Source organism: Tympanuchus pallidicinctus, unplaced genomic scaffold (genome assembly GCF_026119805.1).
Source record: "Tympanuchus pallidicinctus isolate F22 unplaced genomic scaffold, pur_lepc_1.0 scaffold27, whole genome shotgun sequence".
NCBI lineage: Eukaryota > Metazoa > Chordata > Aves > Galliformes > Phasianidae > Tympanuchus > Tympanuchus pallidicinctus.
Window position 1 is genome coordinate 5,180,829 of NW_026294744.1, and position 144,179 is coordinate 5,325,007.

At 40.0% G+C, this 144,179-nt stretch overlaps 1 protein-coding gene across 7 annotated transcripts; it reads left to right on the top strand.

The window, feature by feature from the left end:
- Positions 1–30,298: 30,298 nt before the first annotated feature.
- Positions 30,299–114,481, top strand: SHISAL1 (shisa like 1). 7 transcript variants are annotated; one of them, XM_052690736.1, is made up of 7 exons: positions 30,299–30,449; positions 31,184–31,283; positions 33,597–33,668; positions 66,817–66,915; positions 76,915–77,128; positions 85,047–85,376; positions 90,121–92,035. In XM_052690736.1, exons 4-7 carry the CDS (start codon positions 66,849–66,851, stop codon positions 90,134–90,136), a joined length of 627 nt encoding a protein of 208 aa, XP_052546696.1. In that variant the 5' UTR covers positions 30,299–30,449; positions 31,184–31,283; positions 33,597–33,668; positions 66,817–66,848; the 3' UTR covers positions 90,137–92,035. The 7 variants fall into 7 exon arrangements, with proteins under 7 accessions (XP_052546696.1, XP_052546698.1, XP_052546697.1 ...); XM_052690734.1 differs by lacking the exon at positions 30,299–30,449 and adding an exon at positions 30,460–30,918; XM_052690741.1 differs by lacking the exons at positions 30,299–30,449; positions 90,121–92,035 and adding exons at positions 30,462–30,918; positions 110,580–114,481.
- Positions 114,482–144,179: the final 29,698 nt, after the last annotated feature.

Consider the following 144,179-nt stretch of genomic DNA (forward strand, 5'->3'; position numbering starts at 1 on the left):
GCAGGAATGGCACCAAGAAATATGCCTGAATTCTAGCTGCCAAGTGCATATTTAGGCTCTCAAATAAATGGCCTGATTTTTGAAAGAGTTGAACACTTGCTGGCTTTTTCTAATGACGCCACTGCAATGAGTAGTCAGTGTATCTCCTTCTAACATGCATGGACAAGTGAGTATTTAGTCCAAGTACGCATTATTCACTTTCTCTTTTTACATCTGTCACATTGCAAAAAAAATTTTTTACTAAGAAAGTAATTAAAAATACTTACCAAAAATGACACTGTAGAAACCACCCTTTCTCTTCTATGTTTTCTTCTCCATATGTTCAGATATGAAATGAGGATTAGCAACTCAGATGCAGAATTGCAAGCAGATGAAAATCAGTGATCTACTCTGCTCCCTTCTGCATGGCCTAGATCCTTCACTGGGAGTGCAACAAAATAACTGATTCTGGAGCATGACTCCAACATATCAATGAAAAAAGGTAATCAATATTGCATCAAATTACCTTTTTTTTCTTTCTGTGCACAGTAGAAAATCACTGTGTTAATCAAAACAGTGGGTTTTAAATTTCTTTTGGGAAAAATGTTCTGTGCTGCTGAATATTGAATATGACTTTTCAATAGATACGAACTAAAAGTCACTGTGGGAATGCAAAGATTCTGTATACAGGTATAAGAAATAAGTTAATAAAGACAAAAAAAAAAAAAAAGATCAGTGGAAGATATTAAATCTTTTCAAAAGTAGGTTCAGTTTATAATGTGATAGTTATATGTCATGGTTTTATGACAGTGGTGGATGAAGGGGAGGCTACTAGTGACATCTACCTGGACTTCTGCAAGGCCGTTGACATGGTCCCCCACTGCATCCTTATCTCTAAATTGGAGAGATACGGATTTGAAGGGTGGAGTATTTGGTGGATAATTAATTGGTTGGAAACTCATAGACATAGACAGAGGGTTGCGGAGAATGGCACTATGCCCAGGTAGAGTCCAGTGACATTGTCCCATAGGGGTATGTCTTGGGACCGGTACTTTTCAGCGTATTAATCAATGACACTGATGACTGGCTCAAGCACACCCTAAGTGAGTTTGCCAGTGACACCAAGCTGAGTGCTGCAGTTGACACATTAGAAGGAATGGACACCATCCAGAGGAACCTCATCAAACTTGAAAGCTGGGCCCATGTGAACCTCCTCCAGAGCCTCACTTGCGCTCTGTCCCCTTCTTTCCTGTAGCTCCTCTTTAGATATTGAAAGGCCTCTGTCAGGTCTCCTCGCAGCCTTCTCCAGAATTAAGAGCCCCAGCTCTCTCAGCCTGTCCTTGTAAGAGAGGTGTGCCATCCTTTGGATCATTTTTGTGGCCCTCCTCTGGATGCGCTCCAACAGGTCCATGTCTCTCCTGTGCTGAGGACTCCACATCTGAATGCAGTTCTCCAGGTGAGGCCTCACCAGCACAGAGTAGAGGGGCAGGATCACCTCCCTCACCCTGCTGGCCATGCTTCCTTTGATGCAGCGCAGGATACAGTTGGCTTTCTGGACTGTGAGGGCACATTGCTGGCTCATGCCCATCCACCAGTACTTCCAGATCTTTTTTGGCTCAATCCTTTCCAGCTTGTATCGGTAGTAGATGTTGCTTTGACCCAGGTACAAGACCCTGAGCTTGGGTTTGCTGAACTTTGAGAGGTTCACTACTCAAGCCTCAGTCCCTCTGGATGGTGTCCCTTCCTCTGGCATGTCAACCACACCCCACAGCTTGGTTGTAGGTCAGTAGAGGAAATTTTCAAGCAAGCCACTAAGTTAATCCTTGGTGGCTTTGTACAAATAGAAACATAGAATAATTTTGTTTGGAAAAGACTCTTAAGATCACCAAGTCCAAACACTGAGAAGACCATTAAGCAGAATTCAGTTGGATGCGAGTGTCCTGTTCTTGGAAAAGCAGCTGTCATTTACCTGTGTGTTTGTATACTTCTTAAGGTCTAACCTGCTACGTAAAGTGTTGCAAAAGCAGCTTAAGTCTGGTTTAAGTCTACTGAAACTGAAACATTGCAGCCATGTGTAGATGCACTTAAATCAATTTATAGTTGCCATATAAAATTCCATACTTTGAATTAAGCTAAATAAACATAAGCCAGTTGTAAATCAATTTAACTGCATCCACATGTAGATTTGCTTCATGTTTAATGAAACTGATTTAAAGAAACAATCCTAGTGAAACCACTGCCACTTTCTTTTCCAGGCAAAGCCTATATTATGTTTATTTATTTCGAGCTAGAACTCTGTTGGCACACATATTGAATAGCCAGCATAACTCCATAGCTGCACTGTTGTACATCAACCTGAATTCCTGGTCTTGTTATTAATTTCACTAATAAATTTCCTTGCATGAAACCAAGTTTCTCCCTCAGTGAGACTTAACCCATACACTTGTCTTACCAAATCAGTTGGGATTTTTTTGAGAGTAAGCAGATTAATTTGATCAATATGGGATATTTAAACTCAAGTTTTTGTCCTGTCATAAGTAACCTAGGCTCTTCACATCTGCAGTTACATTCTTAACATAAGAGTCTAGCTTTTCAGTTCAATTTATGAATACGCAAACAAGGGAATTTTTTAATTCAATCAGAACAAATAGCCATGTATTGTCTAGCCAGCATGTTCTGGTAGGGTCTCTATTGTGTCTAGGAAATTTATGCTCCCATAAATTTATGGCTTCAGATGAGAGCAGTCTTCATGTTGGTTCTGATTAAATAAGAACATTAGTTGTAGGATTGTAGCTCCAACTATTTGTACTTTCAGAAATTGTGTAAAGATTAATTCATCTCTGTGGCAAATGTTTATACTTTAGTGAACAGAGTTTTGTTTTCCTAACCAGAAGTCATAATATATTTTTCTCATATGTATGTAATTCATTGTGGTGAAAATCTTCAAAAGGCAGCAAGAAAGGAAAATCTCAGATGAATTCCTAGTGTCTTCTATGAAAATCGTAAACTTACATCAATGAGAGACATACAGGGGGAAAAAAAAAGGGAGCACCTGTGGTTTTGTCCATGCTTTTTTCCCAGCTATATCAGTTATTATAATCAAAGCTATTTCCACTCCTTGTGGACTTTATCTATTTGGTAGCTGTAGATAATTACAGCTACAGTAACACTGCTGCTGTTATGTTCATTGGTGTCACATCTGCACACCATCCAGTCAGAAATTCAGTAGAAGCATGGGGACACTAAGCTAAAGGAAAATTAGTAATGATGTGGTCTCTGACAGTCATTTGTTCTGAAATTATTTACTCATCTACTAGCAGTTAATGTTGTACATGCTAATTTTTTCATTACTATACTCAGGGGCAGTACTAGGTTTCTTATTTCACAGTGCAAGATCCTAATGAATTTTTCTGCAGTACATAACGTACGGTCTGTGGCAGTCTCTTCTTTGTTGTCTCCACCTGTAACTTTCTGTGAGCACTCAAAAAGAAACTTAAGCAATAACACAGACCAGGAAAGCAGAAAAACTGTGACAGATGCAGAGCACAAGCCAGACCCACAGCTCATACTGGAGAGACCAAGTGCAAATATGTCTGCCAGCTGGTGTCCTCTCAGGGCTGTCATTCCCTGCACAGTGTAAGCACGATATTCTCAGTATAACACTAACACAAGCTTGTCTTGATATTTTAAGGGAGAAAAGTTGGAAGGCTATCTTGGACGTGCTGTGAGTACTTTCTTAAAAGCTGCTTTGGTGATTATAGCTTCAGTAGAAATCCAAATGAAAATACTGAAAGAACAAGATTGGCGGAATAATCAGATATATAGCTACTGACTCAGTGTGTTCCATTACCTAAGATGGAAGTTTTCAGTCAAACTTCTTATCTTACACTACTTGAGCTAAGACAGCTGTCAGCTACTACTGACAGTAGTAGCTGTAGTAGTAGACCAGTTCCAGAGTACTCCATTATCAGACATCACAAGTTTGTTGGCATCAGCAGATTAATGAGGTCCAGACTACTATAGTCTCCTGAGAAAAAGCCCTCCTTATTTTGAGCAGTTACTGCCCCATCTTTTCCTGCCTGTCTTGGAGGTGAACACTTTCTACATCCATGGTTTCTTTTCCTACATCTGCATGTTAAGCCTCCCAGTTCACAATATCCCACTGTCTCACCTTCATCTCCAATTCCACATGTTTCCAGTCTCAGATCTTCTCTTTTCCTTGTCCCAAGCTCCTTCTGGCACTTCCTTCTTCAGTCTTATGACATCTGGATCCTTTGAAATGGTTTATTTCTCAAACTGCTGGTCCATGAAACAACGGTAAGTGGTCTAGGAAATAATTTCATTTTTAGGCAAGATATGCTTTCTACTCAGATGGTGGCCCACAAGGAATTCAGATGGTTGAGAAGTTTTACAGGGCAGAAAACTTAGGAACTGCTGCTCTAGAGTACATTTTCACAGTTAATTTGGCAGCAAGCTTTTTCTTACTGTATATTTTTCTTGAAATATGTAGAAAGATAGATTTTTTAAATCTCAAATTTATGTTAGTCAACCTTACAATACTTGGAGTTGCCAAAATCTTCTATGAATTCTTTAACTGTGCATTTTGGACTGACTGCACCTTTAATTCAAGCCACTGACTCTATTTCTGTTACTCTCGCTCATCTTTTTTTATACGAGTACTTTGTGTGTTATACTTTGTGCTCTACTGGCACAGTCACTCTGTCTTCCCTTTGTTCACTTTCACAGCTTACAGAGCACTGTATCTTCCCAAAAACTTCTGCTTTTTGTGAGCTTGTCTGCAAGATCCAGCACTATTGTCTTTAGACTCAAGTCTCTACCTGGCACCCATCCCATTGCTTCCAGGCACATATATCTTCTCATCTTTTTATTTTGCCTTTGAAACTACTATTACTCTTGTGACTGTGATATGTAACTCCCTCTCTGTATGGTTCAGCAGACCTCCTATTGCAGAAGCAGAGCAGTGCTTGCCACTGCTCCAGCACCAGCCTCTGCCATGCTGTGCATTTACACTGCTGCTCCCTGTTCACCATGTGCAGTGCAAGCAAAGTGGCTCCTCGTAACTACAGTGTAAAGCAAACACAAGCTTTTTAAAGTGATAAGCAAGTTTTATCACATTCTCTTCAGATAATTTATATTCTGGCCTTTTTGGGGAAGCCTTTTTCTACAAAGTCAGAAAACCAAGTTAAAAGTGCCATATTTTTAACGTTTCTTAATGCTGCATGCTTCTCGGTATCTCAAATAGAACTATGTAATTAGGCAATTTAAAACCTTGTCAAAGCTGCAAACAATGCAAGACCAGACAATACAGCATAGACATAACACATTAGACTGTTAGTTATAAAATAAGAGGCAACATGCATAATAGGGAAAGGAGTGAACTGAGGGCATGGATTGGAAGTGGAGGGCTGAAATTCCTTCAGCAGCCTCAGTGGTTCTTAAACAATTGTATCTAGTTGCATGTTCCAAGCGTTTCTGAACTTTTCTTATTGCTCTCTGGGGTGGAAAGCTCTTCACTCTGTGTCTGTTCCTTCAGAAAATCCAAGTACCATTTTTCTATTCTGGGCTCAGGCTTATTTCCTGGTTTTCTGTGAACTCATGAACTTGATGCAGGCATGACCTCTGCAGCTGTCAAAAACCCAAAGTCATCACGGTCTGACTTAATACATTTTGGCAAATGAACAACTGAATGTGATTCATAGCAGAAGTTTGGCTACTGAAGATGGCTTTTATTCTTGGGTCTCTGTTCCTTCAGCTGCCCCACTGCTGGACAGACCCAAACAACATTTACTCCCTATTTTCTTTGTTATTACACTCCCAAGTGAAAAAGGCTTTTGCCCAGCTCAAACTGTGTAGTGTCTGATAAAGCTGATGTTAATATTTGTTGTATTAAGATCTCTACAAGCCATTAAGAAAACTCTTTTTCCATTATAATATCCACTCTGTCACTGCGATCCTTCTATGGGGTAACTGCTCACAGAAAGAGCTTCAGGTTCATCAAGTTCTTCATTAGCAAAGTGTACGCGAGAGAGGTTGTAGGGCACTCTGGGACCTGTGACAGTTCAGGAGTATCTCACTGAGCTTCTTAGTTTTAATTATCTACACAATAGTGAAGACATTAAGTCAGAACACTGCTCGGTATTGGGAAAAGGAAAATGTATTTGCCACTTAATGTATTATACTATATTTGAATTCTTCAAATTATAGGCAGGGTGCTAACCAGAATCAAACAGGAGACTCCAAAAAATGCTATCAATTCCTGTTTAATGAGTTAGAATAGTATATACAGGGAGACAAATGAAAATATATAGCATATTCATTTTCATACTTAAAATCTTTCTACAGTAGCTCAGGAAGAGATGGCATTCCCTGTTCACCTCACTGGGGAAACTCAGGGTTTAAATAAGTCTTCTCTAGTTAAAATTTCTTGGCAGTTCGTTACCTTGGTCCTTAATTGCATTCATTTTCCCTGTGGAGGTTCATTGGAGAGAGATTCTCCATTACACAGCTGCTGGGAGATTTCCAACAATTCACATTTTTTCCACTTAATTTCAGACTCAAATATTGATTCATTTTCAGAATGAGCTGATAATAGGACTGAATTTCTGAGTTGGAGACTTAGATATATGTACCATGGGGTATTATTAGTATATGCTGTTAATGTATGCCCTATTGAGTGACTCTGTAATGTCTGCTATCTAAATGAACTCACTGAGCTTTTCCTTCAGAAACAAATCAAAAGAAATAACATGATGATGGCTTAATGCCTCTGAAGGTAATGAAATTGACGGAGACTCTTTATCTCATCGTATGAGATGTTAGTGAGAAGATCTGAATGCTGGAGCTAAATGCAGGCTCAAATCCAAAAGCTTATAGATGGTGGATAAACCTCCTTTTCCCCACATATGCCTAAAATATCACACTGAGATCACTGGGTTTCATGCTATGGTTCAAATAATTTGTGAATATGTCTGTTTTTTTTTAACAAATCCAACTTGATTTGGATGTGAAAAAAAGAGCCCAAAAGCATTTTCAGGCTACTTGCTAGGACTTCATTCTATCTGTATTAGTTTCTAACCAGCCTTCTGACAACACCGTTTAACAGAAATATTACATTGAAGTTCAAACACAGATAGCATGGCATCCCTGCTTTAGTCAGTAATCACTCTATTAGGACTTTCCTCATTATCACTGTCCAAAAATGACTCCTTAAACTGTCCAAGTATCTTTTAAGGAAAGAAGTGTAAGACACGATGTGGAGATTCTTGTGGCAATGTCCTCCAGGGTTTCTCCACTTTCAATACCTTAACATAGAGCCCTCACACACACTGGTGAAATCTTCTCAGCTGGACTACCTTAGCTCCTGGCAATTTTTGAATAAGTGGCCTCACTGCACTGATGTGCTTACACCACTGAGCCCTCATGTTCTGAGAACTGAAATGATTCTTGCATTCTACCAGAAACCTTCAGATGATGTTAATAATTTACCTTTTCTTGTTACAGAGTGTTGCAATCCTATTAGAAAAGTCTTTTTAAAGTAATTGTATCTTTCAGCCTTGATCAGCTGAGAAATACCTACATTTTCAACTAATGCCTGTCTATAAAATAGAAATTCAGCTTGACACACATGTACATGTTATGTATTCAGCCTGGAGAAGAGAAGGCTGCGGGGTGACCTCATTGCAGCCTATCAATACATGAAGGGAACCTACACCCAGGAGGGGAGTAAACTCTTCAAAAGGGATGACAACAGCAGGACTAGGGGAATGGATCCAAGTTGAAGGAGGGAAGATTTAGGTTGGATGTTAGGGGGAAGTTCTTTACAAGGAGTGTGGTTAGGCCCTGGAACGGGCTGCCCAGGGAGGTTGTGGATGCCCCGTCCTTGGACGTGTTCAAGGCCAGGTTGGACGGGGTCCTGGGCAACCTGATCTGAATGTGTATGTTTGGTGGCCCTGCTAGGCAGGGGGGTTGGAACTACATGATCCTTGAGGTCCCTTTCAACCCGGGTGATTCTGTGATTCTGTGATTCTGTGATACTTTTTGGAATCCATACCACTGTTAGCCAGAGATTGCTACATATCTGAAAATAGTCTACAACATCAGTTAAATCAAAGCTATTTTGTTTTCTTTTCCATCAAGGCATCTTAAGAATTCTCCATAATAGTAACTTCTAACTTTTCAATAGGACATATTTGGTTGTGTATGTGTTACATGTTGAGGAGTTTTTTTCTTCAGTTTGCACTAGAAAGTTGATTTTCCTCCATAAAACTTTTGGATTTTTAATCTGTTTCCTATGTGTCTATTTGGTTCTGTTACCACCCAGAGCATTACAGATGCTCAATCAAGAAAACAACTGTGGCAGTGGGGAAGTCAACTAGAAAATCAACAAGCTTTTGCAAAGCAGAAAGAAATCTGCATGAGCACAGGACCCAGGTAATAACAAAAGTATGAATGATCTCTGTCTATTGGTTTTATGACCTTTCAGATATTACTTATCTGTACATCTTAAAAATATTATTCCAGAACCCTTGTAGTTTTGACTGGCTTACGACTTTAGAGGCTAGATGTGCTCATAAAGGGAAACAAAATACCAAAGCAATGATAGCAGCCATGTGTGTAATTTAATATTTAAAAAAAAAAAAAAAAGTAGCTGGAAAAGCATCCTAACCCCTGAAGGTGAGTTCATACATACAGACCAGCAGCAATTCACTGGATCCATCCTCATCTTGGTGTCAGGACCCTAAGGACACCACTAAGCTTTGCAACCTCTTCTCCTGTCCTGGGAGTTTGGCTGATGTGATGCAGATATTGGATAGGGCTGCTGGGAAAGCAGCTAGATCAGGAGAAAGAACTGTGAGAAACTTTGCTGGAGACCTCCTCTTCTATCCTGGGATCCATATTGTGCTCAGGCCTCATCCTTGGTTCTTATTTGAGCTGTACTGCAGGTACACCCTGCCTAGCCATGCAACAATTTAATCTTGTCTTCATGGTTTGACCTCCCAGCTTGGTGGCTCAGAGCTTTCCTATTACAGTGGAATACCTCCTTGACATTTGTTAACATCCCTTCTTTCATCAGCTAAATAACAATCTGATTGATGAAAAAGCAACTTGTAGTTTCCCGATGAATCTTACTAATCTGTGCATTTGAGATGGAGGCAGAAGTGGGACAAGACAAGAAGCATGACATCCTTGTCAGGAATCTTTCCAACATTTAGAACCTTTTCAGATTCTCTGCCTTTCATATGGCAGAACAACAAGCTGTTTTGTAGGGACATAGAAAATGCAAACTTAGAAAATGTGGTTTTCTTTAACTGATATTTCTGCCTATTATTGCTTCATCTTAATATATTTGCCTGACAGAGCAGTCACAGCAAGTTGGTTTGAACTGAGACATTTCACACCTTTGGAGCTCATTCTCTTCACAAAGAGACTCAGCACGCAAAGATCATTTCCTCTCTTATTTTAAAGGCAGAAAAATAAGACCGTTGCCCCAAAGTGTAAATTCTTGTATTAAGGTTATTTTAATGCATTTCATACTCCTTGTTGCTATGTTCAGGATCAAAGCATTTTTACAGATGCCTGGCCAGAAGACAGGGTTGGAAAATCTTAGATACTGGGTGAGAGGGGCTGGAAAACAGGGGAAGAGTCAATGCCTGTGGAAGAGAGGGGACTGGTAGGAGAAAAGGGGAAACATTTGAGGGGAAAGGTCAAAGGTAACAAAAGAAGGACAGAGGAGAAGCTCTAGATGGATACAAGTCATTGTACTCCATAGGTCAGCAACCAGTAATTACATTTGTTTTCTTTCAGCTGTCCCATCAGTGCGTCATCCGGGTTATTCATACATCATGCCATTTTGTGAGAGTGGCTTTCATCTGTGCTTCCAGCACACAAAGTCAAAAACTTCTGTGGGCCCTGAGAAGTCAGACATGATGACATAGAGGGGTTTTCTGCAAGCACTGATTCTCAGAAGGGAAGTGAGTGCTTTCCTGCAGGGAACCCATCTCTTTAGTGTACTTCAGTGCTGAGATAACATTGTAGTATCTGCAAACAAATTATCCGTATTGATCTGTCCAGCTAGGTGTGTCTACCAACATGTCATTAACTCTCTGCTACAGCTAGAGGAGTCACAGAAAGCTCATGTAGCCGATAATGCAATTTAAATGCATTCTTCCTACCGATAAGAACCGTGTGGAATTAGTTTCTCCTTTTAATCCCTCCTTGATTCAACAATTTAGTAAACTTGTTGTACCTATTCCAGGAAATAATAAAGTACATTCTTGGAGAGGAAAAGATTACTAGATGCGTTATTCACAGCCATTGGTTAAGTTTTTGTACACAAGTAAGATAGACAACTGTAACAACTAAAAAAAAAAAAAAAAAAATTAAGTGTGGAAAAGCAAATTACAAATATTTAAACTTCTTTCTTTTCTAAAAATGAATCTTGAACTAAAACTAGTCTGAAAAGTTCATGGAACAACATGGTCTTCCCTGCTTAGCCTAATCCGTTGAAATGTCTCATCTCTCTTCTTCCATGTCTTTTGACTAAATCTTGAAAAGCAATTGTCCTCATGAACTCTGTTCCCTAACACAATTTCTTTACTTATCAAAGGCTAGCTACAATTTTTTAAGGAGAATTTGAAAAATGTACCAATCTATTCCTGATGCTCATCACTTAGTGTTGGCTTAGAAGCCTGTAACCTATCAAAATTAATTTATTTTTATCTAAAACTTCTTCAAGGAGCAGGCGACATAATTTCAGAGACTGCTCTTCTTATCCTTCCCGGAACTCCTACAACTGCTGAATAATCTCCGAAGTTCTCCCATTTATATTTGACATATCTTTGAATCTTTTATACTTGGCACATCACCAGCATGCTCCATTTGACTTTCTTCCTTCATACTATTACTGTTTACAAGTCCTTTAGTTTGTGTCTTAGCCACTTCCTCCAGCTGAGCAATTGTGTGAGCCAGGCAAGAGAGGAAAAGGAGGCACAGCTCCCTTCAGTCCCTTGTCAGCTTGCAACAAATAGCTACCTACTCACCTTTCAGAGGTTTTGAAGGAGGGAAGTGCCATCAGGAATTCATTGTGCTGATTGGAAGAGGATGCAGTACAGAAAACGCCATAAAATGAAAAAGAAAAAAGAGGAGTCTTAAAACAACATTTTAGTTAAGCAGTAGAATTTCTTGCCCTGAGAAATGGTGGGTGACAGCAGCTTACACAGCTTAAAAAGGACATTTGACAGTTCATATAAGAGAAATACAATCAAAGGTTGTTAAATACAGAGGATGGTTTTAAACAACAGGCTTTTAGAAACTGAAAGAATATTACTGGAAAATGTAATGCTTTGTTTGTTCCAATACTTACACTCCTCCCTTACAGGATTTCTGGCTCTTGCTGGAGACACAGTACTGGCAGAGACAGGCAATTAGTTTGACCCAGGACATGTCTTCTTACAATCCTCAGCAAATAACCCACTTAACTGCGCTGGGGGGAGGTATTTTTGGCTTGGGTTCTTTTCTGGGATAGCAGGTCAGAGGCCAAAATGGAACACTGAGAATGAGGAACAGAAGTTCTTTTGCAAGGTGTTGATTTTTTATTTTCAAAACTTCATATACCAATGTGCTTGGGTTCTTTAAACTCAGCATGTTTTCTCATTTCATCTTGCCTTTTTTTCCTGTTTAATCTAAAATGACATCTAGAGAGTCCTGGATTCCTCTGACCTAACTTCAAGTATCAAGCTCAAGAATCTATATTTGGATCAAGGTCACCATAGGGTCCCTCTGCAGTCAATGAAGAATGTGATGCAGCTTCAGTGAGTGATTCACTCCATAGGTGGGCTGCATCTCCCTCAGGAAGTATGAATTAACTATGTAGAGAGCCTAGCATGACCTTGTTTCTAACTTGAGCACATCAGCTAAGTGCCTAACTTGTCAGGGCCTCGAGTTAGCAAGGAACTTACTATCCTTGTTCCTGCATTCTAGAGATTTATTAAGTGCATGTGTAATGAAAAGTCACTGGCTCTCTCAAACTTCTAATCCATAGAAACCATGACACAAGTGTTGTGGCAGAAATGTAAAATCAAAATGTACAATTACAAAAACAAAACAAAACAAAAAAAAACAAAACCAAAAAAAAAAAAGAAAGGGCAATTGGTTGGAATCCTCCATTTCCAATTAGTTTTTATACACAAATGAACATTATCAGGATAAAAAAGAACAAGTTTAATAAGCAGAATAGACCATATATAACACCATGTAAAACAAACACTTTTCCACTATGTAGCTAGCAGGTCCTGCTATGATACATGACTTATCATTCTTCATTTTCCAAGTACAATAAGAAGGAGCCATAAGGGTTTTATTTGCCATACTATTGTTATATCTGTTTCTATTAGAATTCCTTTCTAATTTAGTAATTGAGCTAATTTTGTACACAATAAAATGTCATGATAACTTAATTCTGCATTTTGCAAGGAAAGATGCAGATGCATAAATGAGGTTTCCTGTAAGCAATCTAATGGGATGTGATTCATAAAAATGATCACATAACAATTTTGACTTGTAAAGGACACAGTTACACATTGTTACCATAACCTTTCTTTGGAAGCATGTTAGAGTGTGCAGTATTGCTTCTTTCACTAGCCGCAGAGCTCTGGAAACCATTATTATGTTTTTTTTTTTTCTGGAGAATTTTATTAGATGAGTAAGAGCAGTTTCATTAACCATTTTGTTAATATTCACACAGAATATGAGGGTTAAGTGCTATTCCTCATGGTTTTACCGAATTAGTTTTCATTTTATAAAGAGATGACTCATAAACATACTGTGTTTGGTAAACCAATTATAATGGTTTACCAAAAAGTAATATTTTTCAGTACTTTTTTCCAGTTTCTTTTGTCTGAAATATCCAAATATTCTCATTTTATAGATAAGACTCCTGTTCAAGTATCCTCATATGCATCCAGAGAGGCTCATCTCTGCTTCCTCCATGATACTGACCATTTCCCTTAAGGGTGTCACGAAGCACCAACTGGCACAGAATTTCACAGAAATGCTAGTGGACATGCTATAATATGCTATGATATTTATCTGGGAAGGCTATGCTAGAGTCCACTCCAGTCCCTCAAAAACAAACTTTTCTAATCTGTAGTAGAGACTTTTCATCCCAGAAGTAATCTCAGTCACTAAATGGGTATAGCCTCAGTTTAACAGTGGATCCCAACACAAGATCAGTAGATCTCAACCTTGACTGTTGATCACATAAATTAATATACATCAATACAGTAGTAAAAAGAGATACCTGAACTGGATACCTGTCTGTGGTATCTGCATACAGTGTAGTTTCTTTTAGCCTCATACTTCACTTGGGCACTTTACCAGTTCTTCTGGAGACAGCTGAGGCATGTATACAAGGTGTTTGTGCTACAACTCCAACCTGCTGACAGAAAAATCCTCTTCCAGTAAGCCATTAAAGCAAAGAACAGCTCTCATTGCCCCAAAGCTGCTTGTGGACCTTCCATCCTAGCAGTCAGAAATCATATAGTAAGCATAAAGCTGGGGCAGAAAGAGTGAATAGTCTTATTTGTCACTGAATCACAAAGGGAGCTTAGGAAGCAAGAAATGTTTAGCCAACTGTGAATATGAAAAGAATATTTGCATACAATCAAGCCAGTGTGGTGATATGAACAATAGCTGGAAGTGATTGGAACTGTGATGCTCTGTCTCATGACAGCAGTCCCGTCATTTTCCAGCTTTTCCACTATTTCTCAGTAACTTGGTGTTCTTCAAAGGTCTTCTACCCCAGCTTCAACTCATTCTTACCCATCTTTAGTGTTAAGGCCTGACAGCAATTCAGCCATGCCCTGGGAATGATACCAAATGTTCCCACCATGACGCAGAATTGTGTGAGAACATTCAGAGAAACACATGGTCTTACAGAGCTCCTGGAGGAAGGGCTCACCAGCAAAGATCAAAACAACAAAAAGAGAGCCTGCAAAAAAACGTCAGGATGTCATTTTTAGTTTATCACACTCTCCCCCAGAAAAATAAAAACCAATAATTCAAAGCAAATGGCAGTGCAGTCTGATCTGAAAAAATTCCAGTGATGATTTTCAGTATACGACATGCCCTCCTACATTAAAGAAACTTTATGTGAAATCTCTTATTCCGGCTAATACAGTTACAAACCCACTGATGTTTGCAAGGTGAGGAATCAAGCGCCAATAAGCAGCTGGTTCTTCTACCTTCTTCTTTAAGACGTTTTTTATTCCTATAAAGTCAAAGTATTTCTTGGTAATTCCTCTTTTTTTAAATCATCTTTTCTTCCTTTGTGTCTTTATTTTCCCAGAAATTTTATTGCAGATCAAGACTCAAAACCCCCCAAAGAAAGAAACAATCCAAGTAGAAGAAAGGAAGAATTTTCTGTTATGATAAATGTCTCCCAAAGTCTTCTTTTTATGAGAATGTGAACACAGAACCTTTCATCAACATATTAAAACTCAAATCCTCATATGCCTCTCAGCCTGTCATTATTTATAAAAATGATAATGTTCTACATCTGTCATGATTCTACACTCCTGATTTCATTTGCGGTCATAAGCACATGGGTTAGTGGAGGTACCAGCAGTGCTTAAACTGTGAGTTTTTTGAGAAAAGTGCTGTTTTGTGTGGTCTGCGACTGTATAGTGCCTGCTGCAGTCTGATCTGTATCTGGATATGTGCTAACACACATAGTTAATAATAATGAAAAAACTCCGTTAATGTGGGACTGGTGATTCTTGGTGATCACAGCGGTGATTCTTGGCCTAGCAGCTTCACTATATTCAGAGTTTGTCTTTTCTTTCCAGGAAGGATTGTCCTATAGTAAAGCATTGCCAGAGACCTCAAAAGAATGTTAGTTCAATTCCTGATGTTTTCTACAGCTTTCTCACAGAACAAGAAAAATCATTCACTAAACAGAACTGTCTTCTACTCTGATATTTTATAAGCACTTGTGTTATGAATGCTCTAAACAGATCACTTTTGTTTGTTCAGAGTAACTCAGTGGGAGTTATATTAGTGGGGATGTTAGGCTGTACTCTAGCAAAAACTGAAAATGTTAGTTTCATCCATCAATTGCATGATGCAAGGTTAGATATACACTCAGTGCTTTACAAATGGATCAAATTGAGACATATTTCTAGGCAAGGAATGATCTTAGAAAATTATGACAGGCAGTTTCTAGAATGGAGTGACTCAGATTCATAAATTTTACTAATGATTTATTTACCAAAAATGCATTTGTTCAATAGTCACAGCTCTTCACTGACTTGGCTGATAGCTTAAAAATGAAAAAAAAAATACTGGAAGTATATAAAAATGCTGTAATTCAATGTTTTCAAACAAGATGCTTCCATTTTTGCCTTCAAAATTATTTAAAAGTTGCCAACATAAAGAGTGAAAATAAAGGGTAATACATCCGCACTTCTATTCTGGTCAGCCAAAATATTTAATAACTCTGAATGATTTCTTTTACAAACTGTTACTCAAAATAAAAATAATTGGGTTTAGTCCAGTAAAAATGTAAGGTAGCAGACACTCAGCTGGTATGGCTTAAAACAGGCAATTAGCAGTAAAGTTGGCATATGTTATTGGTTGGACTATCTAGCTGGCTGGATATTCTTGGTTTTTTTATAAGCCAAACTATGAAGAAACTGCTTCTAAAGATTTACAGAGCTTTACTGCCACGAATATACGAGCAAATGACAAAAACAGAACCAACTTTCTCAAACAGCATTGTGTCTCAAAATGTACAAGGAGCTGTACTATTGCTCACATTCTCTATTTATTTTCAGTATTCATCAGATTTGAGAAGATATGGTTAGTATCAAGAGGGACTTGGATTGTCATGTACTCCATATAACGCCATGGTCTTTATAAAAGACAATCTGGCAGTGACATGATGTCACAGTACTTTTAGTATTCCACTTTAGAATATTAGCATTTCTCTTTCTGACTCACTAATGATGTTTGAGAGTGCTTAGTGTATCAAGCAGCACTGCTATTCAGTCAGGATTGAAAGGCTCAGTTCACTGTGACCGAATAACAAGCTCCTTCCATTGCCAAAATACAGCCCCACTCATTTTAATGAGCTTTTATTGATCTTAATGACAGAAAACACCACTAAATGCAAGCCAGCAGAAATTATAGAAATAATAGAAAAATGGCCAGAAAGGTGATTCTCCCAATAAATATTTTTAATATCTTGTTTTCTAGGCAAGCAGAAAGGCGACATTGGCTATGCCTTAATGTACTCCTGCGTGCTCTAACCATAGCATAAGCAAAAACAAAACAAAACAAAAACAAACAAACAAACAAAGCAAAACAAACAAACCAAAAGGCATGTTCTCAGCACAAGTCATCCAGTTTCTGCCAGAGGCTGAGGTGAAGTACATCATCTGAGGTGAAGTACATATGCATCTTACAGAAATGAAAGTGACTGAAGTAAATGATATTCTTCTTTTCTATAAGTGAAAGGAAGGTTCAGTTCACTCAGACAAGCATCACCAACCTAGCCTGACTTCTTCTGACTTCTCTCTAACTGGTCTTATGTGGAAGAATGAAAATGGAAAGTTTTTTTCAAATACCACGTTTTCACCTTGTGGCCCCACCAAAATCCTCCTCTTTCCCTTCTCTCCTTATTGACCGACCTTGAGATTTATGTTTGTCCACAGAGGCAAAGCATTTGTTCTTCCAGACTGTAGTAAGCTGGTATTTTGGCAAAGCTATTGTTATCTTATGAAGGATGGAATAAAACATCCTCGTAACTTTTTTTCATAGATAAATCAAGGTGAGCTACAGGCTTGTATTTGTTGTAAACAATGTGTACATTCTTCAAGGAAGAAAGACTCAAGCTATGGCTATTTCTTGAATTCATGTCCCTGTTTTTATTGCGATCACAACTGAAGCTATCACAGAAGCTGGAAGAATGAAATCAGGAACTAGATTTACCTGTACTTGGAGTAAGTTATTTCTAGTGATAAACCATCAGACTCATTGAATTATAAGTACTGCTAACAACAACAACTAAGATTTTATGTAGCCTGTATGTCTTCATGCTGATTCCACATCAGGATTTACTGTTCCAATCTTGAATAGTATTTCAGCTGGAACTGGTCAGAAAAAGCCTTATAAGTATACCTAACACCAAAAATAAATAAATAAATAGGTAGATAGATAGATAGATAGATGGATAGATAGATAGATAGATAGGTAGATGGGAAAGGAGGGAGGGAGGAAGGGAGGGAGGGAGGGAGGGAGGGAGGGAGGGAGGGAGGGAGGGAGGGAGGGAGGGAGGGAGGGAGGGAGGGAGGGAGGGAGGGAGGGAGGGAGGGAGGGAGGGAGGGAGAGAGGAAGGGAGGGAGGGAGGGAGGGAGGGAGGGAGGGAGGGAGGGAGGAAGGGAGGGAGGGAGGGAGGGAGGGAGGGAGGGAGGGAGGGAGGCAGGAAGGAAGGAAGGAAGGAAGGAAGGAAGGAAGGAAGGAAGGAAGGAAGGAAGGAAGGAAGGAAGGAAGGAAGGAAGGAAGGAAGGAAGGAAGGAAGGAAGGAAGGAAGGAAGGAAGGAAGGAAGGAAGGAACCTTAAAAATACATTTCTTAATGAACAGCAGAAGCTTCCTTCTGTTTGGTAGCATTAAATGTTGTCATGTGACTGTCTTGAAGAGAAAATAGGAATATTTAGAGGAAACAGAAGGGAAAATCCCACTAATGACACAGTATAATATGGCAACTCCCAAATTAAAATATTTATCATCATTTAGACTGCAAATAGCACTGAAAAGACTGATTTATGAATGCAGCAAGACCAAGAAGTAGAATGGGGCATCCCATTGAAAAAATAACACTTATCAGGAAACTGAAGACACAATTTTCTTTGGCTTCATGATTGTCATCCCATATTTCCTAAGAACTGCAAGAGTTAATTGGGAATTGCAATGTGGCAATGTGCTGTATATATTGACTTTGTTGAAAGTAGCTTATTCTGTTCACTTGAATCTCTAGCTTATCTTTTGTGTATCACTGAACAATTTCAAAAAGCATTTAACATAACCTGCTATTTAGTTTTCATCTGTATTACACTGTAGTTTCATGCTATGGAATATATCAGGCAGCCTACCATACAATGCTAAATGCTGTGCACTTTGAAAGTCAGTGCACATTAGCTGAGTTGACAGCAACATGAATATTGCCTGTAGAATATAAGTCAGATGTTCTCACTCTCTGTAGCCAGTGTGGGATAGCTGTGAAGGGGTGGAAGCCTCCTTTTCCACCACTGCAAATGATCCATGCAGAGCATTGGTGAACCAATATCTTAGGACTAGCATTTCTATCTCCCTCCATTTCAAATGAGATAAATGGAAAAAGATGGAACTCAGAATTTCTGAAAATCAGGTACTTAAATTCCTATATCTTTCACCTGTTCAACAGTGTCAGTGTTCATGGATTCCAGAGGAAAGTGAACCCTTGGAGACATGGTCCAACACAAAAAGGACATCTAGCTATTGGAGCAGGTTCAGTGGAGGGCCAAGAGACGATCAGAGGGCTGGAGCACTTCTCCTGCAAGGATGGGCTGAGAGAGCTGGGGCTCTTTAGCCTAGACAAGAGAAGGCTCCTGGGGATCTTCTAACAGCCTTCCAATACCCAAAAGGGACCTACAAAAAAGCTGTGGAGGGACTTTTTGTAAGGACAACAGGACAAGGGGAAATGGTTTTAAACTGTAGGAGGGTAGAATTAGACTAGATATTAGGAAGAAATTCTTTACTGTGATGGTGGTAAGACACTGGAACAGGTTGCCCAGTGAGGTTGTGAATGTCCCATCTCTGGAAGTATTCGAGCCTGGGCTCAATGGGGCTTTGAGCAACTTGGTCTAGAGAGAAGTGTCTCTGCCTATAGCAAGGCGGTTGGAACTGGATGATCTTAAAGGTCCCTTCCAACCCAAACAATTTTTATGACTCTATGATTCTATGGTTCTATGATTCTTCTGATGTTCTCTGTACTGATGACTGTAATGAGTAACTTCACTGAAATCAGACAGACAAACCAGCCACATCACAGGCAATAGCACCATGATCAGTGACCTTACAGAAAAAGGAAAGATCCTGAGTTTATACCAACTGTCCGTATCTACAACTGACTTCCATGAAATACAGGCGAGTCCCTACAGACAGACAAAAATTGCTAACATGCTACTGTATTACTGAAGTCTAAAAAGTCTAACCAGGTTCCCTGAAGACAAAATATCCACCAAGCAGCAAATATAAGCCGCTGGTTGCTGTGCTATGCTGGTCATAATGCTGAGCAAAAGTGAAGACCTTATTTCTAAAACACAGTGTTTCACTATGATCAGGGGACCACATTTTTGCTTTTTTTCTTTTTCCACCTGCACAGCCACACAGAATTTTGCAACTTCAGCTCAGAGGAGTGAAAATCCAGTGTGGCCTTTGGTCCTTCTCAGAAAAAGTTAACAGTGTCCACATTAATGGAAAATGCATCCAATTCCCCCCAGAAGAAACCGGGAAAGAAGTGTTTCTCATGAGGGACTTAGCAGTTTTGCTTTTAGTAGTGGTCTGTGTGGATTAGTTCTGCTGCATGTTTGGAAGAATTTTTAATCCTCTTGTACTGTTTCCAGGAGAGAAGGTAGCATTCTGGAGAAAATATATTTCATTCAGGAATTTAGATATTTGGATTACATTATCATGGTGTTTGTTGAGATGTGTTGACATTTTTTTAATTTATGGTTCAGATAATCTTTCTTCTAACTTATGGAGTCCAGTGGACAATAGCATGGAAGTTCCTTGCTTTGAGCAAAATAGACTGGGAGGCATTTATATATCAGGGTTTCTGAATCCTGTTGCATGGACACTCACCCTAACAGTATCATGGAAAAATAGTATGCAATTTAGGAACATCTTCTTGAATTCATTTAGTCATTTAAGTTGCCTTGTGTCAGACAAGGTGATGCTGTCTGTCTAGTCAAGGAGACTTTTCTCTGTGCACTGAAGTTCTTGTACAATACTCTGATGGTTCTTTCAAAAATTATGATTGAATTCTAAGAAAGTACATTAAATGCACTTTGTTCTTATGCAGAGACACAGAGCTAGTTAAAAACTGCCTGCTAGAAGATAGCTAGAATAAACCCTCATAGTAACTGAAAACAACAGAAAGATAGAGATGCATACATACATAAAATTCCAAAGGAAATTACTATCTTTAATAAATATTTCTTTCACAAATTGCAATTCAAATGTTATACTGATATGTGGGTGCTTGAGAGACTTAAAATAAAAATGGCTGTAAAGTAACTATTTGTATTGCAACCAGAAAGAAATGTACAAGGTAATCAAACAGCATATACAATGAAAGTAAATTAGATTTCTGAAACTATTCCAACTTTTAGTGACTCCCACATGGAATTTGCAACACAAACAAGCAAACTCACTTATTCTATAAGTAGCAGTCCAAAATCTTACATCCTCCACATTGCCTTCGTAGCACTCTAATGACACAGGTGACATTAAGTTGATGCCTTTCCATCTAGCTTGCAAAGGCACATCGTCACCCTTCATCTGCACCCAGGGTAAGCTAGGAGAGTTGGGCATGGACAAAATGTAAATGAATACTTTCAGGTAGGCAAGGAGCAAAATCAAGCCCAGCATGGGAAAGAGCATCATCTCCAGGTTGCTCTGACATGTCAAAGAACTGACAAAGTAATGTAGAAGAGAAAAATAATGTAGAAGACATGTTAAGGTATAACTCTTTTCCTTTATAAAAAATAAAATACTCTCACAAAAATACCTGATTATATGTGAGACAGGTTAGAAATAGCGTTAGAAAACAGGAGGTTTTACCTCAGAGATTATTCAGAACAAACTGATCAGACCAGACAGATTGCCTGAGAGCCATTTTACCTAATGACTCCCATTTCTCAGTATTATTCAGCATTTCGGCTTTCTAAATATTTTTGACTTAACAACATCAAGAAAACTTGGAAGTTACTCACATAATCTGAGTTCCTCTCCTGCTTCTCCCATCATTTCCCTGGGTGATCCCAAACAAGTTACTTCATTAATTTTAATTGGATGCTGTCATGAGAAAAGACTGGGCCGCAAGTCTGCAGGTGTTCAATCCTGGTTCAGGTAAATGCCCAGTAATTCTAGTGGGACTTCTCTCTGTGTCAGGACTGCAAGATCTGCCACAACTGTATGTGCTTAAAAGGCTGCAACAGCTGGATGTTGATTCTGGTCCCATGATTTATTAGAATCTGCTATTAACTTATCCTCATATCTGCCACTGGAGCATATTCAAAAAGGGGCTTCTCAGTCCTTACTGCCTGATATGAATCACAGCAGGAATTGTCAGCTGAATCTGTATTTATTCTAGCAGCTCTGCCTAAACCACCCAAATTCTGGGCAAGTCTTGGCAAAGAAGGAAAAAGCACAAAATAATGTGTGACTTTTTTACCTACTGACGTGAAGCACTAGACGCTTGTTTCCCAGAAAATCTTATTATCTTGTCCCCATCTCAAACTGGTTGTGACCAACCTGAGAGAATAATAATGCTATGCTGGCTTCATTTGTAGAAGATCTACAAATCTTCTCCTTCAGTAGAAGAGACTAGAGGCAGTTTAATTCTTAGAAGACTCTTAAGAATATTGCAAATAAACGGAATGTGGCACACTGTGAGAGTGCCTAATTTACATATCTTTGTAGAGCAAATATTGCTATTATAGGCAAACAGTAACAATTACTGCTTTACTGATTAAACCATATCATTTTAGTCACATGCAAGAGTACAACAAGAATATATGAAAGTTCAGGAAAAAAAAAATTGGAGCTGTGTAAAATAGAGACAAAAGAGATATTATTATGCCCTACTGTGATTATTTGCAATTCCTCTCACACTCAATTCCGGTCCTCAGTAGACTAGGACAAGCACTTGCCATGTGGGAGGGATGAGGGGGATGTATTTGTGAACATTTGCTTTCACAACTGAGAAATAGCTCTGAAAATATTTGTGACTTCTTTTTATTTACTTATCTGTACATTTTCCTTTGCAAGTGTTTTTGACACAAGAAAGTGTCTGGAATTTCATTGGATGTGGCCAGTGATGTTGGTAGCACTCTCTAGCTACCGTTAGCGTGAGTGTCCACGCAACAGGATTCAGAAACCCTGACATGTAAATGCCACCATGCATTTGGGTAAGAGAATTGTGGTCACAATCACCAAAACTAACATTAAAGAATTTGAGCTCTCTACTTCTGAGCATGCATCATACAGGACCCTTTAAGCCTTTGGTTTTCATTTCAGCCCTTACAGTTCCCTGCATGTTATCTCTTCAGTTGCTTCTCTTCTGCCTTGATTCTCCCTGTAATTCTAGCTTTCTTCCCTTTGCATCTGCAACCCCTTATCTCCTTCTTACCTTTCCAATCTCTGTTCTCCACCAATCTGCAAAACCTGCCTTTTCTCTTTTCCCAAGCCTCTCCCTTCCCACATACTGCCCAGAAGTCCAGATTGCTCTCCCTGTTCATACACAAAGGGAAGCTCAGTGCAATAGATGTTACTCGGTGGTTCAGGCAACCTGAATATGACAGCATACCAAAATGATATGCTTTCTGGAAAAATACAGAATTTATTCCATGAGAAAGAAAAAATTTTTAGCCTAGATAAATCAAAATCTCCCCAATAAAGCAGCATGCAAAACAGTCCTCTATGACGATAATGGAAAAATAACCTTAATATTTTGACACCAAATAGCTGGTAGTTACTACTTTTAGACACTGATATTGTTTAATATATTTCATTCTGAAAAAACTCCATCAGACACTGCCCACAAAATACCATAGTTTTGCAGCCATCATTTAGCAAGGGTAGCAAAACTGAAACATCTTATTAGGCTTCTGTTGAACAGAAAAGAACCCTAGTTTTTGGGTTTTTTTTTAGTCTTACTCATAATACTTTCCTACAAAAAGACATGAAGAGCAACATTTATTTTGCTGAGACAGAAGTGGCTGAGTTTCATCATGTGCTTCCAGAAAGTGCAAGAACTTCTAATGCACTCAAGTCACCTCTGCTTGCTTTCTCCCTGTATTTGACTCCCAGCCCAATCAGTCAAAACAATTTCTTTTGTTTTCTGTCAGTGATGTGCAGTGTCTTAATGTTGGTATTGCACATAAAATGTTATTATTATTATCCTCAAGATAAACACAGTGCATGGTTAAGGGACTGAAATGCCAAGTAACCTACTTCAGTTCCTATTCACAAACAAAAAAATTTCTGGTATAAATAAGCAAGAATAGAAAGGAGCAGCGTGAAGCAAGCAAATCTGTACTGAAGTTGCACTTCAAAGTGAAGATAACATTTTCTAATACATCTGTGACCCAGATCCTCAAGGAGATGTACAAGTTTTACTCCCATGCCTAAATAATGTTAAGGCTGTGAGTAGTGATTACTTAGAAGAATGGCTAAAATTCTGTCCTCCAAACTACAGTGTATTCCTTTAAGGAAAGGCTTGCAAAGGGGAAAATGCTTTAGAGAGTATAATACAGTGCATAACAGAGAAATGAAAGATTGTACAAGCTCCTGAGAATGTCTAGGAAATACTTGTGTAATGTTGAAAGAACTTCTCTTCACATGTATTTCAGTGAATGACTGAAATAAGGGAAATGATTGTCTCACTCTACACGGCAATAGCACTGACTCGTTAATGTGTGCAGTTTTGTTTGCCACAGTACAAAAAGGACATAAAACTACTAGGGATGTCCAAAGGAGTTGCACAAAGATGGAGAAAAGTTTAGAGGGCAGAATGTATGAGGAGCAGCTGAGGTCCCTTGGTGTGCTCAGCCCAGAGCAGAGGAGCTGAGGGCAGGCCTGATGGCCGCTGCAGCTCCTCACAGGGAGCGGAGGGGCAACGCTGAGCTCTGCTGTGTGACAGCAGAGGGAACGGCGTGGAGCTGTCAGGGGAGGGCAGCTGGGGGTCAGGGAAAGGGTCTGCACCTGGAACGGGCTGCCCAGGGCAGTGGGCAAGGCCCCAGGCTACTGGAGTTCAAGGAGCATTTGGACAACACTCTCAGACACAGGGTTTGGATTTTGAGTGGTCCCGTGCAGAGCCAGCAGTTGGACTCAATGAGCTTTATGGTTCCCTTTCAACTTGGGATATTCTATGATTCTGTGATTCTATGTGTAGAAGGGAGGATTCAGCAGGAACGTGAGGAAGAAACAAGCCATCACAGCAAGCTTCCATTTCAGGCAAGAGAGGAATTGTTCTGTGTAGTTAAAGGAGCCTCTGCATCCTTTTCTGGTCCATCAGTAACTAATCCTAAACAGGATGATGGAATACTGTTCTGGATGTAACTGGCTATTAGTCCACAGAGGTTTTAGATTACAAACCACTCCCACTAATAGTACAGATATATTTATTGTATACAAATCCCTAGCCCAAGGTTGGCAGCCTAAAGCCTGTGAACCTAGAACACTGTGTAAAAGAAATCTATTTACATGATGGTCTTACAATTTATTTTTGCTGTGTCATTTCTCTGCACTGACAGATTCCACAGAAATTGACTATATAGGAAAGCATAAACAACTCTGCGAATTGTACTTCAGTCTCTGGATTTAGCTCACCCCTTAAAAGTCCCCTGATCCAGCTTTTGCAATTGATTGCATTACTGTAGAAAAATCCCTTTATTGCTGTAGCTCTGTTACGTATATCTCATTCAATTACTTTTTCTTCTTTTTTTTCCCCAGAGATTATCAACTTAAGGGAATATTTCTAGTGATACGTTAAGACATAAACAATGTAAATCTTTATTATAGTAGAAAGAAGAGGGACATTCAGCATCCTGGCTTCTTCTGCTGAGCAGTATGTTTTGACACTTTCAATGTTTTAGGTTTTCTCTCTTAATAACAGGGATTAATACAATGTGCCTACAAAGAGATTATGTGAATGAATTACACAGGAGATTAGGGGGATATCTCATTTTGTGTGCCCATCAAAATAAAACCTCTCCTGTCTCAAAGAAAAACAGCCTTCCTTCTCTCCATCATTAGACCAGATCATTAATTGTACTACAGCAACCACTGGATTGGAGGAGACTGGTGAACTCAAAGACAACCTAAATTCCCAGCAAAATCCCAAACAATCTATCATGCAAAAATCACTTATTCCAGCTAAGAAGTTGAGACATGCATTCAGTCCCATGTGCCTACAGCCCATCTCACTTGTGCTATACATCTCTATCAGATTCCAAACCCCTGCATCGGAGCCTGCATCAGAGTTTTAGCTGCAGGAGAGCTCATGTTGGCTCGAAGTAAGCAAGTTGCAACAATACCAATTCCTTCTCCTTTGAAGAATCTTAAAGTATCTTGCAAACAGTGTATCCCCAGCACATCTGGGAGAACAGGTATTTTTGTGGTTATGTTATGGGTAGCTAAACTAAAATGTTATCCATTCTTCAAGGGTACTCAGGGAAAAAAACAATTCCCAAGATTGTGCTGTAACCACAAGAAAATCTACCCTGTTTGCTATTCTCCCTGCCTTGGTTTAAGTATTTCTTAGTAAAATATAGTCATCAGACATCTGTTTGGCTCCTGCCATGTCAAGGATCACAGACTTCTCTAAAGATTGTAAAAGATACTGCTCAGCAACTGCAGTTCCACTCCTCAAATGCAGTCTTATTGAAGCTGAAATGTAGCCTCTGCTTAGTGATCCAGCTCTGTGTAATCCCTGTCAGGAAGCAAACAGTCACAAAATGAAACTTCTGGAAAAAGTATTAGCTGAGACACATTGTACAGTAGTTTAAAACGTCAATTGTAGAGAATATAAAACTCGTCCCAGTGTTTGCTGACTTTTCCTTTCAAATTTCTTCATCTCATTAGAGTAACTCTACTTTGCTATTGTTCTCCATCACTTTTATTTTCTTATTAAAGATTCCATATCAAAGTCCAAAAACTGCATCTAGCTGCATCTTCTTTTATAGAACTGGAAGGTTTGGCTGGGCCCTCTGGCCACAAAGACCTGCTTCGGTATTATAGAGCAAATTATTTTCCTTTCTTTCTACTCCCTTTCTGCACTCTTCACCAACTCAGAGTGGTCCTGTCTAGCTCTGAGTCCTCTGGAACCAGTTCCTTCTCTGCCATATGCAGGGTGATTCAGAAGGATGAAAAAAAAAAAAAAGATGCACTTAGAGAAAGGTAAGATCCCTTTTTGCTTTTAATGTCAGACATGAGCACTGTTCCAGCTCTTTACCTTCTGCTTTACAAGCCCATTGTAACCCCATCAAAAAGCACAGATAGATCTACTAACTTTTGGGAGCAATGAAAATCATACATTTTCTCTTAGTCAATCAGTGGAAAAGAAAAGAGCAAAAAGTATCTACAAGAAAGAAAAGATGTAAGCTAGGCTGGGGATGGTCCCACATAGCTATTGCAGGATAACCAACCCACTGCATAATATTTCTATGACAAGTGCTAATGGGTTTTAAATGTCAGGTGCTGTAGCATAGCCCATTATCTACACAAGGAAATAACCAGTATTTTTTATTTGCTTCACAAAAATAGTTCCCCTCCTGTTGCTGCCTACTGAACAGCACCTGCCTGAGGTGCATGTGAGTGGGAGAGAAGTGCTGCAGTCTGACTTGCTTGGCAATCAGATGGAGACCTGCACTCCCTGCATGTACTTCCCTCTTTGATTATAGGATTAATGCCAATTCCAGGCAACAGGGTGTGTTCTGAGGTGAACTTAGCAGTACAAATACTTACCTTGATCTATCACCAGCGCAGTGTAAAGCTGTGACCCCTTCTGCTTCCCTAGACAGGGGCTTGAAAGCATAAATGTGCATCTGTGTACATGTGCATATCTGTGCATATATTTACCCCTTTGTAAATCATGTGACCATGCATGCTTGCACTACTATCACTGAATGTTGTTTTACCATTGGTATTTTATGTTTGTTTTCTTTTTGATGTTTCTTTCAGAAATCTAACCAAATTAAAACAGTAATAAAATGTTTCAGCTGTAGCTAATCCTTCCAAAGTCATTGCTCCAGTAAAGCTAACAGAAGTACATGCCAGTGTTTTTGATTCTCACCCTTGTTAAGTATCAGTTTCTTCTTGCACACAGCACATACACATACATACACATGTTCATGAATATACAGCTTGAAGAGAAATAGTGAAGTCTGTCCCTGAGTCATTTCCTTGACATTTGGTTTTGAAAAATATCTTTGGCAATCATTCAGGACCATGTGGTAGCCAGGGCCATGTCCAAATCACCTGAGTTTGGACTTCCCTGTTGGCAGTAAGCACTCTGATTATTAATTCTCTGCAGATGTCAACACATCTCATCTGGTAGGATCTAATGCCCTGAGTGTAATTTGTTAGCATGCAAGTGCCTCACAAAAAAAATTGCATGGAAGTTCTCCCTAGATGATACTCAAAGATGAGTTATAAAAGATGGCTGAAACAATACTAGAACACAGTCTCTTTTCCAAATACAGTGTGGAAACACTGTGCATTCCATGTTGTAACAGTCCAATGAAATCTATTTAAAGTACTAGCAAAGGTGAATTAGCCTCTTCAGAAATGAATCTGATACTGACATATGCTATACTTCTGTGCTTATAGGGCATCATTAAGATTCCTTCGCATGGCATAGTAAAAAAGCAGTGTGTATGCTAGTAGTTACGCAGAAAATAAAAACACACGGAATTGCAAGGATGGAACAATACATCCTTGTTGGGTTTGGCAAAGCATGATCTTTAGTGATGACAACCTGAGAAACTTGGGGTCAATCCCACAAAGGCTTACACATATGCTTATATTTATGTATAACTCATGCATGCAAATCATTACTGTGCTGTAAAGCCTGAGGTGTGATCTTGCCATTATTGGAGTTAATAGATGGGAGTTTCCATGTAAGCCAATTTATCTGTGAGCCAGCATCACTGTTCTGGACACGGCTAACATAGTAAATTAGCCACACAGCTGTTGTGAACTTCAAAATAGTGCTTTCCTCTAGTTTTGGGACGAGAAAGAAATCTACAGTTAGTAGTGCTATACTATTTTTTGTGAATTTACTATGGTATCATCTCAAGGCCCAAATTCACAGCCTTCTTTATACTATAAAGTCACAAGCAATTGCTCCCTGGAGTGCAAACTTTTTTTTTTTTTTTTTTTTTTTTTTTTTTTTTTTTTTTTGTATTTTTATACAGAACTCTGCATTTGAAATCATGAACTGGTATAAGTTTGAAATAGTTTGGGCTTAATTGGGAGCTCTGACACCATAAGGCCTTGATCCTAATATCAGTTCCAGCACTAGCTTAGGTAGGGATGAGAGATGCATCAGTCACTTCTCCTCTTTTTGGTTTAGTGTCACTGTCCATAGCAAGGCATGTAGTTCTAGTCTACACAGTGATTGAAGTTGTGTAAAGAGATTTTATTGCATGGGTCATTAGTGCTAGAGCAGGAATACTTGTTACTATTTAAGAAAAAAAAATAGAAATGTTATATTACTGCACAAGAACCATACAGCATTGAACAGACGATGATGAGGCAGTTAGGATATAGCCATTTGGTTGTTGCATTTGGAATTAGCACTGATCAGAATTTAATTTCCATTTCTTGTTCTAATTTGCATCTTCAGCCCCCTGGGTTTGGGAGCTGACCAGCGGAAGGCTCATGTCAGTAAAAGTCCAGTATTTCTTTCTGTCCTCAAAAAAGTGTCAAAAATACACATCTTCCCCCCTGCTTTTTCCTCTCATGCATATACACACTCTATAATGTCTGCTCCTCAGGACATAGGCATAAATAATCCACAATCATTTGTGTCTTATTTAAAGAAGCTTTTCCTTTGGTCTCTTAGGACAATGAAATGGAGTGAAAGTGACACTCTAATAGAGAAGCCCAGTAAAGAAATAGGAATGTCTGAAGCCTGAGCACCTCGCAAGAGTGGCTTTGAATCTGCATCCATGCAGGGAGAGGTTTTGTGCTACCATCTGCTTAAGAAGAAAAATAAATGGAAGAAATAGAAAATAGTTTATTGCTCTTGTCCTATCAGGTTAAGTTAAAATGAGGTATCAGCACTACTACAAAATTGTAGGAAAAACAGCAAACGTGTTAACTGCTGGTCCACCATTCCTGTGCTCTGTAATTATTTTATGAAAAAACAGCAGCACCCACTAGTCATAGAGTTTTATTTGGTGTCTGTAGAAGAATTAGTCCCACTGGGGCAGTATAGCCTAGTTTCATGCGGCTGTGTAATGAGGGATCCTCCTGCAAAAAGCTGGTACTAGATGACAGGGGACTTTGATTTCTGTTTGGAATCATTCAGCTTACAGATTGAAACAACTGGCTGAGTTTGGTGATGTGAAGAAAGTGAGAGTATATATTGCTGCCCGATTTCAGAAGTACATCTGCAGCCACTCCTTTCCGCGTGCAACACCTATGCAAAAAGTGCACTTCACTTGCTCAGATATCCAAAGCATAGCTTCACCCGGGGCTATCAATCAAAATATGTCAGGGAGAGAGATCCTGCCTGTAGGAAAGCAGTTAGAGCGTGAAGACTGTGTTATCCAGCTGCCTCATCTAACGTAGCTCCATCCCCAAACAGTAAATAATGTACATGTGGTGGGCATGAGTCATCGCAACCGCGTCAGCGGAGCTCCCTGCTCTGCACGGTTTACGCATTAAAGTGTAAATGAAAGAGAGCTTTTATTATACATCGAATCCGTACGAGGGACCATTCCGAGGCAATGGCTTAGGGCCGTCTCCTCCGGTTGGGCCGAGCGACTGCGGCACAAGAGGAGGGCGGGCGGAGGGAGGCTTTGCCATTTTTAGCAAAGTGAGCCCATAAACCGGCGCGCACCCTCTGTGTCTCCCGGAGTCACGCCGTCAGCGAGCAGCGCCCGGCTGTCGTCCGCCTCAGGCCGCCCCTGTAGTACCGTTAGGAGGGGGCTGCGCGGCGCCCGCCCCGCAAGGCTGGGGAGAAGTGCTGGCGGCGGCGCCCCGCCCTGAGGCGCCGTCCCGCCTCGGAGCTCAGCGCCTCCCGTTCCCCGTCGAAGGGGCCGCACCTGGCCCGACCGTCCTTCCCAGCCGGTCGGGGGGAAGTTTGCGGGCGGGACGAGCGCAGCCGGCAGCCGGTGCGGGGAGAGGCGGGGCTGGCTCTCCGACGTTCCTCCCGTCACACGGGGGCCGCGCGTGGGAGAGCCGGCCCAGGTGGAGGGAGTGCGGCTAGTTGGGGCGGGGCGGGGGAGGGGACGCGGGCGGGGACGGGGAGCCGGGCGATGGGGAGGGAGGTGGAGGCTCCGGAGCGCTTCGTCCCCTGTCTCGGGCTCTGACGTGCCGCCTCGGCAGCGGCCCAGAGCTGCCCCCGGGGCTTCCCCGAGCGACCGTGGGAAAAGGTGCCCAGAGAGCGACCGGGTGCCAGGTGAGCGGGCCGCGCGTTGGGGTGCTCTGGCTGTTTAGGGGTTGCGCTTTGCCTTTTGGCACCCGGGCGCTACCTGCCGCTCTCGGGAAACTTTGTGCGGTGTGCGAGCGGCCGAGGGCGGCTGGTCGGTTTGGCCAGGAGCCGGGCTGCTGGCAGCGGGATTGTTGTGTGTGCGCTGAGCCCATGAGTCAATATTGATTTGCGGGACTCAGGTATTAACCGCTCGCGTCTTAGAAGGCTCATTAGCGGTGACTCGTTTCCATGACAACGGGACCCCTCTGAGGCTTCGGGGTTATCTGTTTGCCCGCCTTCGTCTCTTTCCTGTTCGTGAGATGGACTCGTGCCACTGTCGTGTTTTGCCGCCGAGGAGAAAAACAAGCAATAAAAGCGGAGCGATCCGCGGCCCCAGTTCAGCGTTCCCGGCTGCGGTGCCTTCCTTAACGATGCACGGACGGGACTGAGCAGCAGTGTGAGTTGCGCTAGATCTCTTAGTGTTTGTTTTACTTCTCTAGCCATAAAGCTCAGACTAAAACATAGTTTGAATCGTCACTTGCTCCGCTTCTTCAAGACGCGAGAAGTGCGATGTTCGTTGTCTTTGCGTGTCGTTGACCCCCTCCCCCCGGGGCGGCTCTGTGCTGGGATCTCTGTAGTTTATTGCTGCAGCATGGAAGTGAGGATAGGCTTATTGACTTCTTGTGTAACTTTGTCACCTTCTTGTGGTGTGACCTTCACAGGTCCTTAACTTCCCTGTAACCTCTGGGGTCGTAACGGGAGGAAACGCTGCTTGCTGGTACCTGTGGTGCTCTGAGCTATCAGGCAAACGGTTCTTCTGAGGTGAAGTACTGTTACATTTGAATGTATCGTTTTGTTATGAGTAGTAAATGCATCTTTTGTGTTCCTCTTCTGTAATGACCTAGGTGCAAATCTCACCCTCTTTTTTTCTTCTTTTTAATTCCTATCTTTACTTAATATAAGGTAGTCGCCTTACCTTTTCAGGATGCTGTGTCCTGTCATTATCCGGTTGAAATCAATAATTCTAATCCCATTTACACTAACAACCAGTCACAGCCTTCTTATGTTAACTGTGTCAGGTTCGGGTAGAAATGGAACTCTTTGGCAGTTTTAAATTTGTAGGGATGTCAACTATGATAAAGAGTATATCTCTAGGAAGGAGATAAAATAGCAGAGAAAGAAAAGTCCGTAGCATTGAATGATAATCTTGGTCACTTGTCTTAGAATTGCAACCAAAAAGGGGCTAACAAGTGGGTTTTTTTTTTGTTGTTGTTGTTTTTTTTTAAGACAGAGAGAATAAGCGCACACTTTTAACTGTATGTTGTTAAACATCTGAAATGATTCAACCAGTTTTCATAGTTTTCCAAGAAATGTTTTATATGTAGCATTCTTCACAGAACCATTAAGAAGGAGTGTGTAAAGGTTTTAGGATATACATTTCTAAACCTAACCAGTGCCTGACTGATGTTCAGCAGTAAGAATCTGAGATGATAGCAGTAGTAAGTTAGAAAAGCAGGGGAGCTTCCATAGGAAGTGTACATTTCTTTGCTGAAATGCTCCTTTCAAGTGAGTAAACCATATCTGTTCTAAAATACGCATTTCCTTTGTACCCTGAGGAAGAGCCTATCCCAAGCTCTGTTCAGCAAAGTGCTAAAACATATGCCTCATTCCTAATGCATTAGCGTTCTCTAATATCAGCAAACTGTGTTTCCAGCATTTACTTAAATATTCTAAAGAATCAAGCCTGTGACCTTGTCTTCTTAGCAGCTTGGCAGTGAAACATCTGTCTGAAAATATCTTCTGGGAATTGAGGACTTTCTGACCATTACCAGCCCTAGTGAAGAAACTTAATGACAAACCTACATAAAGAAAGAAAAAGAAGTGACATCTGAATATCTCATCTCCTTTAGTTGTCATTGAATTATGTTTCTATATTGAACTATTAAATTTTTACTACTTAGTGCTGCAGTCAATGCAGGTAAACAGAAAGTGAGCCAGGTTTTATTCTGTGCATTATGTTTTCTGTAAAGCTCCTTATAGTAGTAAGAACAAAAGATATTCCATTTCACTTCTGAGACCCTGGTTGCTATGAGAGGATGGTAAATATGTATTTCTTAAGACTGATAACAGAGTGGCAAGAAAGATACTTTCTATAAAGTCTACATGATTTCTATAGTTGCTTTTGAGAATACTGTTCTCTGAAGATGTCTAATTGTATGAGCTGATACTGCTGAAGGTGTTCTGTTTGAAGAAGCAGAGAGGAAAAAAGCAAATAGATATGGAGACTAAACCCATAGGTATAGATGATAATGTGGGTTCTGTATTTTACTACACCAATGTAACTTAGTTATAATGTACTGGTTATATATATTTTTTAATAAACTAAAGTGCTTCTGGGAATGTTCATTTCCAAGCTATGTATTGCTCAAGCTGTATGTTGCTTCAGCTTTACTGGCATGTAAAAGTAAACTTAGCATTGTTTCTCTGGTGTTGGAAGTCCTTCAGGTGGTTTGGGAAAAAAGTAAATACAGCAGATGGTTGAGCTACTTTCTCTGTAACTGATCTGCTTTGGGCATATTGCTTTACACCACTATTTCATCTTTTTCCTATTCTCTCTACTTTCAGTCTTATTTGTTTGGAGTGTAGGTTCTTCAGTGTAAAATCGTGTTTTGTGCAGGTATGGTGCCCCGACAGATCTCTGTTGGAGCAGCAAAACGTTACTGCAGTACAATAATGAGAAATGATAGGCTACATTTTTCCTGTATCAGTCACCGAGGTGTTTGCATGAACACTTACTGCTGTCTGAGAGGCAGTAAGATTGTTACAGATGAGTGTGAAGGTATAATGGAGGAATTGTTTCTATTGCTAGAGACCCTTTTGTTCCTTTTGTTGCTGGAGAAAAAGTTCACAGATATAGAATTTGAGTAGTGGCTCACTCCTGCTTTTCTTGTATGTGTATGTTTGTTGTCAGGGCAAATGTACTAGACTTATGGAGGTAAAAATAATGCAGTCATGCATTTAAGATTTGCATGTTGGTGGAGTAGGCTCATCAACAGCAGAATCGAGCACTAAAGAAATGAAGTAGAATCCCTATTATTCATTTATTCATTCTTTCTCTTTTTCCTATATTTGTAGGTGGGAGAAAGGCAGATGAGTTTCCAAGTATCCTTTTCAAGCTTATAAAGCACACAGCTTCATATAACAGCAGTAAGTAATAGCATTAGGCAGGTATGAGAGCTGTCACTGTATTATTCCAGCTGGGAGCTTAATTATGCTCTCGATAAACTACTGTAAGAATGTTTATACTTCAAAATATGATATACTTGGGGTAAATCCAGCTACAACTTTTTTGTTTGGTCTTTTCAAAATTACTCTCCTAATGGACAGTGGAGATTTCTGATAAACTGGGCTTTTAGGCTGAGGTCCTTTTCCAAAAAAAAGTTTTACAGATGAGAACTGATTTTTTTTAACTAATCACATTTCTGCTGTAGATAATAGATTAACTTCTTTTGTCAGGATTGAACTGAAAAAAATAAAATAAGGCGAGGAATTTATTTTTGCAAATTATTGGAAGGTGAAGTAAAGCTCTTCTACTTTGTTCGTTTTATTCCTTTTAAAAATGAGAACTTTAACATACGTAGATCTAGAAAAGTTCTCTTCTATCTTTTCATTTACTTGCCTCATTTTTAATGAATTCTGTACAATGATTTCAAAGTGTCTAGAATTTTAAGGCACAAATATGAAACAACCCAAAGGATTTTTTTTAAGATATCCCTGGTGGAGAAAAGGACAGGTCTCTAAAACACCTGATGTTGCAAATCTGCAAGTTGACCCGTGCAAATTCACTGGTGACTCTGGAAATTTTGGACCTGGATCTGTTTCCTATTCACAAAATACCCTTGTATAAGGGTACATCAGCTCAAATTTGTTATCTCCAAATTTTGTTGCTCAGACAATGGAATTCAGTGGCTGTAGGGCTCAGCCAGTGATTAATTTGTACATCACTGCAATATAAGTTATGGGAACTCTGAAGGGAAAGGCAAAACTTGCTTCTCACAAGGTCCCACTGGGTGTTATATGGACTCCTACATGAAAGAAGTGAATGCATGGAAGCTTATAAGGACTTAAAAATTCAGGAAGGCATAAGGTCTGTGAAGACAGACATTTCAAAATACATGTGCAGATGCTAGGGCTGTGGGTAGTAACAGTGGCGTTAATGGTCATGAGAAGCCTGGCACAAGTAGAATCAGACCTGAGAGCGAGTTGTCTGGGCTGCCTTACTGCTTCAGAAATGCCAAATAAAACAATCTGTTTTCAGAGGCCCTGAAAATAAAGCTATTTGCTGGCTTTTATAGATTCCCAGTGTGGAGTGCGAGTGTTATGTTATGCTTTTAGTGCTAGTGGTGGCAATGGTGATGAGGAGACGGTTGGACTAGATGATCTTATAGGTTGTTTCCAACCTTGTGATTCTGTGATTCTATTATTCTAAGTCTTCATGATCTGCATGCCTTACTTAGCCTCAGTTGTAAAGAGTTCATCTTTCTGGGATTGGAAATGTCTGTGGTGTGTCTGATTCAGACAGGATGTTTCTTTTCAAGAGAGAAGCAAAAATCACGTGGCAAACAATTTGTGTTTGAATGCCAGAACATACGACATGGCAGATAATAACCTGTAGACTTGAGAATCCACTACCATCTTTAAAATGTAAGAACAGCATAGTGCAACCTTTGGAGCAGTTAACTTGCTTTAAATCTGATTTTATTTTTTAATAATGGTAAAAAAAAAAAATAAATAAATAAAGACAAATTAAGACTATTAGCAGTTTCCCCAGTACAGGACAGATTTCTGCCTTTATTGGCACCCTACACGCACATTTGCTGCACACCAAAATGGAAATGAGGAGGAGTAACACCCCGCCCCCAAGAAATCAGTACCAGCATGCAACACAGATAGTATTGCCCAGGTACACCTCAATGCCCCCTGTCACTGTAGAAAGTCTACAGAGGAGCCACTGAGTACTTCACGTGACATCATGTCCTTTTGATGCTGATGCTGCATCTGAATACCTTGTCTTCAGCTGGCAGAGAACATCGCTGCTTTTATGGTAGGACTGTTCTGCTTCATTTCTTCACTTGCAGGCAATAGGCTCGGAGCACAACAATAGGTGGATCTACCTGGCAGTTTGTGCAGGATGGAAGCTAAGGTGCTGATTTTCTATGTTCTCTGAAGGTAAACAGGGAGAGATCTAACGTCTGTGTGTGCAGCAGCTCCAGCAGCGGCATTCGTGCTTCTCCCTTTGAGTCTCTTGATTTGTAGGTTGACCTTTTCGCAATGGTGAAGCTTAGCAGGCCCACACGATTTTGTCACTTTATGCTGGGATGTCTGATGTTGCAGACAGGGAGTCTGTTCCCGTTCTATTTGGAGTCAAGGGCAAAATTCTCACTAATTTCCATAGGAACAAGTTGTGTTCCTAAACATACTTCAGTAGCTAGAATGAAACTTCCTAATAAAGAACCAAACTATAACACTGAGCATAACAGTGAGCATTGTTTTATGCTTCAAACCCCTCTACAGTAATATGCTTGCAGACCAAGCATTGCAAGCAACAAACCTCAGGGCATTCCTAGAAGGACTGTGGAGGATTGCCAACTCTCAGGCTGTGCTGAGAAACAATTGAGTCTTGATCATGTTACTGATTAAAAAAAAAAACAAAAAAACAAAACCAACAACACTTATTCTAATGGGCACTCTTCAGTCCATTAGAATTCCTTCCTGATACAATCTAAAAGCAGTGAAGTTTTACTTAGTGGCATTACACAAAGGATTCACTACCTCAGAGAGAAAAGGCAGAGGGATTTCTGTTTACCTGGAGAAGGAAAAGGCCCAACACCGATGGAGGAGACATCTGAAAGACACCAAGAGAATCTTTGGACTGCATCCTGTTGTCTGGAATTGTGATACTTTAGACATATTCCTAACCAATTGTCCTCCTCTCACATTTGGGTATTAGTTTTTTTTTTTTTCTCTTTTATATTTTTTTCCTTACTTCTCTTCATCTTATCTTTGCTGCATTTCCTATGGCTCATGTAACAGAGATACTTGTTCAGTTACAGGCTGAGAGGAGCTGAAGTGAAGTGCCTAGAACCCATTGGAGGAAGGCAATTAAAAAAAAAAAGTATGCTGCAGAACTCTGCAGCTCCATGAAAGCTTTTCAGAATCTCTGTATTTCACTAATTTGTTGCTAGAGGGCTACTGTGCTGTACAAAACTGTTAAGGTATAAGGAAGTAGTTGTCTGGGTCATTTACTTTGCAGATATGTTTTTGCACATATGCACATATGGTCTTTGTAGCATTCCCAAATACGAAGACACCAGGACTAATTTTTCCATAACCATTTTCAGCCTGTAGTAATTTGAACACTTTTTTCATTGTTAAACATGCTTCTTCTGGTAATCTCTCATCTTGTACTAATTTGCTTTTTTTGTGGTGAGAATATGAGAGATTTTTGTATTCTTGCCCCACTCAGTACTAGCAGTGTCAACCTCTGACCAACAATACTTACACTTTAAAATTATGTCACTTTTGCTTTATCTCACTTCCAAGACAGTTCATCTTACTATTCAAAAACATAGGGGAAGTTCTGCAGAGGTAAACTTTTACAAGGAAATTTTATTCTTTTTAGATACTTTATCTTGAGTGAAAAATATGAATTTTCAGTGCATGATAACATTCAAAACACTGGATTTTTTTTCTACATGGTAAAGGATGAATTCTTGTATTCTTTCTTTTTTCTGTCTTTTTTTCTTTCTGTCTTGTCTTTTCAGAATTACCATGGTGTGTAGTTTGGAAGGAATGCTACCGAAATAGATTAAATGAGAAGTTATTCACACAAAATATCTCCCAATAAGGGAACTGAATACAAACCTGATTGACTGATATACTGTAAAGTTATAAAAGACAACATAAACCTAAAGGCAGAAATAGCAATAACCCACATGGTGAGAACTTCATGGAGAACTTAAACTATCCAAATGATGGGAAACTCAACAATTATGTCTTTATAGGACAGACTTCACTACTCTTTTGTGAAAAATGTTATGGCTCATTCTTACTGTTTTTAATTGTACCAAGTGTTAAGTTCCACTTACAGATACAGATGTATAGGAGCTCTAACGTGAATAAAGCACTAGTTGCATCTATGATTTAGTGAAAATATTGAACATTGACAAACTGGGCTAGAACTGAAAAGTTATGAGAGATTGGGTTCTGGCTGTTCTCCATATTGGAACAATGTTTCTGAAGTAAGTTTTGTATAATCATCCTTGTTATCTTTTTTTTGATTGTGTGGAGATTGAGTAATTCATTGTGATCCTGTTGTAAAGTGTAGTGACACAGCAGTATTTCCCTGATTAAGACACTGCTGAATTTTCATACTTAGAAGTAGTATTGGCAGGGATTTAGAAAGCTGGATTCTAGCCAGAGAATAAACAATTCGCAGAAGCCAACTATGCAAGAAGATTCTATATACACAAGTCAGAGACTGTTAATTATTGCTTTGCTTTGCAGGCTCTCTTCTGTGTTTGGGCAAATCTACTTCACATGGGTGAATTCCCATGTAACTCAGTACCTATGCAACCAGTGCAGGGGTATCAAGGTATGAGCCAGTGCAGTGGCAAATGAAATGGATCCTTTGGGCTCAATGCTTTTCTACTTCTAATCTGTGATTTACAACAGTTCAGAAGTTGTTCTATTGCTAGAAAAGTGGCAATGTATACAAATCATACACAGTCTGGATCTGTGCTGCAAAGATCAAATTCAGTCACTCTTAGCGCTATTTTTCATTCCTATTCTTTTTTTTTTTTTTTTTTTTTTTTTTTTTAAGACTGTGAACTCTGCCATTCATCTGTTGACTGTAAAGGTGCATACTTTATGTAAGAAACTGGCCCACATCATATATTACTGGTATTCACTTTTTAGGAGCCTCATAAATAGAACTGTGTTTAAAAATTAAAAGCTCGTATTGGGTAAAAGAAACAATTCACTTTTTTTTTTTCTTCCCCTTCTCCCCATTCAGAGTAGAAGAGCACAGGTGAGGAATTACTTAACAAGTCTCAAACTTTTATTTTTAATTTGAAGTAACTATTTTCAAGACACAGACCCAAATTTTATAAGACTGTGGACAAATTCCTGTTTATTTGAATGGAAGCAGAGATGAGCCCCAGGTGTGTGAAGAATGTTATTGTGAAAGCAAAGCCAAACCCCTTCTGAGTCCTCTCTGCAGGAATCAGGGTGGAACTACTGGCCAACAGTCTTAAGTATAACAATGTGATATTTGTGAAGGGAACTGACACTAATAATACTTTTTTTTGCCTTTCTACTTTTTATTGCTAGCATCCCATGTTTTGGGGTCATTCTTGGCAGAGAACTGTTCAGTCCATTAATTGTCTTTCTTAGACAGATTCTATCTTCCCTGCTATGAATGTGTCATTATGAGAGAGAAGGTTTTATCCAACTTTAGTCTCTTCAGCCCTAAGGCCAGAGTCTGAAGCTTCGTTTCTTCTTTTTCCCCGAATCTATTATATTCAAGATAAATTAATGTATCTACATACACACATATAGGCATACATACCTAGCTTTCATTAAAAAAAAATTGCATAATGTGTTCATTTTGTACTTTTGTAATAATAATTACTTTGTAATAATAACTTTTCCCAACTCTTCCTGGCTTTTCCCTACATCTTCTGACTTCAGGCTACAGTGAGAGATTAACAGTAGCTTGAACACAAATCCAAATGTCTGATTACTGCTAGGAACAAAATGTATTGCTTTACCTATTGAACGTAAGTAACAACTTCCTGTGGTGATGGAATTGAAATATGGAATAAACATATTCACAATAGTTTGTTTAAAACATCTAATAGAGTATTTTTCTTTCCTTTTGTTCTTCTCTGAAATACAAAAGTTAATCCAGTAGTACAATCTAATGACTAGTACTTATAGTCCAGCCTTAAAACATCAAGTAAGAGCTCTAAAAATACATGCTTTTCAGATGTGTTCTTCACTGCACCTGTCTCACACTGAGCCTTAGTGGACTCTTGGTGCTAGGTACTTTTCAAGGAAAGATGAGAGGAGCAATATTCTCAATGCATTCAGCACCTTTCTAAGCAGGCTGTGTTTATAGTGGTGTCTGTTTTGATAATGAGGCCTTAAAAGCAAGCATTGTTTTTGCATAATAGTTATGTTTACCTATAACAAACAATTAAAAGCCATGTATAACATATAAATAATGCAAATGAAGCTGTAGTGATATCACTTAACAGTCAGAGTGGAGTATTCTCTTCCTTTCTTTCTTTTCTCTTCCATCTGCCTTCTCAATCACGTCTCTCTCTTCAGATGGATTTAGACAGGCATATAGTGGAGAGCTATATAGGACCTTTGTTTTTTGTTTTTTTTTTCTTTAATATAAATTATCAAACTCAAGACTATGTTCTGCAGCATACTGATGTCATGGTCTGGGTCAATAAAGCTTGGTGTCCAGCAGCTGCCCGAGACCACCTAAAATATGCCCAACTTTTTTTCTCAAAAAACATTTATTGTACTGTTTTCCACTTTGTATCTAGCCTAGCTAATGGTAGTAGGAACAGTGGCAATATTTTTGTTTTGTACAGTCCTGATCAAACAAGGAAAATCCTCTTTCATGAGCCTAATCTCTATTTCCTTTAATTTTTACTTCACTTTTCTTTTGTCCGATTTGAAGTAAGAGTTTTGGTGTTTTAATTTCATACACCAAAACTAAACAAATGTTTATTGCATTTCAACATGAATATCTGCACTGATTTTTTTGTTTGTTTTTATTTTTTCCAACTCTGCTGCCAAAACAACAAAAATCAGTTGGTTGCATACCATTATTGGAGAATTTATATGTGACACAAAATGGCCTTGCAAAAGAACACGTTTTTTTCATGAATTGAGATTCTGCGCTCATAATACAATCAGTCTGGTTCCAAAGTCATTGCTGTAGCAAGTGCTCTTAGGAAGAGAAGTCCTGCCCTCTTGCACAAGAGCTTTCTCACTGACTATGAAGCCAGAGAAACTTGCAGTTAGTGAAGGCTTTAGGAGAACACTGTGATGAAATGAAAAGGTTGGAAAGAGCTTGTTTTAAGAAAATAAACTGCTTGTGGCATTTTCTTGGGAACAAAAGCCAAGACATGGTTTTTAAGGAAGTTTATAATTTGAATTCTATAACCATAGTGGCAATGCTTGCTATAGAATCACTTTGTTACACAAGTCCAAATAAAGTGTTTTTACTATGAAATATATATATAAAAGAATAATTTTACAGGTACCAACTGGTCATATGGCAGCATTGTCTCACATGTAGTTTGTATATTGATGATGAATACAATGCATCAGTACAAAGATTTTGCTCCTTTTGGGAGGAGGGTAGTGGGCCTGGAAGAGGAAGTTGCTTGAATTAAATTACCTAGTTATTAGTAGCAAAGCAGACCCAAAGAAGAAAGCCATCTGTTGTACAGCTTATTATTGGTAATAAATGTAATGATACTGCAAATTCAGAGCTTGGATTTTGAAGCATTGAGTGATGATGGGTGTAACTGAAATTCAGTGGGATGGCAGAGACTCAGACCTTCCTGCACCTGTGAAAGGGATCCAGACTTTACAGCAAGACTAAACTTGTCAGTGTTTTAAAACACATAAATAACTTCATGTCACAGAGTTATCTAGATCAATCTGTGTCCGTGACAAGGGGCAGCAAGCCTGCAGGCTTACCAACCCAAAAAAAAAAGGGAAAGAGAAAAGAGGGCAGGTAGGGAGATGGGAGCTGGGCCTCCCAAAAAAACCAGAGGCAACAATCTAAGGAGGAAACTTAATTTTACTTAATATGATATTGAAATGCCAGATAACACAATAGAATATGATATAATTGGAATTGAAACCAATAAATCAAATAATATGAGAGTGAGAATGTCCAAAACCAAAAGCCTTATTCTGAACTGGAGATGCACAGCTGGGGAGCACACCCATGCACTGCCAAGCAGTGAGAGAGAGAGAGAGTGTCCCATGAATTCCTTCTGTGACTTATCTTCCCCTCTGAACACAAAATCCTCTGGGGTTTGTATATTCTTCTGGGAACCAGGTATCCAGAAAGTTGTCAGTCCATGGGACTGGAGTATTAACTCTTTAATTCTCTGTGTTTCACATGATGTTATGATGTAGAATACTGATAACAAGAATCATAAAACCACAACGCTTCAGTATTGCTGAGGTGCTTTGTTCTATCACAAGAGTGGAGGATCTCTGAAAATGCAACATTATAAATGATTAGCTGTGCATCTACCCCATTAGAAGGCTGAAATGATATCTGAAGAACATGCTTTTGTAAGTTGGAGGTAGTAGTCTCACAATCAACAAATAAATGAAAATGCAGTAGAAAGCACTCAAAAAATACAGGATATCAGGAAGACAGAAGTAAGGCATAAGAATATGTGCTGAGATTTAGACTGTGAGTCGAGACAATGGGAAGATTCTAATTCCTGTCTCCTTACAATAACAAATGGGATCTGCTGCTTTCCTAGAAGTAATTTAAGCACAAGCACAATTCTTTTTTTTCTTCTTATTCTTCAGAAACTTATTCTTCAGAAAATAACAGCTCAGTAGTATGCAGACTAATCACTTCAATCTGCAGAAGTTTTTATCTGCTGTATACCCTGTGAAAGGTTATGCAGAATTTTTGAGTTAAATAGATAGTAGTTTTCTATACATAATAATAACTCTATGTTAGTACAGGAGCTTTGTCCTTTTACAGGAATCGATTTTCAAGGTGTAAATGTCCATTTGAAGAATTCTCTTGTGTGCTCTGACCCTCATTAGTGACTTCATTGTATACTGTGAAATGAAAAGTTTCGAAGATGGGCTAAATCTTCAGTGAGACACAATGAACAGTAGGTTCTAAGTATCAACTGGTGACGTCTTTATTCCTGGCCATCTGAACTTGAGGCTTTGCTAGTTTGCATGTGCCCATAAGCAGCCTGGAATAGGTCTTCTAGTACCGAGTTATTTCCAGATATATGCTCTCCCAGATATATACTCTCCCAGCTCCTGGCCAACTGCATCACAGGTACTTTCTGCATTAAAGATCATAGGTTGGAGTTTAAGAGCTGTTGATGGATGCTTTTATCCATGAAATGTGTTTGTTTTTAGAATGTAAGTAGGCTGTTGTCATCAACAAATCCAGTTAAGCTGTATGTTATGTGGGGGGAAAAAAAACAACGCACCTCTTCTTGTTTATTTTTGACCTGCTGCCTGCCAACACTGTTTGACTTGCAATTCTTGTATCATGAGAAGTGATGCACAACTGTTGCTTATTCAGCTTGTACATGCCACTCCTATAGACCTTTGAGTTCTCTTTGCAGCTGAATCTTCCTTGTTCATTTAATTGCTTAGAAATATTTTACCTCTCTCCTGTTCTCTTTCCACAGGGCTGTGTTGTAGCTCTGTGCAATTGTTATTGCACAGATGAAAGTTTCAGAAACAGAAGTGGTACTTGGTGTTTGTTGTTACGCAGTGTTTTTGTCAGTAGTAGGAAGTAAACACCCCTAGTGCTGGGAGAAGAGACTTTGAAACTGATTTAGATACTACATGACTACTTTAAAACCGAGACTGAGGTATTCAACAACTTCTTTTGCCTCAGTCTTCACAAGCAACTGCTCTACACAAAGCCCTCAAGCAGATTATTTGGCAAGTGGGATCTGGGAAAGCATTGCCCATTCCACTGTAAGTGAAGATCAGGTTCACAACCACTTAAGGAACCTGAAAATCCATAAAACTATGGGTGGGTCCTGGTGAGATGCATCCCAAAGTCTTGAGGGAATTGGCTGATGTAGTTGCCACGTCACTCTCTATGGTATTTGAAACATCATGGTGGTCAGGCGAAGTCCAAGGTGACTGGGGAAAGGGAAATTTCACGCTCGCTTTTAAGAGGAGTAGAAAGGATGATGCAGGGAGCTACTGATCTGTTGGCCTCAGCTCAGTGCTGGGGAAGATCATGGAGCAGATGCTTTTGGAAGTTATGTTAAGGCATATGGAAGAGAGGGGGGGTCCAGAGAAGGGCAACTAATCTGGTGAGGGATCTGGAGCACGAGCCTTATGAGGAGCGGCTGAGCAAGCTGGAGTTTTCCAGTCTGGAGAAGAGGAGGCTCAGGAGAGACCAAATTGCCCTCTATACCTGAAGGGAGGTTGTAGTGAGCTCGGAGTCGGCCCCTTCTGTCATATATCTAGTGACAGGACTAGAGGGAATGGCCTCAAGTTGCGCCAGGGGAGATTCAGGTTGGATGTTGGGAAATAATACTTCTCCATGACAATGGTCAGGTGCTGGAATGGGCTGCCCAGAGAGGTGGTGCAGTCACTGACCCTGGAGGTGTTCAAGGAACATTTAGAAGTTGTGTTGAGGGACACAACAGGGTTTAGTGAGAACTGTTGGTGATAGGTGAACAGTTGGACTGGATGGTCTTGAAGTTCTTTTCCAACCTTGGTGATTCTATGATTCTACAAGGTAATAACCTTGTGGGATAACCAGCATGGCTTCACCAGGGGCAGGTCCTGCCTGACGAACCTAGTGGCTTTTTATGATGGCATAACTGCATCAGTGGACAAGGAAAGAGCCTCTGATATCATCTATCTGGACATGAGATAAAGCCTTTGACACATTCTCCTATAACATCCTTCTCTCCATATTGGAAAGATACAGATTTGATGGGCTTTTCAATGGATGATGAGCAGGTAGTGAGATCATACCTAGAGAGTGGTGGTCAATGATTCAGAGTCCAGATGGAGATCAGTGATGAGTGGTGTCCCTCAGGGGTCATTAACAGGATTAGCGCTCTTTAACATCTTCATCAGTGACATTGACAGTGGGATCAAGTGCACATCCAGCAAGTTTGTGGATGATGTCAAAATCTGTGGTGCAGTCAACACATCCAAGGGATGGAATACCATTGTGAGAGACCACACTCCAGCAATGGGTCCAGGTGAACTTGATGAAGTTCAGTAAATCCAAGTGCAATGTCTTGCACCTGGGTCATGGTAAATCCCGCTATCGGTATAAGCTGGGGGATGTAAGGATGCCGAAAAGGACTTGGGAGTACTGTTGGATGGGAAGCTCGACATGAGCCAGCAATGCGCCCTTGCAGCCCAGAAAGCCACCCATATTCTGGACTGCATCAAAAGAATAATGACCAGCAGGTTGAGGGAATTGATCCCTCTGCTCTGTGCTGGTGAGGCCACACCTGGAGTACTGCATCTAGATGTGGAGTCCTCAGTACAAGAGAGACATGGACTGTGTCAAGAGGAGGTCCACAAAAATGAACCAACTGATGGAACATCTCTCCTATGAGGACCGGCTAAGAGAGCTGGAGCTGTTCAGGCTGAAAAAAGGCTCCAGGGAGACCTGATAATGGTCTTTCAATACCTAAAGGAAGGCTGTAAGAAGAAAGGGAACGGACTCTTTTGCAGGACAAGGGGAGATGGTTTCAAACTGAAAGAGAGGAGATTTAGTTTGAACATTAGGAGAAAATTTTCTACAATACAGGTGGAAAAGGTTTCTCAGAGAGGTGGTGGAAGCCCTGTCTTTGGAGATGTTCAAGATCAGGCTGAATGGGGCCCCGAGTGACCTGATCTAGCTATAGATGTTCCTGCTCATTGCAGGGGAGTTGGACCAGATGACCTTGAAAGGTCCCTTCCTATTCAAAACATTCTATGATATGTGTGTGTGGTACTTGGCCTTCTCGTGTAAGGGAATCTCAAGATGTGTCTCCTCACAAAATTAAGAAAATCTTTAAGGTTGTCGAATCAAATCCTCAACTCAAGTTTTTCCCATTTGGGAAACAAACAGTATCATCAGATATTTAGGGTGTTTCCCTCCTCCGGTCTTTACTTTTCTAAAGGGTAATGATGACTCATACCCTACCCAAGGTACAATTCTGTAACTAAAAAATAATCTGGATCAGTGTCTATTGACACAAAATGTGCCTCGCCAAAATACTGAAGGAGTCTACCAATCAGTTAGTCTTTACAACGGTTTATATCAAGGAGACAGAACAGTATCAGTTCATATCAGATTTCAAAGAAAATGCAGTCATTTTTGCAGTACTCTTTTCTATGTTGTGGCATCCTTGTGGTCATCCTCAAAATTTTGAGGTGCCTTAATTTCCAAGTATGTTAATAGGATTTTTATTTTTAGTTGACTTATTTTCTTGCTTTGATTTTATCTCTCAATTCTAGTTTTTTCCAGAGCTGTTCAGACTCACTAATCATGCTCCTTTTTGATGTTTCTTTTGGATTGAGGCATCAGCATTGTGAGCATTAACCTTTTATGTAATGAAAATATCTATGATTTTCTTTCAATTACTTTCTTACTCGGAAATTAATCTACAGAAAACTTTCCCATATAGGAGGTAGGTACCAAGAAGGCGTAAATACCCTGTTTTTCTAAGAGCTTTAAACATAACCTTTTGTTGCCTAAGGCATAGGAAATATTTGGAGTCATTAGTACCTCCAGGTCTTTCTTTTTCACTGTATTTGGTTCTTCTAAGGCAGTGTCTTAAGTTCTTTTATGTTCTTTTATACTGCAAGTGCATTTACTCTTTGCTTTTGTGTCTTTTAATCCAGTAGCCAAATGACAAAAGTCTCCTTTTGAGATCTGTCTTAAGGCATAGATTGTAGGCTTGGTCTTTTTGAGTTCTCTTCTTTCCCTTCCTCTGACATGATAACAATGTCCTTTGACCTTTCATTAGCACTTTTAGATACATATGAATTGTCTGTCTAGTGAGCAGTGTGATAAAAGTGATGGATAATTCTTCTTCTGCCTTATTGTTATCAATTTTGCTTTTTGTCTACAAAAACTTTGTCTGTAACTCTTAGAATGCTTTTGAATTCTTTATTGACAGTATTATCATTTGTATTATGCAATTTCTGGTGCTTTGTATATCTTGGTAAGTGATGTGATCCCATCATATTCACTGAATCTTCATGAAGCAAGAAGCTATCTTGGCATCAGTTCGCTACAGGTTCATAGGCAGTGTTCTGTATCAGATTTCTTTTTTTTAGTAGTTCGAGTTCTCTGCAAGTTATATGGTGACTGTTCACCATATGCTTACTTTGCCTCACTTGACAAATCCTCATCTATTTGCAAATGGTCAAGCTTTCATCTTCCTATGTGGCCTTTCTTAGCTTCCTATTGTAGTTACAGCCTGATGTCTTGTCAGTACAGTATTCCTCATTCATCTCCAAGGATGTCACATAGCAGGCCACATCTGTTGAACTGGGATAAAATATTTAAAAGGTAATTAACTGCTTTCAGAAGTAACATTTTCTAAAGCCAACATTCTTTGGAGATAGGAAACTGTGGAAATGGAAGATGTGTCTGTGAAGATCACACAAAGGTGCCTGTTGCATGGTACTGATTAGATGTTTGCCAAAACAAAGCAGACATTAGAAGATTTAGTTGTATCTCAGATACTGGATAACAAAACTCTGGAAGTGTTTTGAATGCATAAGTGACTCATAACATTGTTCAATAATGATTACTATGGAAATACAAAATACTACTCTTGTTATTTTCATTTAAGTCTTTCAGCTGCACTGATTTTTACAAGAATTGGAACAGACTTTGAATTTTATTCCTGCATAACTGGTCATAGTTTCGAAGTGCATTTAGGGCAGAATATCCTTTTAACTATACAGTGTTCAAAAATAGTTTCTACCTCATAATTGACTTATCAGTAGTGAATAAGTGCCAACACTTTTAACTAAGTACATTGCCCTAAGCATTTAAAAAATGTGCTTTTATTACTTGAAGATGGATACTTCTTCAGTAAGAAGCTTTTTTCTTGCCTCATGAGCAGCACCATTTTCATTTCTGTATCATGTTGCTAAGAAGCTTTCTCACTCATGGATGCATCTTCTCACTCCTCATTTTTATTAATATCCCACTTCATATTACTGTTTCTTTTTTCCCTTTACATGTGTATTATGTTCCAACACTGTTATCAGGTGATACTGCTGAAAAACAATAAAAAGGTTTTTGGAGTAGAATAACCCATTTTCTGTGGGTTGAAAACCTGGTTTGTTACATCTAGCAACTTACGACAGTGTATTATAATTTCTTAGTTTGTGCAGATCCAAAAGATCAAGCTAGTAAGTGAATGTGTCTTCATGAGCTCACCAAAATTTAAAGTGTTATGACACTGAACGTGTAATATATGTTTTGGTGATGGAGATCATTGCTTTGCTAATCATTCAGGGTTTAAATGCTGTGTCCTAAGTGGCTACTGTTTTTCTGAACCTGTCCTGCTCCCTTGTCAGAAAGTAGAGAAATCCTGAATAACAGGAGAAGTTACTCTGGTGGAATGTGGTACCAAAAAAACAAGGCCCCTTTATAACAAACCATTCAGGATAGTATGTTTCCTGCTTTGCAGATTACAGAGTACAGCAGCAGTAGAGTGGGCAACTGCATAGCATTATTGGTGCGGGTGTAACATTGCTGAAAAAGGATCCTAGCATTATGGCTTGTTTAAGAAAATGGTAATTGTTGGCTTGTTTAAGAAAAACAGGTAACTGATTTTTGAATCACTTTAGCATGAACAGCTGAGAACAAATGTTAAAGCAGAAAAGCCTGAAATGCCATTTCCATTGCGTTGTGAAGCATGTGTAACAGTCAACTTTCAGAGGCAAGTTTTCTGTGATTAAATTAAAATCAAGAACGTTGCCAAATCTTTGGCATCCATTTCTGCTCCCATCTGCTGCTTGCATTAAATATTCTGACTTTCTCCAGCACGGAATCCTTCTCTGTGACCAGAAGAACCAGAGTAACAATGACTTTGCAGAATACGAAAGGTTAAAGTTGAGCTACTACATGCAGGTGGGGGCTTTGTTGTTGTTAAGGCAGTATTAACAAATACATCAGATTTAAAAACCCTTTAGAAATTCTGTGGGGAGTGGGGGGGAACATTAATATCCAAGAAAAATCCCTGTCACTTAAGATGAATGCCTGAAAATATGTTGTCCCCAGATCCTACAGGAATCTTTCAAACAGGGGAAGGAGAATCACTTTTATATCATGCACTTGTTTTCCAGATGCAAAATTTCCTAGTATCTGAATAGAAGTTATGCTGCCTGTATTAGTGGCGGAACCATTTTATTTATTTTTTATAAAACTTCTTCACAAAAGGAGAGACATTTAAAAAGGTGCAAAAACCATTGAGAGAAGTAAAATCATTTATTTTTTCAATCCGGCTCTCGCTTTCTCAGAAAGCCTTTGTTAAACCAGACTGCATCAATGCTTACATACTGCAATGCTGTGACAGAGCTAAAAGGGGAAAGAGGGTTTGCATACAGTGATGTGTCAACTACTCAATTGTCAAACATGAGATCTAAGTTCTTAATTGATCATGGAGTGCTTAAGTAACCGGACAGATTTTTAGCCTCTGTGTAGGTAAAAATATAGAGTACCTCTTAGGGCTGTTTAGGAGTTGCCTGCAGAGTGTGCTTAAGTATTTGGAAATAATCTGTGTACATGCTTTCAAATTGAATCAGGTTTGCAATAGAGGAGAAAATACTACTGCATTTTCACCAGTAGTCATATTGTATTGCAACACTGCTGATTTTCCTGATGGAAAACAGCTGTATTTATTTATGCAATTATCTTTTTCCAATAAGAAAATTCTGGAGGATTAAATTATTCACTTCAAGTTATATAGTTTTAAATTGCATCAATTTCCTCGTAGCATTGAGTCAATGGAAGAACAAACATATTTGTCTTCATGTGACAGAACAATATGATGTATGGATTTGTATGTCAAAGCAATGTGAATTACACAGAATATATAAAGTTTTTGTTGTTTTTTTTTCAAAAATAAACTTTATTAGAAGCAAAAAAGTCTGCAGTTTGTTTTTTAGCTGTAAGAATGGATAGCATCAATATATGTTGTATAATATAAATACTTGAGGCCGACAGATCCTTCCAGATCTGTTTTTAATGCTCCAACTATAGAGGTAAATTAAAATACAACAGAAGGTGGATAAAAAGTAGCAGGCTAATTAGGTGCTGCAGTATGGTGCTGACAGGTTGGTACATACATAATAGTGGAAATGCTTTTGCTGTAATGCCTGCTATGTTACTTGTAATAAAACCAAACAACTTAGATATTGCTTTGCGTTTTCTCTCTTAAATACAGAGACACACATATACATTTTCCCTTGTCTATTTCTGCTCATGCTTTGTCAGAAACTCTCTGACATACAAGAAGACCAGGCTTTGTAACTAGCAGACGTGCTGTAGGGGACAGCCATCTCAGCTGCTTCCCTTCTTTTACTACCTCCTTATTAACTAGTAGCTTAGTAGTGGAAGGAGAGGCTTGACTGAAGAAACCATGGGTAATTTGAATGCTATTGCCTTGTGAAACAAAAATTAGAGTTGTCACTGATATTCCTGAGGGTACTGATGTTTGTGTGAGTAGTTTCAGGTACCCACCAACACGCTGGTATGCTGAGTAAGGCTGAATTTAGTTGACTCTTTTTTTCCTCTACCTTCAAGACAAATAAGAGAACTTAAATGCTTGCCTAAGTTAAACAGGAAACACTTTTGATCCCTAATTTGCTGAGAAACCTTGTATATGTACTTCTGTGGGAAGTGCTGCCTTTTTAAGAGCGGTGCTGGCTTTCAGAAAACCATGCTGATTGCTCTGTTCTAACCAGATTTTTGTTTATATGGGTAGTCACAGCAGTACACCACCCTGGCTTTTAAATGTGTGGCTTAAATTGCAAATGCTTTGTTAACTATTAACATGGATATACTTCTCAACTGGTTTTGTTATATGGCTGCAGTGGAGACAGCACTTTATTAACAGCTTGTTTCAAATTCATTGAGCTTATATTCCCACAGGTCCCTTTTTAAGTGCCTCTATTTGTTTTGTGTTACATCTGTTTAGAACTCAATCAGAAGTCTTTAGTTTAGAAGTCAATGCGCTGCCAACACATGCACTGCTGTTTGGCTCCTTTCATTGCTTGTTGAGTTACAAACATCAGTAGTCATATTTGTCTTCATCCCTATACATTTTTCCTTTTTGCCTGCTTTAGTAAACAATGTTCTCTGGTTTTCTTATGAATTGCTTCATCCCAGATACATTCCTACTGGATAAATGAATTGGTTTACTCTTGTGTACATCAGCGATTCTTAGATGTGTGCTTTTTGCAGCTTTTACCTTTATAAATTATCAAATTACTGTGCCCTGCAAAGAAGCAGACTGTGATGTTTAATTTCTTATTCCTGCCTTCTGACTTCCCTGGAAAAAAAGCACTTCTTCGTTTCACTGTCACTTCTTCAGATGAACTTTGATCTCATCTCCAAGCATATTTTGCAGTTGTTTTCATTTGAAGAGACCCTTTTTGAAAAGGTTTATGACATTAGATTGCAGTTCCAGTGCAGATGCTTAGCCTGATTATGAACCTTTCTGTGAAAGATTAAGTAGAACTTGGTGCAATTTCAAGCTGCAAGCGTTGATTAACTGAGAAATGGTTTTTTTTAAGTGTGATTTTCTTAAAATAAATTCTTTCTTAATCAGTGCTATACTTCTCGGTGAGTTTTCTTTTTAGACTGAAAGGAATTTGTGTTTTTTATAAGTTAGAATAGCCTTCCTAATTATTGTGAATTACCTTATAATATAAGGAAGGTAATTGCATGAGTGGCTTTGGAAATTCATTTGTTTAAAGTCCTGTTCAGAAACTGCTGCACCTAGAGCTTAGAAACATGATGAAATTGCATTTTTAACCATGTTACTTGGGCATTTTCAGTATACAGTTGATGTAATGATTTGGGTAAGGTGGAAATATGAGCTGAAAGCATCCAGAGAAAAAAAATAGCTCCTAGCAAGGGGTATGCTAGGTTAAGAACAAGGCTTCCTTTGACTTTGTTATTCCCTGACTGGCATTTGTAATTGATAGGGTTTTTGAACTACTTATGATGTAATTTCTTCAGGAAAACACAATTTTTAAGCTATGTAAACATCAATCTAATTTAATAACTTTGAAATCATTTCTTTATGTCTTCAAATTATTGGTGCTTCAATGCACATTCATTTTTCTAAGTGTAGCTCTGAAATAAGCTCTATGAAGAAATAAGTTCTATGAAGAAACAATTCTAGCTTCCTAATCTAAGATTTTTGAACCCCCATATTCTCACAGGACACATGACACAAAGTTTGCACCAGGCAGAGTACTGAAAGGATTGAAACTGTATACTGGGAAATGGGCTTTGGAAAGGACATACAAAATTAGAAATGATATAACAAAGAGAATGTTAGTCTGTTCAAATAGCATTTACTATTCGATTAAAACTAATCAAGAGAAGTAATTGAGCTAAAAGGTCTGTGCCGATAAGAACTCCACAGAAGAGCAAACACAGAAATAATGAAATAACTGTGTAATAATTCAGTGTTACAATAATTAGAGTTTCCAGTAGTAGATTTTATTTTCAAGACATTGTGAGCCTCTAATTACAGGGATATCAAGGAAATTTACCTTAAGACAAGTTTCTGCTTGTGTCCATTTTCAACAGCTAGCAGTTTGGTCTGGTAAAAGAAGATGGAACACATGACTGGTGTGACAGACATTTTTGTTAGGGATTTCACTGTAACACCTCTCCTATCTACTGAAATATTTCTAAAAATCATCTATTGAGAGTTGAAACTTCCATTTTTGTTCTTTTATTGAAATTTAAGGCATTGACTTTAGTGTAATGAAGTTGACATTAGAATTAGATTTTTGAGTTAGTCAAATGGTAAAATTAAATCATATTATATAGGAGAATAGAGTGACATTAAGTAGGGTTAATCAGAAACATTTTTGCTCTTTCAGGGAAGGAAGAAAAAGCTGTCAAGTCAACCAAGAATGTTTCATTTGACCCAGGGCAATGTGCATTTCTCTTATGCTATACATCAGAAAGAAATTGAATAAGCACTCAAATATTTCTAGGAGAATATTTTATGGTTTTTTTTGTTGTTGTTGTTGCTGTTGTTGTTTTTCTCCTTGTTTTCTTTTTCTTCAGTGCCTGCATTTAGAATGTTTAGAATTTTTAAAAAACAACCTTTTTAGTTGACTTTGCGAATAATTATTCTCCTTAGAAATCTTAAGTTTTGATGTATACATTACAGACAAAATATCCTGTTCTGATGTACACTACAGACTAGTAGGAAACAAAGGAAATGGTTCTCCTGCTCAGAATAGACTTTATAAAAACCAGTGACTTGTGTAAACTCTTATGATTTAAATTACATGGGAGAGGAGTAGATAATTGGATTAAGAGAAAGATTGGAGCTGAACTTAACTGACTAGAGCATAGCCCTTTGAGAGCAGTACCAGCCTGGCCAGTAAGCTGAAAGCCAGGATGATTAAACTAATATAGTGGCTGTAGTAAGGTAGAAGCTACCAGGAAAGAAGGAATTTGGGAAACTCACATTTTCCACTTCCAGTGATTAATCTAATCTTTTATTTCTACTATGCTTAACTGTCATGAATACACATCATTTTCAGAAAAAGTGTGTTTCTATCCCATATTAAGATGAGGCTACAAAATTAACAGTGTCTCAGTGCAAATAAGAGGCAGAAGAAAAACATAGAACTCATGCAAGTGGAACAAGATATTACTCTGGTTTTTGAGAACTATGTAAGCCATCCTTAAGGCAGCTGATTTCCTGCAATCAATAGGATTTCAGTGCTTAGAATCTTTTCCATACTGTGAATGGGAAAGGTTCAACTTTTCAATTGTATTATCAAAGAACAGATAAGATGCTTAATAAGAACAAAATTTATTTTTAGCAGAAGACCTTGGATTCCTTAGAACTTCTTGGGAAGGCTGTGTTCATTTGATACCTTTTGCTATAATAACTACAAAGCTACCTGATTACATTTAAGATCTACGGTAGCTACAACAGACAAGGCACTGGCTATTCAAAAGCCCTTGGAAAAGGCTGAAGTGGGTCCTTCACTATTGTTGTAGTGCTTGTAAGGCATTAGGCTTCAAAATAGGGCAGTAATCTTGAGTGGAGATGACATGCCACAAAGTGCACCTTAACGCACTGCAGGTTAACTCCACCTTATAACTGAGGTGGAGACCAGCTATTATGTCATGAAAGTTCAAGGGAAAAGAAGTTTATCAGTATAAGGATTTTTGTTTTGGATTTTGTGTGAGAGGAGGGAATAGCACAACCAAGAGAACACAGGTTAATGTGTGAACTTTGCTCAAGTTTCACAAACTAAAATAGAAAATAGTTGGTTACCAAGGAAGCTGAAGAGTGGACTGCTGACTTGGATTTGGGGCTAGAAAAGATCATATATCAATAAGCCTTAGAGATGACAAGTAGATAGAGAAGGATTTTGGTGGCAACCAGAAACAATAAAATTCAAGATTTGAAAGTGTTCTTCAGAAGTCCTCTGGTCACTTTCATTTCCATTATTTCATCTGTAGGGATTAAAGCATGAATCTAGTAACTGAAGTGGGTAGAAACTGGAAAGGGATAGGATAGTTTAGACAAGAGAGGGGAAATCACCTCTTCATGTGGCTCATATTTCCTTACTGGAAGACCCCATTATTTTTCATTACAATGTCACTTAGTTTCTAATTTATCTTCTCTTTTGCCTCTTAAAACATTAATAATCTCTTCCTCAGAGTTTTCCAAAAATGTCTCTGAGTTGATACTTCAAGTAAAATGAGGAAGACAGATTTCAATTATTCTTTCTGAATACCAGACCTTTTCTTCTGGGGGTTGACTGGAAATTAGATTTGGAACCTATAGCTGAAGTGAGTTAATCCAAAATGAAAAGCCACTCTGCACTTCACAGACCTCGCTAGAGTCAGTTTTACTACATTTGAGTTCTAAGGATTTCATAATTCAGTGTATTTTGGATCTGATTTACTGTCCCAAGATGGAATTGATTGTCTGGGGTATATGACTTCATCCATACTGATAAATATATTACATAGTAGGTATGAAAAGCCTTATGGTTAGTGAAAAGAAAATCACTACAAAATGAGTATTTGTGGAAGCTGCCAAAAGAATTACATTTTTATTAGTCAAGAGGATCCAAAAATGTTGTGACAATAGATACAATGTTTGTGAGCAGACCTTGAAAACCCATAAAGATATTACTTTAATCTTAATATTCTGCTCATAAAATTTGCATGCACAGTGTTCTCCCTTTGGAAGCTGTAGCAACAACTTCTCTGTTGTATGTGAAGTTTTATGATCAATTTTTTGTGTTGCTCATTCGAATAAAATAGCTTAAACTATTTGTGCTAGAGGATAATAAAATCAACAATTAAGAAATTAACAAATGTCACTTTTCTAAAATACCCCAAAGAATGGATCTTTGCGACTATACTGTGAAAAGTAATTCCATATGCAGTTAAGAGATTCTTTACTTCGACCTTAGTGAGGTAATGCATACAATATGACATTACTGCAGAGAGGAAGTAGTCTTTTGACAGCAACTTCCAGAGAAAAGTATCATCAAAATTTTCAAATCATTCTTATTATCTAAAACTCTGCCTACTTATTTGGTTTTGCTGCTACATCCAAGTCATGTCCTGTACCTTAATGTTTCTGTATGTGAAAGTTCTAACTCCTCTGTAAGCATGTTATGTAAAAAAATGGTTTAAAGCATGATTGTCCCATGATTTGGCTTGCCTGGCAATATTCTTGGGCCATACATAGTATAGTCAATGTATATAAGAAAATATATTTGCCAACTCTCCACTATTCTGTCTGCATTACTGCTTTTCTACTAATATCTTTGCTGTGTAACATACAATGAATGCCATACTTTATTCCTTATGTATGAATTATTGGGAGTTAGTGTTTTGTCAGTTGTTCTGATGTCAGATGTTCTGTGTGCTGGTCTGCAAGGTAAAGAGGAAGTGATTGTTACGTTCAAAAAGACAATTTCAGAGAGTTTTTCAAATGGAACTACATTGGTTATTGCAACCAGAAGTCACGTAATATGAGAGTTGCTCTGAAAGTAATATTTCCTATTTTATTATGTTGGTCCATGGTATCAGTGGTGGAGGTTGGTGGGATGGCTGCAGAGGGGCAGCCTGACAAAATGATTCTGACGTTGAAGTGGGTATCAAGCAAAGGTGTGTCACTGAATTCCTTCACATGTAAAAATTGCACCCACTGACATTCATTGATGCTTATTAAACAGTGGTTGTGAGCTCAGTGAGATGGTAAGTGATGCATTTCAGCAGTAGCCACAGGAACAGTGGGTCATCTGCACTGGTGCAGATTTTTACAAGTGTGGCATGCAGGTTCTTGTTCATCACTGATGAAAATGCATAGCTGGTGGTGGTGGCTGTTGAAAAATAACATTTTGTAGATGAGAATTTGCTCTGTCAAATAGTGTTATAGTGCTCTTTGTATCTGTTGTAGTGTCCATGCAAAGAAATAGGTGGTGTTGCTTTTGGAGTGACCTACATAGTTTGAAACTGCACGTGTGAGCAGCTGATCCTATTGACTTCTAGACTAAGGTCCCACCAACTTCAGTAAAACCAGTGTTTTACCCTAGAGCTTAATTATAAGTTACCTAAAGAGCTAATCAAAACACCATGGTAAAGTAAGTTTGCACAATATGCAGAAATAGATGCCCTTTTTTATGTGAAGGAAATTTATGTGGCATAAATCAATTGATCCGAATGAAAATGCGTGGACGGGTCATGTTTATTTTATGCATGACTCAATGCACTTTCCATCTGCAAGTCATAAGGTGCTTCCTGTCAGGGCATGCTGATTTAGAATGATGCTGACACTGGAAATGACATACTGGCTTAAAGATGGATAAATGGTTTTATAGGAATGCTTTGTTTTCCACCACAGAGCACAGTTGTCAGCTCAGCATCTGACACATGGACAGGGAGGTAATGCCTCACTTAGTTGCTTTGTAGTCACGAGTGTCTGTTCTTAGCATCATTCACTGTCGACCACAATGTGGGATGATTGTATCAGCATATATCCAGAATACAATGTGGGCTCAACTTCCTACCAGACTTGCACGTGTACCAAGCCAAGGTGAAATTGTTTCAAGTGTAGATGACAGCAAAATTTTATTTCTGTAATGACACTGTTCAGCATCCTGCTGAATTCAATGTCTGATGCAAAGTACGTTCATCCATCTTCGTGACAGCATTTAGTGCAGTTGCATTCTTACAGGCATTCACTGTTTTGCATTTAAGCTGCACCGTTTAAAAATGGAAAACTAATGCCTATCAATACTGGAATTTTTGAACAAAGTGAACTATTCAACTGATGATGCAGAGAGAAGTGTACAGATAAGTCACATGATCAGTGCTAGCTTTATGCAGGTATGATCCAGAATAGCCTGTTAGAACCTATTTCAGGCATAAGCTGACCTTCAGTCTCTCCTAGCCTGTATGTTAGGCTTTCAGAGCTTCTTTTGACACAAATTGTCATGTGTACTGCCATAATTAAAGACATGAATGGCAAGTATTTGGGGGTAGAAGCTATTTCTTAGATATGTGGCCATTTGAGCACAGTATGGCGTTGATGTCTGTGGCTTATGACTAGGTTTCATTGTACTGCTGTACTATTTGAACACCAAGGAGTGTATATATAAGGCATGCCCAATGAACGCACATATCTATTGAACAAAAGACGTCACTCCTAAATGACTTGTAGCTTCAATCTGAAGTTAAAACTTCTGGTAGATCACTGGTTTTTTTTTTACTTGGTTTTTGTAGAGTCAGTGGGGTATGCATTTCTCTGCTTGATCCATGTGTAATCAAGAAATAACATTTTCATGAATCTCATACAAGTCTCTTCAAGTAGCTTCTCTCATACCTGCCTCTGCATGAGAAAACGGGCAGAAACCACAGGCTATAAGTAATAAGCACTTTCTGCATCCTGTAAAACAAATAATGTGAAACAAAAATGATGCCTTTGATGTCACCACCAGCAGCACAGCTATGTTTTACTTGATACTAGATTAAAAAATGCACATTGAAAAAAATTCTACATTATTAAAAGCCACTCTTCTGTTGCTCTGCTTCTTTTTTTTCCTTCTGGTTTGCAATCTTCCTACCTGCCAGTCTGACTATTAACAATTGTTCTTTCCTTTTGTCCTCTAAGTATCCTTGACTAAGAGAGGAAAAAGGATTCACTAGCATTCTTGTTATCTGTTTAGTGTTTTGAAGACTCCAAAATCTTGGTGTTTTGTTTTTATTAGAATAGCAATACACTAGTGTGATTGCAGTAGCACTGGCACATCATGTCCTTAAAGCCAGCTTTCTGAAGTATTTTTTAAATGTACTGCAGTGAAAAAGTGCATTTTCTACTGTAGAACAACAAGGCAAAAAAGGAGGTGAAAGGACTTACTCCAATCTTCTGGCACAAAGTTTTTCTCTCTAGCAGTTGTTGGTTCAAGGTTTGCACACGAGTTCCTTTCTCCTTAGCTGATGTGGTCACAGATCCTTATCCTTTTTCCAGTCTGCATTAAGAACTGCCTTCACTTGTGATATTACTGATGGAATTTATAGAGCATTTTGGATATACCATCACAGATGTCACAAAGAGGAAGGCTGATTGTTCCTCAGTTCACTCTGACAGGTGGTTTTCATCATTTTCTTTAATGAGAGCATATGCAAAATTTGATCATAATGTTTCCTGGAATCCAAAGATTTATTTTACTTATAGGGGAATGCTGATGGCCGGTTTCAGGTTTGAGAAGTGAGAAAGTGTTGCCCTTTGAGCAGATTTCTACAGGAGCCGTCCCCTCCAAAACCAATGACACACAACGATAAATTGTGTAGGATGTTCCCAGTTTGCCCCATGTGACATGACTAAACTAAAGATTTTTCTTTTGCTTAACTTACTCCCTGTATTTTTTCTACTTTTGAGCAAAATAATTTTTGAAAACATTTTACAAACCTGGAGTAACGAAAGGTTAGAAATAAATCTATTTAGAAACAGATAACAGTATTCAAGAACAAGAGAATGAGTAAGATTTGGATGCCAACAGACTTCTACAAAATACTTTTCCAGAAGAGGCAATTGAGAAGTGATCTTGCAAAGTTGTTCTTAATTTCAGCGTATTCCTGAAACCAAGGATTTACCAACTTATTTTTCACTAGATAAATTATTTGTTAACATGGTACCTTTTTTTATCAAGAGGATAATAAGAATTCACTAGCCAGGTTCTCCTTCATCTCGATATGTACATGTTCTCAGGTTCTATTGCTTTTCTGTAACACAGATTCGAAATAGTTGTCTGTTAGACTAGGGAGATTTCAAAACATGTTAATAATAAAACTTGTATGCAGTTTTACCTTCACAACTTCACTGTAATTTTCCATAACATCTTTAAAATCACATGGAAAAACTGTTTCCAATAAAGTAGTAAAAATTTGCTTTATTAAAGACTCGGGGTAATGTGATATTTTAAGTTAAAATGTTTGCTCTATGCTGGACATAGCTCAAAACATAAGCTTAACTTTTCTTAGAGAATTTGGCATTTCTTGCCAAATGAAATGATATCTTGATTGCCAGAAGAATTTGTAATAATTTTAAAATGAATCCTATCCTGCTTTTTAGCGCTTACTGCAAATCTGTGTATGTTTCATTGTCATTCCTGACTCATGAGAGACCAAGATGGTCATTCATAATTTCAGAGTCAAATTTTAGTTGTTTCAAATTACTTCATTCTGTGAATGTCAGAACAGACTTGACAGTTTCACCTTGATTATGTATGTTTGTATTAATTAATTTAATCTAGCAGTCCTATTAGCCACCTGTGTAAGCTGGAACTGGAAGTTGTTTGCACAGGATCACTCAGCTGCTTTGCTTAATGCAGATATATATCCAGGTACGTCTCTGAACTGAGGTGTGTCTTCAGAAAACTGGGTTGAGTTGATTAAAAATAAGGATCTCGGATGGTTATAATAAGTCTTTGTCAGCCGCATATGCTTGTGCAGATACAGTACATGGAAATGAGAACATATGAATATTTCAGCTTTCAAAAAGAGGGAAAAGCTCTGTTCCGAATATTAGGAGAGGTTGCTGCTGCTGTCTGCATAGGGAATTTTGCATTTGAAAAGTAAGAAAGTTGCCAGTAACTTGTAGCTGAAGTTAGTTACTGATGTCAGTAAATCATCACAACTGTAACTGCTATTTTTACACATCTGACTGTCTCCATGAAGAATTTAGGTATTTTTTTTCCCCAAGTGAGGTCTAATGCACACAATGGAGAGGTAATTGTGGGACAGAAAGCCATCTATCATTGTCTGACCTTCATTGGCAGTAAATCCAGGAAATCATGTAATCATCCTACCAGATGCAAATAGAAAATGAATTGCACAAGAAATTGATTACCTGAGGTTTCTTTGGAATTCTGCAGTAAAACTGCATTGCCACAGTACCTTTAATATCTTTACTTTTCTAACAGAGATGGTAAGGAATTTGGCAGCCAATAAAGATTTCACGCTAGCTTAGGGAACTTTCTCATCAGTTCTATTTTGTGAATTTAAAGTCTGAATATGCTATTGATTCTCTAACATCAATTATACTGTTTTCTTAACAAATCTTTCTTACTTCTCTGTCATTCTGCTGTGCAATATACTGCATGGTCACAGTAGGAGCTGCTAAAATCCATTTCCACCTGGCATTCACAGGTGTCTCTCAGGGTGTAGGAAAGTATTAAGTGTATGGCTGAAATGGGAAAGGGGCAAGAGTGGCAGGAGATAAATGAGCAGCTTTGGTGTTTCTTGATGTTGCTGACAGTTGTAGTATGTACAAGTTTCTTGGCTTTCTCTTATTAATAACAACAATAGAACTACTTGAAGCTTGCAAGATGATCTGCAGGAAGTCCTTCATTCATAGCTTCTTGTTTTAGCATTCATGTGTGTTGTTTCCTCATAGCTATTTAGCAAGGAGGAATAATAATAATGACAGTGGGGTGCATGTGAAACAAATCCATGTTTGTTTTCAATTTTAAATTTTATGAAATAAGGGGGAAGAGTTTCATGGCCAAGAGTTTATTTGCAGTTGTGTAGAAACATAAGTGTCTCTACATCTTGCATGCTTAACTTTGAATATATGTATTAAGATGCTTTTGGGGAAGTAATGAGCCATGTTAATGGTGCACTCTAATCCAGAAGGTTTCCTACCAGCAATTCCTTCGCACAGGTCTGTTTTAATTATTTAAAGTAATCTGTCAACTTAAAACTAGTACCTGTTTTTCATAAACACTTTTTGAGGTTATTGCAGTGTGAAACCATTCTTTCTTTCCTTCCAGTTACATTACTACCTTTGTAATATGGCTGTAATTTCGTTGTAGTAGCATGCATGAATTCATTCTAGATGCATTTTTTCACTCTGTTAATGTGAGAATTTAGCAGAGCTGATCTAGAAGTTAGGTTTAGATCACAGCCTCATTTTTGCATTGAATTTTAAACAGTTTTCTCAACCACTGTGACCACCTTGGCCACATTATTAGTCCCGTTACTACAGTCACAATCCAGGCTGTGTTGTCTGTTGCCTCGTAAAGAGCTAAGAGATTGAGAGGAGGCCAATTCCCTGCTAGTGACCCTCCTTGTCCATGCAGTGTAAGAAGTGGAGCAGAAGATGGTTTCTGTGCCCTTCAGCAAATGGAAGACGAAGAGGAGGGAAACCCATCATTACATCTGCCACTAGTATGATTTCCTGGGGCAGGTCACTGGTACTCACCAGGATTGGAAGGCTTGTTGAAGATTGGTGAGAAGAGACAGTGTCATACTTAATTATGCACATGTAGAGGCATGTACCTGAGTACAGCATACCTATGTATCTTTTGATTAACTGTGAGGGTTAGTAGAAGATCTGTGGCACTCTGCACATTTGTAATGCTGTAATTTTATGTAATATGGAAGAGTTGGCAACCACAGGGGAATTTAATAGAACCTTCTGGGCACTGATAAAGTATAAATTAAACAACTGAAGTCATGTGCACAGAACTATATTGCATCTTTATCATAAACTGTAGAGCAAGATATATGATGAAGTATAGAAAATATATTCTTAAAGGAAAAATTGTAAGAAGTGGAAGCTGTTAGCCTAAGAAAAAAAAAGACTGAGTGGATAGATAGGATGGCACTTATTGAATGTAGTAATTGAAGAATGACATGGAGAGGCGTAACTGGTGCTTATCTGGGCAAATTATTTCTGGTCCGCTGAGTTCAGGATGAGATTTAATCAAAGCAAAGGAGCTGCAAGTTAGGCATAGGAAAACCTTTCTAGCCATGAGATTAGAGAAGTGCTGGAAGGGAAATACCCTGGGAAGTCTAGGGAACTACTCTGTTGGTGGTGCTACCTGTAATTTAGGTGCACTTGATCCTGTGACAGTTGAATTAGGTGATCTTCTAAATCAATACTAGTCTTCTGCTATTCTTTAACTTCTGAGACAGTGCTGATATAGTTAATAATCCTCTAGCTAGCACCTTTTGTTCTTTATAATAACAACAACAAAAAAGTTCAAAGCCTCTCTTCTAAACATACTTGTCTTTTCCTTTGAATTGAGGCGGAAAATATTTCTGCATAAAATCTCACCACATTAATTGGTTATTTATCTGAGCAGCTTTTCTTTTAAATGATTCACTGATCCCCCTCAAGAACAGGCTGCTAGATGAAACCATAAGGATAACTAAAACAGTGTACGCACTAGCAAAGAACGAGCTAGAATGTCACAGTGTGGGACTAAAGAGTAAAGTCTGGTGCAAAGATATGATATGTATATTTATAAGTTAGGGGGAAATTCTTTACAGAGAGAGTGGTGAGGTGCTGGAACAGGCTGCCCAGAGAGGCTGTGGATGCCCCGTCCCTGGAGGTGTTCAAGGCCAGGTTGGATGGGGTCCTGGGCAGCCTGGTCTAGTATTGAATGTGGAGGTTGGTGGCCCTGCCTGTGGCAGGAGGGTTGGAGATTCATGATCCCTGAGGTCCCGTCCAACCCTGTGATTCTGTTATTCTCTGCATATCTTCATCTAGGGATGACATGGCGAGGGGTTAGGAAAATGAAGTCAGTTTCTGCAGTGGTGGTGGTGGGAGTAGAAAGTGAGGGGCAAACACAGGTTCTGTCGGCAGGAACAAAAAGCTACCCACCTGCTGTGTCTCATATTAATGTCTCTGCTCCTTGATCTTAACATCTCAGCACCTTTCTTATGAATTATGTTCTCTTTGAATCATTCATTGTTGCATCTTCATGAAGGGAAAGCAATATTCCTGACATAATCTCTATTCTGTAAAAAGAGAGCTTAAGAAAAATGTGTAAGGACCATTATTTCTATTTCATAACTGAAATGTTGAAAGAGGGAGATAATTAAAAAACAACTGTCCTCTAAAGCTATGGTTCTTCAACTATTTTGTTAGCCCTCTTTATTGTGTAGCTGTAGTGGTACTTAGGATTGCTAGCAGAAAACAGAATGTGGTGTAAGACAAAGAATGGGTTGTCAAAAGCCAAGGAGAAGGATGACCATATTGACCTCAAAAAAGATTGAAATGGTGCACTGAAAGTTAAAATTGGGCATTAGACCACACATCACTGATTCACAAAATGAGGAAGAAAGCTTAATTGCTTACCTTCCAAGCCCTTTACCTTTCTATTGGATTTGTCACATGCTGTTCAAATTTTATTGAAATAACAAAAAAGAGTTCCTTTTTCCTTTTTTTTTTTTTTTAATTTTAAAGCATTCTGTCAGTCTTGACTAATAATAATCATAACAAAATATTCAGCTGTAAAATAATTATAATATATACTTATATCACTCCATCATGTGGAGTAGCATTAGGATGATTTCTTTATGATTTCAGCCCTTTTTCTGTACCACCAGTTCTCCTGCCTATCTATTCCACCTGACTGATTGAGTTTTATGAGGGCTGCTCCAAAAGTAATGCCTCCTATTTTATTGTGTTGGTCAACAGCATCAGAGGCATTGGTGATATGGCAACAGAGGCTGAACCTTGCCAACAGTACTCCATTACATTTTGTTACTGCGCAACAAATGGCAGCAGAGAGGCAGTCTGACAAAATGGTATCTGACTTGAAAGTGCATGTGAAGCAAAGATGTGTCATCGAATTCCTCCATACAGAAACAAAATGATACCTGTTGACACTCATCAACACTTGTTGAATGTTCATGGAGTCCAAACAGTGGATGTGAGCATAGTGAGATGATGGGTGTTGTATTTCAGCAGTGGCAAAAGTAATGTGAAAGACAAACCATGTTCCAGAGGCATTATTTTTGGAGCAACCTACTCCAGAGCTCAGAGATATCGTCACGATGATGCACTTAAATATGATTGCTTTAGTTGAACAACAGTATGGAAAGAAAATAATGATAACAATAATTGTAAAGTAGTGAATGATTAGTTATATCTCCATCTCACTGCAATGGTCATATTCAATTTAATGCACTGAATCAGTAGTTACAAAATTGAACATTTCCCTGTCTTTCTCTCTATATATGTATCACACATACATATTTGTATCCCTTCTAGGAACAATAAACACACACTCACTCTGGTTTCATGGTATACCATATGACCATGTGTGTATATACAGAATGACTGATAGATGATGCACTGTATCGTTCCTACACACAAACATACCCAACTCTGTCATTTTGTTGTAGATCTTTACTGTTTTTGTCTCCCCGCTTTTATCTTCTGAGCTGGCACTTAACAAAATTGAAACATCACAACCCTTGGATTAAAATGCCAGTATCATTGTTGCTACTTCTGTTGGACATAAGTATAATCTTCCTCGTCTTGAAAATGTTCTAGATTTCTGTTGTAAGGTTGTACTCTATTACCCATAAGAGTGAAAATTAAAAAAGAAAAAAATGCTTCTTTGTTATTGTCTGAGTTAATCTTCTGTTGACAATTGACATGCAGTGTTATTATTTTGCATTTTCGTCATTTTTTATTAAATTGCATACTACTACATAAAATATTTTATTGAAATCTGCTATATTATTACTATCTTTATTAGGCAACTTTCATCAACAACAGAATTGAGAGCTATAAAATGTACTTTTTGTAAGCCCAAAGTGATGTACATTAATTACATTAGTCTCCTTAATTAGTTATTGTTTTTTACATTTACCATTCCATTAGTTTTCTCTGTATCATCATCAGGCTCACAAGCTTATATTTACCTAGATTATGCAATTTACTGCTTAAAATGTCATTAAGCTTCTTCTGAATGCTACCATATTTTTCCCACTGGAATAATGGGGAAAAAAAAAAAGGATCTATATACTCCTTTGCCATCCCTTCTAAGATAATGAGATACAAATTACACAGAAATGTGGTTTTAAAATTATAAACTTTGGTATCAACTCATTAATGTCATCCTAAATTTTTCTTGATATGGAAATATTTAATAGTCTCAGCCCTACCAAACATCTGTCTCTTCCCAGATACACAACAGAGGTGCATATTGATCCCTTTAATTAACTGTTATTAAGCCAAGGTTTCCTTCTGGTAATTAATCACTATCAGAATTCTTGCAGTTTTGGTTTACTCAGGAAATTTTTCCTTACGCAATATAGGAGGTAACTCATCCTTTGTACCTGTTTCACTTGATTAAACTTCCACATTCTTAATCTCTGTCTTATGATCAGTATTACTCTTTTCTTATGAAATTCTGACTTTATATCTGCTTGATGTTTTAACTGATGTGATGTTCCTTCTGGAGAAAGATAATGACTTTTTCAAACAGTATTGATGTTTAGAAGTATTCTTAATATGCTCCTAATTAGCATTTCATGATTTTCTGTAATTATTTCTCATCTCTTACTGGCATGGTCTCCAATTGTTTTTCCTTTTGAATTGATTTATTTTAAAGCTACAAGTATGATAGTGGTTTGGACGCTATTCACGTTTGCAGATTACAGTGCATTCAATCACAACTTCTTGTACAAAAGTTACCACTGATTTATAGGTCTGTGATCTGTTTCCTTCATCTGCTAAGGTGACTTCTTACAGAATCTACTTGTTCTGGACATAGTTTTTTTTTTAGTGAGAAATCTGTTGCCTCTAAGCACTGTCAATAGAACTGTCTCCCCTCCCGTGCCCACAGATGTTACTCATAATGCAGTTATTATAAAACTGATATATTCCCCTTCTTTTTAAAGTGCAGGTGCAATTGTCTTGGGATTTTAATTTGCTGCTCTAGTCTATGGAGGACATCAATCAGTAAATTATGTTGTATTTATCTGATTTCATAAGCATTTGGCATCATGTTGGTCTTGAGCTGTCAGAATCAATTTAATTTTTGACATAAAATGCCATTTTCCTTTAATTTTTTCCAAGTCACTCCTTTATAAAAGCCTTAATTTTTTATTTTTTTTCAACAGCCTAAGTATAAGATGCAACCCAACAGCCTTCAGTAGTAAAACCTAGGTTTTCTGATGTATAGGCTAATCTTCCAGTGTTGTACAGGCCAACAAATTACTTTCTTATTATTTTCCAGTGTCCGTGTGAGTTCAGGATGCTGAAGACCAGCATTAGTCTGCATTAGCAATGACAACAGGTACCAGATGTTCCTGCTGGTGTTGGTGACGCTGTTTGCACTGGAACAGAACCTCTGCCATAGCTGTGTGAAATGCAGCTGGTGATGTTGAATCAATGCAGATGTAAGATGCGTTTCCCCAGCTGTAGGGCTTTTCTGCAAAACAAACTATCTAGGCTATCCTTTTTATGAACAACTGCCAGCCAAACTGATCACATCTCACCCTGTCTTCCAGGAAAACCAAGAAATAGGAATAATTCTACAAAAGTCTTTTCATTACAATCAAAGTACTTTTTTCAAATGTTTCCAGCCATCTCAGTTGTTCAACCCACTTTCTGAACGACTGCACCCTCTATTGGAGTAAAACAGATCAACTTCCAAAGCAGATAATTTATTTTTACGTTGTTTATATCCTTCTGGTTCTTACAGGCATAATACAACAGCCCATTCATGTGACAATAAAACCAGCACAGTCTTGCTGATCTTAGATTACAGGGGAAGTGTGAATATCCAATAAATACTTTATATGATTTCTCTATACCCTGAGTTAATGAAAAGTATGTAAATAGCTCTGTACATTCAGGGTAAAATGAGAAAGGAATAATAGAAATATTTTTTTTTCTTGTTGTGTGAAGCTATTTCAATTAACCAAAGCTCTGTGGGGAAGTAAATGTTTGAACAAACGAAAGTGATATGAAATAGACGATTAACCATGATGTTGCATCTCATCAAACAGGTGATTCTCTAATGGACCAATGAAAGCCAACAATGACAAGTTGTGGTCAACAGTCCTTGAATGTGCTGATGGTTTTGCTTTCATTACTCTTGTCAGCAGGTAACTAACTTTCATATATTGAATTTATCTATCAATGTCATGAGGAAAAAAGTGTTGCAATTTGATATCAAATTCCTAAAAAAACAAAATGTTCAAGTGAGTTGTTAATTGAATAACAAATAAAGCATCTTTACATCTAACAACCAAGGCTGAAATGTGAAATGCAATTGAAAATTCAGCTTAAGAAAGAAGAGCTGGTGGGGCAATGACATAGTTTAACAGAAAAAGACACTGCTTTGCTATAGTAGTTTTTCAGCTCACTTAAAAGAAAAAAACAAAATCTGCACCACCATAAAATCCAATCATTTTTCTGAATTATCATCTATTTGAAAAAAAAGCAAGTTGGGTACCAAATGTATGCTTTTATGTGTACACAAAAATACATGTTCATGTGAAAGATTGAACACTGAACTTTAACTGTATTTGAAATGAGTACACATCATTACATTACACAATCTTAACATTATATTTATACATATATACACACACATACTTAAAGAAAAATGTATGACATGATAGAATGCAAATTTTCCCAAATCTGAAGAACTGACAGAACTAGAAGGGAATGTATGTTTATTTCTGTAGGTACTCACTAGATCTGCCCTAGATATTTGGTACTAGCACACAGATTTTGCAGCAATCTGTCAGCTGTTATATTGAGAATTAGTTGAGTGCTATGATTGCTAGTTGCATTTGTTCTTCAGAAGATATCTGCGACATTGAAGACATGGAATTTATTTACTTATTTATTTATTTATCTATTTTGTAATGATAGATGAATGTTTTCATTTACAACAAAAAGGAGGGGTGAATATTCACAGGCCAAATAGATTTGGTTTTAGGAATTATTAACTCTGACTAAGGCTTCTTTTGCCCTCCCTTCCTGAAGTGCTTTTTAACTGAAAATGTGGTTGATGTTTTTTTCCATCAATGCTCCATATTCCCTTACACCGCACCGCATCCATAATCACCATACTTAAAACTTTACCAGACATTATATATCTTCAGATATCTTTGTGCTTCAGTAAGAGTTGGCATATTATTGCATATGCATGATGTCTGTAATGTGCAATGTTATATCCCCATCAGTTATTTGATGTATGGATTTTCTTTCCCACAGTACTGGTGCTTGTTTGCAAATGTTCAGCTTGATTCTTACTAAGGATAAATAATTACCTAGCTATAGATCTAATCTCCTTTTGTGAAAAATGTTACACTATTATCAGCTAAACTACTTGTTGGTGTAATCTTAAAATTTTATTTTCTTGTGGAGTCTTTTCATTTCTACCAGCCTCATGTGCACAAGAATCAGGCATGGGAGACCAGAGCAATCTCTTTGTGTTTTTTCAGGTTCAGGTCATTTCAGAAAGCTATTTCCCTGGTGTAAAAGAAAAGTCAGTTGTTCAAGAAGGCTTCAGTGATTATATCCCACTGATCAAACATCACAAAGCTGTTCTGGTTCTTTTGATTTTTATTATGTTTTCGTACTTTTACTGCCCATTTTAGGGGACTTCTACTAGAGACCACCTGAAACTTCACTTTTCCAATCATTTTCCCCAAGATAATTTAAATATATCTGTGTTCAAGTAGAATGGAGGATAGCACTATGCTTGCAAACAGTAGTAATCTGCTGCTACATAAACACCTGTTACCTCAAACACAAGCAAAAAGCCAATGGCTTGACATATTTTTTTCTTAGGAGACAAAACTTAGTGCCTCTGATATACAGTTTTTTATTTGAAACTAGTTATATATGACCTTTAGTTCTTACATAATGTACATACCAATAGTAGTAGTCAGTGTAGAGTGCAGGCTTCATTTGGAGTCACCACAAGTCTTTCATGCTAGCTAAGTTCCACTCATTGGGGAATTTTACTACTGACATATGTAGGATTAGGTTTAAACCATTGCTAAATGACCTTTCATGGGACATGAATGAAAGGATAACATTTATTATTTGTTATTTTGTAGACAGCATGTGTGTACTTTTTTTTTTTTTTTTTTTTGCGTAGGATCATCTTCCATAAAGGAAAACTAATGGCTTAATGCACTGAGAGTGATGATGGGGAAAAAAGAGATTGCTACTCTCACTGAAATTATACAAACAGCATTCTTAAACTGAGCTGAAATGAAAATCTAAAGGCAAAACTTCTTGAGTTTCCTAGATTTTCAGGTTTTCACCTGTGAAACTGTGCCTCATTTCCAATCTTTGACATACAAATACTCAAGTTCTTAAATCTATATGCATGCTTGTAAACTGCACTCAGTAATTTGAAGTGCAATTGGCTCTGCAGGCAGAAGGAAAGGGCAGAAGTTAACAGGCAACAGAACAGAACAGTTCCCAGAACAGCTTTTCTCAGGGCCCAAACTCCTTTTTGTCAGAACAGGAAACAGTGGCAGTAGGTCTGGTACTGTGGTGGTGGCTAAGGATGAGGCTAAAATTCGGCAGCTTGAGCTGTGTGGATAGAATTACAGAATTGTGGGGGTTGGAAGGGACCTCCCTGCTAAAGCATGTACCCTATAATAGGTCGCACAGGTAGGCATCCAAACAGATCTTCATATCTTCGCAGAAGAAGACTCCACAACCTCTCTGAGTAACCTTTTCAAGTGCTCCTCCATTGCCCATTCTGCAAAGAAGCTCTTCCTCATGTTAGTATGGAACTTCCTATGTTCAAGTTTTGGCACTTGTTCCTTGTCCTATAGCTACACATCACCAAGAAGAGTCTGGCCTCATCTATTTGCCTCCTAACTCCCTTTAGATATTTGTAAACATTTATCAGATCCAGTCTGTCCTCTCTTCCCCAGGCTGAACAGACCCAGGTTACTCAGCCTTTCCTCATATGGAAGATGCTCCAGGAGCTTTATCATCTTTGTGGCTCTCTGCTGGACTGCTTCTAGGAGATCCCTGTCTCTTTTGGACTGGGAAACACAGAACTGGACACAGTAGTCTAAACATAGCCTCACCAGGGCAGAGTAGAGAGGAAGGATCACCTCCCTCAACCTGCTGGCCATGCTCTTTTTAACACACCCCAAGATGCCATTCCTTCTTTGGCAGCAGAGCACACTGCTAGCTCATGGCTAATCCGTTGTCGACAAGGACCCACCCTCATGTCCTTCTCCACAGAGCTCATCTCCAGCAGATCATCCCCTAACCTGTCCTGATGCATGCAGAAATAGTTACAATAGAAATATATAATAGAATATACAGAAAGCAGTTATAATTTCCCAACATGGGCAAAATGTTCTCAGAGAAGGGAGAAATAGACTGTGACCCCATGAAGGAAAAAAAAAAAAGATAAAATCAAATTGGGCATACTAAAACTTCAGACTGATTTTGTTTCAGTGTTATCACAATGATGCACAATTTCAGAATACATGGACGTTTATTAACTGTACTAACTGAATAGGGAGAGTCTAATAGAGGGAGAAGCAGCATGCAGTCATATGGTAAGAATATCCTCTCAGGCCACTGTAATGCCTATTTTTACTGTACAGAAATATTGATAGTTAAATTCATGTAATGAATTGAAATACATAAGGGATGGCATTGAAGCTTATACTAGCAAGCAAAATTTGAAATTATTTGCATGTTACATTAATTATCCTTTCAATTAAAACATGAATGTTTACATAGCAAAATTGTCAGAGACTCTCAGATGATTGGTGTTGTGCTAAGTAAAATGTAAATATGTGAGTATTTGTATGGATTCATTTGGAAAGCTTATAATTGATCAGCCATTCTGAAAATTCTGGTACTTGAAAAATTATGTGACTAAATTAGAAAAAAAATTGCACAGTTTAACCATGAACAGGTAGGGCTGCAGTAGCAGCTTCATATACACTGGCTGTTTACTTTTTATGGTAGACTGGATAAATTTTAAGATGAGCTCAAATCAGTCTGTTGAAGCATAGCAGACTATTCTCCGGAAATTAGTAGGAACAGAGATAGGATCATCTATATCATCAACCTGTTCAGTAATGCCTTTTAAAAACAGGATGAGAATTTGCACATGCAAATCCACTCCAGAAACAGCTGCCATCTTTGCAACAGACAACCCACAGCCTTTCAGCTACATTACTTTTATCCTAAGTATTGCTGTAGAGACAAGGCTCTTTCATGCTCAGGATTTGAGTTATTTTCAGGAAAAATATTTTGTAAAACATTATACTTTAGTTTGCTCTAGGAATCAGAGATCCAATAAGCAAATGCAGCAAGTGAAATGATTGATTTATCGTAAACTGTGTAATGCTTTGTCACGGTGTACTGGATTTGGCTGGATGGGATTATTTTGCTTTCCAGCAGCTTCTGTGGTGCTGTGTTTCAGACTGATGACCAATACAGCATTGATAGCACAGCAATGCTGCAGCTGTTGCTGGACGCTGCTTACACAACATCAAGGCATTTTCTGTTTCTCATTGGGGCTGTACAGCCAGACCCCCTGAACCACAATGACCAAAGTGATTTTCCAGAGCAGATAATGTCATGCCCAGCCATAAAGCTGTGACAGGAGTTTGTTGCTTTTTTTTTTTTTCCCCATTAATTGCCGTTGCTTGGGGAATGGACTAGACATCTCTCCACTGGTGGTGCGTGATTGCCTTCATGTCACCTATTTTTTTCTCCTGTTCTTCTTCACAAATTAAACTGCCTTTATCTCAACCCACAAGTTTTCTCACTTTGCCCTTCTGATTTTCTTCCCCCTCTCACTGGGAGGAGGAGTTCATGAGTGACTTTGTGGTGATAGCTGCCAACTAGGGTTATCCCACCACGCAGTGACTAGCAAATTCAGACCAGAACTCAAACATCACTTCTTGCTTTTTTTTTGTCTATTTATTGTAATCACTAGCACGCATTTTACTATTTAAGGGTTTGTTTGGGAATACATTTTATAGAAGCTTAACTCATGCTCTGACCCAATGTTATCTTCTATTCTGCCTTCTCTCTGCAGTCACCCTTCCCCATGTTTTCATCACCAAATTCAGCTGTGTTTAATTTTCCTTAAGAATGGTCAAAGAATCTGCCTAGGGATCAGAGAAAATTTCACATGTGCTGATAAGTAAACTACTTTGCAGTGAGGAGGAATCTATACCTTCCTGGAGCCTTTTAATGCATTCTCACAATGCAGTTTCTTTTTCAGCACTGGATAGTTTCAGAAGCATGGAAGTATTCCACTGCTTATGAAACAAAGAAGGAGTTTCAGTTCTGACAACATGCACTGGAGCCATATACAACTCAAGCCTAACCTCACAGGGCTGTTGTTCTCTTGCAGTAGTTTAACCTGGCTGTAATTTACCCAGGCTAAGCTGCAGGAACTATATATGAAAACTCGTAGTTTTGATATTCTATTATTTTCAAAGCTAGTTCTAGCATTTTCTCTTAAAATGTCCCAAATTTGAAACAACAATCTATACTAAACGCTGCAAAAATTACTATGTAGCTGTAATGTAGTAATCTAACACTTTTAAAGGAAAAAGGCATCATACAAAAAAAAAAAGTCTACATTTAACATGTATATGTCATAACATTCATCTAATTATATATCAAGTAAACATGATAAATGAAGGTATAATGAGGTACATCTGTAGGTTGCTCTGAAAGTAATGCTTCCTATTTATTTCTGTGGAAATTGTAACAGATACAAAGAGCACGATAAGAGTATTGAATGCAGCAAATTCTCAGCTACAAAATGCTGTTTTTCAACATAATCACCATGATTAGTTGTGCATTTTCATCAATGCTGAACAAGAACCTGCATGCTGCGTTTGTAAAAATCTGTACCAGCAGAGGTGTCCCACTGTCACCGTTGCCACTCCTGAAATGCACCACCCACCACCTCACTGTGCTCACAGCTACTGTTTGGTCTCCAAATGTCAGTGAATGTCAATGGGTGCCATTTTTTTTCACACGGAGGAATTTGATGACACACCTTTGCTGCCTCCACACTTCCAGTACAGACGTTATTTAGTCAGGTTGTCCCTCTGCTACCATCTGTCTCGCAGCAAGAAAATGTAATGGATTATTGGTGGGAAGATTCAGCCTCTGCAGCCATACTGCCAACATTGCCTCTAATGTCATTAGCCAGTACTATAAAACAGGAGGCATTACTTTTGAAGTAGCTTGTATATATCTTAAAAGAACATTTTTTGCACAGCATAACACAGATATGTCTTCATTTGAAGCATCTGAAGCAGGCAATTTATCAGAGAAAGATTAAATGTATATTCTTCAGCTCACTACTGTGAATAAAAATGCTATGAATAAATGTCACTATTGAAGTGCAAGGCTACTCCATGAAGGCTAACATTTCACTCAGATTTACTAGGCCCAGAAATGTGACTTATAGGAAAGCTCCCTGATTGTAAAGAGATCTGCAGTAAAACACAAAGCAGGCATTACCTTGATATACTGATCTGTATGACTACCAGAAAGGAGGTCAATGTTCTTTCTGTTTGTTGACATTAGACATGGATGCTTTTTTCCTAGTAACAATGATTAGTAGAACTGTATGCATTAGAGTGTTTGTAATGCACCCCTGCAAGCTGGTATTAAACATTTACAGAATGCCTAGGGCACTTTACAAGAGCTTAACCATGTTAATTTAATGCCATTTGACTTGCTCTAGCTCATCCAAGTGTGCACTGGAGCTATGAGAGACCTGAACTTCCTTCACTGAAAGCTGGAGAGGAGGCAGGACAGACTGGGGAAATCTTAACGGGCACCAGAGTTTTGTATTTAAGTAAATGAATCAAGCTTCTGGTCATTTTAGAAATCAAATCATTACTCAAATACTCTGTTTGGTTTATGAATTTCTTCTGTGCCATAGGTCTCAGCAATAATAATAATAATAATAATAATAATAATAACAATAATAATAATAATAAACGTGCATAGTTAAAACTAAAATGATGATGGAAGAGAGTGCACCCCAGCAAGTTTATTGATGATGCAGAAGTGGAAGGAGTAGCTGAGAGACCAGAAGTTCATGCTGCCTTCCAAAGGGACCTGGACAAGCTGGAGATTTGGGCTGACAGGTATCTTGTGTGGTTTAACAGGAGAAAAAGAAGGTCTCGTCACTAGAGAGGAACATGCACATGTGCATGCTGGGACTGCCCAACTGAAAAGCAACTTGGTAGAAAAAGACCTGGGAATACTGGTAGGCATCAAGTTGAAAATGAAACAGCGGAGTGCCATCGTATTTAAGATAGGTAATAGTGTCTTGGGTTGCAAAGTATTGCCAGCAAGTTGACGAAGGTGATCCCTCCGCTCTACTCAGCACTGCTGAGGCCACATCAAAAATACTTTGTTCAGCTCTGGGCCCCTCTGTACAGGCAAGAGATAATGAAAAGAAACCAACAAAAGTCTATTAAGATGAAGTTTCTGGAGCATCTCTCATATCAGGAAATGCTGAGAGACTATTTAGCTGAGAGAAAAGAAGTCTCAGGGGAATCTCATTAATGAATGTAAATACCTGAATATGCAAAGAGGACAGAGCCAGGCTCTTTTCGGTGCTGCCTAGTACCAGAACTAGATGCAGTGGGCACAAACTAGAATACAGGGGGCTCCCTATGAGCACTAGGAAGCAATCTCATCCCATGCAGTTGACAGAGCCCTGGCACAGATTGCCTGGAGAGGTTGTGGAGCCTCCTTTTTGGAGATTTTCAAAAGCTGCCTATCGGCTTGATCAGCAGCTCTCTGGTGGCCCTGCCTGAGCAGGGGTTGGGCCAGGCAACTTTCTTTCCAACCTCAGCCATTGTAATTTTTCAAATGTGGATCAATCATGGAACACCTACATTTTACTGCTATGTTATTTAAGGTGATGGGGCAAGGGGAGAGAGAAGTTAGTACTTGTTCAAACAAATACATGTGTCTGTATTCCTTTGGTAATCACAGCATTCTTCAAGCTCTTCAGATCCCGACTGACATTGTCTATGAAGGGATTTTCTTTGTTGTTAAAGTAATAATGACAGGTGTGTGTGTGTACATAATGTGCATAATAGTTGCATTATCCTACCAATCCATATCTGAGATTACTTGCCTCTCTGAACACTGTGCTACACTAATACTAGAGCTTAGGTTCATCTCAGCTAATTTCAGGAATGGAGCTGAGGTCTGTTTTTGGAGGATAACTGCTGTAAGATCTTCAATCAGTAGAAATAGAGACAAGTGGAGATAGGAACTTTCATAAAGGGTGAATCAGGTTTTATACACATTTGATTGTCCTTGGAGGCCCTCATCTATCTGGTTTGGTGTTGTTTTTTTTTTCTCAATAAATTTGTGGTTACAAAACCTAAGTTTGCATTCTAGCCACACGTCCTTTTATCAAGGAGGACCATGTTTCAGGTAAATGAAAAATTAAACAATGGCATGAGAGGATGCAAATGAATTCCTGCACTGATTTTGTGAGATTCTCATGCAATTTTTTTTAGGCCTCAGTTTAGCCATTAAAATAAATACATATTTCAGACTGTAAAATGTTTAGAGTAGTTTTCCTTCATTCAGAAGGGAATATGTGACCTTGTTTTCTCCTCAGTTTAATGCTTTGTTCTATATCCCTCTATACGCATAAATAAAGAAGTCATTTCCACTGCAATGATCATTAAAATTTGATTAAGCCCACAGTAAAAGAATGCGAGAAACCTGAAAATAAAAATGAGAAAGCAACGATTTTCAGTCAACAGGAACTGTGTGTGGAGAGATGCTGTACAGTTAAGCTCAATCTATGCCAGTCATTATAAGTATCCTCATGTACTGATAAACATATATGAAAATCATACATCAAGTTAGAAGAGTTAATTCTGCCAGCCTAAAGTGAGCATCTTCAGTCCGTGTGACCTCACAAAGCACAGCTGCCCACAGCATTACTGTGCCTCTGTTCTCTAATCAGAGTAAAAACATTTCACTGCCACTTGTGCATTCAGATTCTTGACTTCTATATTTTGTTCTCTTTAGAGTCGAAGACCTTTGGGCACCCTATGGTACGCATAGCCCTTAATACTGCAGGGTCTTCCACAAAAATGAATCTGAATGGTGACAGTATATGGAGCTTTTTTTGTACAGGACTTTTCAGATGTACAAAGTATTCACATGTAGGTGATTAACAACCATGCTGGAAGGGCTCTCCCTGCTGCCCCTCGGCACGCTTGCTTAGTTCAGGCAAACTGAGGTGATTGCATGGCTTCCAGTTCAGAGCTGCTGGTAACCAGCAGGCTGCCTGCGATCTTACCGTGCAGCTGTAACCACAGTGTGCCACTCACTGCAGCAGTCAGCTGCATTCAAAGGGTATGGATGGCCTTCCTTTTATGTCTTTTTCAGGAAAAGTGATAGTAAAAGCATTGCGACAGTCCAGGTAAAAATGTTCTCAGAGGAGTAATAAACACTTTACATGATAATTTAATAGAGAAGAGCTGTAAGAATTCCCAAGAGTAGCTGTATTTCTATTAGTTCTGTCTCCTTGCAAATTCAAAGTTGTTGAGATCTGTTAAACTGTTTTGTACTTTCTATGTCTGACAGAATAATCCTTACTGAAGAACTACCTTCACAGTGGAAAAGAGATTTCTATCAGTAACAATGACCAGAGATCAAGCATCTTCAAACTTTTGTTGCAGTTTTTATATGAGCTTTTTGTTTCTATGAAGTCATTGATGGAAAATCAGACATGGACCTTGTTAGGTGTTTGTGGATATCTGTGTACGCACCGTGAAAATGTTTTCCTAAACAACACTACTGTGTTTCTTGGCTTGGAACTGCTTGAAGCAGTTCTTCTCTTCCCTTGAAATAAATGACAGTTATCAGAATTATAGCAGTAGTAAAAGTCAAAAAACAACAAATTCTAAATACTATGGTTTTTAATATAAAATGTTATAATGTTGAAAGTTCTGAAATATTAACTTTTTCAGAAATCAAAGAACAGTTGTTTAAGCTTAACCAATGAAAAACTGTAGTTCATAGCACACAGATGACAGAAATGACTCACCATGCTAATACTGTTCTTTGTTTTACAGTGTTGTCCGCACATTTTCGGGTCTGCGAGCCATATACCGACTACAAAGGACGCTACCACTTTGGTTTTCACTGCCCCCGTCTTTCTGACAATAAATCTTACATCTTTTGCTGTCACCATAACAACACAGTGTTTAAATACTGCTGCAATGAGACAGAATTTCAGACTGTTATGCAGATGAACTTAACAGGGAATGTAGATGGATATATGCATAAGTAAGTACATGAGTTTTAAGTGCTCTTCACCAAACTGTTCCTGGTCTAGTAATGTAGTCTGAGGTGTGCTTAATGGTAGGAGCAATTAAAATATTCACACACAGAGAAACATTGCTGAAAGGCTTTTGCTATTGTAGAACTTTTAAAAGAAATGGTATTTTAGCTTTGCTTTCATTGCTTTGGTGCATATTATAAACATTGTTTGGACAGTGTGTAAGTAAAAGCTGCATATAAATACAAGAGATATAAAGATACATATAAAAGTTACAAATGGACAGTCTCTCCTCAGCTTCAGTTTTATCTGAACTATATTTAAATGTATGTCTGTAAAAATAAACCTCAAAACCACATCCATGGGGGAAGAGGGAGGGACCTGACTTTTTCCATGTCAGCCCTGTATTGAATCTCTGATATTTCACATGTAAATCTCTTGTAATCTCTGACCTTGGGGAACAGAATGTATTTGCTTATATACCAACACTGTGTAGTCTCCTTGCCTCTTACCTGAGATACTTCCATGTAGTTCTGGGCCTATCCTTAGGTTAAATATCAGTTAGTTTTGTTTTGTTGGTTTTGTGGTTTTTTTTTTCATAAGAAACTAATCTGTAGGAAGCAGATGTTTGTTACTGATTACTTATTTATGATGGCAAAATGCTCACTTGTGATCTATCTTGTATCATATTTTATATTCTGGCCACACTAATCCACTGTAATTTCTCTTGGTGCAGAGGGCAACTTTCAGCTGATGTAAACTCCCACTGTCAAATTCTGATCTGTCTGCTTTCCCCTGACATTTTATCCTGGTATCCAGGCCCTTCAGGGCAAGAAAGGGACAGTTTAAAGACAGCTGGAATTCCAACCTATTGATTTTTGGTTACTATGGGGATTTCAGTGTTTTGTTTTCTGGTGCAAACCTTGGTCAGCTTGTTGTCATTCATCTATATAGTACAAGGTGCAGAGCTGGAATACTGATGTTCTGATGTTGGCTCCTTTAGCTTTTAACTGCAGCAAGCAGCAGCCAGCTCAGTGTTGTCTTCTTTAACAACTTTCCTACAGCTCTGCCTTCTGATGTTTGAATCTTGTATAGATTGCACACATAACTTAAAAGGTGTTAGCAACTACCACCTAGAATGAAGGAGCCTGTAGCATACGTAGTGTAAAGGAGTGATACTTGCATAGTATCTCCTGGGATGTAGAACATTTCTCTGCCACTTGCCTTGTTGTTTGCATGTGCATTCACGTGTACATGTACACACACATGCATGCACCCACAGAAGTAAACATAGAGTTCTTTCTATTTTAGGGCTGTGATGTGTAAGCAGTTCATCAATAGGAAAGAAGGTCATTTGGTATTCTATGGGCTATGGGATCTGGCTTTAATTAAAATACTTAGAGCCTAGTGTAACTTGATTTTAGTTTTAATCAAGCAGTCACTTCTTTAAAAGTCACTTCATGCAGCTGTGATGGAGAAGAGGCTATTTCTGTAGTGTTTGTTGGTAAGAGTCATTGAGAATCACTTGCAGAGTGCATAACTTACATATGTCTTCAGTCCAGAATTTCTTGTGGACATTAGCTATGTGCTGATCAAAGGTGCAAAGCAAAGGTGTGAGAGAAAATGTTAAATACAAAAACGAGCTTTTGGAGAGATTGTTTAGAGAAGTGCATGAGTGAAACCACTATTCCCCTTTTGCAACTTTCTGAGATATTAAATCCATCAGGGCCAGGAAAATGAAGAGAAGCTGACTGTCTATTAAAAATCCTCCAGTGTAAAGAGACAGAGAGAAATCTCATCTTGAGCTCACTGAGATTTGTAGAAGACTTTCTTACGATTTTAATGTGCTGTTGAAAAGCAGAAAGAAGCGAAGCCTAGATGCCTGCACTTAGGTCATTATAATAAACACCTTAACACACTCGGACTTTATTTAATTTTTGTAATTTAACTTTATTTGGATTCTAATACATCCCGGATTCACTATACTGTTACAAAGTCAGCTATTTGTTTAGATCTAATTTCACACACCAGTGGAAAAAAAATCTGGTGAAACCTATTGTACTGTGGCTGCAGAGAATGAATGATTTAGGATATGGAAGTAGCAATGAACTGAAAAAAACAGCATTATAGTTATTATAGTTTTAAGGGAAGAGTGATTCAATATTATTAATATTTTGTTATTTTTCCCCTTTGCCATTCTTGTGATCATCAAAACACATCTCTTGTTTTATCAGGCAACTGAGGGGAAAAATTAATGAAGTCATATGTAATTCCTTTGTTGTGACATGGCTGAAAAACCACATTTGTCTTCTATAGTCATACAGTGTAATGATAGTGGGTTTATTTACATTACTTAAATTTCCATAACTAAACATTTCTGTGTTTTGGTAACTGCAGAATACTGGTCTATATCTTTGCAATCACACAGACTAATCAGTTTATAATATTTTTAAATGTTAGCAATTCATGTAGTATTAAATATAGGAATACCAGTGAAGTCTAACAGACAAAAAAGGTTCTGCCATCCAAAAATCTTTCCATAACACTTTGTCTAATAAGTTATTTGATTATTCTTAAAAATGGTATTAACCTGAGTCTTGTATTTGTCCTCTCAGATTCTCTGTTATGCATGTTCTGGTAGGAATCAGCAGCAGTACTGTGTTAGGAGTCCTTGATCTGACACTGGAACAGCGTTATGGCAGTCTGTAATGCAGCCGTGTTTTTTTTATGTTTTATTCCAGTTTTTCAGAGTTGAATGGCTTTAGCACAGCACACTACAACACTGCACCAAAAGCAATGTGAGACCAGAATAGCAGTATCTTTCTCTGTGTGCAGCATGTCCCCTACAGAGCTGGCATTTGGTTAAATATCTCGCAGAAAATCTTCTTTACAGAAAGCAAAGCTAAATAAATACATAAAATTTTCATTTCCACCACCAACTGTTCCAAAAAGATGTAATCTAGCTGGGAAGACCTCTTAGGTACTGCAGCAGTGGATTCTTCAGGAAAATAGAAGATGGGACAAACATCTTTAGATATCTTCTATTTTAGTGTGTATGTAAAAAAATACTGAGGTTTCCTCGGTGATAGAAGTACCAAGGAATTTGAGAGGAGGTAAGCTTGCATTTGCTTGGGGCAACACTTAAAACGTGTTACTACTGCAAGTAACAGTCCTTTTTAACTAGAATAGGGAAAGAAGCATTTTCCATGGCCATCTGCCCACATTTATACTGCAGCTGTAGAATTCTGCTCACAATTGTTTTGATTTGTTGGGCTTTTTTAAGCCCGAATTCCTTAATGAATTATTTTCTGTTCGTGTGCAGCATATAAAAAAAACCCAACAAACTCTTCTAAAAAACAGCTTAGTCCAAAACCTGCTTGCCGTCTCTATCAAAAAATTAATAAATTAGATTGAAGGAATTGCATGGGTAAAAATAATAACATAATCTGTCTATTTTCACTTCTTTGTAGGGGTGTCAGAGAAATCTGTGTAGGATTTTGTACATGGAATTGGATGAGACGGGTAAAAAAAGTATTTATTTTCCTCAGAGAGCCCAATTCAAGGCTTCTTGAAGCCAGAGCAGATATTTACAAAAGTAAATATCTGCATCAATTCTATAGCAAATTCTTAGCATATGTACATTCTATTTCTGTAAAAGCCGAAGTGTCTTGAAATAAAGAGCTCCTAAGCTTTTGTGGTAGATCCATGAATTATTCTGTTTCACGTACAAGCTAGGAAGGAATGATCATGTAACTTTACTCCATATTCAGTTTTTCTGTCTGTGGGTCTCTCTCTGTGGACAGCAGAGGACTGGGCAGGATGGCCTTGGAAGTCACTCCAGCATTACTATGCTAACCTTGTATGGAAGCTAAAAGCAAAGCTCCAGAATCACCTGTTGGGAGGGTGGGAGAATTAGGAGATGAAGACAGGCTTTTCACCCAGAGAGGGGGAGAAGGAGATACAACCACACCAAAGCAACCAAATTAGACTTGTCTGTCCTGGTGAAGGAACAAACTCCAATAAATTGAATCTTGACAGATTTGGAATCCATTCAGACTTTTTTTTTTTTAATCAAAATGAAACGTTTGCACAGAAGCGCAGAAAATACAAATTGCAGGGTGAAACTTTTAAAATTAAATAATTCAGCTCAATGAAATGATACAGTCCTAGGTGCTTTGATTCCCAGTTCTTTGCCCTGTCTCTGGCCCTACTGTTATTCAGCGGTACAGATGTAAGGTTGTTTATTATCTAATTAAGGTATCTTCTCAATTTGTAGGGAAGTTTTAATTTTCAATGTAGTTATGAACATCAGCAAAATTAGTATTTTCTACCAACTTAATGGTTTGAGAAACAAAGTGTATCAAAATACAGCATTTCTCTCTGTGTATGAAGCGCACCACTCTATTAGTTTTGCTTGTGATCTTTCACGAGGCTCCTTTGATAGTGATGCTGTCCCACTGTCTGTTAAGTTAAATAAGGCACTCTTTCATTTCTGTACTTGTGAGGAACAGATGTTATTTAGAAGGAACAGATGGAGAATTCGTATATGACATGATTAATAAATTGTTGCTTTAAATTGGAACACTCAAAATAACTCTAATTTTCACTAAGCCAAAATTCTGATGGGTAAAACTAAATGCCTGAAATAGCAATGAATTCTTCTGAGGTAACAATAAGAAATGTTCCTCCCTCTCAAATTGCTGCTAAACAAAAATAATGTTTTCTAACATTTCCATTCTTCCTGTGGATCAAACACAGTTCACATCTTTGTAACACAGACACTGTTGGCAGTAATGGTGCAGAAAGACAGGATTTGTTACAGTGGATTTCTTTCTGACTTTTGAATTAAGGGCTCTTGGAAGCACTATGCTTTGTCTACTTCCAATCCTTCTAGGAATTTACTGAAAAGTTTGAAATCCTAGGCTAGCTGAATCCTGCAGTAACGCAGAAGGGCCTGTTAACAGCCCCAACCTTCCTGATTGTTTCCTTATGATCGTTTGCCATGGAGCCTCATTTAATCTAGGTGTGTTTATCAGCTTAGTGGAAAGATCACTCACTGAAAAGGGGAATCAGTCTTGTTATGTGCTTACAGGCAGCAACAGAAATTAAAATTCTGATTTCTCATGTGATTTCTTGTTTCAATTACTGACTTTTTTTTTTAGTATAAAATGAAAGAGCCATACAACAGTTTAAACAGAAGTGAAGGTTCAAAGCAGGAGCTTGAAATGGTTTAGGTTTGAAAGAGTTTGGGACATTTTTTCAAACTGTCAAAATATCTTTCTTTCTTGTGTCTACAATACATGTTCCCAGCCTTTTTTCTTCAGGTTTGATTGATATTCTGATGAAATGCAATTCCCTCAAAGTTTCCCTGAGTGTCTATGAATGAGTATGGTTGAGCTGGTGCTAGATTCTCTTTGTGTAAGTTCAGCTCCAAACAGATGGGAGTACTTACATAGTACTATTACTCTGAGATCATTTTCCCCTATGGCTGTCTTCCTAATGACATTTTTTATTAGTCTCTCTTCTGCTTGTTCATTTTCATAGCCTCCACACCTATTTCCACATAAGCTCTTAAGTCTAGATCAGTGTTCTTTCGTGCACACCTAACAAATTCATTTTTACTTGTTTCTTTCCTTCTCTGCTCTCACCTCATCTTCCTCACTCAGAATTTCCAATCCAGACTGCACTTTCATCTGATAGTTGTTTACTTTTAGTATTGTGTCGCCTGCAGAGCTTTAGCACTTTTCCCCCTTTTTGTTCTCCCAGTTCTGACCTCTTTTCTTTCTTTTTTCTTTTAATAACTTTACTCATCTGTCCTAGCTTTAAAGCTCTGTATACCATGCCAGCAGCAGATAATTTTACTACCTTTATCCATATACACCCTATAGCTACACCAACATGTACATACAAATGTAATAATTTCTTCTTATTGAATGCATAATATAATAAGATCTTGTCAGTATTTTTCCTTCTTAAATTTACTGCCAGCAAACTAATGATCTGAGAGATACCTGTAATAGCATCTGCTGCGTCCAACATTAATTAGTCAGAATACTGAAGGCAAGTCCAAGCACTGTGAGCTACTTTTAAGACTGGAGTTTTGTAATACATGTCAGCAGTGACTGTTTTCAGTAGTAGACACCTCCTCAGGGTCAATGATTGCAACATATTTTCATATGGTTATCCTCACTCCTATGTGTCCAGAGAAGGGCAACGGAACTGGTGAAGGGTCTGAGCACAAGTCTTAGGAGGAGCAACTGAGGGAGCTGGGATTGTTTAGTCTGGAAAAGAGGAGGCTCATTGGAGACCTCAGGAAGACACTCTGCAACTTCCTAAAGGGAGGCTGTGGTGAAGAGGGATTTGACCTCTTCTCCCAGGCAACAAACAGGACCCAAGGGAATGGCCACAAGTTGTGCCAGGGGAGATTTAGAGTAGACATAAGGACGAGATTTTTCTCTCATAGAGTGGTCAAGCACTGGAATGGCTGCCCAGGGAGGTGGTGGAGTTGCCGTCCCTGTCAGTGTTCAAGAGATATCTGGATGAGGAGCTATGAGATATGGTTTAGTGGCTTGTGGTAGCAATAGTAGTGGAAGGACAGTTAGACTAGATGATCTTGTAGCTCCTTTCCAACCTTATGATTCTATGATTCTATATAAATGCCTTGTTGCTTCCAGAGAGGTTATTCTCTGGGAGAAGGAATTTGCAGAATAAAACACAGGACCTGTCTGTAACACTATGTGGAAAGAGAATGTCTGCTGTTTTAAGGGTATCTGGTCAAGGACCTCTTTTAATGAAACAAGAGGTAACAAGACAAGAAGTGGTGATGGACACCAAATCTGGTCAGTCACACTAATTTATGAGAGCAGGTAAGAGCATAGGAATGTTTATTCCTATAGGGTTATCTGATGGATGACTTTTAAGGTGGGAAGCATCACAAGAAACAAACCTTCCAGTCGCATGCATTGGCAGGCTAATGAGCTACAGGTACTGCTTCTATGAAGTATGAACCTTGCAACTGATACAACTGTGATCCAACGGGGCCTGAACTGGGAATGTGTCACAGAGCTCTGCAAACCCAAGGGGGTGTGCATGGGAAGGGGTAGTATATATTCACCAGCAAACTTCAAGCTAGACCATCCAGCAAGTAGGACACCCATGGGGCTCAGGGTCTGGGAAGGGGTGCCGGGCAGACTGAAAGGCTGTGCCAGGCAGTGCTTAAGGATCGGGGCAGAGGAGTTCTGGGCAGACAGAAAGGCCATGCCAGTACCTGTGGGGTCTGGGGAAATGCTAGATGGACAGAGGACCCATACCAAGTGCTTGAAGGACTGCAAATGTGTGTGTGTTCATGAACGTAGAGGGAGATGTGTGTACGCCTGTACTGGTGACCTTATGTCTCTGCCAGGCAGAGAGAAGGAAGGGGTCTTGGCCGCCTGTGTCTGTTCTACATGAGTGCTGTGTGTAAGTGCTGTTGAAAGCAGCCCTTGGCTGAAGCAGCCTGTCTGTGACTCTGGAATGTATGCTCAGTTTTGCTAATGGCTAAACCTGTGAAGGGAGAAGCAGCAGCCCTATCCCTCAGCCTGAACAGAGACCCCAGGGAACTGGGCTGCACTCAGTGGCAGAGAAGGAGTGGTCCTAGGCCAAAAGAGATGGACATTCACTCTCATTGCTGTTCTTTACCACACCTAACATCATCAACTCTTCGTTTGTGGTCTCATTTAAAGCACTGGAGTTAATCATAGACCACATTTATACGTTGGTATAAATTGGTATGTCATACAGTATTTATAATTTTTAATTATATACTTCAAAAGAAAATTTTTGTTTTCTATGTATTCTACTGACATAATTGAAGAAACAAATAACTCTTCATACAGTGATGATTACTGACATATTACCTGACTTGTTTTCCCTTCTTTTTTTTCGCAGCAACTACAGCGCACTGTTAGGGGTGTGGATCTATGGTTTTTTTGTGGTGATCTTGCTGGTACTGGACCTTTTGTATTACTCTTCAATGAACTATGATATTTGCAAATTTTACCTAGCACGGTGGGGAATCCAGGGAAAGTGGATGACACAAGGACAGAGCCGATGGATTAATTCTGCTCAGGACCCAAGCCAAGTACAGACTCAGCCTCAGCCAGAGACACAGCCTCAAACTCAGCCTCAGCCACAGCCTCAGACGTCACAGACAGTACATACTCTAAAAGGAGATGCTTTAAGCCCACCCCTGATGTCTTTTCAGAGTACATCTGCCTGGTAAGTAAATTAAGCCATACTGTGATGTATTTTTTAACTCCGTTACCTTGTAGTGTGAACAGTCATTTGCGTTTGGAAGCATCTGCAAATTCAGGTTGTGGTACCATTCAAGTACCTAAGACGTAATTCTTTGTATTATGAATTTTCTTATGTAATTGCTGCTTAGGAGTTATTTGTTATTCTGGAATGTCTTACATCATCTTGTAATACTGTTCTCTCAGAGAAATAGATGCTGCTATTTTTCAATGGTAAATAGCTATGTTACTCCCATACAACATCCTTGTCTCTAAATTGGAGAGAGATGAATTTGAAGGGTGGACTGTTTGCTGAATAAATGATTGGCTGGATATCCATATCCAGAGAGTTGCAGTCAATGCTCTATATCCAGATAGAGATCAGTAATGAGGAGTGTTCCTTAGAGGTCTGCACTGGGATTGGTGTTATCTGCTATCTTCATTAATGACATAAACTGGGATTGAGTGCAGCCTCAGCGGATTTGCTGATGACAGTAAGATGAGGGTGCAGTTGATATGACAAAAGGAAAAGATGTCAGCCAAAGCAACTTAGTGAAGCTTAAAAAGTGGGATTACATGAAATAAATGGGGTTCAACAAATCCAAGTACAAGAAGCTACACTTGGGTGGAGGCAGTCCCAGACATAGACAGAGACTGGGTGAAAAATGGATTTAGCCCTGCACAGGACTTGGGGTTCTTGTAGACAAAAGGCTGGACATGAACCCACAGTGTACACTTGCAGCCTGGAAAGGCAACTGTAAATTTGGCTTTATCAAGAGAAGGTTGGCCAGCAGGGCAAGAGAGGGGACTGTTTCCCTCTGTTCTGCCTTTGTGAGGCCCCATCTGGAGTACTGCATCCAGGGCTGGGGCAGCCAGCACAAGACATGGAGCTATTGGAGTAGGTCCAGAAGAGGTCATGAAGTTTCTCAGAGGGACAGACCTCTTTTATGAAGAGATGCTGAAGGAACTTGGTGTGTTCAGATTGGAGAAGAGAAGACTCTGGGGGGCCTCCACAAGGCCCTCCAATACCTTAATGGTACCTATAGGAAAGATGCGTTCATTTTCAGAGAAATATAGTGACAGGACAGTATTCACTTTAAGCTGAAGAAAGTAGATACTGTTTAGATATTATGATTTTGGTTGTTTTTTTACTCGGAGAGAGATGAGGAACTGGAACAGTACAAAATAGTTGCCCACCGAAGCTGTGGAAGCCCCATCCCTGGAGGTACTCAGAGTCAGACTGGATGTGGCCCTGGGCAGCCTGATGTAGTGGGAAGTGATCCTGCCTACAGCAGTAGGGTTGGAACCAGATTTTTTTATAGGTCCCTTCCAACCTAAACCATTTAAAGATTCTATTCTGTGGTATAAATAAATTATATTTTTTCTTTCTACATCAACCATTATGAAGTTAATTTTCATCTAGTATCAAAACTGTTTGTCGTGTGTATCTATGTGTCTGTTGGTCTGGTTTTAAAAGACTGTATAAATAGCAACACTTGCTTCAATGTAAGATGTCACAATTTCATTTGGGGTATGAGACACAGAAACAACATGAAAACCGGGTTAGTTTTTTATATGCATAGCTGAAAAAAGCATAGCTTAATCTAATTTGACAGGATGACACAAGTAGGCTACTGTAAAGTTAAATGCAACCAAAACAAAACAAAATCTAAAAAAAAAAAAAAAAAAGCACAACAACCACAACAAGACCAAATGGGAGACAGGTTCAGAAACAGTGAGAATGTAAAATACAAACAAAAGAAACCAAAAGACTGATAACTATGGGACAAATTGTCACAAAATGACTTTTGACTGTTTTTACCAAACAGAAAAGAATCAAAGGAAGAGACCTGAATAATGTGATATTCTGAATAAGATGTCAACTGAGGCAGGTGATTTTTTTTTATTTTCTTGTGAAGAGGAGTTTTCTACACAGCATACAGACTCAGCCTGGGGCAAGAGGGTGCACTAGTGTGTTTTAGAAGTGTTTCAGAGAGTGGAGTTTTGGCAAAGTAAAGTGATCCACGAATGAGGAAGGTGTAAAAGATGATGGTAGTTCTGATATCATGAAGCATGTAAAGTCACAGCGTTGGTCTTGATCTGAAACATTTGGGGAGTACTGTGTTGAAAACAAGATGATGTTAGAAACAGTCCTTTTATTACATAACTTGTTCCTTAACTTTAAATGTATATCTAGAGTGAAAATCATTGAAGATTTTTTGTGATTAACAGAAAACTTGGTGATGGAAAGGATCAGTGAAAGAGGAGCTCATCTGTCATAGCAGTCAGTACTGAATGTATGTGGTGCAGTTTAGACTTAGCAGGTCTTGTCCAAATGGGAGGCTCCTAATAGTGTCACTTAAGATTGTATTTAGATAGAAGCATTCTTCTTTTCTGTTCTTTTTTCTTCTCCTTTCAATCCCTGAAGCTTTTTTGCATGTGGAACTCCCAGTCTTTAATCCAAAATGCCATTCAGGTTAAAACCAGCACTGCAGTCATACACCATCGTGTTTTCAGCTTAGTACGTGTGTGTATGTGTGTGTGTATACAAAAGTGTAATGACTGTGTGGATATATGCACTTATGCTTAAAATATTAGACTCGGTGAGATCAATTGGTAGTTCTGCCATATGAAAGAAAACTATCCAGTAATTTTTGAAGAATTCTTGATCACTTTCCTTTACTGACTTCTGTTGTTTCTTTGCTTTTTTTTTTTTTTTGCTTTTTTTTTTGGCTTTTTTTTTTTTTTTTTTTTTTGAAGCATTAAGCGGAGAATGTATGTTAGGATCAGGTGAGCATATCACATGCTCTTTTTTCCTGTGTTTGCAGGAGATGAGCATTGATACATCACTGTGCTAACCCTGACCCCTTCCCCACTGCACTGTCTGTCCATACTCCTATTAGTTCCCATAAAATCATTTACTTTTTCTAGTTCCTTTCATTGCTCAACGAAATAAATAAGTAGCTGTTTCCTTAGCAAATCTGTACTTATCCCTTGTGTTTCAGGACACAGCAGAAGATACCATATTTTCAAGCTTATAACCTGCAACTTTTGAAAACTCGCAGCCCTTGAACTAAATTCATAGATGTCTCAGTCTGCACTTAACACAGGAAAATACAGATGAGAGTGCAGTAGGCAGCGATGATCACAGGCAAGGTGATCAGTGTGTGCAAGAGGTTTTTAAATAGGGAGCTCTTTCAGAAAAAGTTAAGTCTTGTCTACTACAGCACATGATAAGACAGTGGGGAATAAGTGTAGGTTGCGTGGCTATTTATTTCCCCATTAGATAATCTGCAGGTTATATACATGAAAATATGGAAATTTTGCCATATATGTATGAATTAGACTTAGTTTCAAAGTCTGTTTCTGCTGCAGCCTGCAGCCTGTTTGATAAATGATCTCAGTACTGTCTTCTCACAGTTTAATCATTCTGTCAGTGAAGGAGGATAACAGAGTTACTGGATTTATCATTTCCATCACTTCTTTTAAGACTGCCGAGTTATTAGCCTCTTTTAGTTCTGTATTTTATAGTTGAATTTCCATTATTCCTGATGATGACATCAACCTCATGATCTGCTCTGATAACAGCAAGATTTTACTTTATGAAATCAACTTAAAGCATCAAAATTATCCCTGCTTTTTCCTCCACTGAGAAAATAAACATTCTTTTTTAACACCTCAAAAATACGCTCACATACATATAGTTGGTGTCATACCGTAAGAACAGCTCCAATTTATAAATGAGCTTTCTTTCTGCTCAAAAATAATAAAATACTATATGAAAATGCAAAGCAGATTTTTTTAGTCCTGTGAGATATGTATATATCCCAGGATATAAAACTTGCATACTGTTAAAAATGTTTTCCAAAAAAGTCCACAGGGTTTCATGATGACAAAAGATGCCAAAGTTTTAGTTTCCTGTCCTACATTTTTCATAATACAATTAAAAAACACCTTCATTCTAGAAGATAGTACTGTATGATAACAGGAATGTGATTCTTGCATATCTTGCATATCATTCTGCCCAGAGAGGTGGCTGATCTCTGTCCCTGGAGACATTCAAGGTCAGGCTGGATGGGGCTCTGAGCAACCTGATAGAGCTGCAGATATCCCTGTTCATTGCAGGGGAGTTAGACCATATAACCTTTAATGGTCCCTTCCAACTCAAATGATTCTATCATTCTATGAAGAATCAAAGCAACACTGCAGACTTTTTCTCCTTCCTGTCCTTACTGACAGCATAAGCAAATATCCCAAGAACAGCGTCAGGATTAACACACGGCTTGTAAAGCAATGTGGGGTCTCCTTGGATTTAAAAATTCGTGTAATGCTCATTCTCTTATCATTTCATTTAATGTTTAGTTTACATACTGTGAATTGGCTATGAAACGAGTAACTGAGACAGAGATGTCAGAGAGAAAAGATAAAGCAAGCCAATAGGATATGGTGGGTGGAATCATCCCCGAGGTGTTTAAATCTTGTTGTAGCAGACCGCTCCGTTATTTACTTGAGACAAGGAGGGCCATGTATAGTCATAATATTAGTATAGCTAAAGTCTGGAATCCATTATACAAGCTGCTGACTGATGTGTAGAGGGCTTGCAGTGTTGTGTAAGGACAGGGAAAAAAAATCATTAATCTCAGAAACATCAAGCGTGATTTAGAATAACATTTCTTCACCATGTAGTGTATAGATTTGTGTAGCCCAACTAACGTTGATTTCTTCCTTAGTATGGAAACCATCTGAGGGCTGTCCTAAGGCCTTTGTGGTCTGAGTCCAGGTCCTGTTGGATGTACCTCCCACAGCCCAAACACCGTCACAGACTCAAAAAGCAGCCTGCAAGTGGCTGAGCTTAAGTCATTGTGGTGGCTCCTCCAGGTCCTTGCTGAGTGTCTGAGCTGTGTCCTTCCACGCTTATTGGTCCATGTGAGAATCTGCAGGTGGAGCAGATCAAGAAGGCTTTTTAACAGCTGGATATCAAGCAGCAACAAACAGCGTGGAAATCCTTACTGCTGCTCAGCTAAGTGCAAGCCAGGGAGCAATACAAGGAAATATTCTAAGTTGAAGAATCAACATCCAGACCAATGCAAAAAAATGGTCTTGCTACCCCAGGAATATTCATAGTCAGTAATGAATAAAAAAGGTCAGGGTGACCACACAAAAGCACTGTGCACAGGGGCAGCCTAGCAGTGTTTTCCAAATTTCCTGTGGCTGTGTTGTAGCTGTGAAACAGATGAATGTGATTGCCTTGTTCTGGTGATGTGAAACTCCTCCCCACATCCATCAAGGATGCATAGTGCAGGGATGCTGTCATGAAGGTGAACTGCTGCCTCTGTCTTCAGGGTTATGTCTACTCTGTATGTGACCATATATGTTATGCCACATGAGTCACAGTTTCAGAAATTGCTGCTTGCCCTGGATCAGAAAAGCTATCAGCCCAGCAGGGTGAGCTTGTGATTAGTTCATTTATGCAAGTTGGGATGGGTTAGACAAAAGCAAGTCTGTTTTAACTTCCCTGCGTGAAATGTTGCAGCCTGCTTTGGCTGCAAGTTCCTCTGAGATGCATTGTCTTTAAGACAAAAAGTGGAATATTTTTTTAGCACACCAGTACTTCACACCTCTTCCAGTGACTACCAAACATCTTACAGAGAGGGAAGAAAACAAAAACATATTTGCTGAATACAAAATCTAGCAGGTAACTGAGCACATCCACAGTAGCTGTGCAAAAAAAGCCACAGCCACTTTGCTGGTGGCTAAAGACTACATGAAATAATTCTTTTCTTACTACCTTTTGAAACACTATCCACATTTGGTAGGTCCTCTGATTCAGTAATTTCCAAGAGCTGCAGAGACAGCCTTACTGCTGTCACCTCACTAGGGACACTGACTCTGAAGAGAGGCAGCTGTGCAATGTGACCATGGCACATGACAGTACAGCAAAAGTACTCAGTGCTGGGGTAGTGGGAGGATCCTGGGCAGAGGCTGCTGCCACAGAAGATACTTAGAGCAACAAACTGAACATAATCTGCCAAATTCAAGGCAGACTTTATTTACAACTCCCTAGCTAGACTGTGGTATTGTGTTCAAGATTAAGTATGGCAAACTAGAGCACCAATAGTTTTTTTTGTTGTTGTTTTTGTTTTTTAAAGAAAGAAAAGATAGAAAGAAAGAAAATGAAATAATCTGTTAGAGCTTTTGTGAGAGAGCTACCTAGGAGTTAAAGTCCTGGAATATCTGCCTAGTAACAAATGTTAAATGTATCTGGTAACATCTACCATTCCCTTCATAATTTATTCATTTAGAATAAAGATATTGTTAAACAGATTTTGTCTAAATATTCTTGTATGTTTGCTAAGAACTGCATAATGTAAAAACAGAAATTGCTTAAAAACAAAGCTAGGTGAATCACTTTCTGGTCCTGGAAGAGCCAGAGGATAAAACTGATTTTGCATTGCAAATCCATTCTGCCTGGGCTCCTACTTGATGTCAGGGAAGGAAACCAAGAGCACAAATGGACAACAGACTTGGAACCGAGCACCCCAGAGTCATTAATGCTCTGATTCCTGCCTACTTTCCCCATGCCAACAACTTGAAAGTTTTGAATTTCATCATTTTGCTTTAAACAATTCAAGATAAATAAGTTACTGTGTGCTTTCTTTCCTGTTTTTTGAAATTTGCTGCTAATGAGAAGTAAAGACAGTATGTAAGGTTTCTGCCCACTTCAGTCTAAATCCAGACAATCCTTTGTATGACCTGGACAGGCTGGAGAGCTGGGCAAAAAAAAAAAAAACGGATGAGGTTTAACAAAAGCAAGTGTAGAGTCTTGCATCTGGGGAGGAATAACTCCATGCATCAGTACAGGCTGGGGGATGACCTGCTGGAGGGGAGCTCTGCGGAGAGGGACCTGGGTGTCCTGGTGGATGACAGGTTGGCCATGAGCCAGCAGTGTGCCCTTGTGGCCAAGAGGGCCAGTGGCATCCTGGGGTGCATTAAAAAGAGCGTGGCCAGCAGGTCGAAGGAGGTGATCCTCCCCCTCTACTCTACCTTGGTAAGGCCTCATCTGGAGTACTGTGTCCAGTTCTGGGCTCCCCAGTACAAAAAAGACAGGGATCTCTTCCGAGTCCAGCGGAGGGCCACGAAGATGGTGAAGGGCCTGGAGCATCTCTCCTATGAGGAAAGGCTGAGTGATCTGGGTCTGTTCAGCCTTGAGAAAAGAAGACTGAGAGGGGACCTGATCCAGGTCTATAAATATCTAAGGTGTGGGGGGCAGAGTGGCGAGGCCAGACTGTTTTCAGCAGTGTGTGGAGACAGGACAAGGGGGAATAGCCAGAAACTGCAGCATAGGAAGTTCCACACAAATTGCGCAAGAACTTCTTTACAGTGAGGTGACGGAGCACTGGAACAGGCTGCCCAGGGAGGTGGTGGAGTCTCCTTCTCTGGAGATGTTCAAGACCTGCCTGGATGCCTACCTGTGCGACCTGCTGTAGAGAACCTGCTTTGGCAGGGGGGTTGGACACGGTGATCTCTGGAGGTCCCTTCCAACCCCTAAACTTCTGTGATTCTGTGATTCTGTGATTTGTATATGCTGGTAGACACTGCCTCTTTTGTTGTTGCATAAATGATACATGTGCTTTGTTTCATACCTATCCTCCTTTTCCTTTTGTTAAGTCAAACCCAATATTGCAACATTTATCTCTGTATGTTCTTGTCACATACAGATTCAATGGATATGGGATGATCAATACTGTCTACCTACTTATTTCTCAGCCTACCCATCAAACACTGTATTTATCAATACTGTATTTATCAATACAGACTGCTGTATTTATCAACTTCATGAAAGTGTTTTCTTTTAAACAATCCATTGAAGTCATTTAACTAACTTAAATGCGGTAACAAATTGTCAGAAAACAGCAATTAGTAGAAAAGTGAGTAGTTAGATGATTATCTGAAGAAATTGCTGAATAAACTCTACACACTGAGAAATGAAAGTAAAATACTGAAAACTGGTCCTGAACAACTTCCATTTTCAATTTTTCTCTTATATTTTGAGTAGATTCACAGAATCACAGAATCGTAGGGGTTGGGACCTCCAGAGATCATCGAGTCCAACTCCCCTGCCAAAGCAGGTTCCCTACCCCAGGTTGCAGAAGTAGGTGTCCAGGCGGGTCTTGAACATCTCTAGAGAAGGAGACTCCACCACCTCCCTGGGCAGCCTGTTCCAGTGCTCCATCACCTCACTGTAAAGAAGTTCTTGCGCACATTTGTGCGGAACTTCCTATGCTGCAGTTTCTGGCTATTCCCCCTTGTCCTGTCTCCACGCACTGCTGAAAACAGTCTGGCCTCATCACTCTGCCCCCCACACCTCAGATATTTATAGACCTGGATCAGGTCCCCTCTCAGTCTTCTCAAGGCTGAACAGACCCAGTTCACTCAGCCTTTCTTCATGGGGGAGGTGCTCCAGGCCCTTCACCATCTTCGTGGCCCTCCGCTGGACTCTTTTTTCAGTTCTCAACCCACCTCACTGTCCATTCATCTATCCCACGCTTCCTCAGCTTTGTTATAAGGATGTCGTGGGAGACAGTATGAAATGCCTTGCTGAAATCAAGGTAGACTACATCCACTGCTCTCCCCCCATCCACCCAGCCAGTGACAGCATCGTAGAAGGCCACCAGGTTGGTCAAGAATGACTTCCCCCTGGTGAACCCGTGCTGACTACTCCTGATAAACTCCTTTTCTTCCAGTTGTCTGGAGATGGCATCCAGCACCAGCTGTTCCATCACCTTTCTAGGGACAGAGGTGAGGCTGACTGGCCTGTAATTGCCTGGATCTTCCTTCTTGCCCTTTTTGAAGATTGGAGTGACACTGGCCATCCTCCAGTCTTCAGGCACCTCCCCCGTTCTCCAAGACCTCTCAAAGATGAGAGAGAGTGGCTCAGCAACCACCTCTGCCAGCTCCCTCAGCTCCTGTGGATGCATCCCATTGGATCCCATGGATTTATGAACATTGGTGTTGCCTGGGCGCTCTCGGAGTGCCTCTTCCCTGACTTCCCTTCCATTCCTCAGACCCTCTCATTAACCTCCAGGCTCTGGAATTCCCAAGGGAGAACTTTTTCACTGAAGACAGAAGCAAAGAAGTCATCAGTATCTCCACCTTCTCAGCATCCCCCGTTACCAGAACACTCCCCTCACTTAGTAGGGGAGCCACATTCTCCCTAGTCTTCCTTTTACCGTTAACATACTTAAAAAAAGCCTTTTTAATTATCCTTTATCACCTTTGCCAGATTCAATTCCAGGTGGGCTTTAGCCTTCCTCATCTCATCCCTGCAGGCCCTGACAACATTTCTATATTCTTCCCAAGTGGTCAGTTCCTTTTTCCACATTTCATGGACTTTCTTCTTTCCTTTGAGTTTGCACACAAGCTCCTTGCTCATCCACACAGGTCTCCTTCTGATTTCTTGCTCACAGGGATGCACTTATCCTGAGCTTGCAAAAAGAGCTGTTTAAATGCCGACCAGCTCTCACAGGCCCCCTCCCCTTCTAACACCCTAGCCCATGGGATAGCTCCAAGTAGGTCCCAGATGAGATCGAAGATGGCTCTCCTAAAGTCAAGGTAGCAATCCTACTTTTCGCTTTGCTTCTTCCACTCAAAATCTGGAACTCCACCATCTCGTGGTCACTACAACCCAAGCTGCCCCTGACCTTTACTTCCCTGACAAGCCCTTCCTTATTAGTGAGAATAAGGTCCAGCAACACCCCTCCCCTCGTCGGTTCCTCCACCACCTGCATCAGAAAGTTGTTTTCAATACATTGCAGGAACCGTCTGGACCGCACATGCCTGGCCATGTTGCTTATCCAGCAAATATCTGGATAAGTGAAGTCCCCCATAAGCACCAGTACCTGGGATCATGCCACTTCCAGTTGCTTATGGAAGGCCTCATCAACCTCCTCCTTCTGATCAGGGGCCCTGTAGTACACCCCCACAACAGTGTCACCTTTACCAACCCTCCCCTTGATTCTCACCCGCAAGGTCTCCACTGCTACACCACTCTCCGCCCGGTGGAGTTCAATACATTCTAGCTGCTCTCTCACATAAAGAGCAACTCCACCACCCCGCCTTGCCAGGCAATCTTTCCTAAAAAGCACACAGCCCTCCATGACAACATTGTAGTCATGCGAACTGTCCCACCACGTCTCCGTGACTGCAATGAGATCATAGCCACACGATTGCACGCAGCGCTCCAGTTCTTCCTGTTCATTTCCTATACTGCGCGCATTAGTGTACAGACACTTTAGGGAAGCAGCATCCCCCTGCCACTCTCCATCCCTTCAAACTCCACCCTCATCACCCATCAAGCTCTGTTTTGAGCCTCGAACTACCCGCTTAACCCCAGCAGCCCTCATTTTGTCCCCTTCCCCCTTCTTACCTAGTTTAAAGACCTTTCAATGATGCCTGCCAGTTCCTGGGCTAGGATCCTTTTACCCCTTGCAGACAGGTAAGTTCCATCTGCAGCAGTCATGCCAGGAGCTTTGTCTTGAGCCAGATCCTTTGTTCACCTGCACTGTAACAAATCCAGAGATACGTTGCTGAATTACCAGATAACAGCATAAAGTCCATACAAAATCAGAAGAAACCAACTAAGCCTGCAATTTTACTGCATAATGTCACAACACTATGGTGTCATACACAGGAATGAGCACAATATCACAAGTTTTATCAACAAATCCCATCATTTCTGTCACAACAAAAGGTGCTTAATTTTAAAGGCATGATAATTTGTTGAGTAGTTCGTTCTCCTACCCATTACCTCCTTCTAGGAGCCGGATGCTCAACAGCATAGAAACTAAATGAAAATCTCATTGCTTTCAGTGTCTTGGAAAGTCACCACAAACATAGATTTTGGTTATCAAGAAGCAGATAGCTTACTTCCTAACTCATGTAGGAACAACATAGGTCATGTACAGAGCAGCTTATCGTTCTCAGAATTATTATTAAACACAACTATATGTAATAATCCTTATATAAGGCTGCAGAAGTTCTTTGAGAGTGTGTTAACATTTCTACATGAAGTAATGGCATGCCATGGAATGCCAAACAATAATTAAATCATCAAAATCTTATGTAATAATGCTGAATGTGACCATAAATGGTAACAGTGTCAGGCAGTTATTTGCATTGAAAGCTGAGGTCAAGGATCTGCAGCATCATTACTTCTATTATCACTGTTGCTGATTAGTTCATGATGCAGATAATGACAGCAAGAATTAGGCATTCCATCAGAAAGGTGATAAAGCATGTTTGTATGACCTTGGTTTTATATTGATCTTTCACCACACAGTTCAATAAAAAGCCAGCAATTAGACACAGTCAGCATGTTCATCATTAGGAAAATATCAGAAAAATGGTTGTTCTAGTCTCAAAAGCAAAACAGATGAAAAAGCCTTGAAATGTGAGAAATGTTAGTCATTTTACTGTCCTTTAAGCCATGAGAGAACATCTGTGTCAATCAGCAAACTATTTTCAAGAATTTAAAAGCTTTTGGAGAAGTTAAATGAACAATGTTATCATTTAGTGAGAACTTTTGGTGTTAAAGGGAGGGTTGGACTGGATGATCTTGTAGGACTTTTCCAAGCTTGGTGACTCTATGATTCTACGGATACATGTACACAGATATCTACAACTGCAATTATTAAGAAAATCTATGTACTGCAGACAAAAAAAAAAAAAAAAAGCCTCAGGAAAGACTTTAAAGTTTGCCATAAGAAGTTCTTAGGAAATCAGAAATGATAAGGAGATGAACCTGGTTTAAAAGATTAACAGCAGGAGTATGACAAATATAGCTCAAGCAATTAAAAATATCAATAATGTTAGTCCAGCAGCAGGTAATAAATTGATCCCAGACTGAACAAGGAGGCAAATGGGTACATGACTTTAAACACTGCAGAAGACAGGCTAATCAGCATAGCAACATGCTGCTTCCACAGAGCAGCATCAAAGGAATAAATGGTGGAAAATGGGTACCCATCTTAAACAACAGGAAGCCAAGAAGCTGCGGAATACTCAAACCATCTCTCTTTACTACCCAATAGGGTGATCTGTTTCCTTTTGTTTGTGTGTATTGGTACCCTTATGCTCCAAATAGCTTCACAGATGTAAGGATGGTGGAGATACGACCATTTACAGCAGCTGTTATTAGCAGTGATGATAAGGGGTTTGCTCTGAGGGTCATGCAAACACCTGGCAGAGCAGAGACTGATGGACTTGGATTTAAAGGGCAAAAGTGCTGCCTACAGTTTTTCTTTCTGATTGACTGATGCTGTGGCACAAAGTTGATTAGATTATGCATGAAGGAGCCCTCATGGCTAAGGGAGATTCTGTGTGCTAAGAGGAGCTAATCACACCGCTTAGGTGAGCCCTGCATTAGAGCAATTCCTTCCAGTCACTAAAGCGATGCTGCCAGGAGAGCCGAAACGCACTGAAAAGCCTGCCTTCTTCCTGTCGACAATCATTACTATCATGTAGCAGCATGTGGGTCAGTAATTGCAATGAGTTTCATCAAAAATTACAGTAAATTAATTAAAGTCATTAACTATATTCTAGCTTGATTAGCGATACAGATTTTAATCAGTCACGCAGATGAGGGTGGCACGTTATTTTCTACTTCTCATTCTCAACTTCTCATCTCTTGAAACTGATGAGTCACTGAAGCTCTGAGCACAGAACCTTTTATCATACTTATACAAACAGCTCATCCTTATCACAGTTTCACTTGAAATATTCTAAAGAATTTCTGATTGAAAATGGCCAGAATTCATCCTCTGTAATCACTAAAAAACTCTCAAACTTCTCTTACGCTGCTGAAGTTAATAACTGAGATAATCTACAGAAATGCTCGCTTAGCTTACGTTTTTTAGACATCTAAGAAAATTACACGAGTGGATGGGGACTGACTTTTTTCCTCTTTTTTTTATTTTACTCTTTCATGAAGCCTCTGAAAGCTCAGAGCAAGAAGGGTGTCCCTGCTAAAAGAGCCCCACCATTTGTGCAACTAAAATAAGATAAAAATGGCAATGAATTTTTTTGTGAATGTGTTAAAAATACAACCAGGCTATGGTGCTACTGAAACCAAAAATAAATTTGGTTCAGTATTTGCCAGCTGTTGCTTAGGTTGCCTCTTTTCCCTGGGAGTATGTAAAGTAAAAGGAACTTAAAGAGTGAGAATACCTGAAGCAGTAACACAACTATACTTAACCTGTAATCCACAAAATAATGCTAGCTGTAAGGGAAGATTTACAGAGAAGCACAATAATAGCAAAAGAGCTTGTTAAGCAATTAGGGTAGTGACAAATAATCCAATTCCCATTACAAGACCTGATCTTCCAGCGATTGCATGGGCAATCCCTGCCTTATTTCCTTTGTCCCTTTCTCCCATTTAGATTACTTCAAACAAGGTCTGGGAAGCTTAGATAAGATTTTAGATAACAAAATTAGTGATAATTAAGGAATTTGCTAGTGTTTCCTTATCTTTTTTGAAGTCAGTTCTCATGACCATTAGCCGTAAATGGAGTTACACACTGTTCTGTATGCTATGAAAGGAAATGAATTCTTAATGCTCTGAGATGTATTTATCCTCACAGTGCTTACAGTACTGTTATTTTAGTGTGACAGATGAGGCAGAAAAGCTCATCTGGCTACTGAAAGCCCCACTGAAGGATGTATTTGACAAGGGCAAGAATCTGACCCTGCCCTTCTCCCCTGAACTAATATCGCGGTTTCCAGGGATCACCCATTCTTTATAACCAGCAGGCACTAAATCCTAGGACTGTAGAGGTACACAGATGTCTATAGATTCTGGCTCCAGCTATCCCAAGTTCAGCCTGCTCCACACACAACATAGGTGAATGCCAGTTTTTCCAATTGGGTTTCGTGGAAACCACATGGCAGCACAGTGAGTGGATCTGCACGTATAAACCTCATGCTAGGGCAAGGTTCTTGGAGGCTGACAGAGGAGGCTCCTGCCTTATTGGAGGCTGTGTGAGGATCTTGCCTCACTGCACCAAGATGCACATTTTGCATTACGTAGCAGATGGAGGATATAAAAGAGTCAGGGAAAAAGCACAACCTATTCTTAACTGTTATGCTGCAGGCATTGCTGATTACATTTAAAATATCCAAGAATACAATAGGTAATTAGCTATCATGAGCTTCCTGCAGCACATCATGACTAAGCGAGCTAAATAAATTATTAAGTATATAAAGATGGAAATGCCAATTAAAGGTAGGGAGCTGTTATCTCACTAGCGGCAGTGAGAGTGCTGGAGGGAAACATCGCCTTCACCACCTGTAGCAAAAAAACAAGCTAATAGCAGGTGGGAGATCATTTGGAAAAGAGCTGTGGGCTGGTCTGAGTTTTGGAAAGTCTGTTAAACTGTAAGAACTTTAAAAAGCTGAAGGCTAAAAAGAGCACTGAAAGTTAATTTGATTCCAGTCTGTAAATTCTTGCGAGGAGATTTCAGATAACGATGGATTGTAGCAAAAATGAAAACATCTAATACCTGATTGATCAATTTATTCAAATATAGAGTGGTGAGAAAGAGAAGAATTAACCTCAGTCAGCTTAGCCATCTGAAACTCGAGCATATACCCCAAGCCAGTTATTTAGACATCCTCCCTGACACACTGAGAGAAAAATTTCCAGAGGGCTGTTCATCTCCCTTAGGATGCACTGAATCACTTGGGTGATTCTCACTCTTAATTCTTTTTTGGTCAGTATATTGGAAGATGAGCTTATTCATGTCACTAGCATTGATCCAGCTGGAGTTTGGCAGGGGTGTTCAGCTCACTCAAGTGTACATTTCTGCAAGGAAATATCTTGATTTGCACCAAAATACCCCTTTAGGTATGATTTTATAACAAGGCAAGATGACTTGTGAAGTATAAGCAAGAGTCTCTGTCTTGGTTGCATCATCTGAAACTGCACAGGAAGCCAAACAGAGGAGCGTAAGCAGAACAGCTGGAGAACATGTGAGGCTGGGCTCCCAAAAGACACATACCATCATCAGTATTTCTAGCACTGCATTCACATCAGACTTACAGAGAAGAGGAACCAACAGCTGCAAATCAGAATCACACAATGCTTTTTCCAATTGTTTCATCCTCTATGTCTGGGAACACAGGGGACAAACATGTCCTTCTTCCTCCCCAGCTCTTCAATAAACTCCTGATTATGCAGCTGCTGCACACTAGCTGCTGATGCCAATAGGACTCTGTTGTGGCTGTGTAAGCAAACCAAAGCATGGAAATCTTTAAGCAAATTCTGGTCTTAGCATCACCTGCTAATTTCTTGTCACTACTGTTCTGTGGGCACAGAAAGCCCATGGTGGTAGGAGAGATGAAGAAGTGAAGGTTATTTTTGTATGTTGCCAGCTTCCCATTTTTTATTTAGAAGTACTCTAAGATTATAGTGGACGCAAGAACATTGACACAGCACAGCAGGATTCTCCATTACACTGAGTGCATGTGATACCTATTGTTGAATTATTCATTCTAAATTATTACTTCCTTTCTGCCTGTCCAATATCAAAGTGCACACCTGAAAAGCACAGGGCAGCTGCAAAAAGCATGAATATGTCATGAAAAAATGAGCATGCAGTGGATCCACAATACAAACATGCACAAACACAAACAAGTGAACAAATAATGACGAATAACATAGAACAGAGAGCAACATCCAGTTGGCCATCATAACTGCTCAAAAACAGAAATTTCCGTGCTTTATAAATGATTGTTCAAACCAATCCATAGCAAGTGGGATACCTCAGCCAGATGGCACCAGGCAAGCACAGCTTTTCTTCTTCTGCACTCAAGAACTGCTCCTCAGCAGGGGTCATGTGCTGTCACAGATACATGCACAAAGCTCCTATTGCAACCAAAGCAAACTTTATGCCCCAGCAACCCAATACAGCCATGAGATAATTTAAAGGCAATAAGCCAGTCACAGTCCCATCACTGGAATCAAAGCTTTTTGCTCTGTAGAGCTGAATGATGCAGCTCAGGAAGCCACAAAAGAGAAATTTCCTGCCCTCTGCTGAATTGGATTCTTCTGTCCGCACCAACTCACCTCAACTTCTCCAGGTCTCACTGTGTGTGTAAAGCAGGGAGGGAGAAGGAAGGGATATCCTGCAGAAAACTTTTCTACAGGCAGCGCTGCTTCCATTGGTGCTCTTGCAGGTGCAGCTCTTCTGCTCTTAACTACAAATAATGTTAAGAATTGCATATTGCTTTAGTAGTTATGTGCAAAACAAACATATACTGGACCTACAACAGGAAACCAAACACCATAACCAGATTACACCATGACAGCTTTGCTCTTCTTCTTTTTAATTGTTGCCGCAATCATCCTGTTAACATTAAAAATGTTCTGTGTTCCTATTTGGAGTGTATTCAGACATTTATTTTAGCAGAAACAGGCTTGAATTTCATACTACTGGAAAAGCCATGCAAATTCTGTTGAAAAAAAAATAATCCTGCAGAAAAAGAGCAATTACAAGAAACACAATGCTGTGATGTCTCCTCCTACACTGAAATCTATCTCTTATCACAGAAATTGCTACCTTTTTTTCTTGAGCTCTATATTGGGAGACTAGCCTTCCTAGTATTGAAAAGCAAAAGTAGAAAATAAGACCCTTTGGTAAAAGAAACAACTATTTCAAGAGGTACTTTTTCTTTTTTTTTTTTTTTCCCATATGTCACCAATAAGCATTTAATTTCTAGAAATGAATGGATTTCCTGTATGCTGCCAAGATAAATTTTAAAAAGTGGATTTAACAAAGAGCAAATGTAAAACCCTGAGGTTTGGGGATCAGAATTCCAGTGCTGCATTGGAATTCTCCTTCTTCACTGACCATTCTGCAGCTGGAGCAAGTTCAGGCTCAGACAGGGCTGAGGGACACAGCACGTGCACATTGCTCCAGCCCTCTTGGAGGCGAAATGAGAGCTCTAGAAGTTCTTCAACATACAGGAGAGAAAAAAGGATGGAAACAGGAGCAAGAGAGGAGCATAACTGAGGAAGCCAAACAAGGGCTGAGGTGAAGTGGAAACTGAGAAGTGCATCCAGCATGCAGAGGGACCCAGGACCTCCCTGGCTGCTGGGTGATACCAGATTTGGCCACCTCCCTCTACAAGCAACCACGCAGCCCTCAATCCCTGCATACCCACCCTGCTAGCAGGGAATGAAGAGCTTGGACTGTTCCACTGCGCTAGGAGCCATTGTGGATGATCCAGCTGAGATTCAAGCAGTACATTTATCTCTGCTTTGCAAACCAACCTTGCTGCCTTCTTTCTGGTGGAATCCAGAAAAAAAATCTGCTTCTAATGTAATTATTCTGCAAATTCAATGTCTTTTGGTTTTATTGACCTCCACAGAACTTGAAAGAAGTCAGAATCTTACAGCTCTACAGATAGCACAAGCACACTCAAATCTAAACCGCTTCAGAAGATTCCAATGCTCCGTTTCCAGGAATATAGGAGTTTAATCTGCTGTTGGCCTTCAGGATGTGCCAGGCAGCAATTCTAATAAGTGGCGTCTGGCTAATGCCAAGATGGTAGAGATCACAAGGGCAAAAAGAGATAGGATGCCAGGAGTGGGCTAGTCACCAGATGAAGATTAGCCCACTTTTATTTAGTTCAGTCAGTCCTTCTTGAATTTTATGAAGAAACAGGACTAGTTTCTATACTGTGTGTCCACTTACATAAAGAATCTGTCAGGGTATTTACAGAACTTGTCAGCCTGGTGAATATAAATTATGAATACTAGGCAAAATGTTAATGCAATATGCAGGTGTACATACAAATATATGTGTGTGTACTCATACTCCTATACGTCTACCTACAATACTTATGTATGACCTCATTTTTCATTCACTTGGTATCTTTTCTGGGCAGTTCAATTAATGTCAACTCCTAAACCATATGCATCATCCTATAAATTTTATGGAACTGTTAAATTCAAATTGTCAGCCAGCATGAAAGGAGCCTTTTTCTCATATCGTGTACTTCAATTTTACATAGAAGGGCATGCTCTTGTAAAGCCTCTTGTACTTCTCATTGTGTTCTCTTGGATTTTAGAGTTACATCTGACACTGCTGTGTTAGAGCTCTGCAAATGCGAAGAACACTTGAATATCTTATGTATGTCACAGCCCCTTTGTGGAAACAGATCTTGAAAGCCCCTAACCTCAGCTTTTGGGAAACTGGGATGAGCTGAAATTGGGGACATTCAAATCATTCAGACCGTTTAACACTGATATAAAAATATTCAAAGGTTCTCAGACTTTTTTAAAGGGTTTCAAAGGGCATTTACTGTTTTAATTAATAAAAAAAAAAAATAGAATGTTAAGGCCTGCCCCAAAGAGCGCCCATCCACTGCCCATTTACAGGAGCTTGAAGCACCTGCAGTGTAACTGTCCTGGGGTATAGCCTCAGGGGATGCACTCATCATGCCTCTGAGCCACTGGGACTTCACAAGAGAGGGGAGAAACGTTTGGCACTGCACATGTACATACAGTGTAAGAAAACACGTGAGAATGACCCCAGGCTCAAATAGAACAAGAAATCTGTTAATTACATACTCCTACTGAGTTTGTCATCAGAACTCCTTGAAGTCTTGACAAAAAACAGAAGTAGTTCAAACTGAACATAATAAAACCAGTTTTTCTTGTGAACTATGCAAATTAATTGGCCTTCAAGTACATCAGTTATTTAATGGCTGCCACACATCAGCCTGCAGGAAATCTGGGCAACAATCAGCCAGAGGAATTGCATCTTCAGCTGATCCAGCTTATCAGACACTGATGGTGAATGGAAGATTTCAGAAGGCAAATCAGGCAGTCCAGCTTGCTGCCATTGTACTTACAGGTGGTGATCCACACATCTAAGGTGCTTTGGTAGTCCCAGGATGTCTGGAGTATACATATATTTTTAATAGCTTTAATAGAAGGAAGAAAAAAATTCAAGTCATTAAAGAATCAATGTACTTCAGTGAGGGAAAACACATAGAGTTTTCAGTGATCATCTTTCAATTTATGCTTCAAACCTTCAGCTGTCTCTCCATTCAATGCTCATAAATCAGAAGTTTGAACACTTCATATTTCCTTCAAAAATACTCAATGTCTCCCCAGCTGAGAGGTCCAGGAGAGTTGTGTTGGGGAGTATCTGCCAGAAACTATCAGATGAAACACATGACTACCAATTGAAAAATACATATTTCAGAAGCACAGAATTACTTCAGGAACCATTATTCACAGTAAGTAATACATATTTATGTTAGCCACTCTATTGATTTCAATACACTATGCTTGGTGAGAATTTTAAAACATAGCCTTTAGTAAAATACAGAAAAAATTGTATCCTGTTCATCTTCATTCCTTTCCCACCCAGCCCCACTGATGGGACAGAAGACGTATTTAATTTGTGCAATCATAAATATTACTAAAACCCGTTTTCTCTGTTAGCTTAATTAATAGCAGACCTGGGATCCAAGCACATCCCAAGCTCTGCTTACCAAAAAGCTCTGAACTTTTGTGCGTAGTCCTTTGCATTGTAAGTATTCTCAAGCACTGAGGCTTGAGTACTCTCGAGTACTGTGTCCAGTTTTGGGCCCCTCACTGCAAGAAAGACATTGAGGCCCTGGAACGTGTTCAAAGGAGGGCAACAAAGCTGGTGAGGGGTCTGGAGCACAGGCCATATGAGGAGAGGCTGAAGGAGCTGGGAATGTTCAGCCTGGAGAAGAGGAGGCTCAGGGGAGACCTTACTGCTCTCTACAACTACCTGAAGGCAAGTTATAGTGAGCTGGGGTCGGCCTCTTCTCTCGTGTAACTGGTGATAGGACTAGAGGGAATGGCTTTGAGCTGCACCAGGGGAGATTTAGGCTGGACATTAGGAAATACTACTTTTCTGAAAGAGTGGTCAGGCACTGGAATGGGCTGCCCAGGGAGGTGGTAGAGTCACCGACCCTGGAGGTGTTCAAGGAACGTTTGGATTTTGTGTTGAGGGACATGGTTTAGTTATTGGTGATAGTGGATGGTTGGACTGGGTGATCTTGAAGATCTTTTCCAACCTTGGTGTCTCTGTGATTCTGTGATTCTGTTAGCAGTAATTGCTACTGTTGAATGTACTGCTGCAGTGCTCCAGTATTGAAGACAGCTAACACAGAATTCACTTTTACAATTTGCTTCAGTAGGACTGCAGTGAAACCACCCCAGAAAAAGTTTTCTCGCCTGGTGTTGAAGTCCTGGGCACATGCCAGCACCCTTCTGAGCACATTGCAGAAGACTTATCAGTAGGCTTAGCCTTCCAGAACACAACAGATAAATGCAATCTCTTCCAATCCACAACTGATCCCCATTGCAAATCATAGAATCACAGAATGGTCTAGGTTGAAAAGGACCGTAAAGATCATCTAGTTTCAACTCTCCTGCTATGTACAGGGTGCCAACCACTAGACCAGGCTGCCCAGAGCCATATCCAGGGCTCCATGTTAATGCCTCCAGGGATGGAGCATTAACAATCTCTCTGGCAACCTGTTCCACTGTGTCACCACCCTTTGAGTAAAAATACCTGCCTTTTGCTGATGCTCTTGAATCAAGATGGTGGCTCATGAGCTATGAGGACAAAAGAGCAGGTTATGTCCTCGAGAAGGGCAAGGCAGAGAAATCCCAGTAAGGTGTCTCTTAAACCAGCAGGGAACTGTTCAATTTGCTAAGCACTCTGGTGCTACACCCCAGAACTGTGATTCGCATTTCTCCATCTACGCTTAGTCCAGAGCATGTAGTAACCTTTCTAATCACCACTCACATGTGCATTGGGTTAATCATGGGCCACCAGCTTAATGCAGTTGGGGTATGCCTCAAAAAGGATACCCTCCAAAACACTCCAGCAGAATTCAGCATACCCTCAGTCCCATGCCCCCCTGGGCTTGTGGGCCTGTCAGTAAGTCCCATGGTGTTTCTTAACAGCTCATGGACAGCAATTTCTCAGGCATTTGTGACTGCTTAGCAAAGGGCCCAATTCTCAATTGGCCTCATTTAGGTGCCCCCACCTGCCAAGAATACACCTACCAGGACAGAAGCTTCTGGTTTTGTCAGCCTCTTTTTCTTAGTCCTGCAGCTGAGGAATAAACTTCACTCTGATCAATCTGACATTTGCTACATATTCATTCCATTTAATCTCTAACACTTCCCGAGTTATTGGCTTTCAAACACTTTGAGACATTTCCACCTTTGCAGAATTGTCAGCTAAAGCAGAAAGAACATACGAGTTGAAAAATCAGAGTCTGTTTCTCAAGTCAAAAATTTCCAGTGCCTGGGTTTTGTTTAAACTCTTAAGCAGCAGATGTCTCTGCCCTGAGCCAACTGGTATTTTAGAAACATTAGCAATGGCTACCAGTGACAGCAGTAATTTTGTGTGAAGATTGTAACAAAACCAATTTGCCTCCATTTAAAGGCAGCCCTTTTATCAGACCCCCTGAAGGTTCTATGATGCATGGGAGAATCTGTGCGGCCCCAGAGGCGATGTAAGCCAGCAAGAAATCACAGCCTGGGGCTGAAAACAAGGGCCACACTGATGCTCCTCCATGTCAAGATAGCAACATCCCATGCCACTGCCTGATGTTGAAATGCTCATAGCTCAGAAGAACAATATTTGTGGCCTCTTCAGACTACTGCTCCAACCTGAAGCAAATGTTAGTTGTGTCTGAAGTGTTGCCACTACACTGGAAAAAAGTGATTCACTCAGCTATTTTGGTGTTCTCCCAAAGAAAGAAAAGTTTTCCCAAAGAAAGGAGACAAGCCCTATCTAAAGTCTGAGGCTTTCTGCTTTTCTTTACCCAAACAAGGGGGCCAAATTAAGACTGCAGAGGCAGTCTTAAGTTCTTGCATTTCATACCTTTTAAGATTTAGAATTGGTAACCTGAGCATTCTTTTAGCATACATTTTGGATGTTGTGTTGTTTGCCTTGTATAACGCAATCATTGGACAGTACAGTACAGATGCCAAGCCATGAAAACTATTTTCCTTTTTTTTTTTTTTTTTTTTTTTTTGCATACTCCTTAGGCAGAGGGATTAGATTATGTTCTATTTCTTTCTGCTTTGCAATATATTTAGACAACTGAATGGCTTTTCATTTGGTACTTGTCCTGCAATTCATTTTTCATATCCTTTCCTTTCAAATTTGCGAGGCTTTTTTTCAAACTCTGGTGCATTGTGCATTGTTCTCTCTTGTCCTTCCATTTATGGGAAAGGAGGACATGCCTGGTGCCTGTAACAATCAGTGCATCCACACAGGGTTTCCTGCTGCTGAAAGCTGTCTGTTAGTCCAGCATCTGAGCTCCTCCTATGAAAAGCTTTTCCTCCACTTCCCAAACAAGCAGAGCTGAAGGCATTGCACTGGAACCTTGAGATCAGGGTGGGTGCGTTTGATCTGCGTAATACAATTTTATACCAGAGAGAGAAGAGGACATTGCAGAGGCTGTTCACTTTGTTATCTCAGCAGAGGGTGTTTGCTTTGTTATCTCGGCTGTGGTGGAGCTGTAGTGATTGATAGTGTTTTTATGTGAACACTAACTTTGCAAGAGGCCTTGGAACCAGGAATGTGGCAACTGTTTACTTCATTTGTCAGAAAATGAAAAAAGTTCCCCCAAAAAGCCTTCTCTCCAGAGGCTCTGCATCACTCCTTTGTTATTAATGGATGTCTTTTTTTTTTTTTTTTTTTTTTCCAGTGGAGCTAAGCCACTTTGCAAAGCCATTGCTGTGAAGAAAGAGGCAATTTCTTAGCTAGCTACTTCCTTGTCTGTCAGTGTGAATGGATGCAGCATGACGGGTCTGTCCCCTGAGCAGCCAGGCAGAGCCATAATAATGGCAGTCTGGGTAACACGTGGATGGTGACCTGTGCTAGTGAGTGACGGCAAGCTGAGCCAGCTCCAAGTGCATCAACTCTAAAATGTAAAAACCCAATAGAAGAGACCACAAGACAAGGTTTTGTTGCCGAAAGCACTCTAGCTAACCATGCATAGAAATTGGCATTTCTTTCTCTTAGGAAAATGCAAGCATTTCCAATGATCCCACTGTTGTCAAACCTCCCAGTTTGACTGGTCCATCATCAGTCCAACCTGCAGTTACTGCCCCCATACACTTCTCATTCTAGGGCATGGGTCAAGCTGAGAGGAAGTAGAACATGGTCATGAATTGGAATTTACTGGGCCTGTGTGCCACTCAACAGCTTACAAGCAGAGAGTTGCACCTTTAGCAGCGACACTTAGCCTGGCGTCTGTGCTGACTGGGCTCAGTTCCACCAGCCACAGCCAGAGCTGGGGGAACAGAGAGCGGGTGCCTCCTTCTTGGTGCAAGAGGCTGGCTTCATGGCAGCCTACAGTTTCCTCACACGGGGAGCAGAGGGGCAGCACTGATCTCTTCTTTCTGGGGACAGTGACAGCATCCGAGGGAATGGCATGGAGCTGCATCAGGGGAGAGTCAGGTTGGGGGTTAAGAAAAGGGTAGTCAGGCCCTGGAATAGGCTCCCCAGGGCAGTGTGCATGGACCCAAGCTGCTGGAGTTCTAGAAGCATCTTGGCAGCACTCTCAGCCATAGGGTTTGGACTTTGGGTGGAGCCAGAAGTTTGTCTGAGTGGTTTGTGAGGGTCTCTTCCAACTCAGGATATTCTACATCTCTGTGATTCTATGGGTCTGATCCAATCTGAGCTATAGCCCATGCAGCACTCCACAAAAGAGTGAAAAGAAGGTACCGAAGGTGTTGTAAAGGTCACAAGGTGGCTCCAAGCCACGGCACATGCTCTCACTCTTCTTTTTTCCCTCTTTCGGCTGTTTATTAAATTAGTGATAGCCAAGTGTCAGGAAGTTCTTTTCTAGATACAAGCAAACTTACTTTTAAACTTCTGCCTTCAGAGAGGCAGGTCTGCAGATTTGTTAGTGGCCATTTTTGTCAAAAAAGAACAGTGAAAAAACAGAATCCAAAATACTTTTGCTCTATTTCTAATATGAATAAGGTTATCAAGGATATAGTGAGCATATACTGCCTCATACACCAAACAGATTTGATGGGTAGATAGATAACCTCAAGCACTCTGATTCCCATGGATATTCTGCTGTCTGAACTAGATGTTTCTTTGCATTTTATACGTTAATGAAATGCAACATGCATAATGTAGCGCATGGACTTGGGAATACCCAGTACACAAAGAAATCTGCTGGGAGAAGTTAATAAAGTATTGCTGTTACTAGGATACCTAATTGTGCCTCCAACAGCTTCTACTCATACCCTTAATGCTTTCCTACTCAAGCAAGCAGATGCATCACTTCAGTTCATCGTTATGATTAGCAGTCCCCGTCTATCTCAACACTTTCTTTGTTAGGCAACTTATACATGCTATCACATTTCCTGTATCACATAATTACACACTCAGCACAAGGTGAAGATGGGTGGAGTTACACCGTTGTTTTTGTTGCGAGCAAAAAAATAAACACAACAATTCCGTAAGGAAAGCATAGCTATAACATACAGTCATTTACATATGCAGAAGTAGAAAAAAACAGCATTTTCTCACCATATGAAAGGAATTGAGGTTGGAGTAATCCGTCTGTTCTTGATCTGATGCGTACCTTGGTAACAAATGCAAGAGGAAAACTCCAGGATATTTGCTAAAGGTATTTACAATATGGTCGCAGGAATACACTTTTGCTCATGTAAACAGCAAAAGTAAGATTGTGTAAGCAAGTAAAATTTACTTCAAAGTAAATTTATAGTTGCAAAAGGAAGTCCTCTGCACTTTGTACTGTCAGAGTGGACAGCTTGCACTGGAAATGAAGAATTGAGCAGTTGTTACCTTTTAGGTAAATATTTTATCTTTTCATCACACAGGTAGAAGGTGGCTCAGCAAAGTGAAACAGTAACCCACATACACATAGAAAAAAAGAGATTTGGAATATAATCTGATTATTGTCTCTACTTCAGATCTGAGTGTCTGTAGTTTTTTCTTTCTCACCCATTTCCTTGCTCTTTTGCTACCTTCCCAGATTAAATCCACACCTGAGAATACTATGCTTTTATCTTTACAGAAAGTACTTTGATGTTGAATGCTTACAAAGCGTTGTGGGAACCTGTGTCTTTTGTGTCTTCCAGAAAAGTATATTGATGTGCCTCAGGATGGGAGAGGTAAGATCAGACTCCATGGAGCAGCTTTCAAGGAAACAATTCAATGACAAGAGCTTAAAAAATGGTGGATAGCAGAAGAGAGAGAAAAAGGACTGGATGGAGGTTGACCAAGTCACCTGGAGAGAAACATCTTTCAGACAACCTCCATAGGCAAACAATGTAGGAAGAATTTCCAGAAGACAGTAGTCCGTAAGCAATATTTTAATTTTAGACCACCAATATTATCTTTGAAAGGAAACATAATGTCTGAGAAAGTGCTCAGTAGGAAGAAAATAAAGTTGCTCTGGCAAATCTGGACAAAGGTAGAAAAAGATCACAAGACAAACCTTTGGTACATAACTTTTCTTTGCCTCCCCATCCATCTATTGCCATTTGAGCCTAATCTAAATGTCGGAATAAGGAATGTGAGTTTTTCCAAAGTTCTCTGGTGATTACTTCGTTGCAATAGAGTAGATGCTGGCCGTCCCCACGTTGTCATGCATAACAAGGTATGTGAAGCCTTTAATACCAATCAAACTGCAGGATAGCATCTGATATCAAACACCTGAATACATCTCAGCTTCAGCTTCACATGCTTTTCTGAAGAGGGGAGCTTTTATTAAGAAGCAACAGACACCCCATTCCTCCCCCATACTCCTTGAAGCTGAAAGAATATTAGAAGACAAGCAACAACCTTTGTATTACAAAAGCAATAATACCATTGTCCCTTTGCTTTACAAGGCAATAATCCAATTCCCTCAGCCACTGACTGGTGTCAGAGTTTATCCCTCTCAAATCTAAGAGTTCACTTGTAAGTCAAAAGAGCAATGATGCTGCCACAGAAGGACATGGAGTACTTGGTCACTAAGTTATGATAGCTTAACTTAACTTTCCACAGGATAGGCTTACTTAAGAATCACACAATATCAATTACACAAACAAATTCTGTGAAATGTAATCATTTGTTAAGATCTATGTGTGGAAAATCTGGCAATGACAACTAAGCAGAGTTCATCTAAAAACTGCAACACAGTGTCACGCTAATACCACATTAATTTTTCCTGCCTAATCTTTTGTCCCCTGGATACAAGTAATTTTATGATAATGACATATTTGATTGTACAACCAGCATGAAGAACACTTTGCCAGTGAGTATAAAGAAGCACCTTGTGAATAAGTATTTTTTTATTTTTATTTTTTTAGCCTTTTTGATTTGAGAGCATTTTAGTCTTAAGGTGAACTCAAAAGGGATAGATTCCTGAGAGATCTGAACTAATTCATAGCTACTAAAGTGCATGACAGTATGCAACTGAATTCCCCAGGAACAATTACTGCCAGGGGAGCCAGCAGGACTAGAGAGCATAGGAGTGCCTGGTCTCCAAAGAAGATCTGAAGAGGATACTGATATGCTCAAGTCCCTTTTCTTTGCAATCCAACTGGAAAAAATAATAATAAAAAAAAAGCAGAGTACCTCTGTACAGAGGCAGGCAACAACTAACTACCAAGAACTCAAATGCTGCAGATAAGTATGTCAGCCTGCAGGTATTAGGCTCCGTCTTGCTCTAGGTAAGCAGAAGCCTGGCTGCCCTCTCTCTTCGCAGAATGTGTGTTCTTCTTTGCAGCACTTCAAATAAAAAGCAGTCAGTACTTTTTAAACCTTGTTTCACTCCAAACACAGCGGACCTTAGTTTTTCACAAGAACATTTCATTAGTGCATGGCAGAAGAATTAAGGAACTTCAGCTGGGAACAAAAAAGAATCTCCTGCAAACAAGCACCATAAGTAGCTTGCAGATATCAGCACAGCCCCTGTGGCTCTATCGTGGGAGCCTGGAGCTTCAGCAGGGGAATAAGCTGAGCTCTGAGAGTTGGCAGATATCTCCTATTGAGGACACATGCTGATGCTAGCAGGGCCACCTTGCAAGAACAGCAAGGAAGCCAAGTAGCTGGAAACAACACTGTCCATGCCTCTGCAGGCATCGTGTCCTCTCCCACTTCCACATTAGCTCCAAGATTCACGATCCCTTGCAGACAGCCACCAAAGTATCTGTGCCTACAGCAGTCAGTCCCACATTGGTGTTTTGCAGTAGGTGTTTGCTCCTTTGGCCTTCTGTCAGCATCTTCTTTCATTGTGAGGCAATGGGCCACAGAGAGCTTTGTAAAAACTTATGTTCATGGAGGAATTTGTATTAGATACTGATTTGTGTGAATTACTGTATTTTGTAAGGGTTTTTTTCCCTCTGGGAATTGTGCGTTATTAATGAGCAGTTTTATGCTTTACTTCTAGTACATGTATACCTTGTAATTGATGAGCAGTTTTCTTTGTTTTCCTTTGATTCTACATACAAAGCCAGTTTATATAAGGTAGATACTCTCTGGCTGAAGTTCTGATTTTGCCTACCAATTAATTTATGGATAAATCCACATTGTAGCTGATGATGTGCATCAACTGTGTTGCTATAATCACCTGATAGCCTACCTAGTTTTGCAGAATAGACCTTGAATAAGACTAATGCTTGCTGGGCCTTAAACTGAAGGGAAGCAGTGCATACACATTTCCCAACCTTGACTTCTGTCAGCCCTTCTCCCACACTGATTCCCCACACTGACAAGATGTTGCAGAAGAGCACTGCTAGACAAAAGGTAGCCTGAACATGCCAAACTTCTGTATAGCAGAGGTCTGACAGTGCCATGCACTCACCTGACCAAAGTAATCGTGGTGTACCAGATGAACTGCAATGAATCATTCAAGTATTTCTGCAGAAAGAGCCTGGTTCAAACACGATCTCTCTCTAAAAGAAAAGACCTAGGCTAAAATATATTTCTCAGTTTCCATCCTGATACAGTTTGGAAAACAAAGGATATAAAATTAACAAAAAGTGCATAATTTCATTGTACACCCTGTACACCAATGGCAGCTACTTCAGTGGCTGTTAATTACATTTGTGTTCCAGAAGCCTTCTTCCTCATCCAACTCATCTTCTCTCCTACTTTTTACCAAGAACTGAGTGTCCAACTTCTTAATAATTGCTGTGCGTAACATAGAACATAAAAAGATACGTAATACAGCTTGTGCAGGACTTGGTGTTGTAATTAACCATATTTTGTGCCTGGTTATCGATTGTACAAAAAAACCAGAAAGTGATAACAACCTGGCCTTTTAATGTATACATCAGCATATTGTAGCAGCTATTTTAGATAACTGTTTTTAATAGTTTTACTATGGTTGTAATTTCTATACGAGGACTGTCCACTTACAGAAGTGTTCAAGTAATGCATCAAAGCAATTTTTGAAGCCAGTTCTATTTAATTACCAGTGGTGATGTATGAAAATTAGGACAACTGAAACAAAACCCAAAACCCAACCAACTCACTGGAAGGAAGCATATTTTCTCATCCTTGAAAATTCTAATTTGAAAATTGCGTAAGACAGACATTTTTTTCTAGTCCTCTTTTTATATAAGTAGTAAATCACTAAGAAGATAATAGATACAGTACAATAGTCCATTTTAATAGTCTACAGTCAAATTTTAGGCTAATTAAGCAAACTAGAAATTCTAGGGTTACAGTGATTTCTCACTATTGATATGCTGACAATAATACTGTTTACATAACACTCGATGTTTGAAATCAGTATGTGCCAGTGTCAGTGATTTGCTAATCTAGTTTTTGATCTAAACCTGTCCTGTTTTTTGCAGCATACTTGACTTCATATTATGAATCATGTTGTCTTTCTAAAGTGGTTGCCAAGTAAACCAAAAATGTGTTTTACACTGCTATTGCACTGCTCTTGTCTTTATATACAGTAGTTTTTATAAAGATGTCCTTAGGTTTTAATAAATGAGTGTAATGTAAACTATTCTCTATAATAAAACTTGCTTTAATGTTTCAAGACCATCTGGAATAGCTTTAGAGGTCTGAGTTTCCAACCTCTTTCGGTAGCTTGAGACTTCATGCCTTCCCTCTTCACGTGCAGGGAAATCCCCAGATACCAATACTCTGTAGTTTGTATAAGTGGAAATGAAGAAGACTTTGTATTTAGCACAAGCAACAATGCTTGGGCTTGAAGGGAAAAAAATAAAAAAGGCTAAGTCTTTTAGATTGGTGTCACAAGTAGCACTTGCCAACACATGGTCCATTAAGTCTGCATTACATTTCCAGCAGCTACTAATACCAGATACTTTAGAGGAAAGTGTGGGATGTTTAACAAAGACTCCTAGAAATAAACATAATCTTTCCACTACTCAGGACTAGCTGAGAAGCCAAATATGCAACTGAGCAGAAGGAATGTACCACACTGCTTTCCACACGTGTGATGGCAGCTTCATCACCCCAGCTGAAGTGGGGTGAATACATTTCAACTTGCTTGTAAAAAAGATGGAATCCACAGCTCACCAAGGCAAGGCTTACATTTTTCTTCTGTTGGACCAAAGGACTCAGAGTTTCCCAGAAAGGCTCAGACCTTCTGAGCACATGGTGCTCTCTCAAGTCCCTTTGTCACACTGCCAATATTCCAGAAAATCTTTAGCATACGTAGCTGAAATTTCAACTTTTGGACTAGTCAGAGGGGGCATTTTTGACTGCCAAGTTGTACCTGTACAAACTCAGAGAGACAAACACAATTACTGTTCTATGTTGGTAGCCTTGCTTATACTTAATTTTTCTCCTCCACTCACCCACTCCTCAAGAAAAAGTCTCTGGCATCTTCAGTAGCACTCAGAGTGAGCTTGGGCCCTAGCACAATGCATGGCAACACAGAGAGGACTTAGAATCATAGAATCATAGAATCACCAAGGTTGGAAAAGACCTAAAAGATCACCCAGTCCAACCATCCACTATCACCAATAGTTCTCACTAAACCATGTTCCTCAACACAAAATCCAAACGTTCCTTGAACACCTCCAGGGTCGGTGACTCTACCACCTCCATGGGCAGCCCATTCCAGTGCCTGACCACTCTTTCAGAAAGGTAGTATTTCCTAATGTCCAGCCTAAATCTCCCCTGGTGCAGCTCAAAGCCATTCCCTCTGGTCCTATCACCAGTTACACGAGAGAAGAGGCCGACCCCAGCTCACTATAACTTCCCTTCAGGTAGTTGTAGAGAGCAGTAAGGTCTCCCCTGAGCCTCCTCTTCTCCAGGCTGAACATTCCCAGCTCCTTCAGCCTCTCCTCATACGGCCTGTGCTCCAGACCCCTCACCAGCTTTGTTGCCCTCCTTTGAACACGTTCCAGGGCCTCAATATCTTTCTTGCAGTGAGGGGCCCAAAACTGGACACAGTACTCGAGGTGCGGCCTCACTAGTGCTGAATATAGGGGAACAATCACCTCTCTGCTCCTGCTTGCAACACTGTTTCTGATGCAAGCCAGGATGCCATTGGCCTTCTTGGCCACCTGGGCACACTGTTGGCTCATATTCAGCCGAGCATCAATCAATACCCTCAGCTCCATTTTCTCTATGCAGTCCTCCAGCCACACCGCCCCAAGCCTGTAGCGTCGCCTGGGGTTGTTGTGGCCAAAGTGCAGGACCCGGCATTTGGCCTTGTTGAAACTCATCCCATTGGCTTCAGCCCAGCTCTCCAGGCTGTCCAGATCCCTCTGTAGGGCCTCGCTACCCCCAGGCAGATCCACACTTCCAGCCAATTTGGTGTCATCTGCGAATTTACTGAGGCTGCACTCGATGCCCTCATCGAGGTCATCAATAAAGATATTGAAGAGGACAGGCCCCAGCACCGACCCCTGGGGAACACCACTCACGACTGGTCGCCAGCTGGATTTGACTCCATTCACCACTTGGAGGGGCTTCCTGCCCTCTGGTGTGATCTGTGTCCCCAGACAGAAGCAGCTCCTCTCCTGCAGATCCCTGGCTCCCTAGTGAATGTTCTCCTACACTGGAAAAGGCAGAGGAACATCAAATCAAAATTAAAGTATAGACGTATCTGAGAAATCCATTGTAATGTCAATTATTTCCTGCAACAAAGATAATTCCTGCAGTTTCTATGTCTGCGCACATCAGCTCAGAAATACAACATTTTCATTAAAGCAACACTTTAATAATTCTTCCTTTACTTGCAACTGCAATTACTTCCCACTGTGCTCACTCACAGAGACATATGGCAAAGAATGGGAGGACAAAAGATGGTTTTAAAAATAGCTACAAATAATCATAGCCCACTTCCCTTCTCAAACTGTATTTGCAGTTATGAAGACAGATCCATTCATAAGGTCAGACAAATGACAGAAGAAGAGTAAATTGATAGATGAAGTGTGTTACGGCTCCCTTACCGAATTTCCACAATGTTTACAGCGCATTTCTAGTAATTGAGTAAGAATTATATTCAAGACATTATGCTCAGCAGGAGCAGCTTTTATATACCAAGCAAGCAAATGAGATATCTCTGAAAAGTCACAAAAGATGTTAGGATGTCGATAGTGACTTAGAGACTGCTATTACCGAGCCATTATCGCCAACTCATAAACAAACAGGAGCATCAGTTCCTTTAAATTACATGCTTGCTTTGCTGGAAAGCAAAGTTGGTGTTGAGCTGCTCATCATGCACACATACAGACAGAAAGACAAGAAGAGAAAAGTGTCTTTAGTGTTGACATTTACTTCTGAGACAACAAAACTCTGCCCAGCTCTCTTTAGATATTCTCATCAGTTAATTCAGTCCATGTGTGAAGTGGAGGCTGGGGGGACACCAATCTTTTAGGCATGTGTGAGCATTCATGTGTAAGCATAATGTGTTTTGAATTTCTGAGTCAGAATTCTGATCCTGTGCTTTGGAATGCTGTGCTGTACAGAGCCTCAAGATCTTTACATTTTCAGTGCATCATTCAGTGCATCATCATCCTTAAGTGTGATCGCTGGGATTTATTTCAGGATAAAATTTCAGGATTTATTTATAAGGATAACAAGAAATCCTCCAGATTTTAAGATGAACTGAGGAGTCACATAGAGAGAAAAAAACTCGTGCCTCTCAGCAATACCTTTCCATCAGCTAGCCTTTGCACCTTTCTTTTTACATACATTTCCAACATAAACACAAAGTGATTTGCTCTGCTGCAATGCAAGCATCCAGTTGAGATGCCTGCATTCCCTTCTGCCTCTGCCTGCACAGGACAGCACTCCTAGTGATTCTTCCATGCACTCTTCCAGCTTCCCAGTGGGAGTGCAGTTCACACCTCCTAGGGGCTGGTGCTCATCACCAAAACAACACAGCTTCCTTAATGTAAGTTGTGTGCCTGCATACATTCTTCTTATTGTGCAAGGCTGCTTTATTTTTCTGATTTTTTTTTTTTTTTAAGCTAGGGAATATTGACTTCATACTTCTCAACAATTGCTATCCCTTTACTCAGTTAACTCAAGTTTGCTCAAGTAAAGAGCTATTTTCAGTTGACCTCAAGTTTTACCTCCCCCACAGAGAACCTACCTGCTTCATTCTCCAGTATTAGCTAGCCCAACCATTAGTATATTAGATCACAGATAATTAATGTTATGTGCTGTCAGACTGCTCACTGTGAATTTCACTTCCTCCAGCATTACCGATTTTATTGGGAAATCCTTTACTGGGTGGCAGCCTTGTATGACATACCACTCCTGTTGATGATGGGGCAGTGAGGGCTCACTCTATATGCTCCATTATAGTTTTAACTACAGAGCACACATCCTCTTTCCTGAATAAACACTTCCGGAAAAAGTCAATTGCGAATTTATCCAGTAAAGAGACACAGCATCCCTGTGCTATGCCTGTTGTTATTCTGCAGAAACAGGTTAAAGGCATCTTTTTCCTGTAGATAATAAAAAATTAAGTGGAAAGCCCCAAGCCCTAGCAGAATGAACCATGCAACACTGTCAGCCTCATAGATTTTATGTTCTGCTATGCTACTCATACAAACACACATAAGCCCACAGTCAAGTTCTTGTCAAGCCCATGGGCTTCACAGTAGGCAACTCCATGGTGTTCATGGTGAGCTTCTTTCAGCTCTGATTCCTGCTCTCACTGAAGCAGCAAGTGCTTTCTCATCCACCTGCAGATGCTCCATCTTCCCACCTCCATGAGGCAGAGCCATGCCTCTGAGCACTGAGCATGCCTGCACACAGGTGCAAGGACCAACGCTGGGCTTCTTTGAGTGCTTCCACTCCTAGGCTGCACGTGAGCTTTTCCCAGTCATGACACTGTCTGCTGATGCCACTGGTTGCAGTCCTGTTTCCTTTCCCAATGACCATCACTCTCACAGCAAGGGGATAGGTACCACAGACACTCAGACATGCCTGACACTGGAACTGATTCAGGACTGAGATAAAATAGATTACTTGGGTTACTTACGCACCACTTTTTCTCTTACATCCTCCTCCAGCTTCCTAATGGTCAGACCACAGGAAATCAGGCATTATGGGGGAAAATCAGCAACATTAAGAAATCCTTTCTTTTCACCTTCTACCCATGACATGGATGAATGCATGCATTAAAGCTTCCAGAATCATTTTGCACAGACACACGTTCCTTCTCAGCAGGAATGAACAAATTGAGCAAATTAATTCTCAGTGCCATATCTCTTTCCTGACAGCTAAAAGCTGGATCAAGGTTTCTGTTCCCATTCCTCCAGCTGGTACTAGGCTCCTGTTCTCCTTTGCAAGTCTTATAAGTCTGCACCTGCACTCACTGAGACAGACAGTGCAGGGCCACTGATGCAGGGTCAGTGCTGTAGGGCCGGCATGCTCTGTCCCAGACATTTCCCCAAAGAGTCTCCTCCTCAAGAGCAGTGGAGGGCTCTTACAGTGGATGCTAGAGCCATGTTTCTGCAGCTTTTTTTGACATTCCCTGCTGCTGTGTCCTTTCCAAGAGACTAAATACTGAATCCCTGCAGTTGCCTTGGCCAGGTCCTGCCTTGTCAAGCATCTGTTTTCCCACCCCACTATGACTTGTAGACCTTGCTGTATCTCAAAGCCACACTTCGCTCCTTTCCACCTTGAGCCAGAAAAATGTCAGTGCACAAAAGGAGCAAAGAAATTGTTGAAACTGAAAACACTTCAAAGTGCCTCTCTGGTATTTGCTGTTTAAAGTCAGGCTCTGCTGCCCAAATCTGTCCAGTTTGTAGTGAGGCTGTGGGTTTGTTCCTGCCCAGGCTCTGTAGAGAAGAACCAAGGGGACAAATCTCAGCAGGCTGGCAACTGGAGAACAAACTTTGGGGAATAGCAGAGTAAAAATGGCAGAGTCTGAAAGAAGGCACGTCTGTTCACTGGGAAGAGAGATGCTTTGGGCTAGCAGTAACTCAACTCCTGTTAGCATGGCTATTTGCTCATATCTATTAGCTACACGCCTCTGTCAAGCTCTTTTTCCCATCACAAAATCAAACATTAGGAGGCTACCCTACGTCCAAAGAAGCACATACCAACGATGGTCTGAAAGCATTAAGAGTGATCTGATGGAAGCCCATGGAGGCCAGAGTGTTCCACCTTCTTGGCTCAGGTCTCAGCACAAGTCACCCACTCGACCACCATGATCGCACGTAAGTTGAATCCCAAATGCCTCCCAAACCACTTCACGTCAGAGCTCACAGAACAATATACAATTAGATTGCATTGGTAGAACTTCTGCAAAAATAAATAAATAAATAAATAAAATAAAAAGAGGCTTTGCAGCAATCAGATCCAACAGGTCAGCACTGATGCTGCTCTTCATGGGACTTCCATGGAAGACAGAAAAACGAAAAAGGCTGAGCTACTTCTTGTCATAGGCTGTGTCAGAGGGAGAAAACAGAAAATGTTCTGTAGAAAATTGTGCTGCCTTCTTTATAGGCCACCTTAGGAGAGACTTACTGGACATAAATGTAAGGGCGTTTTTCTAATGCCCTTATACAGAAATCCACGTGCATGACAAAAGAGCTGATCCGGGCCCTGTTAGAGCTTTATGAAAACTATTCTGGCTCATGTATCCTCAGAGTCTGCTGCTACAATGCTTCCTTGTTGAAAAAGGAAGAAATTCAATAAAGGCTTGTAATTAATTCTATAACAATAGACAATAAGGAAGAGTTTGGTCTTAATAAACAAAACAGAACTACTGATTTAGTGCAAACGTATTCAGAAAATCAGTATATCTCACACACACAAAAAAAATAATATCATAAGCAAGAACAAAACAACAATAATCACTTTCCATAGAAAATATTGCTTGCTCTCTGGTGATTAATAAACCCCAGGAAAAAATAAAACAGATTGAGGTTTTTCCTTCCCTGTTTTCCCCAAATTGAAATGCACGACAGAGATAAATGCTGATCATGAAACAAAAGTCAAAACTTCATTATGAGCCTATACTATAATAGAAGCATAGTGAGGTCTCCCTCCCCCAGGAGCTTGAGATTACACTGATAAATGAACAGTAGGGAAGGATTCTTTCTTCGCTGGAAATTCAGCAAGGCGTTCGCATCCCCAGTGCCTCCAGCTCCTGGCGCTGATGCAGCAAGCTTGAAGCAGCCCAGGTGTTTTGGCTGGAGCAGAAGGAGCACAGGACCAAGGCCCACCAGGACACTGTATGTGACACCATGCTGGGTGTGCAACAACCCACCCACGCCCTGCTCCAGCAATGGGAAATATACATGGAGAAGTCTCTAACGTCCTCAGAGGTGACAGAAAAGAGCTATAGGTTAGGTAGCTGTAACAACGGTCTCTCACTATTTTTCAGAACATGATCTGAAATTTCAGCTAGAACAACAAAGCTCTCCAATTGGCCTAAGCAGGACAACCTTTCCTCCCCTATAAGCCACAGTGGCTGCAGCTCCATTACAAAGCAGGCAGCTGGAGCACATGCAGCCTCACTCAGCACCAGTGGTTAATCCCCACTGAAATGACATTGGAGAATCAGCAAAAATATTATTGCAATCTTTTCTCGTCAAAGCCCTCAGCTCAAGAGGACATTTGATGTCATATGGGCACTAAAAAGTTTTAGATATTTTTATTATCCTTTCTTGTTATGTCTTTTTTTTTTTTTTTTTCCAAATAAGCAGTAGCAGAAATATGTATACATTACGGGTTAATAACGGTTTGTCAAATGTCACCAGGGGTTGTTTGCCTCACAGTACTCCTTAATACTGCTTTCATCTAGAATATCCTCTCCAAATCCACCCTGCTATATTTCCTCAGCATTCAGTGTGAGCGCAGTGGGAGGTTGGTCAGCTCTTGGCTGTCTGCAGCTGACTGCAGGCCCTTAGGCTGCGCAGTCCATCTCTCGTGCTATTACAGGTCCTTCATAAATGGACACAGGGAAACTTGCACATCCAAGCCCAGAACTGCAAGGGAACGACCTGGGAATTTTTGTGAAGTTTCTGATGCTCTGATGGAGAAGGCAGAGGGAAAGGCAGACACTTTATATGCACTTTGTTTTAGGCCTCTGAAAATTTTCTCAGTAATTCAAGTTGAAGTGTATTTCTCCAGCCCTCTTCTCCACACTATGGCCACCTCGCCCCTTCCTTGCCCCACACCACAAAGCCACTAAAGGAGCGATCACACTGTCTCTGTGAGTGACATGCCCTTTTCCCTCCACATGTAAAGTCTTTCAAGCCTCACTGCAACACACTCACCTCTCAGTGCTGCATTCATCAGTAATTGCAGAAACACCCCGGGCACGTAGAGCCCAGTGGCATTAGCTGACACCTTTGTAGACAAGCTGAGCTGCTCCTTTCCAATGAGCTTTTTTTTAGGAAGCCTTACCAAGGTCACATGTAAAGGAGAGGTAGAAACATTCAGCATAATAGCAGTGTGGGCATTTTGCTTGCTTTTTAGTTCGGGGCTTGGGGTTTCCTTGGCATCTTGTTTTGTGTTTCGGCACCATGTGGCAGAGGCATCGGACCTTTGTTTTCACAAATGCATGCGTGCAAGAGCACATCTGCATGTGAACATTGCAGCACTGGGAGGGAGAAAGCCTTTGTTCAAAGACAAAAGGTTTGCTCAAATCCTTCACACTACTCTACCTGCCACTTCTGCCTCTAAAATGAAACTCGGTCATTTTCCTTCTGACTCCTCCTTGGTGCAGGATGCTCAGTGACTAAACCTCAGACCCCAGGGATGACTCTGGCTGCCCCCCAGGCCAGAAGACCAAAAGATGCACTTTTTAGGAAACCAGATTTCTAATACAGTAGTCTGATGCAAGCATTGAGATACATGAATGTCTCGTGATCCTAGATTTTAGTCCTACAGCTAATGGATTCCCAATAAGCTTTGCTTAAACAGATAAAAATCCCAAGAAATCAGAGCTCATACCAATAGTGCAAAAGAAGGTTTGGAAGGATTCTGGCGAATTATTTCAACAGCTCCACAGAAATCAATGTATGTAGTAAGGCAGTCTCTGGACACTTCAAAAGACAAGTCTGAAGAAAGACAAAGAAAGATAATTTTGTAATACTTGGTGTGAGTCCTCAAAATAAAAAGCACTACGGATATTCATTTGAAATAAAAACACAATCCTTCATTCCAGCTGTGCTCACATCCTGTCTGCTTTCCAGGGTTAATCTGCTGAAGAGCTTTTAGCTAAGATTAATGTACATCCAGCTGTCTCTGGACTTTTCCATTTTATCCAAAAATTAAAACACACCAAACAAAAAACTACTGGCATCAACATATTAGCAAAAAAGCCTCATTTCAATTTTGACACAATTCCCATGACATTACCTCTCATTCTAAAAGAATAAAGTGATTAAGCTTGTTTTCCGAAGCAAAATAAAATAAAAGGAGACAAAAAAAAAAAAGGTACTCCGCAAATTTATAGCATTGCATAGAACACAAAGAGATTAAAGCAGCTAATGGCTGGAAAGTGCTGATAATACCAATAGTGATAACATGAACATGGGTGGCGTTACCAACAGCAGTAATGTTTTCCCCTCATACCACCACAGCCATCGGACCCTATGGGCTTCACTTCAGTCTGCTGAATCGCTAGGTTCCCATTGGTATCTTCAGGTGATAAGGGAGACAAAGATCTCCTTGTGGCCAGGGTGGGAGATGCTGTCAAGCTGTGGACCAAACCTTGCTGCGTTCACCTGCCTCCATTGGGTTATGCATACTGGAACCCTGCATCCCCCAAATCTCTGCACTAGGCTTCCTCTTCACTGGCATGAACTGGGGCTCCTGCATTGTTCTCCTTCTGCATGTCCAGGGAGCATTCAGATTCAACACCAAGTTTTGGGCAGAGACTGGGCATGGAGGAACAGTTGGAATGCAGATGTGCCTCTCAGAACCGAAGTAGCCAACAACATCCCTGCATCTCAGGATCCTGTTCCTTTCATAATTGTCACCACCATGAAAACAGATGCTGTTTTGTTGAATCAGGGACTAGAGAATCAAAACAACTTGCCAAAAACACAAGCAACTTTAAAAAACTTGATCCCCATGGCTTGCTTTAGCAAGGCCATCTGCTCAGCATATAAAACAGTAACAATAGAATCTGTCAGAAGCTAGGATGAGAAGCTGATGTTCAGGTGGCAGTCCCTCTCTGTACAGGTGCCAAGGTCAAGGAGCCCTGCTGCGAGCTCTGAGAAGCACAGCACAGCTGTTTGCTGTCCCTTGAGTTGACCTGGAGGAAGGTTAATGCAAAGAACAAATATCAAGGAAAAAAAAAGCCTACCCAGTTCTGGGGAAAAATTCTTCCCCAAAACCAAACTAACAAAGAGAAAGAAGACAGATGAATAAGAAAATTCATATTTTCAAGTTGAAAAGTTAAGGAGGAACAGAGGGCCAAAAACCAAACAAGATGGCACTGACCTTGACATGTCAGTCTTAGAATCATAGAATTATAAAATTGGTTGAGTGGGAAGGAACCCTTCAAGATCATCTAATCCAACTTCCCCGCAATGAAAAGGGACATCTGCAGCTAGATCAGGTTGCTCAGAGCCTCATCCAGTCTGATCTTGAATGTCTCCAGAGATGGGGCATCAACCTCCTCTATGGACAACCTGGGCAACCCGTTCCTGTGCCTCACCATCTTTATTGTAATTTTTTTCTTTAACCTAATTTAAACCTCCTTCCTTTTAGCTTGAAACTATTTCCCCTTGCCCTGTCACCACAGACCCTGATAAAGACCCTGTCCCCTTCTTTCTCATAGCCATACCATTAAATACTGAAAGGCTGTTCTCATGTTTCCCCAGAGCCTTCTCTTCTTCAGGCTGAACAGTCCCACCTTTCAGCCTGTCTTCATAGGAGAGGTGTTCCATCTGTTAGATCATTTTTGTGGTCCTGCTCTGGATGTACTCCATCAGATCCATGTCTCTCCTGTACTGAGGACTTCACATCTGGATGCAGTACTCCAGGTGAGGCCTCACCATCGCAGAGTAGAGGGGCAGGATTACCTCCATCAATCTGCTGGCCAGGCATCTTTTAATGTAACCCAGCATACGGTTGGCTTTCTGGGCTGTAAGAACACATTGCTTTTTCATGTACAGCTTTCCATCCACCATTATCCCCAGGTCCTTTCCAGCAGAGCTGTGCTCAATCCTTTCACCACTCAGTTTGTATTGATATTGGGATTGCCATGACCTAGGTCATGAACTTACACTTGGATTTGCTGAACCTAAGGATATCATTCTGGGCCCACAGCTGAAACCTGTGTAGTCTCTCTGGATGGCATTCTATCCCTCAGGCATGTAGACTGCATGACTGTTTGGTGTCATCTGCAAACTTGCGGAGGGTGCACTCAGTTCCACTGCCAGTGTCACTATTGATGAAGATATTGAACAGCACTGGTCCCAGTACTAACCTGTGTGAACATCACTTGTCGTTGATCTCTATCCAGACAATGAGCCGCTGACCACCACTCTCTGGATTCGAGGTATCTTTCCAAGACTTCCTGGATGCCCTAGTGCATTTGCATTGCCAAATATAACTTGAGTGCATTTAACTTAACATTTTTACTTACAACTTTCATTTCTGTACTCACAATCTGGATTTTTCTCATGGCGAAGTTACAATCATTTCATAATGCACTGCTAGGTGCTGGTGACTGTGTGGCAACTGAAAGCATCACCCTTTTTCATCAAAAAGAATTAATACACTCTTAGAAGAGCTACTGTCCCTCCATATATTAACCAGCACCATTGTCAACAACTTTTTCACTGACAATAGTCACAACCTCAGCAAAGGCCCCACAGTAAAAGTATTTCACTTTTTGAAAAACGATGAACCTACTTTCAGCTCTGTGTAAAATTTGTAGAGGCAAGGCTGACTGTCCAGAGGAGCATCAAGGAGGAGCAGAGAAGTTTTGTGAGCTCTGGGAGGTTCAGTGAAGGCCATACAGGAAGGTTGCCTGCCCAAGGACTGGGCTGGGTCCATAGCTGCAGGAGATCCCTGAATGGGGCACATACAGGAGGTGGCCAGAAACCAGATGGCTTTTCACTAACAGCTTTTCAGTGGGAAATGTCACTTTGCTTCTACCAAAATTGGAAGAGAATGCAGTGAAATGATCTCATAAAAGTGAATTTGGACCTTATTCTGTCACAAACATTTCAGAAAGAAATATTTAAATATGGATTTTTTTAAAAAATATACAGTTTCTAGCCGTATGGACTATATTACATTTTCTTCTGAAGTCTAAAATGGAAATAAAATGAGTTCTTGCAGTCTCTGGAAGTGCTTAATTTGAAGTGAGGAAGGGAAGCTCCTTCAAAGTCTCAGTGTTTCTGCAGGATAAAACAATCTATTTTCTAATCAGAGCTACTAATACATACAACTTTAGTTGCTCGGGTCCATCACTTCCCTGACCCACAGAAAATGCACATCCATCAGAGCTAAAGGGAAGCTTAGCTGGTGATGAAGAAGTGCCTGTTCTCTGGTTAGGAGTTCCCCGTGTTAGCAACTAGCACAAGAAACAGGAGGGAGTGCCATTTTCCAATTTCTTGCTTTTGTGGGTTTGTAAAAAGATTAGCCTTAAATGCTGTAGCTTACAACACTTTTGTTTGTTAATTCTTTAAGAAGAGAAAAATAACAAGAGAAAGACTTTCCAACATCAGCTTACTAAGAAAATTCTTCAGAAGGATCAAAACTTCAGAAGAGGTTGAAATGCTGACAAGGAATGGGAAATTCAACTTCTCAGAAGTTACAGAATTAATTCCCCTAACATCTGTAAAAGTAATTATCAGAAGTATCTTACAGCATGGATTTGTTTGCTGGACTTTGGGCCTGATCGAGTTTCCCTGCAGAATAACAGTGAGAGCCGAAGCCCAGCCACATCCAAAGCAGCCTCCCCAAAGAAACTACTCAAAAGAGCTGAGTGCATTCCCAAATGTTCCAGGCACCACAGTATCCAAGCAAATAGACTGCTGGATGCAGTGTACCTAAAAAATGTTTTAGACTGTATTAAAAAAAAAAAAAAAATCACTTAAAAAAAAAAAAAAAAAAAGCAATCACAGAGAGTGCAAGACCTTAAAATGGGAATGTCTTCTGCAAAATAAGATGTCAGCAAAGCTAAAACTAGAAACTAGCAGTGACACGATACGAAGGAGATGAAAATAGGCTCAGATATTAGCATTGTTTCTGGATCACTGCTACCAAACCATCCCCACCACCTCCTGGCCTGTTCATTAATAGTCCCCGTTGTGTCCCTCCAGGGAAGCAGTAATTCAGCCACATAGCCATAAAATTGGCAGATTTAATACAAACTAATTCATTTATTGTCTTCTCTATAACACCGAAGTCTGGGTTATATTGGTAGACCACTGAGGAAGGCAGGATTTCCATTCTTCTCACCTTCCTTAGGAAACAACTACAGGTCCACAGAGACACTTCTGGTCCACAGAGACAGAGCCACGTCCCCTGAGCTATCACAGTTGTATTCATCCTCAGGAAGGATCATAGGATGAAGCTGTCCTTATCTCTTTCTACTTCCAGTGGGCTGTGACTGCCCCAGAGCAACGGGGTTTCCATTTCAGCTTACCCCCTGCACTGGCCTACTCTCAACATATTCTACCAATTTCATCTTGGCAGGTTTTCTGTTCTGTAAGCAGCCTTGTTCTCTTCAAGTAAGGAAAAAAGAATGGTTGGGGTCCTCTGAGTCCAAACTTTATATGCCTCAACTATTTTTCTTTGCATGTAAAGCAAAATAACCAGCCTCTCTAAAAAAGCCAGAGCACGCCATCTGCCAAAGTGAAGGTATCATTGGAAAATTCAGGCACTGCATTTCCACAGCATGGGGTCTGTAGCCCTCCCCACCTCAACAACAGCAAGCATGCAACCAAGGCTTCGGTAACACTAGCTCAAGAAGCTCAAAATTACCAAAATAAAACCCAGTCAATGCAATGTGTGAGGCATGAGATATTTTCCCTTTCTTCAGGGGCAGTTTATTTAGCAGGCTTCCTGCTTTATTTTTAATGACAGAATCTGTTTATTTTATTGGGCTGTTTTCCAGCAACTTACAGCAACTTCTGCTGCATTTGCTTTGGAGCTGTTTTGGTGCTCACTTGTTCTGCAGAAGTCACATATCATGAAAATAAGGTGCTAGCAAACAAGCAAGCTGTTGAAAAGCTGATGACACCGCAGGGCAATGTCTGATTGGACCAAGTTTGACCATGAGCCTCATCTATCAAGTGTCATCACTAACTCATGTATGTCCCTCAGTGCCGCATCCACATTTCTTGGATACCTCCAGGGGGGGATACTCCAGCACTCCCCTGTGCAGTCCATTCAACAACCATCCCCATGAAGAACTTCACAGTGTCCAATTAAACTTCCTCTGGTGCAGCATGAGGCTGTTCCTTTGCTTTACTTGTCACCAGAGGAAAGAGACTGAAGAGAGTTCATCCATGTTCTCAGGGGGGTGGCACCCAAACGATCTGGGATGGGAGCAGCATCCCTGGGAATGTTACAGGCCTGGGAAGATGTGGAGATGCTTGGAAGTGCCTTGCACCATACTTCCCAGCACTTCCCCTGTTCCTACAGGGTTTACCTTTGCTGCAGAGCTGTGACCATGTCCTCTGTCTTCATACCCCAGACTGCTGACAGAATTAGGAATCAGTCATCTCTTCCTCTTTCTCATTTACATCATTTCACCTCTACTCTTTTTTTTCTTTTTTACTTCAGTGTTGTTTTTTTGCTCCCTTTATTGCCTTCTTCCCTCTATTACATGTCTTCATCAAAGCTTTTTAAGGATTATATTGTATTTTCAAAGAAAACATAAGGCACAGGGCTAGAGATACATAAACTGCTCCAGAATAATAATAACCATCACAATATAGATCATCTGCATCTTCTGAAATGCTTCCCCAAAGGAATGGATTTGTCCCATCTCAGCATTAAAGAGTTGCACAGACCCTGTTGCAGCCTGTTTGCTTTGTTCTGCTTCCACTCTAAAACAATTAGGCTCCAGCAGGCTCACAAGCAGGCAGCTCTGCAAACAAAGAAACCCTCTTTCTCTCTCTGTCTCCCGTATTGTGCATGCCCTGATTACCAAGAACACTAACGAACTACCAGACCACAAACTTCCAACTCACTTCCCTGGGTTTGCTATTGCTATCATTACCCACCCTAGCAAAAATAGCTCTGGAGCTTTCTTTCAAGCCTGTGGGATCATGCAGAAAGTTCCCTAATTCCAGATGATTATTATTATTTGCCTGCTCCAACAGCTCCATGTCTTTCTTGCTCAGGGGGTCCCAAGCCTGGATGCAGTACTCCAAGTGGAGCCTCATGATGACAGACTAGAGGGGGACAATCACCTCGCTTTCCCTGCTGGCCACCCCTCTTCTGATGCAGCCCAGGAGAGAAAAAAAAAAAAAAAGGAGTACAAATAGAGATGTAGAGATGAGAGATTATAAATATAAATAAGGAGAAAAACAAAAAAACCAACAGCAACAAAAAATAACCAGACACAAGCCGAGGCAGAAATGATCCTAAATGTAACCTCCCTGATTCAGATGGCTTCTGAGCCACAGGTGTTTGTGGATGCGCTCCGCACGTGCCCCAGTCTGGTACTTGCTCCTCAGAGCTCAGAATCTGCATGTCTGTGCTGGGATTTTCTCCTGAAAGGAAGCATAAAGGTCTGTATGCTCATGTGCTGGATGCGCACCACAGCACACCAGACCACAAAAAGCCAAGTGCACTGGGAATGCTCTACAGAGGATGTCAGACTGACGCCAAGCAAGGTTCTCCCTTTGCTGCCCAGCAGACCTGCTAAGCTTTCACATCCTTGTCAAACTTCCCAGCACCCGACATGAGTCATTTAGTAGCTGGAGATGTGTCTTGCCAGCACCAGTTCAGGTCTCAAGTTTGCTTATTCTCCTCACGTAGCACAGTTGGCAGAAGAAACAGAGCAAGATCAAAAGGGAAAGAAACAAGATGGAAAAAGATGAAGTATGAAATAATACTGGTAACAGGCTGCAATTCACGATCAAAGGAATGAATCTGGTCCTGACTTAAAAATACATATAAATAAGGAAGTGCCTTCCTCCAATTCTGAAAGGAAGAATTTGCCATTTGCTCTTAGGTCACGCAATCTTTTCAAGTGCAGTTATACTTAGGTAGCAGGAAGGACAGAGTACCTCAAATTGTATTTATTTGCTTCCAGCATCACAAAAGAGGGTTCTCTTGGCATCTCACTGTTTTCCCATCCGGGTTTCACATAACCCACAAAACCAAAATCAAACCCCAGAGTATCTCCCATTCCAGCTAAGCTAGTGTGGTGCCAAAACTTGGTCTCATGGTCATTACCAGCTCCAAGAAAATGGTCCTCAGCAGCCAGAGTGGCACCATTTGCCTCCAGTCTGTGCTCTGATATTTTATGTCACAGACCAAAGCAAATCTAAACAAAAACACCCCCAAATTCCAAGAGGAATTCTGTGGTGAAATCTCTCTTTGGCTTTAAAAGCCTCAAACAGCATTCACTATATTTCTTTGCAGTAATGTGATTCAACCCCTCTGACCACAGCACACTGAGGGACATGAAGACATCAGGATGAAATCCAGGCTGAGAGAAGCTCAGAAGGAGCCCACTAGGGGATGGGAAGCAGCAGCACTCCTGTGACAAATCGCAGAGGTACTCCAGGAATAGGCCCAGACCCATCTCCCCTCTTCAGGGGGCATTGGTGCCAGCAACACCATGCACCCTTCTTGCACTCTGACTTCTTGCACCTCAGCAGGGTTTCCTGCCACAATAGCTGGTCTGGCAGCAGGACTGCACAGAGAGAATTTGAACTTTAAAGTGCATTCACCAGACATCAGCGATAACAAAGGGATACTCAGCAAAGCCCAGCATTAAAAGGCTCTGGACTCATGAGAAGGGCTGAGTTTCACAAGACCTGGTCTCTTCTGGGTTTTACCAACAACAGTGTGCAAAAAACATGGTTGACTCAACAAAAAAAGCTGCGGGTTTTGAATTCTGCTTTGTTTTCATGCATCAGCTCTGAAATACAGAAAGTGTCCTTACAGAACAAAAATTTCCATGTAATATGATGCTTGCATGCCAAACTTTTTCAGTATCACAGCTCCTGGACAGAAGGTAGATGTTAGTAAACAAGTTAAAAGAAAACACACTGCTGTCATCGGAATTAATTCCTCCACTCCTGCTGGAAAAGGTGGACATATCCCCATGAAAATCTGAACTTCACAAACTGCATGTTTTGAAAGAAAACAGTCCTTTCAATAGTCTGCTGTGACACCAAGTCAAGAGCCTATTTCATCTTCATCCCTTCCCTCTTTGATTTATTTAAATTACCCATGGAAGCATCCCTCTTGCCTTATTACAGTTTTGAAGTCAGGTGCAACTCACCTCAGCTCGAGCCCCAGCTGTAACACAAATCATTTTGGCATAAATCTGCACTGGGTATATCTTCAAAACATTTCATTTTCTGTACATTAGTTACCTAATAAATAATTGGCAGACAATAAATGTCTCCTGGTGCTTTTGATGGGCATAGTGCTGCTAATAATAAAAGTGTTATCCGTCAGCACACGCTGTCTCACCGAGGAACAATAGCTGTGTGGATTTATGGCAGTGCAACACAGAATGTGATGACAGCCAAAAGCATGGAAGCTGGATGGCAGCTGCAGAAATTGAGAATTTTGTTTGGCTCTGGATGGAAACTGGAGCCGATCTCAGCCTTACATTTTCAGCTGACTTGGTTGCAAAGTGTTTAAAATGGACCCAGTTAAAGCAGTGATGTGGGGCTGCTCCCTAAGCTGCTGTGCTGGCCGTGTGTCCCAGAGCCATGCTGTCATCCCAGCATTTGAGAATCTGGGCTTAGCTCACTTCCCAAACTCAGGGACGTTCTTCCCAGATGGAGAGCCATTCTGTGTAGAGACAAGCTGCTTGCTAGCTTTGACATCTTCATGCCCTCAACTCACCTTGAACCACATCACATACTCTGGGCATGCAGACTAAGTTGGTGCCTCCTCTTTGGCTTCACCCTCTTCCTTACGTTCTACCCTCCTTACTACTCTGCCCAGCATCCAATGTGACAAATGAAAAAAAAGAAAAAAAAAAGGAACCTGCTTTGGTGGGGGGGTTGGTCTCGATGATCTCTAGAGGTCCCTTCCAACCACTACAATTCTGTGATTCTGTGAAATGATGTGGGCACGGAGACCTGCTCAGGCCATCCCTGATAGGGATAGGAGAACAGAAAACTCTGGACCACAAAGAGCACAACTTTCACCCAAACAGCTTCATGGAAGCACACCTGGTGCTCCAGGCCTGCTCAAGTTCCATGCTGTGCTGGAAGGATGCACAGGTCCTATTACAAGGCAGATGCAGCAGCTATACCTGGACAGAAACCTTTCCCAGAAAGACATGTCATGCATTTGCAAGACCAGAAAAATACAGAAAGGTTTGGTTTACTTTTTTGGTTGTTCTGGGCTTTGGGTTTTTTTGTTTGTTTTTTTTCTTATTTAGGCTCTTTGTTGTCAGAGGGTTTTCCTTTAAAACGCAGAAAAGCTGCCAGAAATAAATTTCTAGGGGAGAAAGCCCTTCAGTGCTTGATTACTGCTGCCTGTTGGTTACAATAGCATTTGCACACTTCAGTAACTCCCTCCCAACTTGTAAAACAATGTTATACATCATTTTAAAAAATTATCCTGGAGACAGCTTTATTCTTCATTCTGTTCAACACAAATTTAATATGTGCTGTCTACAAAGCAGCAGAAGAGAATCATTTGTTCTCTTGCTCTTATCTCTATACCCACTTCCATTAAAAGCATGTGAGAGCATGTTAGATTATTCACTGATTTTTAGAAATATATACATATATATTAAAAAAAAAAAAAAAAAAAAACAAACCCACACAGAAAACACATATAGTCAAGCATGATAAAACCTAAGTTTCTTTGTGGAACAGGGGTGCATCCCTGCCTCCACTCGCACCTTGACCCCATTCACTGGGCTCTCAGGGATCCAGGGTGCGCATCCTTCCAAACTACCACCTTTTCTCTTAGTTCAGAGTTCAGTAGCATTAGAAAAAATATATATATAATTCATCGTTTTTATGTCTCCTTGCTTGAGCTAAGAGTTCACAGACATGAGATTAAAGCCCCTGTTGGAAAACTGAACTCATCAGAACCAGCTGCCCTCAAAAAGCTCAGCTTCGATTCATCTACCTGAGAAAGGGACAATATTTGCTTTAGAGTGTGAGCTTGGGGGCTGATTATTATGGCCTGGAATGTCCAAAGGAGTATTCATAAAATAATGAAATGTAAGGCATAGTCTGGCAGCCTATTTTTAGAAAACTAAATTATCAAGCTCGAACATTAAAGCTGAAGCTGGAACGCTGCAGGACTGAGCAGAAACATAATGTCACCATTTTTGAATTCATTAAATATTTGCTCTTTTAAGTAAAATTGTACTTTTGTTATCACTCAATTTAGAGAAGAGTTTGGGGAAATATTCGTGTGCACGATCTGACAGCTGAATCACCTCCATTTGCTGTGCATCTCATTTGCTTTTTCTGTATTATTCACTACCACAGAGACACGGTGATTTAACATTAATTTAATTTGCATATATTAAATGTGCTCAGAATATTTGCACAGCTTGACTAGAACTATGAGACCTGCTTTCCACATGCAGCTAACTTGGTGGTAAAGCCCACAGGACACAGTTATTTGGCTGTGGAACACAGTCACCTCTTAACTCGCCCCACTTTAAATATTCATGAAGAGTTAATTATTTCTGTTCAAGATATCCTCAGCAGCTTGGCAAGCCTTATGCAATGGCATCTTGATCCTTTTTCAGACCCTTGCTCTGCATCTGCCACAAAGCCTTTCAGAAAGCCTCAGTGTTAATCGATAACTTTTCTTTTGGAAATCATAAAATGTTACAAGTATAAAAAAAACTTTTGTCATTTGAAGCACAAAGGGGATCTGGACCTTTGCAGCTGCCATGTTGTTTCTCAAGTCATTTTAAGGCTTAGTCTGCCATGCTGACTAGATCATGGGTTAAACCACCCTCATTTGGCCAGTATTTGGAAGGACGTTTGTTAGGCTTAGAAGCCATGCATACCTGTACACACCCCACAGTCAGTACCAAAAAAAAACCAGTCACTGTGCTAGCTGATAGAGATGTAGGGGCTATCATTTTTTGCTTTTAAACCTGGAAGATAAGGACAGCCTAAATCTTTACCCACAGATCTTCATCTGAATTTCTATGAGGTCTGCGGACTGTGGGTTTGACACCAGCATGACAGAAGGACTTCTGCCTGGCTGAGGCTACAGCTGCACTGACATTCCATGACTAGATGTCAACCCTTTTCCAGCAAATCTTTTTCAGTCACAGAAAGAAGCTTGTACCTGAGCTCCTCCAGTGAGAAAAGCAGAGCCCTGCAGACATATGGCCATGGGCACAGCACGACTCAGGAATTCACAGACCAGCAAAGCTTTCAGAGGGCTGCTTACAGCACTATTCCTGGTAGAACATCACAAAAGCCAAAGAAATGAAGGCATCCAGCAGTATGCTGCTTTCAGCTCCTACAGAGACTCCCAGAGCTTACACATTGCCAAATCTCAGCTCCAGCCTTCTCTGTTGCCTTAAGACAGCAGTACTTCTACAAACTCTTCCAGGCAGTGTCTAAGTGAGCTGTAGCTACTTACAGCTTTTTTTAAAATCAGTTGTAAATGATCACAGCTTGGATACTGGGGGGAGGGGGGAAGCAAAACCAAAAAGCCATAAAAAATGACAGATTAATAAAACACATACCTGTTTTGAAGTTTTAATCAGCTTGAAGCAAGGCATGGCATTTTCTTTCCTCAAGTGAACAGAAATTGGCTTTAAGTGAAATATGAAACAACACATTAGTATGGCTTTGGTGTCAACAGCTCATATAATAGGTACAGTAACACTAGTAGTGTTCCTCTGCTGGCATCACAAAGATCCTTGTATCAAAAGACACTCTATTCCCAAAACCCAATGTAGATGATGCACTAAGGTCTCACAAAGCAAAATCCAGAGACAGTTCTCTAACTAAAATGAACAGTTAACAGCTCTGGGAAGAGAGAGAGCACAGGCAATCATGGTGTGAGAGCATCCCAACACAAGGGTTGTTGGGATCCATCTGGTGAACGTGTCTGCTCCAAAAGCCACAAAGAAACCACCAGAGCCTGGCAATAAGGTTAAGATTTGTAGTAAGGGATTAAAAGCACCCACCGGGAGTAGATACAACAGAGAATAGGAGATCAAGAATGTTTCCAGTGTCCTAAGTCTCTGTAATAGTAGGAATAGGTAATAACTCCCAGAAAAACAAGATGAAGCACACTTCACTGCAGAAAAGAAAGTTAAAAAGCAATTTGTATTCCTTGCCAGTCACACCTGAGGAACTGTCCTTTCAGTTTCTGAAGGTGATGATGTATTTCACTATGAGTCACCAAGTAAGACATAGAAGTACCACCATCTCCTACATTTAGCCAAAGGAGTAAATTAGCTTTTAGGCTGCTTGCAGAGACATTTGAAACCCTAAAGTATGAGATTAATGCAATATAAATGTGATGCTATAGCAACCCTGTCTCTTTCTAAAGACCCTTAGAAATACCTATACGTAAATACAACCTGTATTTTCTGCTTGCTTGAAGTCCTCTGTTGTGCTACAAAATCCCTTTTGTAGTGTTATGTGTTTTGAAGCCCTACCTTACATTTTGGGTTATTTTCCTCAGAAACATACATAAAGACTTTTTTTTGTGTCCACAAGTTCATCTCTCAGATGGCCGAAAACTTTCTTCTGCTCCGTAGATTGGTTGCACATAAAGCTAAACCACTCATTTTGTGCAGTTCAAGTGCATCTGTCTGAAGAAACCAGGACTAAACACGTTACGCCAAATGAGTCTTCAAGGCCACGAACAAGAACAATACTATTTCTCTGTTCCTTGGATCTTTTTTTTTTAGCAGAAGCAGGTACAACCACCTCTAATTAACCAGTACATCCAGACACATTTATACCCTCCAATTGACTTGCTATCCTCTGCTTTTAGCAAAATTTCTTCTTACTGATTGCAAAGTGTTCTTCATCCCACTTCTCTCACTTCATTAAAAAACATCATTCAGTTCTCCATCTCACCTGAAGATGTGCGGCTCATCCATATTTGCTAAGAAATATGTTGAGCTGGAACAAATCCCTCACCATACAAAGAATCATCTTTCAAAAGGAGGGGGAGAGATTCATTAATCAAAAAAGAAACCAGCCTCTTCTGTACTGCTTGAGCATTGGAGGCACTTGAAGTTTTATAATCATCCTCTTTCAGCTAGCTCAGGAAGCAAACATTTTTGAATGGCAAACTTCCCTCCTACAGAACACAGCATGCAGAGGTACACAGCAGTATTGTGAAAAGTACAAAGAAAGACAAGGAGTTTAGCTCAGCTCTTCTTGCTCATTTTGGGATGGCAGTGTGGAAGCAACATGAAGAATGGCATACAGTGAAAGAAGACTGCAACTTAACGAAACTAAGAGAGTTAACAGACAAACTGCAGATAGGAATTGCTAATTAGCCATCAGTGACAGCAAAGAAAAGTATGTAGCGGTGGCAAGCTGTCACCACTGTGTCTTCAGGGCTCACTCCCCCAAACATCTTTTCTTCCCATTCTATCTGTAGGAAGGAAAGCAGAGTCCTCGGGGATCATCTGAACAAGAGCAGTAAACCATGAAGCCCAGCAGCAAGGCAGACCCAGCACCAAAGCACTGACAGCTCAAAGATGATGTGCCTATGTGAGCTTGCAATGCTTTTGCACTCCAGGCTGGAGATGAGCAAGATTTTGTGCTAGATCCACAGTCATTGTCCTCCAGCCTAGACAGACTGAGAGCTGGCAGAGTTTCACTTTCACTGAGGCTTTGCCATGAAGCTTTTGTCTTCTTTTGTCTGAACTTGAGCTGGATGTGCAGGAGAAACCACAAAGTCTTCTGTTTATTAAACTGTATATAAAACTATTATGTCACGTGGGTACCATCTGTGTTAGCAGCAGTGGGGTATTAAAAGCAGACAGTGGAAGGCTGAAATTCATATTGCTCCATAACGACAGTTTGAGCTAAATGAGGCTCCATGGTAAAGGTGTTACATGAAAAAGAAATTGGAAATCTGGTGCTAAGGCTGTTGGCAAAGTTTTGCTGAAGTACCAATTAAAAATAGGGAAATGAAATTTCGATTTGAGAAATACTTAAAACGCTTTTTTCATCTGTATTTTCCACTTAACCTATACCTGTGATGAAGAGCACTCTTGTAAGACGTGCTCCCTCAGACAGCTTTCTATAATTGTTTGTTTTTTAAGTCTGTTATTGCTCTTCTTTTGAAAGCAAAATAGAACTGATAGTACAGATATTGCAGTATTGTGCTAATTCATGAGAAGCAGAGAGATAAGCCAGCTAGAAACAAAAGGAAAAGTCAGTTCTTTTTCATTGTATACAGAGAAGTACAATACGGGGAATTAATGAACAGGAGAAATAGGAAAGGTGAGAAGGCAAGAGAGAGAGAGGGATCTCTCTCCTACTCTTAAACAGCCCCTTCCTCCTGTGCAAAACCACTGCTTTACAGAAAAGAGCCTGTAGTAACCACAGGACACCAGCACACTTTGAGACACTGCCATCACCTACCACCGCACGGATGCAGTGTTTGTGCCTATGGCCCATCCAAGGCCATGGCACTGCAGCTGCTCACTGCAGACCCCAGGCTCTGAGCCCAGAACTTTCTGGAACACCTTCTCCTCAACCCGCACTTTCACAGCCCGCTGTGGCCATGCAGTCCCTTTCAGAAGTAGAGCTTCAGCGTAATAAATTAGATAACCATTGCCACTTTTACTCCTGCACGAAGGGAAAACCATTCCTTGGACCCCAAAATACACCAGATCTCCCCTGTATAAAGATGGTTTAAATAAGCAGAAAGGCTAAAGAACCAAAAAACAGTCACTGTATAGTATGAGTAATCCTGAAAACACAGAGGTTTGCAGCAAACTGGAATTGAATTTGGCACTGACAGATCCTAAATCTGTCGTAGGAGTAACTGAAGAATTGCAGAAGTGAGGAAAATGAGTTTTGGCACTTATTATTCTTAACTTGGACATGTTTTAAATTTAAAATGGAAAGGGCATATTATTACAAAGAGGATGGATAACATATGTTTCCTGTAAGAGCAGGCAGAAATTGCGTCAGCATTAACACAATAACTTGAAATTGTGGAAATGCATTAAAACTTACACAAAGCTACCTAGTCAGAGCATCCTTTTTCAGATATTACCTCACTGGCCTTTTAGTTTAAGCAAAATAATAATTTTTATAAGTCATGAACACTTGCACTGCCTCCTTGAATCAAGCATTTTTCAAATTCAGTTTGGGGTGTGTGGCAGCAGGAAAGAAGAGTCCATCTATATTTTTAATTAAAGTTAGCATTTCTCTTCTTGTTTCATTCCTAGTGACAGAACTGGAACACAAATGCCTGTGGGGAGCCCCAGTAACAGCAGAAATGCAGCCCAAATTATTCATCATCAGGTAGCAAAGCCTGGCAGCAGCCACACCACTTTCTCATCTTTTCTTTCCAGATGCCCAGACAGGACAAGAGCCAAGCCAGGGCTGTGTTGCACATCAGAAGGCTAAACAGAAAATAAACACCCTCAGATGACTCAGCAAGGGTATTCCCTGACCTTGATTCAGATGCACCTCTGCAAGATGCTTCTCTCACATACTAGCTCAGAAAAGCAAGCAGAGATCTCTCTTTTTTAAAAGTATACTTACTGGTTTAGAAGATAGTTGGCAGAGCTTGGGTTTTAAGGAGACAGGTATTTACTCACACAGTCTGCACTACGTGCATCAGATCTCCATTGCGGGTGCGTGGTGCCCCTCACATCTACAATGAATCATGAATCAGAGAGTCAGAGAATAGTTTGGGTTGGAAGGGAACATTAAAAGCTATCTAGTCCAACTCCCCTGCAGTGAACACAGACATCAACAGCTAGATGAAGTTGTCCACAGCTTGGACCAGCCTGACCTTCAATGTCTTAGGAGTGGAGAATCCACCACCTCTTGGGCCAACCTGTTCCAGTGCTTCGCTATCATTATTGTCAAAAAACTTTTTCCTTCTAGCCAATTTCAATCTCCTCTCTTTTAGTCTGAAACCATTTCCTCTTGTCCTGTTACAAAAGACCTTGATAAAGAATCTGTCCTCTTCATTCCAATAGCTCCCCTTTAGATACTGAAAAACCACTATAAGTTTCTGTATAAACCACTAGAGCCTTCTGTTCTCCAGTCTGAGCAGCCCCACCTCTCTCCACCACATCACCAGCAAAGTCAAATGTGGTGGCTTCGCATGCCAGAATGCTCTCCCTTCCTACAGTGATGTCATTTTCTATCACAGAAATTGAGAAGAGTTTAAAAATACAGACTTAATAAGGTGGAATTCCAAGACTTAATGGAAAACAATGGAAAATCTCAGCTACTGAGATAAAATAAGTGCACCCTTTAATATTAGATGTTCTGAGAGAGACTGCTTAAGCCAGAGTAAAAGACCAGAAAGGGAAGGAAGGCTAGGATTCTATCTTTAAAGAAAATAAGTATTGTTAAATGTGGAAGAAACCCCATTTCCAACCAAGATAAAAATTGCTACCTTGTCAATACAACAGTTCACATTACACAAAGTCTCCCACTGCCTTTTTGGAAAGATATCCAAAAGTCACTGGAAGAGAGGAATAGGAAAGGTTGCAATGCTGTGACAGACACTAGAAACCGTACTGCTGTCTACAACTGAAGGCACTGAGAACATGCCCACTGGGTTGATGGAATGAATCTTGTGCGGAAGAAAAAGCTGGATTTTACTTTAATCACCATTACATCATCTTCCTCCAAGGGGAAAAAAAAATTAGCAAACATTTGTATCCCCTATTTGATAGCAATACATTCAGCCCACACGTCCTCCCTGAAGGCCAACAGGCTGTGAAAATCCATTTTCAGCTGTACAGACACTTGTCAGATTGCAGCTAGGCTGATCGCACAAGTGCTCAAACACACCCAAGTGGAGAATCAGAGCACACTTGTTTCTGCCAGCACTGCACCACATTTAAGAATCTACATGCAGTGAGGGAGGGTTGGGAAACATCTCCTGTATCCATCTCTCTGGAGATAAAGCCTGGAGCTTCTCTCTGGAGAGAAGAGTCAGAGAACAGCTGTCACACACTTTCCGTAAGACATCACAGTATTTACACTGCCTTTGTGAGGCTTGGCTGACCATCATCCCAGGAATTCAAATCCAACATGGCAGTGAGATTTAAAAGATATTCATGCACTCAGCACTGAAGACAACACACATTTCTTCCTACACTTCCAGGTGCAGTGTCCGAGTTGCCTAAATAGGCTAAGTAGCCAAGCGCTACACCAAGGTACCTGCACTCTGAGTATAAATTCACCCTTTTTATACATAATGAGTGAGATTCAGTTACCAAATCATCCTGTATCATTGTAGGGACAATGATGTCCCACCCAGTCTGTAGATGCTCTTGTTTCAGAAAGGTGCATGCTTTCTTCTGTCATCTTTATAGTGTTTGCCATCCAGGTTCAACTGCCTCAGAGTTCTGAAAACATCTTTGTTGGCCCCAGGACCCTCGATATGAGCAATAAAATCCTACCTTGTGAGGACTACCCAAGTTATTACTTGGATAGCTTGTGGCAGGACTAATTCTTGGACACCAACCTTTTCCCTTCACTTTTAATTAAGTGCCTCACTACCATTCATGGTTCAGCAAGATCCACTTTCACACTCAGGAATAATTAACACCAGCAAGACACTGATCTTCCGCAGATAAATTCATGTACATTTTGAAATCTTGAGGATAATCTCTCCCAGATAAAGAGTAACTGCCATGAACACAAATAAAGAAAACAACAGTAGTTTTAACAGGAGGCAGTGAGGAATACTCACAAGATGCTTTTTGGCCCAACAGGTTCAAAGCAGAAGATGCATATTATAGCTCAGCAATTGTTATTCAACACGCTCTGCCTGATTTCTGGCTTTGCAATGACAAAAAACAGACTGAATTTCATCTGCTACATTCATGATACCAATACATGCAGTGAATTGGGATGTCCTATTCTTCATGCCAGGGGCTGAGCATCTTCTTCCACAGACTAAAAGAAATTTGAGGTTTCATAATCTTGATAGATGAATCTCAAGAAATTTCCTTCAAATCTTCCAAGCCTCATATAGAATTTCAAAGCAATTGTAATTGCTCCAAATTGGTCATATCAGACTGAAGGAAAAGGTGTCATGAAGAGTATGCTGACACTTTAAATCTCACCTGGAAAAGAACAGCAGTTTAAGATTTTCTGCAGCATGAGAGAGAAATATGAGATCCTTTGGAGAAATTTTACATCTCATAAGTTAGAAAGAATGCTCTTGATCCTATCCTGGGATCCATTCCTTAAAAAAAATTTTGCAGAGATTGTTTACTTACAAACACTACTCTAATGAAAAAAAACTTTAATACTAGTGATATTATGGATGGTTTCCTTACTGGAAAACAAACAAGTGAAACATTACTCATGGTTTCACCTAATTAATTCTGTTAATTTTCAAAAATTAACTATCAGAGGTCTACACGTAGTTTATGTCATAGGTTCAGAAGGCTTAGACAAAGTTGATGAATTAATTTTAGCAAAGTAATATCAGGTGGCTAAGTGTTGATAGACGTGCAGAGTAAAGTAAAGAGGGGCGGAGGAGCACTTGCACTGTCATGGAAGGAACAAAATTACTTCAATAGTCTCTCTCCATTTATAATCCCTACAATTATCTCACAGGAAAATAACATCCAGAATGTCTTGGGCAATGACACTTCTGTTCAGCTGCAGCTTTCTCAGACATTTTATCACATAACATTTTCCAGAAATATTTTGTCCTAAGGTACCCCTTTCTCAGATATAAAAGGTCACCAATGTGCCAGCTCAGTGCAGCTAGAGTGCTTAGATTGGTGACTTTATTCACAAACAAGCAGTATCTTGTTTGATGTAAAATTAATGTGTTGGAGGTTTGAGTGCTAACACTCAGGATATTATTACAGAGCTAAGCACCACTGAACAAGCCCTTCTGTTCCCCACAACCCCACTCAACAGCATCAGCTGTTTTGGAGGCTGAATTAGAAGGTGCTGAATTAGAGGCTGAGGCCAAGTAGCTGAACACTAAAATGTCTCTCCCCACAGAGCTCTTGGCAGAGGGACAGGCAGGAGCAAAGCACAGCATCATGTTACCCAGAACAGGCAAGAAACAGGCGACAGCAGCTTTATTGCCTCAAGCTTACAGCAACTTGCATATATTGCTGGGTGGGCAAGCAACATCAAAGGGCAGACAGGGATCCGAGATTTTTGGTCCTGGACTGTTTCTGAAGTCATCAAGGACAGTTATTTTTCATGGATGGCAACAAAACGCTGCCTTGCTTTCAGAATTAGACCTTCCCTATGGAAAGCTCTGGATAGCACTACTACCAGCTTCGCTCCTACAGAAGCTCGTAACATCTCCCACCTGGACTGAGCACTCCTGTCCAGCCTAGGTGGTCTTCTTTCAGGATCTATTTGGTGAAACTGGAGAAAATTCTTTTCTTCCTAGATTACACAATTACCCTGTGAAAGTGAAGCAGCACTGGGGTTTTCTCCCAGCCCCAACCCAGACAAATGAAAAAGAGTCTCTCCAAAGGGTCACAGATAAGAATTCTAGTTCCTCACATCCTCACTCTCCACAACCACTATAGACCTGCAATAGCCATTTATCATTTCTTTAGGTTTCTCAGCAGAGATTTGGCCTTCCTTCTTTGTAGAAATCCTGGCAGCAGAATCAGTCTTCATGATGATGCACCTCACTGTAAGACAGATGCTCAATTCTCTTTCCACTGTCCTAACTACCCAGACAGTGGCAGTTCCTGCAGTTCATACATCCATTAGACAAATGGGTGAAGTTTGCATGCAGAAATGTTTCTTTTCTAACAGAAATTGAGTAGTTTTCTACCCAAGTGGGCTGAATATACTTCATTTCTTTTTAAATACAAACATTTCAATATAGTCCTGGTAAAATAAAGAGTAAGAAATCAATAAATATCATAAATAATCCATAAAGACATGTTTTCCAGAATCAAAGGGGTGAAAGGAAGATGAAAGGGAGGAGGCTAAAAAGTAATCCCTGGACACGATATTTATCAGTGTATCAGCACTCCTAAAATAAACCCTGAAATTAGGAAAGCTGGGAACATGTTATTATAGGACACAGATGTTTAGCACAAGACTCAAAGCCTTGGCTTCTAGAATCACAGGAGCACAATGAAATTTAACTGTCTGATAAATAAGTCAATAATCCAGCCCGAGTTGCTGGTAGAACACATATGAAAATATACAAGTAAGCACAAAACCAAAGCATGGAGCTCAGAGGAAAAACTCACTAATTCTGTTTTCCAAACAAGTTTTTCTGGCCAATAAGAGCATATGAGCATAATACAGATGGATTTTGTTCTGCAGTCTAATACAAGTAACATTAGTTTGGAGAACATCACCGTGATCATGCGTAAGAGATGCAGGCAGTCCAGTCACAAGTATGAGATACATGGTAGCATATCTAAATTTAAGTAGGTTTTAAGGTTAGCTGACTTAAAGTTAGCATCAATGTGAAGAGTCAAAGGCATTTAGGAACATTCACTCAAGTTAACTGAATGTGACAGAAGATCACCTGGATGAAATTACTTTGTACTCAGGGACTGAAAACAGAAAGCGAAGGGAAGGCCATGCAGGTACAGGTGCTGATTGGCTGTGCGATTCAGATACTTGCAGAAGCTAGCAGCTATCAGTAAAGAGGATCAAGAAGATGCAATTCATTTACCTAATACAAGCACCACCATTAAGGAAAACATCACCCTTTAGCTTCTTCTCTTAATACGGTTTACTGAATACAGCATTACTGTTTCTCCAGAATTCCTTGGATCTAATGGATCTAATGCCAAAGACATCAGGTCTCAAGAACCTGATGTCTTTGGCAAAGTCTCTCAACACCAAGAAGAGAAAGAAGTACATTCTGAAGTTGCTACAGACCCTTTCCCCTGGCAACATATGCAAAGCTTACTGGAAAGGCACTAGCTGAAATCTTGGCCCATTATATTAGACAATGACCAGTTTTCTCTTTTGAATATGTATTCATATAAA

Excerpts from the sequence above, each read along its gene's own strand:
- SHISAL1 (XM_052690736.1), top strand. The coding sequence starts at position 66,849 with ATGACAAGTTGTGGTCAACAGTCCTTGAATGTGCTGATGGTTTTGCTT. Across the intron at positions 66,916-76,914 it reads TTCATTACTCTTGTCAGCAG|TGTTGTCCGCACATTTTCGG; the intron begins GTAACTAACTTT and ends TTTGTTTTACAG. Across the intron at positions 77,129-85,046 it reads GTAGATGGATATATGCATAA|CAACTACAGCGCACTGTTAG; the intron begins GTAAGTACATGA and ends TTTTTTTCGCAG.